This window comes from Oncorhynchus mykiss, chromosome 5 (assembly GCF_057628025.1).
Source record: "Oncorhynchus mykiss isolate SJ-2025 chromosome 5, ASM5762802v1, whole genome shotgun sequence".
Taxonomy (NCBI): Eukaryota; Metazoa; Chordata; class Actinopteri; order Salmoniformes; family Salmonidae; genus Oncorhynchus; species Oncorhynchus mykiss.
The window spans coordinates 67918466-68062644 of record NC_143026.1 but is presented as its reverse complement, the minus strand read 5'-3'; the positions used below and the strand labels follow the sequence as shown (position 1 = coordinate 68062644).

Sequence of the window (144179 nt, the reverse complement as noted above, 5' to 3'; positions counted from 1 at the left end):
CTGAGAACCCTGCCAGCCCGGTTCTGATCACAGGTGTGCTAGTAGGGCTCTTTGAAACAAAGACAGGCAGTCATACATTAGCTACATTGATTGGTGCAGCATAACAAAAAATGACACAGGGGAGTCACGTCTCAAAATCAATAGTGTTTCAACACGTTCTGCTTTCCCTCTCCCCAGCTCTCTTTCTCCCTCTCACTCTCTCTCTCCCAGCTCCTTCTCTCTCTTTCCCAGCTCCCTCTCTCTTTCCCAGCTCCTTCTCTCTCTTTCCCAGCTCCCTCTCTCTCTTTCCCAGCTCCTTCTCTCTCTTTCCTAGCTCCCTCTCTCTCTTTCCCAGCTCCCTCTCTCTTTCCCAGCTCTCCCTCTCTCTTTCCCAGCTCCCTCTCTCTCTTTCCCAGCTCCTTCTCTCCCTCTCTCTCTTTCCTGACTCTCTCTCAGCTCTCTGTCTCTCTCTCTCAGCTCTCTGTCTCTCTCTCTCAGCTCTCTCTCTCTCAGCTCTCTGTCTCTCTCTCTCAGCTCTCTGTCTCTCTCTCTCAGCTCTCTGTCTCTCTCTCTCTCAGCTCTCTCTCTCTCTCTCGCTGACAGACAGTGTGTTTATCTTGGTTCGTTGTCTAGGCTACAGAGTAGACTATATATACTACAAACTATTACTACAAAGACAATATATGATCAATGATCTATTTGTTGTTCATTAAATTGGATCATAGATTAATGATTTTGTGTCGCCACATGGCTCAGAACAGCATGATTGGTCAGGTGTCCTCAGTCATGCATTGCTGAATCTCACAGCAGAGCAAAAAGTTTGAGCTCTGACCTTGTTAAGCACAAAACAATGGGCCTTCGATTTATAGGATCAAAATGCCCAAGCCCCCTTGACCTTGAGAATATATGCGTTCTCATAGACTCCCATAGCCTCCTATTGACTCTACAGTCCCAGGCCTGAGAGACCCTGACCTCCACACTAAGCTCTGCTTCAGCCCCAACTCAATGGCCAGGTCAGACAGGGCATGACCTCGGGACTAAAACGATTTGAGGCCATGCACACTGACATTGAGAGAGCATCGCCAGGGGCCACTCCACATTATGACACGGCTGACATGAATAACTTTCAAGTTTTATTAGTGGTATGTACGGGATACACATGGTATACAGTACACCATCCAACTAAATGCTTACTTGCAGGTTCCTTTGCGACAACGCAACAACAATAAGAAATAATAAAATATAAGAATATGAACATAAAGGAAATGGCTCAGTAGAATAGAAAACATTTTAGCATTAGTATAATACAGGAAGGCACCATTTATAGTCCAACATTTACACGTGTTTTTGGGAATTGGTGGGCAAGTGTTTAAATTGTGCAGTATTTAGTTGTAATGTGCTTGTAGCATGAATGTTTGTGGTGTGTGTGTTTGGATTAGTGTATATCTGTGTGTATATCTCTGTGTGTGTGTGTGTGTGTGTGTGTGTGTGTGTGCGCTAAGGTGTGGAGAATCAGTGCAGGTGGTCAGTCCAGTTCAAGTGTTCAGCAGTCTGATGGCTTGTAAATAGAAACTGTCTCTGAGCCAGTTGGTATCAGACCTCATCCATGGGTCTTTGATGATGCTGCGGGCCTTCCTCAGGCACCGTTTCAAATAGATGCCCCGGATGGGTGGGGACACAGTCCAAGTGATGTATTGGGCCATCTTCACGGTCGTGGTCCCATTCCCGCACCAGGTCAGGATGCTCTCGATGGTGCAGCAGTAGTATTTGGAGAGGACCGGGATGGCTTTGTTTTGCTGACGTAGAGGATGATGCCACCAAAAGCGTCGCACGACATCCATCGAAACTCGCATCGGACTAACCAACCGGTTACTGGGATCAAATGCACCCTAAAGGAGCCATTGAGCGGCTTGAGTCACAGATGCTGTTTTTCACTCAGTAATAATATAAAACCATATGCATGACATCATGACAGAACTTTCTAGTGGTGCTGTTGGATCATTTCCCTTCATAGTTCCAGTTTGTTACAGTTGGACACATATAAAATGGGTTTTATTGGCACTTGATTCAGATGTTTTCCTGGTCTTTCCCTTGCAGTAGATATCAGAAACCACATACCCAGTGAACCTACAGACACACAAAAAAGGCCTAGCTAAAAAAACCATTGTAACCGACTTCATATAACAGCCGGTGGCAAGACTGAAAATTCCAATGCGCCACGGCCCATCGATAACTATCAGAGGGGGCCCATGTAGAGCAGACACTGTGACTGCAGGCATGTGGACACGTCATGCCTCCACACGTGAACATGACAGCAGCAGACCCCATTAGCTCCAGTGACCCAGAGATAGGGTTGATACAACACATACTGTACTCACACAGATACATGTACAGTGTGCTCAGGAAAAACACACCTTTAGATACAATATATACACAAAAGTATGTGGCCACCCCTTCAAATTGGTGGATAAGGTTACTTCCGTTACTGACAGGTGTATAAAATCGACATGCAATCTCCGTAGACAAACATTGGCAGTCGAATGGTCTTACTGAAAAGCTCTGTGACTTTCAACGTGGCACCGTCTTAGGATGCCATCTTTCCAACAAGTCATCTTTGCTCTGCTAGAGCTGCGTCAGTCAAATGTAAGTGCTGTTATTGTGAAATGGAAACATCTAGGGGCAACAAAGGCTCAGCCGCTGAAGTGGTAGGCCACACAAGCTCACAGAACGGGACCTCCGAGTGCTGAAGTGCGTAGCGTGTAAAAATGGTCTGTCCTCGTTTGCAAAACTCACCGAGTTCCAAACTAACTCTGGAAGCAACGTCAGCACAATAACTGTTTGTTGGGAAGCTTCATGAAATGGGTTTCCATGGCCGAACAGCCACACATAAGCCTAAGATCACCATACGCAATGCCAAGAGTCGGCTGGAGTGGTGTAAAGCTCACCTCCATTGGGCTCTGGAGCAGTAGAAACACGTTCTCTGGAGTGATAATTCACGCTTCACCATCTGGCTGTCCAAAGGACGAATCTGGGTTTGGCGGATACCAGGAGAATGCTACCTGCCCCAATGCATAGTGCCAACTGTAAAGTTTGGTGGAGGAGGAGGAATAATGGTCTGGGGCTGTTTTTCATGGCTCGGTCTAGGCCCCTTAGTTCCAGTGAAGGGAAATCTTAACCCTACAGCATACAATGAGATTCTAGACAATTATGTGCTTCCAACTTTGTGGCAACAGTTTGGGGAAGGTCCTTTCCTGTTTCAGCATGACAATGCCCCCGTGCACAAAGCGAGGCCCATACAGAAATGGTTTGTCAAGATCGGTGTGGAAGAACTTGACTGTTCTGCACAGAGCCCTGACCTCAATCCTATCAAACAGCTTTGGGATAAATTGGAACACCGACTGCGAGCCAGGCCTAATCGCCCAACATCAGTGCCTGACCTCACTAATGCTCTTGTGGCTGAATGGAAGCAAGTCCCCACAGCAATGTTCCAACATCTAGTGGAAAGCCTTCCCAGAGGAGTGGAGGCTTTTATAGCAGAAAAGGGGGGACCAACTCCATATTGATGTCCATGATATTGGAACGAGATGTTCGACAAGCAGTTGTCCACATTTGGTCATGTAGTGTAGCCTAGTGTAAAAACTGCTTGTTTTACTTCATTTGAAAACTTTATCTAATCTGGTATCTTCAGAATACTATTCTTATTAGCTAGAGTTTTTAGTTAAGCACAGACTACTGGTGTGACCTGTTGTAGTAGCTATATGGCTTATAGTTTTCAATCATGTTGATAGCATGGATCTGGTAAGATCATTTGACTGTCATCTCATTCCAATACATTTATTTATCCGTTATTTTACCAGGTAAATTGACTGAGAACACATTCTCATTTGCAGCAACAGCCTGGGGAATAGTTACAGGGGAGAGGAGGGGGATGAATGAGCCAATTGTAAACTGGGGATTATTAGGTGACCGTGATGGTTTGAGGGCCAGATTGGGAATTTAGGCAGGACACCGGGGTTAACAACACTACTCTTACGATAAGTGCCATGGGCTCTTTAATGACCTCAGGGAGTCAGGACACCCATTTAACATCCCATCCGAAAGACAGCACCCTACACAGGGCAGTATCCCCAATCACTGCCCTGGGGTATTGGGATATTTTTGTAGACCAGAGGAAAGAGTGCCTCCAACTGGCCCTCCAACACCATTTCCAGCAGCATCTGGTCTCCCATCCAGGAACTGACCAGGACCAACCCTGCTTAGTTTCAGAAGCAAGCCAGCAGTGGTATGCAGGGTGGTATGCTGCTGGCATACATAAAAAGGACAGTCTCTGAAAACTATTTCCATTCCAGCTGTTTCTACATTACAATAGTCTTTACTTAAGTGGAGACAGATTACAAAATGTTTTCATGGAATTCTGACGTCCTTTTGAAAACTGCCCCATTTCAAAGCATGTCCGCCTCTGTGAGAGAGAAACAATGCCATTTTGTAAACTAGACCATTCCTTTTTAGGCTACACTCACAGTCTGAGTCATCATGTTTAGGTTTTTACATGTGAAGGCGCACCATGTACACAATCATTAAGTCATTGTACAGTGAAAGTACCGTATGCACTAGATAGAACACAGGCCCCCTAGACTTCAGGCAAATACAACGGAACATGACTATACATACTAACATATTGATGTCCCAATTACGGTACACTGTGCATGAAAAGTAGAACATGGAGTCTTGGAGAGGCATCTGCGAAATGGCATAAAGCGCACCACAGGGAACCCTGTGATAAACTACTCACAGCTGGATTAATAATGGATGTTTATAACGCTGCTAAACACAACAAAACTATTTGGGAAAGCAGACAACAGCTATTTAAAACCCGCCTGTGTAATGAGCGTGCCAATGCAGGCTCAGACAACACTAAGCCCAGAACGGTCCTCCTCCCAGCTCGACGGAGAATAACCCACACAAGACAGGGAAATAAACTGACTGTGGTGAAGTGCAGACCACAGACGCACAGGTGACAGGTCTTCCAGTTTCTACAGAAGATGTTCATTTATTGTAGTGTCATAAAGAAATCATATTTGATACTATGTAAGGTGATTTATGATTAGAATGAGGGGGGAAAAAGGGACCGAGGCTGATTATGCCTGAGGAGCTAGGGGGTTTCAGTAGCCTTCCTGGCCTGCGGTTGACTGGTCCGTCTCCTCTCCACCCCTGTCCTCTCCACCTCTTTAATCACATTAATTGAATTTGGGTTCAGCTCTCTACTGTGACAGCACAGTTCTAATCCTGGAGAATCCAGGGAAAAATAACTAGGTCTTCCTTCTCTCTCTATGTCTTTTTTGCCACTCCTCTATGTCAGGGGAACCGCAGATCCGAGAGAGAGCGAGAGACCCAAATCAAATTAAATCTAATTTCAAATGGGATGAATAATTGATCAGTCAAAAAGAGGAGGCTATGGAGCCTTTCAATAATTTAAAGTCAGAAGTGAATTTCAAGACTGGCTGACAGTTATCCGTCCCAGTCTGAAGCTTTCTTTATCAAGATGGGTTAAGTCATATGGTTTTTAAAAGCAACTGTGAGAGTTTTATTGAAGCTCTAACAAAATGAGTTGCCGTCAAGAGAACGTAGTTCTCTTCCATGAGTGCTAGCAACACTTGCAGCCTCTGCGCTGTCAATCTGGTTGAGGGGCAGGTATAAGGTGTTTAACATTTGAGTCATTTAGCAGACGCTCTTAACCAGAGCAACTTGCAGCAGTGACTTCATACATGTTCATACTTTTTTCATACTGGTCCCCAATGGGAATCGCACCCACAACCCTGGCATCACAAGCGCCATGCTCTACCAACTGAGCCACACGGGACACATACAAACATATTTTACTCTACTAACATCTCTAATGAGAAAAATGTCATGGACGGATAAGCTGTTTGGTGCCAGAAGCACAACCGTTCACAAAATGTTTAGCCTCTTTAAAAGTATGTCTGTAGCAACTCTGTTAAGGTGCTGTAATATTCAGTAAACATATGAGAACTTGCATACGTGGATCGATGTCTTGAACAACCAGTTAGATTTCCTATGATCATAAATACAGTTGTCCTAAGTTGCCCTGACCTCTTTGTCCCTCTTAACAGCCAGGATGTTCTGGCCAAAAGCCTCAAGGCATTACATAAATAGAGGGAAATAGAGAATTGCAATAGTATTACTGTGCTTTTCTAGTTGATTAAAGCACATAAAAGCAGTGGTTTAAAGTACTTAGGTAAAAATAGTTTAAGTACTACTTATGTCGTTTTTTGGGGTATCTGTACATTACTTTACTATTTTCCCTGACATCCAAAAGTACTCGTTACATTTTGAATGCTTAACAGGACAGGAAAATGATCCAATTCACACACTTATCAAGAGAACATCCCTGGTCATCCCTACTGCCTCTGATCTGGCAGACTCACTAAACACGAATGCCTCTTTTGTAAATGATGTCTGACTGTTGCAGTGTGCCCCTGGCTATTCTTGAAAAACAAAAACATTTAATGGTGCCATCTGGTTTGCTTAATATAAGGAATGTTAAATGATTTATACTTTTACTTTTGATACCTAAGTATATTTAAAACCAAGTACTTTTAGATTTTTACTCAAGTAGTATTTGACTGGGTGACTTTCACTTAAGTCATTTTCTATTAACATATCTTTACTTTTACTCAACTATGACAACTGGGCACTTTTTCCACCACTGCATAAAAGTACGTTGTTGTTTTCCATACTGGTCATTGAATGATTCAAATAGAGAAATGCTGGAGGCTTACGTGGCTGATTAAAAGAAACGACAATTTGTGTCTATTCATAGAAATTGATTGAATAGATAAACATGGTTCTATATCTCAGAGGGCACAACAGAAGGATCAGCTTAAAAACCAAATATAATTAGGACCAGCTTGGCAATGGATAAATGTCTGTTGACTTTCCGCTAAAAGTTTTCCAGATTAAACTAACTCTGACCCAAATTGGAAGAGCTTTACATCTGCGGCGCCATTCTAGGTAAAATAACTGAGTGACCTGATCATGACGGGCCAACAGCAATCCCCTATCTCTGTCTCTTTCTCTCCATCTCTCTCCATCTCAGTCTTTCTCTCTCTGTGTCTCTCCCTCGCTCTGTTGCTGGGTGATTTCTCAAGCAGCAGTAAATCCTGACAGTGATGTCCCTAGCGCCTCTCTCCCTAACAGTTACATTCAATTACATAACATACTAGCGGGCTAATCTCCCTAATCCCTGTCGTGCCACAACAGGGCACCGCTCTGAGCCTTGAACAAAGCCTGTTCTTTAAGCTCCCTTCCTCCTCCATAAGTGTTTTGAGGAAGAAAACCCTGCCCTGAGAGCTGTGCTGGAGCCATCAGGCCTTGTGCTGCCACTCAGTGAGATGTGGGCTGACTGCTCCTTGAAGATCAACCCACTGAGCCTCACTGTGGCTGAATCCCACTCTGGTAATGAGGTTCGCTTTTATTGAGTCTTCAATTGACCTGCTTGTTCCCTAGTCTCAAGTATCATTTTGTAACTGGAATCTCCCAGTGATATTGAAACAGCGTGGTCGTGGGGGGGGGGGGGGTTGGAGAAGCATCCTTTCAGTAACACATGTTCAGAATCATCATTTCATAATATGCTAACTTAAAATATGACTGGGAAAAAACGCACACCATTTCTCTGAGGAAGTGAGGAAGCTAAATGCTTTGTTTCAATATTTTCCCACTGAAACGTTAAATATGTATTCTATTTCCTGTAGACTGAGTGTTCTCAGAACAGCTCAAATGAAACCGTTTGCTGTACTTCACCATCGGTTCATTGATGTCATCACATTCAACCTTTACTTAGCCAGGTTACAGTATTGAGAATGTATTCTTTTTTCCATACGTGTTCCATTAGACAGCCTCCTCTACAGCTTCCAACAACCTTGACAATGTTTATCAATAAACATCACACCGCCTCGGAGTGCAGTTATGTGGCAACCATCAGGGCTGAAGGAAAAGGAAATTCTCATGTGCAATATTGCCTGTTGAGATAAGACTGGGTGAGAGCGATATTCCTGTCCTACTTCTGCAGCCGAACGGTGCTGGAGTCATATTAGGTCACAGCAGAATGGCCAAATGTTGACGTGTCCTCATGGTTCCCAGCTCGTTGCCAAGCCTCCTAATTCACAGGGAGCCCTGTCTGGGCTTGTGACACACACACCTCTGAAGGGGCCTGCAGTCTTTCTGCTTCTCTCTCCCTCTCTCTCCTTCTTTAGGGCTCAATACAATCGGTTTTATTTTTTCCCCAAAATAAAAAATGTTCCCCCTGTTTTTTTGGCAGGGATTCCTCTCTCAAAATCACACGTTTTTAATAAAAAGACAACAACATCGTGTGTTATAAGTCCACGACAATGCTTAAACCACATCAGGAGACCACTTTTGAGGTCTGGGAAAAATCTAAGAAATTTGTATCATTGGGTGTAGATACCCTATAATTCAGTGCGTACCAGAAGACAGTTAACATTATTAGCATGATTGCTAACGGCTACACAAAGTGGTAGACAAACATGCACACACAGACAGAGGCATTCCCACACTGCCGCTGTAGAAAGCTGAAGGAAAATAAGAATCACTGATGAATTTTGTTCATGTCTTATGATAATCTGTTGCAAATTACTGAATTAATGCATTTAGTAGATTTCCAACTTGGTTCAATACATGTTTTAATATTTTTGAACTCCGTTTTAAAGTCGGTATTCCCGTGATTCCGTCCGCGTTCTCCGCATCGCGGATTTTATCGGGCCCTCCTCCCTCGGATGTAATTTCTGACAACTCTTAAGCCCGTCGATATATGTTGCACAGTGTGAGAGCGCCGGGAAGACGAGGAACACACTCACAGTGTCATCTAAAGTGAAGAGAAAAGAGAGTGAGCAGGATGCTCATAAACCCTTTCAATAAAGAGACCCAGCATGAATAGATGCACTGTGCTCTGTCCTCAGTTTTTCTACTCTGCTCTGCTTGGTGGGAGAGCGGTTGTAAGTGAACGGTTCATGCAAAAAAAATGAAGTCCACAATAAAAGAGGGAGAACACAAAACTTGCTGAACATGGTTTATCCCCCAGCAGCTTTGCAAGTAGAGATCCATTCAGGCACAGGGTAAAGCCCCCAATCATATCCCAACCTCTTGCCAGCCCAGGCCCAAGCACTGTCCTCACAGGTATCCTAGGTCACCGCCCTTGAGAGTACACCCCCCACCCACCCTCCTGTTCCCCCCACTATTAGCATGGCACACCGGATGAAAGGGTGAACTTATTTCCCACACAAAGAAATCCCTCTACAGGGGGACAATGACAAACATGACTGTGTTGTAGATTTCCTCATTAGGTCAACTGTCATGGAAACGTTGACATGCACTTAAAAAATATCCTTTCATCAAAAATTCTGATCATCACCACCATCATCAGATCTTCTGAAACATCAATATCATACAATTCCCTCAAGAATTCACTTTGGTTTGCCCTAATTTTGGAGAGGAGCTTCCTAAATGAATTCAACTCATGTCTGGGACCAGTGCCGTGTGGCGTATGTGAGCCAAGGAGGGTTGAGTTCCAGCAGCCCGGCAGCAGCCAGCTAGCAGGAGTCCCACGGGACTGTCTCTATCTCCGTACTTCCTGCAAATCTCTACACTGAGCAGCCTCTGCTTTGACAGTGATATATGATGTGCCTAAATACTCGCACATTGTCTGCATTCACTGCCACAGTGAAGTTATTGCTGCTGAATAGGTCTTTGTGAGTTATTATTTTTCTTATGCAATTAAGTCAAGCCTGTGTGACTAGGAAACCCTGTTTTGACTGAGTGAAACTAAAACATGGGAGTAAAACCAACCACAGGCACGGAGCAGTTTCTAAGCATTTCAGGTTCCTGCTAAACCAAATCATTCAACAGAAGGGATCTGTCATTCCTTTCTAAATTCCACCGTTAGGTCAAAGTAACAATGAACAATGCGTGTGGTTTTGAACCTGCAGAACAGTGTCAGTTTCCTTTACGGTAAATGTTTTATGCTTCTGATTCTGCTAAAGAAACATAGGAATGATTTTTGTTCTGGTTATTACAGGCCGACTATTAAGCAGTGTGAAACTGTACCTCGGTGCACTGGGCTCCAACTCTTCCCCCTACTGTAATGAAATCACAAATGACCTGCAACGAGGATGGAATATCAGAACTGGGCATCTCAATAGAGGGCAGGATAGTTCCTTGTCACTTGTCCAACAGGAACATAATAGACACAAGAGAGCCTGCTGCAGAGGGCACCACCATACAGTACAACACACATCCCACCAGTACTGTACTGTAGGTCTGCTGGTGGACTGGGAGAAACCCACAGAGCCCACTGGGCTCCTGCTGCAGCAGTACAGTACCTGCAGTGTCCATGACCTGGATGAGATGACATGATGGGCTATGGATCAGGCTTGAAGAGAGGCTGTTCTACTGTCTGCATTAGAGCTGAACCCAGCTAGGAGAGACGGAGGGACAAAGAACAAGCCTGTTTTCCACTGTGACAAGCATCACTAATGTTTCAATTGAGTATGTTCTTAGAGACATGCATTTTGAAATATGCCAATAAACTGTGTTGCATTAATTAAATCTTAATTTGAGGTGGTAATATAGTACCCGTATTAATATTAAGGATATAAACAAAGTGGTGGACAAGTCACATGCGGCTGTCTCACACTGAGCCAAAATATTTTGAATTTCAGCTCCAGGAGGGAAAAAAACTCAAGCCATACAAAATATGCATGATTGACCTCCTGAGAGCACCTGCAGCAGAGCAGTGAGCAGTGCGAATGTTTGCTCTCCCTCAGCGGCAGTTGTGCATGAATGGGTCCCAATCACAGAACACAACATTATCTCCTCGCTTACCGTTCCTCTCTACAGCCTTAAACAACAGAACCATCTCCACACACTGCTACATGTATGCCGTTCTTTTACAGTACACAGGAGAAGTGGTGTTAAAGTGGTCATGATCGCCCTGCCACCCCGCACCAGCACCTCTGCCACACACACACACACACACACACACACACACACACACACACACACACACACACACACACACACACACACACACACACACACACACACACACACACACACACACACACACACACACACACACACACACAATTATCAAAGGCAAACAGAGCCAAGATCCTGAATGCCCTTTCTATCCCTATGTGTTGAGCCTTCAAAATAAGAACTTGTCATGTGCCAGAGTATTCCTGATAAACAATTCATATCACTGTCGGATCAATATACACTACGTGGCGTACAGCCTCACACAAAGACAACCTGAAGCTATGATGAGATGAGCAAAATCCTTCAGAAAATATTTCCCATTTTACGAGCTCTATGGTACATTTAAGGATAAGGTTTGGTGGACGTTAGAAAGCGTAATTGAATGGTTAAAAAATCAGGAATTCAGTCAGGTGCATAAAAAGCCTACATAACAAGGCAACATAACAAGGCAACATAACAAGGCAACATAACAAGGCTACATTGGCACCAGCAGCGGACCAAGGTTAGATTCGCAGATATTTTTAAAAACCCAGTGCTGTGCCACGGCAGCAGTATATTTTTGATATCCCTCCAGTTGGAACATCTCAAAAAGCGTCTCCAGCAGCACTCTGTGTTGCCAAGAACGAAGGTTCATCTCACATCGACCTAATACTGAGCCTCAAACCCCGTAACTCTGAAACAAACTGCCTGCCTTCACAAGCTTTTATCCACTTCCAAAACACATACACAGACAGTAAACACAGTAAAGACCATGTCTCTCCATTTCCAGAGCTTTGCCCATGTGGGAACACGATAATAGATATTATATATCTTTCAGACAAATACAAACAAATACAAACAACTGAATACGAATAGGGAACACAGAGCTGTGAGCTGAAGTGTAGCCTGTTTGTTTGTGTTTGTAATTCCTTCTATCTAATAGCACTTCAGAGACTAGATGTAGTTGTTCTAACTGGCTCCCATAGGCCAGGTCTGGGCCAGGGTTTGCAGGCCAAGGCATCCACTATAAGCATCATTCCACAAGAGAGACATTTCCAACCTGGCTAAACTGTCACAGAGAGCTAGCAACACCCTGGTCTGGCCAATGTGACAAGTGAAAAGCCCAGAAAGCTTCCTCAGTTTCTAATCTCCCCTGGCTGCCGGTGAGAGGAGGTTGCATATTCAGATGGAATTTAAACAAGGCATCACACTGTAAATATTAAAAAATGTTCCTCACCATGCTCCCTGCCGAGGAACCTGGGTGTGATATGAAATGCAGCCAACCTTCCACAGACATCTGCAGCGACGGACACATGGAGTCCCAGCCTCTATGCCAAGAGTCCCGAGGTTTTATAACTGCAGGCACTTTTTAGGGTCCCCCCTCCCACTTTCCCTAGTGACAATCAGGCAGTCACCGGGATCAACACATGAAGGCAGTTGCTCCACTTAAGATCCGTCCCATTTTTCCACTTCTTGACATTAATAAATAAAGACTTTTAAAAAGTAGAAGACCCCCCCCCCACCCAACACTCCAGAGAAGCCAATAATCAAAATAAACTTAATTAGCATGTTGATTGGCACACGCAGGCAGACAGCGACCATCATCAGATACAGTGCATCTGATGAGCCGTGCAGAGGAACAGCATGTCAGGGACTGCCCCTCAGGACACAGAGAAAAAGTGGGGCAAGAATTTCTGCTCCAAAAGAACTCTCCCCACCCCCACTCTAGCAATGGTTGCTTCAGAGAGGACCAGTCACTACCCAGCAGGGGTTCTGTTGGAAACTGTTCGGTTTGAGAGAGCAGCAAGCGCCACTCAAAACACAATGTGTCCAACCATGGAGAGCATTTCAGCATTAGCTAAAGAAGGGCCTGCTCTGTCTGCTAGGCCCAGAACAACTGTTACACACAAAAACAGTTATTCTTGAGACTGGGCTTAAAAACTACTGGGGAGGAAACCTAAACTTTTATAACATGCTTATGCAACGCAGGCACTGATCGCACAAAAGCAAAACTATTATGCAGGACGGATGAATGGAAACAACTTTGCAAACGACAAGTACAGCAGGGACAAAAAGAAAGGTCTGTGTTGAGTAAGAGAACAATCATGAGATTTAGATTTCACATCCATTAGTGAGTGAATTCTGGGTGATTTTAACATGGTGAAATGGTTTGAATGTGTAGCGGCCAGCTCAGGCTTGGATTGGCCCGACGCTGGGCTCTCTCGTGGGCACTAATTGCAGCTCTAATGGAATGAATCAATGACAAATGGGGGCAGGAGAGCACACTTACAGCACAGTGGGATTTGAGATCTCCAGCAGACATCAGAGTGTGTTGGCAAACATGCCCCAAACTGTGTCTGCTCAGGCTTACAAAGCGGCAGTCTCAGATTGACAGATAATATAAACTGACATGCTTCAAAGTACTCTATCTTGAAAATGTTTGCCTTCAAAAAACAAATGGTGGGTCATAATTTAATGTTATTCATGATCATGTGATTCAGCATAATACATTTCTATATCTACATTTGTCAAAAATAACAGAAAAATTGTCATCCATGAATTCCACATATATTTTTACCAAGCATTAAACCCCTGCCTACTCATGTTTTGCTCTACTCCCTCTCAAAATATATATTTGACTCTATATCTGTTTTTGTATGCAGCTGTAGGAATACCCTGATGTGACTGTCACTTTGTAGCTGAGGGCATGCACTTAGTCATGACAAGATTTATTGACCATACTGATGCTAACTTGGGGTTATGCCCCTTAAAACCCACTGCCACAAGCAGGGAAACCTGCTGAAAATAATTTGCTAAACAGTGGTTTAGGGGTCAGCAAAAACTCAAGAATCGTTTATGATTAAGAATCGCTTATGAATTCAAGGAAATGAAACTCTGAAGTAAAGAAAAAAATATTCTTCTTGGAAAAGTTAGTAGAACATTTGAATCTTGTGATCTGCATTTCACAGCTACAGAGAGGAGAAGAAGCAAAAAAGGAATAATGTGTAATAACTTGTGTTGTGCGTTAGCAGTGCCACAACCCTTCAGGTTGCCAGCAGAGCCAGAGCCGCAGCAACGTTGTCTGGCTCGCCCTGCCTCCCTCCCTCGCTCTCTCCCAGCCTCCCCTCTCTCTCCCTGCCTCCCCTCTCTCTCCCTGCCTCCCTCCCTTGCTCTCTCCCAGCCTCCCCTCTCTCTCCCTGCCTCCCTCCTTCGCTCTCTCCCAGCCTCCCCTCTCTCGCCCTGCCTCCCTCCCTCGCTCTCTCCCAGCCTCCCCTCTCTCTCCCAGCCTCCCTCCCTCGCTCTCTCCCAGCCTCCCCTCTCTCTCCCAGCCTCCCCTCTCTCTCCCTGCCTCCCTCCCTCGCTCTCTCCCAGCCTCCCCTCTCTTTCCCTGCCTCCCTCCCTCGCTCTCTCCCAGCCTCCCCTCTCTCTCCCTGCCTCCCTCCCTCGCTCTCTCCCAGCCTCCCCTCTCTCTCCCTGCCTCAGACAGCCAGCAGACCAGAGGCCTCATGCAAGCCTGGTCCGGCCCTTCACCTCCTGTTGGCCTGCGACAGCTACAGTACAGTGCAGCAGCACACTGTGGAGCTCAGCCTGGCTCACTCCAGCTATCAGACCCTGTCAAAATCAACACCAGGAAAAGGTGCAACTTGAGCTGGGCACAAGAGCACCTTTCCTCCTCTCAGGTGGAGGCTCACGGCTCAGAAATTAGCATGGCAAAGTGCCTCAACTCCAACTTTAGAAAACTATAGTGGAGTGCGTTTTTGTAAACAAACATTTCTTCCCTCATTTAGAACGGGGCTACTAGTGGTCAGAATTCAGAAGTTTCAGGTGTTTACAAATTAAAATACACAGGAATTTATGAATTGCTTGTGCATTCCAACTCAATGAAAGGAGCCGATCGCTGCTGTTTTAAAAGGAACTGTTTCGCTTTCTTAACGTGAATCTAAATAATACAAAGAGCACTGATATTCTACTACCATAAAACAAGTCTGAATTCACCATTGTTCAAAACTTTTAAAGATGTGCATATGAGCAATTCAACAAACCAGCTGGCTGCATAAACTAGGAGTTAAAACTACAAATCCTACATAATTACTCAACTTTATTACTTTTCACGTCAAAATTGGTTTAGCATCTTAAATATTTCATTTGGATAATCTCAATGAATAAACCATAGGTGCATAGGCTCATTTTAACAAATCATAATTATATACTGTATATTTCAGTAAAAATATAATGTATTAATCTAATCTGAGACATCAATAAATTCTTATAAAAAAATTAACTGGCAAAGGTATTATTTAGTTTGAACTGCTACAATTCATATAAGGCAACTCCAAAAGCACACTAATAATACAACTGTCACCAGTATTATTACAAAGTTCAGTTACAATACTATTGAAATATACATTCAGTAAAACATATGGAACCTGTTGCATACAGCAACATGAGTAATTGTTCCTAATATTCTTTCTTGTCCTTCAGAATAACAGTTTAGAACCATGCAACAATGTGTCTGTTTATTTTTTAAGAAAAGTACAATTTCCTCTGTAATTAAAAGAAATCTTTGAACAGGGCTATAAAATCCATGGCAGATCCCAAAGCCAACGTAAATATGGCAGTTGTGCCCATCTGAATTACCACATTAAGTCTCATATTCAATATACAGTATGCTGCCTTTTACTGAAAATCGACCTTAAAACACCCTTTGTCCTTGCTTGAGTTCTGCCAACTGGCAAGAAAACCCAAGCTCTTCCCTGGATTCCTCTTGCAGTGCATTTATTAACGGAAACTAAAACACTATTTATGTCTTCAGCTATAAAAACTAGGTATATATATTTTTTATCACGTTCTTTTATGTGAATTAAGTTAAGTGTAATTCCATTTGAAAATAAAAAAAAACATTTGAATTTTACTGGTGAACTACATAGGTCTCTATGAAGACTTTATGGCTATGACTTATCATGTGTAAATGGATTCTAAAGACTATCAATAAATGGAAGAAAGTGTTTTCATATCTAGATCATTTTAACCAAGTGAAACACATCCACCTACAGACTGAAACAGGTTCCTCAAATCTAACCATGGACTATTATAGGCCTACCTAGCAAGGTCATAGGCTACGTGGTTTCTCTCATGTAAGCCAGGCTGTCCCTTTCTTTAGATATGACTTCTCTCTAAGTTTTACATTCAAAGTGTATGAAATATTATCTCCTCAATTACAACTCAATTAAATGTTAATTGCATACTAGATGAAAAATACATTTTCTTCAACTAGATGCCAAAAAATGTTGTGTGTCAACCTGACTCAAAATAGGCCTAATCCTAATGCATGAAGCAAAAACAAAAGATTCCTCAACATCAGGTAAGAAATGTGCCTTTGACTTGCTCAATCATAAATATTCTAAATAAATATCCTGACAGCAGACTGGGATAGCTGTTCTAAATAAATATCCTGACAGCAGACTGTGATAGCTGTTCTAAATATATATCCTGAGAGCAAACTGGGATAGCTGTTCTAAATAAATATCCTGACAGCAGACTGTGATAGCTGTTCTAAATAAATATCCTGACAGCAGACTGGGATAGCTGTTCTAAATAAATATCCTGACAGCAGACTGTGATAGCTGTTCTAAATAAATATCCTGACAGCAGACTGGGATAGCTGTTCTAAATAAATATCCTGACAGCAGACTGGGATAGCTGTTCTAAATAAATATCCTGACAGCAGACTGTGATAGCTGTTCTAAATAAATATCCTGACAGCAGACTGTGATAGCTGTTCTAAATAAATATCCTGATAGCAGACTGTGATAGCTGTTCTAAATAAATATCCTGATGGCAGACTGTGATAGCTGTTCTAAATAAATATTCTGACAGCAGACTGTGATAGCTGTTCTAAATAAATATCCTGACAGCAGACTGTGATAGCTGTTGTAAATAAATATCCTGACAGCAGACTGTGATAGCTGTTCTAAATAAACATCCTGATAGCAGACTGTGATAGCTGTTCTAAATAAATATCCTGATAGCAGACTGTGATAGCTGTTCTAAATAAATATCCTGACAGCAGACTGTGATAGCTGTTCTAAATAAATATCCTGACAGCAGACTGTGATAGCTGTTCTAAATAAACATCCTGATAGCAGACTGTGATAGCTGTTCTAAATAAATATCCTGATGGCAGACTGTGATAGCTGTTCTAAATAAATATCCTGATAGCAGACTGTGATAGCTGTTCTAAATAAACAGATAGACTATTTGGATACACAACTTTCCGCACTCCAAAATGTCACAAAACGCTTTAAGTGCACACTACTCCATGACACAGGTAAAGAACACACACACACACACACACACTATTTACAATGATTCTAAGCATTTAAATAATTAATCAGGACATCATTACTGAGTCGAAGTGCTCCAGGCCTGACCACAGTTCTTGGGGTGGTTTGTTGTCCCTCCTTAACTCAAGAGAGTGGGATACTTTGTGGAGAACTCTCCATACACAGGGTCGATAGCCTAACTTTTTCTGATACTTTAAGATGAAGAATTCTGATACTTCTGGCATGCACAGCTTGCCATCATGAGTCTTCATCGGTCACAGCTAATTAATTAAATGTTATTTTAGCCATACACTTCTCCAAAGTTAACAAACCTCATGAAAAGCTGGGACAAAAAAAAATCTGCTTTAAACATGAGTCAGCATAATGCTATTGAGTAAACTATAGCAGTGATAACAAAAAGACTGAAGTTAATATAGGCTGAGAGACTCAGGTTTCCACGTCTCCTTACCGACTGTGCCAACACTCATCCCGCCCTTTTCTAAACTGAAATATCATCTGCATTTCATAGCCACGTTCATTCAGTCAATACAGAAGCTCATGCATAATAACTCCCCAAAAAAGTAAGGAAGCGGAATAATTTACCTGAGTAAGACAGAGAGGAGAGTACATCATGATGAAAATGAATTTATATCGACTTGTCAGGTAGCAAAAGACAGACAAGTTAGTGAATCATTCTTTTACAGTTCATCATCATCATCATCACCATAAACGCCTCCACCATCGCCTCAATTGACTTGCAGTTTACGTCCACTAAGGTGTTAGCCCTCCAAAAATGATGACACAGAAGAAAAGTTCAACTTAATAATCCTGAAAAATAAAAAGAGTAACTTTGAATAAAAATTGGGAAAGCTGGGAAATGAAAAGGCTCGGGCAATCTGTTCCATTTAGGAAATGGGGGGAGAAAAAGAATCAAAGAATGACAAAATGAAAAAGAGGGAGGAATGAAATGACGTTATGAAAATAGCCCATCCCCCAAAAGAACTTAAAGAAGCAGTAACCCTGAATCCCTGTGTCCAGCAATACCCGTTAAATCCACGAAAAACAAAGTAATGCGTTTAGATCATCAGGAGCAACGCTGGAACGGATGGTCAGAAACGAAAATCGCAGAGGACTTTCTCTCACCCAAGCAAGAGCGTACACTCCCTCCCTCGCGAAGCATATCCCAGCATCGAGGACAGCGATGTTGCATGTGCGCTTGTGCCGTTTATTCAAAACGTGTCGTTGGCAAATTGCTGCGTAATATCGTACAAATGAACCATTGGAGTGCGTTGATGACAGTCTTGCATCACAGACACAATAGCCTGCACTCCCAAGTGGCCTCTCACGACTAAGTTACAACAAGAAACTACACTTAATTGAGCTGTTATTACTGTAAATGTAACAGCTTTTCAAAAAGTTCAGAATCGATAAACTTCTGATAACGTGGATATACTAATCATGCAATACCAATTCAGAAAACCAAGCTTCTGAATTCATCATCAGTTATCAGCTGTTTTCTATAATCATGTCACACAGACATCTATACAAACATCTATAAGCTATAAACGTATGTACGTAAAAGCGCAAAGACGTCAGTGGTGAGCATACAGTTACTTTTCATTGAATTCAGACTTAACCTACTTGTATCCATTTCTACAGTATTGTATTTATGGTCAGATGTGACTTGACCACAAAACAAGTGGTAGGTGTAATGACAATAATATTTGGAGAACTATCCATGAAAGATGATCACATTCTCTCTTTCAACTATATGGACACGTTCTGCTTTTGTAACTATGCACACAAAAAGTTGATTGTAAAGGGGCCTATAAAGTGTAAGTATATCCCCATGTCATTACACACAAGAGTACATGGACTCTCCATATGGGCAGACCAGAGAAAAAGGACATACAAACTTTCTTCTTGGTTTACTTTTGAGTGAGTAGACCAGATTATCTTCGGTAAAGCTAAGAAAACTATTCTGAGATCAGTCTGAAGGGACAATGTTGTCTGCATCAATATTGTTTTCACATTGATCTGACAATACCGTGAAGTAATAATTGCATCCACTCCTTTAGCACAAGTTTGTCTATAGCAGTTCGGTGGTGTTGGTGGGTAAATCAACCTTCATGAAGTGAACTGCAGTTCAGACAAAATTGGCCATTTTGTTATCTATGACATCCAAAAATATAACGTCCTGGATATATTTATTTGATATTTCCAAAACGGCGGGCAAAATAAATGATATTGTTTTCACAAAAACTCTAAATATGCCAGTTGAGAGCACTTTCAAAACACTCGCGAGTATGTGTGTTATAACGGCACTCGGACTGTACTGCATCCAGGGACGGAGCACCTCTGTCGGTCTACGGTTCAAATTCAAGCCGGCGCGCCTGAGGCTACGGCCATTTTCTGCTGAACAAACTAAACCCCGCACAGAGTCTATTGGCTTTGAACTTCAACTTGGCCTTCGACGTCCGGTACGGAATCTGCGTTGCCCCACTCAAACTGGCAAAAAAACTAATACATTTCACTACGGGAGAAGTGCCAAAACGCTTTGCAGACGATCTTAATCATTATGCGCTGGTGTAACAAAACAGTATGTCTGCATTTCTAGCCTTTCCAACGAACGTTCCGCTTGGCTGAAAACCAACAAGAAAATGAGTAGCCCAACTGCTGAGAAACAAAGGAGCAAAACACCAAAATACAGCTCTACGCTATTATCGTAATTGGATTTTACAAAGTGCACACAACTCGTGATCATTCTCGCCTTGCGTCTGTTGGAACATGGACAAATAATGATTAAATTGATTTGTTAACCTACCATTTCAAAGCGAAACTGCCAACCCCCCAGAAAAGTTATAGTTTATGCAGCACCACGGTTCAGCGCCTGGTCATCTCGTTGACGGGTTTCTATTATTATTCCATATCCATTTATTCGCGAACAGAGGTAATCCGTGGTCTTCGGAGGGGAGACTACACCGCACAGAGATCAATTAGAAACGTCCCACGCGAAGTCTGCAGCTTCAACCCCAGCAGAATCCTCGCTACAAGGTACAATAGAACAAAATAAAGATTTTAATATATTACAGCTACGATTTCGGGCAGAAACTGCTAACTGTAAACTGCTTGATGGTGTCGTAATGTATAGTGCTGTTGTTGGTTGTCTATCTTTAAATTACAGAACTGAGTCTTCGGTCTCATTGCTTTGCAGCATTGGACACATAGATGTCCTTAGTTATGATGGTACCAATGCTTCGTATGATCATGGATGTCCTTAAAGACGGCCCGAACGATGGGCTAATTAGGAGATCTTACAGTCGCCTCGGAGAAAGAATATATGAACACGAAGGTGGTGTGTGTGTGTGCGCGCGCGGATGTGTGTGTGCGAGAGAGGGAGTGTGTGTGGCTTAGGGCATTGTATTAGGGTGGCACTTGCTGCCGTAGTTCATAAAAAGCAAAAAGACAACTATTTACCCACTGTGAGCCGTTATTACAAAACATGTAATCTCTGATAGATATACAATGAAATTGTTCTTCCTCTCACTGTTCTATGGCAGGTTTCAAGTTTGGAACATGGCTATACTTCTCTCTCTCTCTCTGTGTGTGTGTGTGTGTGTGTGTGTGTGTGTGTGTGTGTGTGTGTGTGTGTGTGTGTGTGTGTGTGTGTGTGTGATTTCAGAATTACATCCCCAGCTTTTTATTACACTGGTGTAAACAATTCAATTCAATGTATTTCCTGGGAGAGAACCTCATGGTTTAGAAAGCTGTCAAAGTTTCAGGTGTTGTCAAATCTGCCATTGCCTTTCACCCCACTTTGCTCACACACTTTTCAAGAGAGCAGCAGGGAACTTGACCACAGTTGGTTGTGCGTAAATCCTCAAGGAAAATACATCTCAAGTTTGCTATAGCCTACTATTATACTAACATTCCAAACAGAAGATGATTTGATAATTTATTAATGAGTAGCCTATTTATAATTAATTCATAGCCTAGTCGTTTTGCTATTGATATTCACTTTCATGAATATAGAAGTATTCTTATAACTTTACTTTTTCACGGAATTAACCCCGCGTCTCCAACTGGTTTCTGCAGCTTCATATTGGAAACGTTAAAAAAAAGTTTACCAATATTCTTCAACAATCACGAAAGTATGTGGCTTATGACATGTTATAACTGAAAACATTTAGGAATGTCATACTTGAGTTTATAAGAGTGACATTCCCAAATAATAACCCAGTGTGTTCACCTGCTTTCTGCGTTTCAATTCATTAGGCCTAAAGCGATTGAAAACTGTAGGCCATGTGCACATTTAAAAACATCATGAAGCAGTATATATATTACATAATTCTAGAAATTAGTGATAATTGACCTACATAAATATGCATTCTTTAGTTGAAGAATTCGGTTTTTATTGCAATTATATAACTAGGTTCTAAGAGATGTGTAGCTTGCATGCGAGAGACCATTTTTGTCGCTACCTATCTTAAACTGAACTAATTATTTTTAGTACTAGCAATTACATCACCTTTGTATAGGTAATTACTGGATTATTTTTCTCTTTCGATTTAACTTCACTGTTCAAATGTCAAATGGCCCTTTCATTAGAATCGTAATATAACAATTTGATTAAGAATATTAAGGTCTTATCTGTGGTAGGAACTTGATTACGCAATGGATAATACACCTGTTTGAATTGAAGTCTCAGGTTTGCATTTTAACAGTCAAACGAATCATGCAAAATCCATACAGGAGTATTTAATATGAGACAAAAATCCATTCAGTAGTGAGTGTGAGATTGTGTTTTCTGACTTTGATTGCTAATGACGCAATAGCCTAATGTTTGATAGTTAGATCTAAGCCCAAACAAGGCTTTTCATTATTTTCTGTTTTTTGAAAATGCAGGTTTATAAAACTGAAAGCATTCATTTTTATAACATCTACTCATGGGAAAAAAATATTTTTTAACCCTTCAAATGCTAAAACAAATGTTTTACTTGTTGCTCACTTCTTGGATGACGTTAATAAAAAAATCAATTGGGGTCCATGCCTTGTGTATTTCACCACAGTGTACTGGGTAGGCCTATTTGAATTGAATATGGCTATTTGTAATTGACGGTTCCAACATGCATTGTACAAGATATTCATGGTTTGATTTTCAAATAACCATAAATGTATCATTTGAAGTCTAAATATAAACCTTTTTTTCCTAAACTGGTGATATGAGAGGTAAAGTAGGCTATTTATATGAAACAAACAATAATATTTCTAAAATGTCACACTGCTTTGACAATAAACTCAATGTCTTCTAATAACATTTTTGAAGAAGGCTAAATTGTATTTCTCCTGACATGGATTTAAAATACAAAATCACTTCCAGGTTACCAATAATTATGAGGTCTTTTACATTACACTGTGAGATAAATTATATTTTTTTTATTTATTTGTGGTTGGTTGTTGATACTTTTTAGTTCTGAAGTCCAGTAATTGTTCATTCTAAGCCCCTTAGCAGAAGTATTGGAAATGTTATAAAATGTTTATGATAGTTTTGGACAGGACCACAAGAACCTTCATTAAACAGTAAACAAAATTAGAAATACAATTATCTTGTATTGATTAGAAAGCCTCTGGCCAAACAAATGTTCTTGCTTGGAAGAGTTTGTTCAACTCTAGCCTATATGGAATGACATCAGAATAACAAATGCAACAGGTTTTGGCTATAGCTGCATGCGGAAATGTCTAATTAACCATCGGGAAACATTCACTGATCCATGGATGCATGAATCAAAAGAGGAGAAAGAGAAAGTACAATACTGATAACCTCAGCAGAACTACTTGGGATTGGTCACTCTTTTGTTTCTTTTACCTTGGGATTTCTTAAGAAACAGATGTCTGGTAGTTATTTTATGATTTCTAATCTGTGGCCTAAATTATAATGACATTATTAGAAAATCAAACTGAAGAAATCTTGCAGACAGGATTTAAAACATTGCTTTTGTCATTTAGTTTGAATGAGTTTTCAATATGAAACCACGTGGTGCAAACGTCATACAATCTCCCGCCATTATGCTATTGTGCATCATAAAGTTGTTTTTAAAATGTAAATGATTGATTTCATAAAGTCGCCCTTGTCAGGCTAATTTATAACTACATCTTCTCATGGTGTAGGCCTGATATAGACTCAATTGTGTGGGTAGTACGCCTACATAAATATAGCCTAAGGTATCATAAATGCTTGATTGAAACATTCCAAAGTATATTTCCTTTATTAATAAAATATGTATGCTACTGAAATCTCAGATTAGGATTTGGCCCATCAGGAGGCATTATACAGATTTTTTTATTTAAAAAAAATAATAATTATCATGAAAAGTGAAGAACAAATACACAGTCTTATAAAGCAGAGTGTGGGTCTGTGGGACCACTCACAGTAAAAGACTATGGGTTGGACCAAAAATATAAACGTAACATGTAAAGTGTTGGTCCCATGTTTCATGAGCTGATATTAAAAATGATCCCAGAATTTGTCCATACACACAAAAAGTTTATTTCTCTCAAATTTTGTGCACAGATTTGTTTACATCCCTGTTAGTGAACATTTCTCCTTGCCAAGATAATCCATCCACCTGACAAGTGTGGCATATCAAGAAAATGATTAAACAGCATGATAATTACACAGGTGCACCTTGTACTGGGGACAATAAAAGGCCACTTTAAAATGTGCCGTTGTGTCACTCAACACAATGCCACAGATGTCTACAATTTTGAGGGAGCATGCAATTGGCATGCTGACTGCAGGAATGCCCACCAGAGCTGTTGCCAGATAATTTAATGTTCATTTCTCTACCATAAGCCGCCTCCAATGCTGTTTTAGAGAATTTGGCAGTACGTCCAACCGGCCTCACAACCTCTGACCACGTGTGTAACCACGCCAGCCCAGGACCACATCCGGCTTCTTCACCCGCGGGATCATTTTGAGACCAGCCACCCGGATAGCTGATGAAACTGAGGAGTATTTATGTCTGTAATAAAGTCCTTTTGTGGGGAAAAACTAATTCTGATTGGCTGGGCCTGGCTCCCCAGTGGGTGGGCCGATGCCCTCCCAGGCTCACCATGTAGGCCGTCATTGTAAATAAGAATTTGTTCTTTAACTGACTTGCCTAGTTAAATATATATATATATTTTTAAATGTTATAAATGGCTGCGCCCCTACCCAGTCATGTGAAATCCATAGATTAAGGCCTAATGAATTTATTTCAATTGAAGGCCCAAAAGATTGTCAAAGACTCCAGTCACCCAAGTCATAGACTTGTTCTCTCTGCTACCCGCACGGCAAACGGTACCGGAACGCCAACGCCAACACTACTCACTGTTTATTATCTATGCATAGTCACTTTACCCCTACCTACCTCAACTAACCTGTATCCCCGCACATTGCCTTGGTACCGGTACCCCCTGTATATAGCCTCGTTATTGTTGTTTTATTGTGTTACTTACATTTTTTTACTTTAGTTTATTTAGTAAATATTTTCTTAACTCTATTTCTTGAACTGCATTGTTGGTTAAGGGCTTGTAAGTAAACATTTCATGGTAAGGAAAACTGTTGTATTTGGTGACAAATACAATTTGATTTGATTTCCTTATATGAACTGTAACTGTATGTTTCATTTATATTTATATTTTTGTTCAGTCTACAGTACATGTCATGTTCTGCAACAAATATTGATGTTGGAGAATAGAATCCTCTATCACCTGTAAAAATAGGACTTGACAATGTCAAGCATACATTTGTTAATAGACTCTATTTGCAAGATGCAGAGAGGAAATTTTATGAAATCATTAAATGAGAGCAAAACCCCACCTTGATTAAATAGTACATACATTACTCAGTCAATAACTACTTATGTTACCACTTGCTTACACAATGCAATTCCTGAGATTCATTCACTTATGGTAAAATTAACTTGCAGATTCATGATGTGTCTAACCCACCTTTGGTTATCTGCTCTTCTCATCCATAGGCCACTGAGTTTGGTGGAGTAAGCTGTCTTGGCATGCCATCTGACCTTACCACAGGACGGCTGTGCTGGACCGAGCGGGAAAGACATGATCCCACCGTTCAATGTGAATTGAAGGGTTCCTGTAAAAATCTACAGCTAAAAAGGTGTATTTCCTAAAGACAGAGGAGTGAGAGCCAGGACTCACGCTATGACATCAACTGACAATGAAAGTAGTATTTCAAACCTCAAAACTATGACAAGGGCCTTGCATGTCATCTTTACGTAAGTCAACAGGATGCATGCAAAGCATACAGATATGCTGAACTCAATGGAAAAGTGAGTGAAGTGTAATGTTTGACATGAATAAAGGTCTCCTGAAGAGGGCAGTACCAGAGTGTGTTTCGTGGAGTTGCCTGGTAGTCAGCATTCTGTCTCACTGCTTTATGAACCTTACAGTGATGCTCACTTTATAATGGTGAAATTCTAAATGCTATACATCAAAATGATAAGAAACTACACTACATGACCAAAAGTATGTGGACACCTGCTCGAACATCTCATTCCAAAATCATCGGCATTAATATGGAGTTGATCCCCCCTTTGCTGCTATAACAACCAGCCACTCTTCTGGGAAGGCATTCTAGTAGATGTTGGAACATTTCTGAGAGGACTTGCTTCCATTCAGACACAAGTTCATTCGTAAGGTCAGGCACGGATGTTGGGCAATTAGGCTTGGTTTGCAGGCAGCGTTCTAATTCATCCCAAAGGTCTTCGATGGGGTTGAGGTCAGGGCTCTGTGCAGGCCTGTCAAGTTCTTCCACACCAGTCTCAACAAACCATTTCTGTATGGACCTTGCTTTGTGCACTGGGGCATTGTCATGCTGAAACAGAAAAGGGCCTTGAACCAAACTGTTGCCACAAAGTTGGAATCATATAATCATCTAGAATAACATTGTATGCTGTAGTGTTAAGATTTTCCTTCCCTGGTACTAAGGGGCTAAGCCCAAACCATGAAAAACAGCCCCAGACCATTATTCCTCTTCCGCCAAACTTTACCGTTGTTACTATGCATTCGGGCAGGTAGTGTTCTCCTGGCATCCATCAAACCCAGATTTGTCCGTTTGACTGCCAGTTGGTGAAGCGTGATTCATCACTCCAGAGAAAGAGTTTCCAATGCTCCAGAGTCCAATGGTGGCAAGCTTTACACTACTCCAGCCAACGCTTGGCATTGCGCATGGTGACCTTAGGTTTGTTTTCGGCTGCTCAACCATGGAAACCCATTTCATGAAGCTCCCGATGAACAGCTCGTGCTGACGTTGCTTCCAGGGGCAGTTTGGAACTCAGTAGTGAGTGTTGCAACTGATGACAGACAATTTTTACACGTGTGGTCCGTTCTGTGAGCTTGCGTGGCCTACCACTTCGCGGCTGAGCCATTGTTGCTCCTAGATGTTTCCATTTCACAATAACAGCACAGTTGACCGCAGCAGCTCTAGTAGGGCAGAGACATTTGACAAACTGACTTGTTCGAAAGGTGGAATCTATGACGATGCAACATTGAAAGTCACTGAGCTCTTCAGTAAGGCCATTCTACTGCCAATGTTTGTCTATGGAGATTGCATGGCCGTGTGCTCAATTTTATACACCGGTCAGCAACTTGTGTGGCTGAAAAAGCCAAAATCACTCATTTGTAGGGTTGTCCACATAATTTTGTACAGTATATGTATATATATATATATATATATATATATATATACAGTATATCACAAAAGTGAGTACACCCCTCACATTTTTGTAAATATTTGAGTATATCTTTTCATGTGACAACACTGAAGAAATGACACTTTGTCGATTAGTGAGTGTACAGCTTGTATAACAGTGTAAATTTGCTGTCCCCTCAAAATAACTTAACACACAGCCATTAATGTCTAAACCGCTGGCAACAAAAGTGAGTACACCCCTAAGTGAAAATGTCCAAATTGGGCCCAATTAGCCATTTTCCCTCCCCGATGTCATGTGACTCGTTAGTGTTACAAGGTCTCAGGTGTGAATGGGGAGCAGGTGTGTTAAATTTGGTGTCATCGCTCTCACACTCCCTCATACTGACTGGTCACTGGAAGTTCAACATGGCACCTTATGGCAAAGAACTCTCTGAGGATCTGAAAAAAATAATTGTTGCTCTACATAAAGATGGCCTGGGTTATAAGAAGACCAAGACCCTGAAACTGAGCTGCAGAACGGTGGCCAAGACCATACAGCGGTTTAACTGGACAGGTTCCACTCAGAACAGGCCTCGCCATGGTCGACCAAAGAAGTTGAGTGCATGTGCTCAGCGTCATATCCAGAGGTTGTCTTTGGGAAATAGATGTATGAGTGCTGCCAGCATTGCTGCAGAGGTTGAAGGGGTGGGGGGTCAGCCTGTCAGTGCTCAGACCATACGCCGTACACTGCATCAAATTGGTCTGCATGGCTGTCGTCCCAGAAGGAAGCCTCTTCTAAAGATGATGCACAAGAAAGCCCGCAAACAGTTCGCTGAAGACAAGCAGACTAAGGACATGGATTACTGGAACCATGTCCTGTGGTCTGATGAGACCAAGATAAACTTATTTGGTTCAGATGGTGTCAAGCGTGTGTGGCGGCAACCAGGTGAGGAGTACAAAGACAAGTGAGTCTTGCCTACAGTCAAGCATGGTGGTGGGAGTGTCATGGTCTGGGGCTGCATGAGTGCTGCCGGCACTGGGGAGCTACAGTTCATTGAGGGAACCATGAATGCACTGTGACATACTGAAGCAGAGCATGATCCCCTCCCTTCGGAGACTGGGCCGCAGGGCAGTATTCCAACATGATAACGACCTGAAACATACCTCCAAGACGACCACTGCCTTGCTAAAGAAGCTGAGAGTAAAGGTGATGGACTGACCAAGCATGTCTCCAGACCTAAACCCTATTGAGCATCTGTGGGGCAAACAGAAGGTGGAGGAGTGCAAGGTCTCTAACATCAACCAGCGCTGTGATGTCGTCATGGAGGAGTGGAAGAGGACTCCAGTGGCAACCTGTGAAGCTCTGGTGAACTCCATGCCCAAGAGGGTTAAGGCAGTGTTGGAAAATGATGGTGGCCACACAAAATATTGACACTTTGGGCCCAATTTGGACATTTTCACTTAGGGGTGTACTCACTTTTGTTGCCAGCGGTTTAGACATTAATGGCTGTGTGTTGAGTTATTTTGAGGGGACAGCAAATGTACACTGTTATACAAGCTGTACACTCACTACTTTACATTGTAGCAAAGTGTCATTTCTTCAGTGTTGTCACATGGACGGCTCTGACTTAGAATACGTGGACAACTACAAATACTTAGGTGTCTGGTTAGACTGTAAACTCTCCTTCCAGACCCATATCAAACATCTCCAATCCAAAGTTAAATCTAGAATTGGCTTCCTATTTCGCAACAAAGCATCCTTCACTCATGCTGCCAAACATACCCTTGTAAAACTGACCATCCTACCAATCCTCGACTTTGGCGATGTAATTTACAAAATAGCCTCCAATACCCTACTCAACAAACTGGATGCAGTCTATCACAGTGCAATCCGTTTTGTCACCAAAGCCCCATACACTACCCACCATTGCGACCTGTACGCTCTCGTTGGCTGGCCCTCGCTTCATACTCGTCGCCAAACCCACTGGCTCCATGTCATCTACAAGACCCTGCTAGGTAAAGTCCCCCCTTATCTCAGCTCGCTGGTCACCATAGCATCTCCCACCTGTAGCACACGCTCCAGCAGGTATATCTCTCTAGTCACCCCCAAAACCAATTCTTTCTTTGGCCGCCTCTCTTTCCAGTTCTCTGCTGCCAATGACTGGAACGAACTACAAAAATCTCTGAAACTGGAAACACTTATCTCCCTCACTAGCTTTAAGCACCAACTGTCAGAGCAGCTCACAGATTACTGCACCTGTACATAGCCCACATATAATTTAGCCCTATCAACTACCTCTTTCCCAACTGTATTTAATTTATTTATTTATTTTGCTCCTTTGCACCCCATTATTTTTATTTCTACTTTGCACATTCTTCCATTGCAAAACTACCATTCCAGTGTTTTACTTGCTATATTGTATTTACCTTGCCACCAAGGCCTTTTTTTGCCTTTACCTCCCTTCTCACCTCATTTGCTCACATTGTATATAGACTTGTTTATACTTTATTATTGACTGTATGTTTGTTTTACTCCATGTGTAACTCTGTGTTGTTGTATCTGTCGAACTGCTTTGCTTTATCTTGGCCAGGTCGCAATTGTAAATGAGAACTTGTTCTCAACTTGCCTACCTGGTTAAATAAAGGTAAAATAAATAAAATAAATAAATAAATAAATAAACATGAAAAGATATACTCAAATATTTCCAAAAATGAGAGGGGTGTACTCATTTTTGTGATATACTGTATAAATATATATATATATATATATATATATATATATATATACACACTGCTTAAAAAAATAAAGGGAACACTAAAATAACACATCCTAGATCTGAATGAATGAAATATTCTTATTAAATACTTTTTTCTTTACATAGTTGAATGTGCTGACAAAATCACACAAAAATTGTCAATGGAAATCAAATTTATCAACCCATGGAGGTCTGGATTTGGAGTCACACTCAAAATTAAAGTGGAAAACCACACTACAGGCTGATCCAAGTTTGATGTAATGTCCTTAAAACAAGTCAAAATTAGGCTCAGTAGTGTGTGTGGCCTCCACGTGCCTGTATGACCTATCTACAACGCCTGGGCATGCTCCTGATGAGGTGGCGGATGGTCTCCTGAGGGATCTCCTCCCAGACCTGGACTAAAGCTGCCGGCCAGTCTGTGGTGGATGGAGCGAGACATGATGTCCCAGATGTGTTCAATTGGATTCAGGTCTGGGGAACGGACGGGCCAGTCCATAGCATCAATGCCTTCCTCTTGTAAGAACTGCTGACACACTCCAGCCACATGAGGTCTAGCATTGTCTTGCATTAGGAGGAACCCAGGGCCAACCGCACCAGCATATGGTCTCACAAGGGGTCTGAGGATCTCATCTCAGTACCTAATGGCAGTCAGGCTACCTCTGGCAAGCACATGGAGGGCTGTGCAGCCCCCCAAAGAAATGCCACCCCACACCATGACTGACCCACCGCAAACCGGTCATGCTGGAGGATGTTGCAGGCAGCAGAACGTTCTCCACGGCGTCTCCAGACTCTGTCACGTCTGTCACATGTGCTCAGTGTGAACCTGCTTCCATCTGTGAAGAGCACAAGGCGCCAGTGGCGAATTTGCCAATCTTGATGTTCTCTGGCAAATGCCAAACGTCCTGCATGATGTTGGGCTGTAAGCACAACCCCCACCTGTGGACGTCGGGCCCTCATACCACCCTCATGGAGTCTGTTTCTGACCGTTTGAGCAGACACATGCACATTTGTGGCCTGCTGGAGGTCATTTTGCAGGGCTCTGGCAGTGCTCCTCCTGCTCCTCCTTGCACAAAGGCGGAGGTAGCGGTCCTGCTGCTGGTTTGTTGCCCTCCTCCACGTCTCATGATGTACTGACCTGTCTCCTGGTAGCGCCTCCATGCTCTGGAAACTACGCCAACAGAGCAAACCTTCTTGCCACAGCTGGCATTGATGGTCCATCCTGGATGAGCTGCACTACCTGAGCCACTTGTGTGGGTTGTAGACTCCGTCTCATGCTACCACTAGAGTGAAAGCACCGCCAGCATTCAAAAGTGACCAAAACATCAGCCAGGAAGCATAGGAACTGAGAAGTGGTCTGTGGTCACCACCTGCAGAACCACTCCTTTATTGGGGGTGTCTTGCTAATTGCCTATAATTTCCACCTGTTGTCTATTCCATTTGCACAACAGCATGTGAAATGTATTGTCAATCAGTGTTGCTTCCTAAGTGGACAGTTTGATTTCACAGAAGTGTGATTGACCTGGAGTTACATTGTGTTGTTTAAGTGTTCCCTTTATTTTTTTGAGCAGTGTATATAGTGTACGTATATGGGTTTAAGTCAACAGTGTTAGATATATACTTTATAGTATTTCTAAGTGGAATCTAAGAGCATTGTTCTTGTATCTGTGAGTGATATATTAAAGTATTTCTGTGCATACATAAAACTAGAACTGTTGTAGAACTTTTGACTGTGCTTCATGGTGAACTACTCCAGATGCTGGCAAGCAGAGGTACTACAACAGCTTTTGTTTAGTTTAGAAAAGCAGATAACCATCAATTGGCAGCAAACAAAGAGTAGACCTACTTATAGGCTACACAGATTTCTGTGTGGTGTAATTAATGAAGTGGTTTGATATCTGTATAATGTAGCACTTTTTATCCCCTGCACAAACAGCCTGCAGATGTTATAGATAATGAAATAACCAACCTACAATCACATCTCCAAGCTGTAAAATAATCAAATAATTCCCCGGGGATGGACGGGAAAAGACATCCGACCGGTCATTGCCTCAGGGAGTCAAACTATAGTACATAGCATTCAGTTTGATGCTGATGCCACTTGACAGGTGGTTTAGTGTAGGGTACTCAGGTAGCTCATGAGTGAGAACACATGTCAGTGGGTCTATGTGTCATACAACTGTAGAACAGCACACACAATAGAAGGCTTTCTGTTACTGACCTGTTACTGTCTCGAATGCAAAACTCTGCAGAATGAGATTCGCCTCGCTTTCCAAAACATAAGCTAGATGAAAGTAGAAAAAGGAGAAAAGTTCTGGAAACTCTCTCCAAATTGGAACAATACTTGCCAAGATGCAGAGTGCCAAGACCTCTCTCCTTTTCAGTGAAAGTAACTGTTTTACTACGTTCAGCCTCTGAATGCTTACTAAGAGAAAATTGCGCATAATTTTCCCAATTTGGACCATTCGTGGCACATTACAGTCATCTTCAGTGAGCCAAACCATTCCATTAAAAACTAAATGGTTCAAGTCAAGCAGCCTTTCTTTTATATATAAATGTTTTGGATTCTGCAACCCCACAGTAACTTTTCTTTTCTAGACAATGTGGGTGCAGAGGGTCAGTAAGGGTCATATGTACTCTCGTTGCACAAAAAAAAACATATTCCTTCCTTCTTGGGAACATGACAGACAGTAAGGGTGTAGATGCTCTAAGTACTTATATATGCAACTTGAGGAAGGTGGGAGAAGATTTCGTCAGATTTAGAAGGACTGAAGCGACTGACATGGTATTGGAAGTTCCTGGATATACAGTGTCTCGCTGGTGTTGGACCAGCAAGAAATACAGTGGACAAGCCTGAAATCCTCCAAACCAGAGAGATGTGGATGAGAGGCCATCAATGGAGGGGAACTTCAGACCTGCTGCCGGCAGGGAGACGCACTACATCGTCCACTGGTGTGGTCCCGGTATTGACAAGAACCAACGTAAACAACCAGAACTTCAAAGAAATGGGAGCTTGTCCAACTAGGAAAAGATGATTAAAAGAAATCTGTCATTAACCAGGTTTCCATCCAACTATTTCATGCAGATTCATTACCTGGCGCATAGACCTAAAAAAAAAAGACAAGGCTGACAGAAACACAAAATCTCTGTACAATTTCATGGATGTCGACAGACAATTTGTTAGTTTGACATAGCGGGATCTTTTTGTGTCTGTAAAATTAATTATGTGAGAAATGTCACTGGAATGGTCTCTATGCGCAATATTAATATGATAATCATTGAAGTAAACTTGTGTCACGCAATGACATGATACGTTGTAGGCCTACCACCACGATGTAGAAAATCATGAAAAGTTTAAAGGCAGATGAAATAGGTTATGAACTTCACAAGGTAGTTAAGTGCACGGTGATCATGCAAATTTCCAATAGGCTAAATATCGAGGGTAGGCTATTATTTGAAAGTTGGTGACATGATGATCAGTGCTTAGCTGCCAATTATAATGATCATGCTCTCGTCCATATCTCATCATATAATCCATGCCCGTCCACTTTATCAGCAAACTCTTGTCTAGAGCTTGCGCCAAAATCAGATTGGGCAAGTTAGCTTTTTATCACAACAGTTTTTGTGACAAAACCATTGGTCAATGGAAACCCATTTATTTAAGTTTTCTGTTCGTTACACAGGAACTTAACTGCAAAAGTGATTTTTATGTACAATACGTCATCACACACAGCCTTTGATCTAGTTTGCTGGAAACGCACCTCTGGTGGGAAAATGTGCATATTGTTTTCATGCAGATTTTTTATCATATTTGCATGAAAATCTGTCACCAATTGGATGGAAACCTAGCTTTTGTCAGTAGAGTGAAAGTGTTCAGGATTGGACTGGAACACCAGGATAGCTTTTGAGAGGGAGTTATATCTACATTGTCTTCTGAAGGAACTGACATAAATCACTTCAAAGAGTGAAAAAGTTACACAACCTACAGTCTTGAAGTGATGATCTGTAAACGGTGGAGGTGGAAAGGGTGGTACAAAAGCTGAGGGGAGAGATCCAAATAGCTATGCAGGGCCTGAGCCGAAAGCATAAAAGCTTGACAATTTGTAAAAACAATGAATTGTCCCATGAGGTGCTGTAACCCTGACCAAGGAAACTACTGGGCCAGATAAAACTCTCTATCCTGCAAAAGGGTTGGAAGCAGCTACAACTGACCTGATAAGGTACAGTAAGCATATGGACAGAACAAGGTGGAGATGGGTATGTATAATAAGCCTGAATCATGTTAAAATACCTAGAGTATAAACACAGATAGTGCTCAAAACGACCCTCTGTAGAGGCTAAAGGCATCTTTAAAACAGTATCAGCAAAAATGTAAATGACAATGAAAAGAGCAGTGTCAACCCTCCTTGTGATAATAATTGAGGGTGCTTGGTACAAAATAAACATTGGAGTGCTTTTAATTTAATAATATATGCTACTTAGCAGATTCTTTCATCCAAAGCAATTTACAGTTATGCAAGCATACATTATACGTATGTGTGGTCCCGGGGATTGAACCCACGCGCCATGCTCTACCAACTGTGCTACAAAAGGACCACAAAGTAGGCTTATTCAGCTCCCTTTCCCAGAATCACACCACATCAATTTGCATAATGTAGAGGTTTAATTTATCATGATCCAAATCCCCTTGGAGACAAAACTAATGGCTATTAGAAAATGATTACTCTGCAGTAATTTGGCACTGATTATCCTGTAATAAGCTAATGTACGTATTAGGTACAGCCAATCCAAGGGTTTTCATTAGGTACTGATGTTAGTTCATGTCAAGGCCTGTTATTACATAATCGTAAATCTACAATTCAAACCTTTGCTTACCGCACACAGAAATACAATAAAAGGACAAAATGAGTAAGAATTGTACTGTTGACTTGAGTAATTAGAAATATGGATGACTTTGGAAAAGTGAGTTGCTAGAATTCTACTTTTAGAGAGAACAATGGGAGATAAAGGTGTGTGTCAAGTAGACTGAGTTATTTCACAAGACAGCTTTTGAAGCTTTATGTCATTATTCTCCTACCAAGGACCTGTAAGGTTATGTGGGGCCATACAGTACATTATAAACTGGGTGGTTTGAGCCATGAATCCTGATTGGATGAAGGCCATGGCATACCATGGGTATGACAAAACATTTAGTTTTACTGCTCTAATTACGTTGGTAACCAGTTTATAATAGCAATAAGGCTCCTCGGGGGTTTGTGATATATGGCCAATACATCACTGCGGAGGGCTGTGTCCAGGCACTCCGCGTTGCCTCGCCCCTAAGAACAGCCCTTAGCCGTGGTATATTGGCCATATACCACACCTCCTCGGGACTTATTGCTTAAGTATAAACCAGCACGTCTGGCTCTATGAGTTGGACCCGAAGTGCAAGTGCTGACTAGCCCGGAAGACTCACACAGCAGTCTCACAACACACAAGGTCTTGTTTCTGTACATATCTTGTCATTCCTTTTTCGATTTTACCTGAACTGGGCATTTCTCGCAAGTCTGTGAACAAAAGTGATGGTCCCTTAATCAAATAGTTAGATTATCAAGCAAACTCATGATAGGTCATAGGACTCTCTGATGTAATTCTATATTCCACATGAACTAATGCTATTTTCTTATCTCATCTAATGCTTGTATATCAATGTTTAGGTTGTTTAACTTCATCTTTATTGCAGCTCTGTAAAAATAAAATTAAATAAATTCAGTCATGTCACTGTGCCAAGAAACAAAATGCAATAAAATCAAGACAAATGTGCAAATGTTTTTGCTGTAATGTCTTATCTAACTAAACTTAAAAATGTATTGTCTGTGGTCCTCTGTGATCTCTGCTCTCTGTTCCAACGTAAAAGGCTGAAAGTTAAAGCACAGGACGTCCATATGTCAAATCTACAGCAGGACCAACCAGTTACTGCATGAAAAACAACGTCTACAGGTCTGGGACTGAGCAGAACTGAGAGTTCATACCATTCTATCAGTAGATAACAAAAAAGTGCACGATAATAAACCAAAAGCAAATTCAGTATTTTGGAAGCAAATAGTCATGAAATTAGTCTACCAAGAAATAAACAAACTGTAATTAAAAAATGTCAGGACATTCAGTGACTATCTAGTGACACCTACTGTTGAGTCTCCACTCTAGACTCAGAAATATGATCTGAAAAAAAGAAGAGGTTCATTACCACCCTCTACTGGTGATTAAATATCTAATTACAACGTCCTAGTGCACATATTATTGCAACTAGTGGGATTCAACAGGTTAGTTTACCTGACCTCAGTAGTCAACAAAAGCAGTGACCTTTCAAAACCGACTGAAGGTATCCTCTCTCTATACACATTCAAATAAACTCAAGCCCTGGTAATGCCCACTTTAAGGGTGATGTTTGTAATTCAAGGTTAATGCCCTAAAGCCAGGTAATATCTAAGCCTTTTCAAATAGATGAACCATGCCCAGGCTCTCACTCAGAGGATAACTTGCACTCTGTAAACACTTAGACTCCCTTTTTACATGTTCAAACTTTTCTAAAGTGCAAAGAAAGTCCCACACAAATCCGGAAAGTAATCCAAAAACTTAATCACGCTAAATGCACAATTTCCAAAAAGGAGAATTACACTAAACCCAATTCAATCTAATGAAAGCTGGGATGGGATAGAAAACTCTGAGGAAGGCCAAAGTTGAACAGGCAAGTGTCCTAAAACTTTAAACCTCCCTTATTCAATCTAGTTGGGATTATCTCAATGTAAAGCAGCAAGTGCCACTCCCTTATTTAACAAATAACTCAGTTCTGAATCAGTACCATACCGCTGCTCACTTCAACACAAAGAGTATCAGTACTGAGTAGGCCAATTCTATCCATATGAAAGGACTATTTATAAAGCTATATAATCTATTATATGTTTTAAACATCCTTGTTGTCACGGTTTATTTGTATAGGACGGTGGACATGAAAACATAATCAAAAACAACTGACTGATCATCTGGCCGAACCAGCTGAATACAATACCTTTTCCCATTATACTACTGATAAGCAAATAACCACTAATGTCTTACAGAGCAAAATAATGTCCCTTTCCAATGAATACAGTCTATATAGATGATACAGAATGTTACATATTGTGTGTGCCATGATCAAATTCAATTGAATACAACCAAATAAAGTAAAACAAATTGTACAGTATGTCCTGAAATAGATCTGGGACGATAAACCGAACATTTTCGACAACAACGATTTATCGAGGACATTTAACAGATATTGATAATCACCACAAGTAGCCTATACTAGAGAAATGTGACGTTGGAAATTAAATAATTCTGCTAATATGGGCTATCGATAACGTTAGGTATACAATTGATAGTTACAACATGCAAAGTATTAGTAGTAGTTCTAAGAGTATGGTAATATACAAACGTAGGTTAACTGGTGCACATTAAAGTTAGAAACGTATCGTTCTCGGGATAATTCAGTCAATTTATCATATTGATTTTTGTCCATATCACCCAGCTTTATCTTGAAAGTATGTACAACTTCTGTCTTGCAGACACCATGATACCACAGTGTTTCTAAACCCAGAGAGACGCAACATCACAAGACTTCCGAGAACACTTTTGAAACAGACCAACCAGGCCAGGGCAGGATTCGAGAAGAAAATGAAAAATGAAAAAGCGAAACATTCTTCCTTAGTTATTAATTTTCTAAAGTTACAACCTTGTACAACTTTGTATCAAAAAAGTGCGCTGTTCGGCCCAAGACGCCGTTAGACCCAATGACGTGCTCCTACACATGAGCTTAGTTTACGTCGCAATGGCATCGCTTACAAGAGTGATCTGGGATTTCTACTGGAAAAGCAGTTTCTGCCTATCGTCATACTGCACTGCCTTTGATGATACTTAGCACAGAGTGATGTACTTATTAAAGTGTCAATCAGCAGTTGAAACAATAAAAAAGCGATATCCCTGCCCCTGTTTCGGTAAAAAGCTGAGAAATTGGGCTGGAGAAACATAACCACTCAAATTCATATACAGAGCTATGAATGCAAGGACAATCCATTATATCAAAATTATACTTTTAACCATGTTTTGATGCTAAATAGGGTTTGTTTACATGTATTTGTTTACAAGCATTGGAGTAAAACAAACCTACATTTTGGGTTCTGATGGATGTAGCAACTACAGATTGCCTCTTCAATGAATAGTATCTTGGGCCAAGTGAAGCCGAGACAGACCAGAGGGAAAAGGATAACATGGAATATAGTGTACAGTAACTAGGAAGGATTGCCACAACATTGCGTGCATTCCTTAAGATCTGATAGCACAGATGGTGTGAGGATTATACTGGCCGATTTGCAGAGAAACTGAAAATAAATGTTGGTCTCTTTAAAGAGGGGGATAATCTGTAGTTTGGAGATTGCCCTTTCTGTGCTTATCCTGGGCTGTTAATTATGAGTTGGTCAAGAAAAGAGTGCATCCTCCTCCAGCATCTTCTCGTCACTCAAAGAGGATGTCAGGAAGGTAAAAAAAAATTGTAAGTGTCCGAATTAGTTTCGTTAAGGTTTAAAAATACTAAGTAACAATATCTTCTTTTGTCATGCCAGCTCCTCCTGTATGTCGGAATCACATGTCAAGGCAGATAAATGACTGTTTACCAGTTTCTCGAATAACCATTATGTTCCCCCATATGTTCCCCCAATTTTAGCCTTGTTGAAGTAGCCTATGGTTCTCTGAATAATACACGCCAGTTTCCAGACATCTGATGTCATGGCCTGGAACCACAATCCCTGGGCTGACTCTGTTCCCCCAGAGGATAGGAGAAGGGCTGAGGAAGGAGATCCACCAACATAAGGATACATTTTACTGCCCTCTGTGGTGAACAGCATCATCCAGAGGACGCTTTAATGAGGTCGGGCTGTAAAAAACTAGGCACGGATGGTAGCAGAGGCAATACGCACATTGTTCTAAATTCTCACTGCAACGCTGGACAATGATGCAAGCAAAACAACGAGTGTCAGCTGTGTTGTGCTGGGGGGTTGGTTGCAGAGCGACACATTGTGTACAGACACTGCTAAGGCAGTCAACAGTGAAAGGCTCTCTCGCTCTACAGACTTCCTGATGAAAGCCAGTGAAGATAATGTGGTTTATCTCTTAGGACCTCCTTCCTGATATATCACCCAGCTAGCTGCACTATACATTATTGGGTAATAAATGCAAAATCGGCTCATATAAACATCCGGCATTGGAAAGCACTGACTGGACAATATGCACAAAGACTTCAGAGTACGATCAAAGGCCTCTCATGCACCGTCCAAAATACGATTTAATCAAGTTACACTTAAAGCTGAGTTACAGTACAAGAGCTCTTCCATGTTGCCATTCATTATTCAATCATCACTGAGTAATTCCTCAATACAAACCCTTGTACTTAAAGACATACAGTACAGGCCCTGAGAATAAACTGCCATTAACACGTTTTTATGTTAGATGCAAAGAACTTAAAAGAAGTACATGTTTATAAATGTCCTGTCAGAGGGATAAGGAACTTGGAAGGATTCCTCCCGAGTAGCACAGTAGGGGTCTTAAATCCCAGCCCAAATTCTGATTTTCACTGAGCTGCAACTATAGCGTAATGCTGCATGAGCCTGAAGTCCACCAAACTTTTGGTCATGTAAATGTTGGTATTTAATTTCCCAAACCCATTAGACATTACAGCCAACACTAATTCCCTCCCACCATTTGGCCCCTACTTTTGGAAATCCTACATTTTGAAGAAATGTTTCTTTGATTAAGGATTTTTATTTGGTTCCCTTAAGCATGGTGCAGATCAGATTTGACTGAATCAAAAATGTAAACATTGGTACTTGGGACATGTCTATATTATAAAACGCAGAGGCAAGAGACTTTGGCAAAGACTTTAGACTATCAAGTATTGGTCAACTGAAAGTTTCTGAAACTTTGATTATAAAGTAAATCAAGGCCAATTTGGAATATCACTGTAGTTCTCACACTTCATTTTCCATGACAATCTTTGGAATCAGCACATCAATAATGGTAAACCTCAGGCCTCCCAAGTGGCGCGGTGGTCTAGCTGTGCCACTAGAGATTCTGGGTTCGAGTCCAGGTTCTGTCGCCAGCCACCCGCGACCCGGGAGACCAATGGGGCGGTGCACAATTGTCCCAGCGTCGTCCGGGTTAGGGGAGGGTTTGGCTGGCAGGGATGTCCTTGTCCCATCGCACACTAGCAACTCCTGTGGCGGTCCGGGAGCAGTGCACGCTGACACGGTCGCCAGGTGTACGCCGTTATCTCCGACACATTGGTGCGGCTGGCTTCCGGGTTAAGTGGGCAGTGCGGCTTGGGTTGTGTTTTGGAGGACGCACGGCTCTCGACCTTCGCCTCTCCCGAGTCTGTACGGGAGTTGCAGCGATGAGACAAGACTGTAACTACCAATTGGATACCATGAAATTGGAGATAAATAAATAAAAATAAAAATGGTAAACCTCTATATAAAAATGCATGTGCAGTAAACAGTGATATAATAATAAGGTGAAAATATGAAGGTGAGGATGGAACATCCTCTCACATCCTTTTTTATTTTTATTTATCCAAATGGATTTGTGTTGTATCTCCCCTTTTGGAAGGTGAACTTATTTTTCCGGCTTGTACTGCCTTTTACACAAAACCACAACCCAGTCCAACATGTGTCACCCATTCCTAATGATCTTGGCAGAGGTTTGCATGGGGGGAACAGGAAGCTCCAGTAGTACACAGACATGCATTCGACTGGGCATAATGGCTGTTTTGGCATGAGTTTGTTATTCAGAAGTAAAGAAACAGACCATTAGGGCAGGACAGTGGTTTGTGCTCAGCCTCAGCTAGAGTTGGCTGTTGACTGAGACCATTCAACTAACCTAACCCTTGTCAATCTTTAGCAACAGCAATGTCTGTTTATTGTAACTGTCACTCAGGCATACAGTGCCTTCAGAAAGTAGTCACACCTCTTGAATTTTCAACATTTTGTGGTTACAGCTTGAATTTAAAATTGATTAATGAGATTTTGTGTAACTGACCTAAACACACACAATATCCCATAATGTCAAAGTGGAGTTACAGTGCCTTGCGAAAGTATTCGGCCCCCTTGAACTTTGCGACCTTTTGCCACATTCCAGGCTTCAAACATAAAGATATAAAACTGTGTTTTTTTATGAAGAATCAACAACAAGTGGGACACAATCATGAAGTGGAACGACATTTATTGGATATTTCAAACTTTTTTAACAAATCAAAAACTGAAAAATTAGGCGTGCAAAATTATTCAGCCCCTTTACTTTCAGTGCAGCAAACTCTCTCCAGAAGTTCAGTGAGGATCTCTGAATGATCCAATGTTGACCTAAATGACTAATGATGATAAATACAATCCACCTGTGTGTAATCAAGTCTCCGTATAAATGCACCTGCACTGTGATAGTCTCAGAGGTCTGTCAAAAGCGCAGAGAGCATCACGAAGAACAAGGAACACACCAGGCAGGTCCGAGATACTGTCGTGAAGAAGTTTAAAGCCGGATTTGGATACAAAAAGATTTCCCAAGCTTTAAACATCCCAAGGAGCACTGTGCAAGCAATAATATTGAAATGGAAGGAGTATCAGACCACTGCAAATCTACCAAGACCTGGCCGTCCCTCTAAACTTTCAGCTCATACAAGGAGAAGACTGATCAGAGATGCAGCCAAGAGGCCCATGATCACTCTGGATGAACTGCAGAGATCTACAGCTGAGGTGGGAGACTCTGTCCATAGGACAACAATCAGTCGAATATTGCACAAATCTGGCCTTTATGGAAGAGTGGCAAGAAGAAAGACATTTCTTAAAGATATCCATAAAAAGTGTTGTTTAAAGTTTGCCACAAGCCACCTGGGAGACACACCAAACATGTGGAAGAAGGTGCTCTGGTCAGATGAAACTTTTTGGCAACAATGCAAAACGTTATGTTTGGCGTAAAAGCAACACAGCTGAACACACCATCCCCACTGTCAAACATGGTGGTGGCAGCATCATGGTTTGGGCCTGCTTTTCTTCAGCAGGGACAGGGAAGATGGTTAAAATTGATGGGTAGATGGATGGAGCCAAATACAGGACCATTCTGGAGGAAAACCTGATGGAGTCTGCAAAAGACCTGAGACTGGGACGGCGATTTGTCTTCCAACAAGACAATGATCCAAAACATAAAGCAAAATCTACAATGGAATGGTTCAATAATAGTGTTGACCATGGAGGTTTTACAATGTCTCGCAAAGTAGGGCACCAATTGGTAGATGGGTAAAAATAAAACAAAGCAGATATTGAATATCACTTTGAGCATGGTGAAGTTATTGGAGGGTGTATCAATACACCCAGTCACTACAAACAAAGCCGTCCTTCCTAACTCAGTTGCCGGAGAGGAAGGAAACCGCTCTAGGATTTAACCATGCGGCCAATTGTGACTTTGAAACAGTTTTTAATTACAGAGTTTAATGGCTGTGATAGGAGAAAACTGCAGATGGATCAAAAACTGTAGTTACTCCACAATACTAACCTAAATGACAGAGAGAAAAGAAGGAAGCCTGTACATAATAAAATATTCCAAAACATGCATCCTGTTTTCAATAAGGAAAATATGGCAAAGCAATTTACGTTATGTCCTGAATACAAAGTGTTATGTTTGAGGAAAATCAAACACAACACATCACTGAGTACCACTCTTCATATTTCAAGCATGGTGGTGGCTGCATCATGTTATGAGTATGCTTGTCATTGGCAAGGACTAAGGAGTTTATTTAGGATAACAATAAACTTAATGTAGCTAAGCACAGGCAAAATTTCCTTTTCAATATATATGCAAAAAATTCTAAAAACTTGTTTTCCCTTTGTCATTATGGGGTATTGCGTGCAGATGGGTGAGAAAAAATGTAATTAATCGATTTTGAATTCAGGCTGTAACACAAAAAAATATGGAATAATCACGGGGTATGAATACTTTCTGAAGGCACTGTAGGCCTTTATGGAATGAAGAGAATGAATCATATAGGCTAGATTCACATTCAGAGAGAAGGACTAAACTACTCATCAGCTCTAAAAAAAAAAATCATATGTGCAGTAGAAGAAAAAAACATTTGAATGAATTGAGTAACAAAGCGGCACGCTATTTTGATTCGATGTTTTCCAAAAGGGTACTTCCAGGGTGATGGCAGCAAAACGGCTCCGCACACATACAGGCAGGATCAAAAGGTAACTCGAGCAGCTAATGTTGACAAAGGAGAACATGTGTGAAACACCAGCTAGTGAGACAGCTCGTTTCTCATAGTGGGTCTGACAAACAATCAAAGAGCAGCATTTTGATTAGTTATTAGTTAGGCCTCGTAGCAAGTCTTAATTCCCAAGCTGATTTAAACAAAAGTGCGGGTGGCTAATGCAGAAAGAGAGAACGACCGGGAGGATAGCAATCACCTTTGTTATAATATGGGAGAAAAAAACGCAATTTATTACAGCTGAATAAATAATCAAAAACTGGGAACTTGAACATTAAGCAAATACAGACCATTCTGAAGGAAACTGGCTGAGAGAAGACAGGAGCAGGCCAGACTTTAGTATACAGTGTAGGAACTGATGCCTAGTCACTGTATTCCTAGTTATATGTCCATATCTACATCAATTACCTTGTACCCCTGCACATTGACCCTGTGTATATAGCCAACTTATAGTTACACTCATTGTGTATTTATTATTACTTTTCTATTATTTCTCTATTTTCTTTCTCTCTGTATTGTTGGGAAGGGCCGGTAAGTAAGCATTTCACTCTGTCGACACCTGTTGTTTACGAAGCATGTGACAAATAAAATAAAAATACATTTGATTTACAGTAGAATGTACAAATACTGTGCAGTGCATACCCATAGAACAGTGTATATGCATATCACAGTAGGAATGGTATAGACTCAGCATAATGATAACACCCAAAACATTTGAGAGCTTGATTATTTACATAACTACTGATATTGTATTTGACTGCCAAATTTTGACCAGGTTCACATAACTGCAGTTAGGATGTAGTCCGCTCTTACTGAAACGGAACACGAGACATTAGCTTCGTGTACAACTTAAAAGTATGTTTATCTTCTTATGTTTTGCTTCTCCAACATTTTGGGGACAGAAAATAGTGTCTGTGTTCAAATGCATTTGACAGTGTAATCCAATATAGACTCACAGATTTGTCGCAATTGAGCTAACACAACAACAAAACATGAGAAAATGTGTGAATGCGTGCATGAGAGTGGTTCTGGGAATATGCGTGACAGTACTTATGATCTACATGATAGTGTAAGCAAACAGATATTTTTTAGCTGATCAGTTGTAAGAGCATACTCTGTCTCAAGTTTCTCACAAAGAGAGAAGTCATGCATTTAGGTCAACAGAAAGACCTTGACCTCGTTTATTCTGCATTTGAGTAATGAAACAAACACAAAGTCAATTGTTTTCCCCTCAACACATACTAAAATATAGATTTTAGTTCATAGTAATCAATCAATGAACTACAGTGGAACTATTGTCTCTATTAGTTGAATGTATAGTGTATTTTTGTGTGTGGTGATGCATGTAATATCTCTGAAGACACCAGGGGACACGTGCTGCCCACATGGTTTGTGCAGATTCATCAACATATTGACTTTCATACTATTTACCAAGAAATAAAGAAAATAAACTATCATGCAATTTATTCAGTGGGCTATAAACCATGGTGATGGTGGCCCACATATTTTGATCAAAACAAAATATTTGCAAAGCACAAAGTTCTGTATATTGGCACAGGACAGACAACACAGTGACGTTCACGAAGTTAGTATAGTCATTCACTGTTGTTTTGACCACTTGTATATTAAGTATTAGCAATTAGCCTAGGCCTAACAATCTTTGAATTCATGCATGTTCAAACTTTGCATTTTGGAATAATATCAACATCAAACAAGGTTATTACGAATGACGGGTATTTCCATGGTCATTTTTGTTTAAACTATAATAAATCTGTAAACTACAAAGCAACTGAAACATCTAGACGCACAACAATATTCAGTGAGATATCAGATAGCATAAAAACCAACTTCAAACCGAAGGTAGTTTTAACAAAAGCGATGGATAAAGGCAATACAAATTCTGATTTCAGGAACACTGACACTGACCATACATAAAGACTCAAATGAGTTCTCATGTGAACTCACCATCCACCAGGTTTTGGCCGTCATGTCATAGCACAGCTGCCATTTGATAGCGTCGTCTGCTGCCTTGCCACCCATATGTGTGATGTTGGGGAGCTCCATGGAGAGCCAGATGTAACGATACAGTGAAGCACGGACGCTCAGCACAACTCTAGTCTCACAGTCAGGCAGGAGTCACTGACACACAGCTACCAGCCCTCTCCGGCATCTCCCTCTCTCATCCTTCCTTACCTCCCTGCAAGGCTCTCAGAGAGATTGGGTAGTCTACAGAGAGTGGGTAAGACCAGGAAGATTAGGACACCAGCAGCCAACTGCAGCCATACACACACACACACTCACTCCAGACCATATAGACACCACCACCACAGGCTGCTAGACAGCCTACCAAATTCCAGCTGTACTAACCCCCCCACACACACACACAGACACACATATTCACATGTTTGAATAGTATATCAAGCACACGTTTGGAAAAAGCATAAGAGTGGGAAGATATTCAAAGAAAAACAACAGTACAGAACATATTAAAATTGAGACTATCCTAAAAAGACATATAGGCTAACCTTTGTTGAACAGAAAGTACAAAACGACCCATGTTCAAATGACCCATTCTTAAAAACAATCACCCCCAAGTTATAAGAAGTGGACCCCACGAGGCAATCCTACTTCAAACAAGCAAGAGGCTGTGCTTTAAACTTTGCAAGCCCCTTTCTATATAGCTTTGAGTGAGCTTATGATACAGGGGCATCCGGTCTGTGGCTTTTCTCTCCCCCCCCAGCCAAGGGAAGCCATCAGAGAGAGCAGCTTCTCACCCATAATAACCACACAGCTGGAGTCAGTTAACAAGGCTGTCTTCCAAGATTTTCATTATTTTTGGACTTTAAATGGAGAGAACTCGTTACATGCTTTCATCGGAGTGTAGTCGGCAGGCATTCTGCAATGGCTTTTTCTTTTAAAGAGTGTAGAAAACAAATGTCTCTTCCACAAATCCTCCCCACTCCCCAGGCTTGAGGTTACCAGCCTTTGATTCATTAACATGTGTTTTGACCACATAAATGCTGAACGTGCATGGAAGAGATGTAGGTTACTCGTTTTGTCTTGTTATTCTTCCTTTGTTTCTCTCATAACTGTTGCTGTGGTCAAAGATATCAATGACCAAATAATATGTTGTTGCATGTTTCATGTTTTTAAAACTGTGCCAAAAAAAAGAAAAAGAATGAAGACCACCACACAGGTTTAAGTATCCAGGGGGCAGCAGGGTAGCCTAGTGGTTAGAGCGTTGGACTAGTAAACGGAAGGTTGCAAGTTCAAATCCCCGAGCTGACAAGGTCCCTGAACAGGCAGTTAACCCACTGTTCCTAGGCCGTCATTGAAAATAAGAATTTGTTCTTAAGGTAATAAAAATACATAGATCAAAAATTTACAAAAGTCCACTTTGCATAGTTATGGTCAATGCAGACTTCTTTCTCATAATCTAAAACTGCATTTTTCAACTATCACTTTGTTTTTGACAACCCTAAGTGTTGTGATGAAAAATACAAGTGAGCATAAACCAGGCAATGGTCCAACTACAGTGTCTCAGAGCATGATGTTGGTTCAGACACTTCAGTTAGCATCTTCTCAGTTAAAAACAGAAGGTCTGCATGAACCACTGTCTAAACCAACCACATGTTTACTCTGACTTTATGAGCAAGCATGACCATAGAAAAAGGGCAAACCTCAGACGAGGATGACATTTCACCAACCTTCTTGGGGACAATTGGCTGAGACAGACTCAATGTTTTAAAATGATATTTCAGGCTTGAAAAGTGGAAAAGGCTGGAATTATTCAAACACAAAACCACAACTAAACTATAGTGGCGCTCCGCAAATAAAACCAGAGTCATTTGAAATATCCTCTTGAGGTGATACGCAACTTCTAATGGCTGGTGAAAGCTCTTTCAGGGTATAAAAAAAACAGCTCTCCTTTATAGGCTGTTGTTGGATCACACATGCTGTTGTAAGTATGTACGCTGGAGTAATGATATGGTAGTAAATGGGACTGTTTGAATTCCAGCTCCAGCAGGTCTGATCTGGACTTCTGCTGGCTGAGTTGGCATCAGAACGCATGTACATTCTTTGGCCATCCACAATGAATCATGATCTATCCTTACTCTGAAAATAATGACATACACTGCGACACTAACCTTTTCCCTCCTCTAATTCTCTCTTTTCTCAGAGTTTCATCAGGACAGTGTGGTCATATTGTGGCAACACTCTTTCCATACCATAAAGAGGTGTTTCCCCAACCATAAAAATAATAATCGTTTCAAAAGGAAGGCTTAAAGTTGAGATATTGTTGTGCCCACAAAAGGGGCATCATTCCATGACCCACAAACGTAACACCATTCAATCAGGCACTCAACAAACACCCTCCATAACTCACCAGAAAATACATATTATTGTCCAGCAGTGCGTGGACATCAAAATACAGTAGTGTGTAGACATCAATAGAACCCTCAGTAGTCTTCAACTGAAGAAAACACAAAACCAGTATCTGAGTCAACATAGGCCTACTGTAGGCTAGTGGGCTACTTAGCAGATCAGGTCTGTCAAGAGGTAAAATAGCTATGGTCCCAACACTGGTCCAGGGCGTTCTTGCAATAACAAACATAGCTAGTAGTCTACTGGCTACATAAGCCCTACTTGAATTCAAACAAAAAAATGCATTGACATTCTGTTACGTCGTAATTATGTGGCAGCTAGCTAGCTAGCACTTCTGCAGCCTTCACCTTGTTTTGCCTACTTTTTGTGGATACGTAGCTAAGTTTAGTTTCAAACAAATACGTTTTCCTGTAAACACAAGATGAAATAGCGTTTCCTCTAAACGTCGAGTGAACATTGATTCATTTATTTGAATGCAAAATGTTAGCAATGTACTTGTCAATGACTGGCAAAACGTAGGCCCATGCAACGCGTTTGAGCCGTCAATCATCCACATTTTGACTGCAGCACCTGACCCGAGTGGCCTGTTGCACCCATCACCACTAATGAGTTAACTTCAGCATTGTCTTCCTGTCTCTATGTAAAATATAAAAAGTATATAATTTTAAAAAATGAGAATGGAAAGAATTGTGCAAGCTAACAGCCGGGTCACAAACAGACCAATAATGGTGCAATTCAAGGCCAGTAACACAAAACGGCATCTCGTAATGCACAACTCGTCAATCCCTGTCATAGGTGGGCTATTGCAGCAGATGACCACACCGGATTCACTCCTATCAGCTAAAAACAAGAAGAAGCGACTCCAGTAGCTCGCGATCACCAACACTGAACAGTTGAGGAGTGGAAAACATTGCCTGGAACATGTTATTACGTTCAGTTTACTTGAGTGGCCTGAGCAGTCCCCAGACCTCAACCCAAAAGAGCATCTTGAGATGAGATGGAACGGGCTGTTCGCAGCATGAACGCACTACCGTCCAATCTGCAGAAACAGCGTGATGCCATGGCGTCAACATGGACCAACATCCCTGTGGAACGTTTCTGACACCTTGTAGAATTACCTGAATAATTCAGGCTGTTCTGGAGGCAAATGGGTGTACCTAATAATACTGACTGTATATGTTTCACCCACAGTAGTCTGTAGTTTAGGCCAGTCAAACATCTCCTTAACTGTTTGAAAAACCCTGGTTAAGGCTATACTGGCCTACAACAAATGATGTATATTGTTACCACAAATGCAATGAAGCATTTAAATATAGCATAGTCAGAGTAAAAATAAAAACATAATTTCAGTACATGTCCATTGTCCAATGCTTTGTATTTTATTGCAAAACAAATTCAACTCAAGGTACTCAACTCTAAGCAGCAGGGCAAACACACAGGAATAGGTCAGTGTGTCACAGATCCAAGAGTGCAACTCAAGCAGCTGTCGTGACTTGCCACAGTTATGTTGGGACACAAGAACTAATGTAAATGTCAAGTTGCTGTTTTAAGCCATGAAATATCTTCAGAAACCGAGACGTTGGCTATAATTACATCTGTTTGAGAGAATTCGATAGCTTCAAGGGGCCACAGAGCATAAAAGGGACATAGCATTGACATTGGAACAATGGACACCAGTAGTTTTTTTTTATCAAGAATAGATGGGTTGGCCAAGTTAATTTTCAAACATGCTGTCCTAAAATCAAGCCTCCTTATTTATACAATTGCTCACCAAGCACTTATAGCTTTATCTCTGGCAACACACTGGGGGGATTTCTGCTGTTTACATTCATCAGTTAACACTGAACAAAATCTGTTTGTTCTCTGACTCCCTCTAACTCTATTGGAGGTATGTATCTGTGTGTTTTAAACACTAATTAGATGGTGTGTAGGAGGTGGTTTATGGTCAATCTGACACATTAATGAGAAAGAGCTCAGATTTAATGGGATTTATCCACTGATTAAATATTCCTCCTGAAGGAAGCATGATAGCTGTAGTTGACAAGTAGGGCTACAGTTGACAAGTAAATGACCATGTGACATGTGCCTTCTTGGTAGGAGGTGGTTCATTTTCCAAGATACAACTGAAAAAAAAAAAAAAACTGATGAAGCAACTAGTGGTGTAGAATGGCATGTAGACTATCTTGATATACAGTATGATTACATTTAAATGGGACATTTATTTGTCATATGGACTTGTGAAAACAAAGGGTGTCAGTCCTGAATAAGCCATTGATGATGGTGTGCTTTCTGTACAACACTGTTCCAAATCTATAGCCCCTGAGGGGACCACTCACAGTGTACCACCGCTCCCACCCCCCACCAATTGCCAGCACAGACTCCAATTAGTGGTTCAACTAACAAGCAGTGATGACGCCCGCCCTCCAAATTACCCAAGACCGCATCTCTAAACAGTGCTTTGGGGAATCAGTTAGATGGCTGTAGGCTGAGCAACAAGCCCATCTCACAGAGAATAATGAAAGGACCTTTTCTCTCTTTGCTTCTCTTGATTATATTTCATAACCTTTGGACTCAACTGACTGTACTCACCAAAATGGTTACAATGTGTAACTCACAACATTAAATTCAACCTTAACAACCACATAAATCCAACCTGCAACGTGGTCAATTGCGATTGCTACCCAGGGAGCCCACCTGTGGAAAATAGTATGCAACTGTACTGATCTCTCTCAGTGAAGATGTGAGTGAGACGTAAATGTTTATTCCTCAGAGACAACTCATCTGCATTTTCATAAAAAAAACTAGGCATTGCAGTCATTTTGTCCCACCATGCATCAGGCAAGCGTGTCCAAAAGCTCTCACAATCTTAAAATAAACCAGACATTAACATTTTAAATCTGAAAAGAATCATCCAAAAACAGTTTACATCTCTGCGTTACTGACAATTTAAAAATCTATACAATGAAAATCTGAAGGAAATAATGGAGACAATAGACAATACATAATAACATCTATGGAAGAAAAAAGTGATTCCCTTTTAAGTGTAAAACATTGACATGTCTGTAAGTAGGCGTCCAGTACGCAGTATTATTATAAAGTAGAATATTGTACCCATTTATTGGTATCCATCATTGTAAATAAGAATTTGTTCTTCACTGACATGCCTAGTTAAATAAACATTAAAAAAATTATTTTCTTCCCCCCATAAATTCCCCATAAATGCAGTAAATCTAAATCGCTTAAAAGGTAGATAGATAGATATGGGGGTGTTAAAGTCTTGCTGTAAAGTTCCTGTTGTATTTCCAATGGGTATACTGAAAGTCTCCTGGTCTTTGTCCTATGAACAGGCACAATGTTTTCCCCACAGATTAATCAGTGTAAAGAATCTGTTCTTCAGTTGACTCCTGTGTAGTTTCATTCTCTGTCTTCTGCCTCCATCTGGACAGAAGTACTGGGTAAACCTACGAGGAGAGAACAATGATAGGAAATACATAGCTAATGCATTATAGGAGATTTTCAACCAGTGTGCCCATGTTTGAGCGCTGTTGTGTGCAAGGGCCACATCAATCTGAGGTGTAGTTCAACATTTTTCCACTAGATGGAGGCGTGGCTTTATTTTATGGCAGTACAAAAAAATTTGGATTAGACATTTGTAATTAGCAAATACAAAATCCAAGTCAAAATATTTCTGGAATTAGTAGCGCCAGCTTGCAAATATAAAAAGCTAAGCATATTATCTAAATACCTTCAAGCTGCATGCGGACTAATTTTAACCCTTCCCCTGTCAAAAATTATTTGATGACCAAAACAAAAAACACCTCTAAAGAGCAGATCTCCCACCGTTTAACTGATTTTACTGTGAGACTGGAATACAGAGCTGTAAGTTACAACACCACCTCCACCACCATACCCTCTGCCAAGATGATACTCTCACAACCCAATAACCAGATATTGCACACACACTCAGAGATAACATCTGCATTCCCCTGCTCAGACGTTGCATGCATCAACCAATGGTTGCGTACCACGTCATCGACTATGCTGCCGTCACCAGATTGCTATAAAATATGTGGTTCTTTGATACGTGAAATACCTATCCAGGTGTAAGATCTGGCATGCTTCAGCAATGTCTGAACAGCGGAACATGACCAACAACTGATTTGAACACTTACGTTGGCGGATCCTAATAGGCCAGATGAGGAGGGTGCATAGGGAAATTGCTGCTGCTAAGGCCACACCCCCGGTCACAATCACCATGACATCACGATAGAACCACACACTTTCTGGACAGCTGTCTTGTGAACTGTATACAACCAAGAGCGACAGTTACTCGTAAAGTTGTACCCTGGTTTCCCTTGGGGTTTGCAAACCGCACTAAATAAGGGATATTTAGAACAACAGATCCCAGTCTGCTCCTTACTCACTTGCAGGGATGCAGTCTCTGGATTATGATGACACCAATGCCATTGGCCACCTTATCTGTGAAGCTCATCGCCCCGTACACAAAGGCCCCACTTTGCTGCCGAACAAGGTCACAGTTCATTCCTTTGACATGGTGAGAAACGTCATGACAACAGTGGAGGAAAACCATCTAGCTACAACATACAGGGTGTTCCTACCGTCTGTTCTCCAATCAGTTTTGCCGTCATGGAGAGCGACATGACCAGGATGGTGGCAGAGCCTGCACCCAGCAGTACAGCAGCTCCATAGATCAGCCTCCCTATGTTCATGCCCACCAACACCCAGGAGGAAAACCCCAGGATCAGCACGAGGCCTAGCAAATAAGTCATCTAAGGAGAGGGGGAATTACAAAATAAAAAAAGGGTATACAAGAAACTTAATACTAGGGCTTTTTATATGATTTTTCTGACAGTTTTAAAACATCAGACAGAAAAACTCACACTAATGCCTACAAACTTGCTGATTGGCTTCATGACCAGAGAACACACAAACCCACTGACATACATCACTAAAGGAATGGTGGCAATGAAGTTCTGGAAAAGGAGAAGGAAATGAGCCCAACATTACTACACAGTCAGCAAGTTTCACAAGCACAAAGGATTCTAAAGAATCATTATAAATGGCACCATTATAATGTATTATATGCATGTAGCCTTACCTTTGGTAGCAATAAGGAGTTGATGAGATACATGGAAACGTAGGTCTGGGACAAGTTGACTATCAACCTGGTGCACATGTACAGAAAAGCAACCTGGACCAAAAGAAGCAGGTTTACATTTTAAAATACACTTCCACAAAACCTAAAGGTCATTTAAATTGTATACACTCAGATTAGAGAAAGACCTGGTAAAATGAAGGCTCCTTCAGCCAATGATTCCATTGGAGGAGAGATTGGGGTATGGTGTTATGGGAAGTTGGGGAGATCAGGGGTTGACTCTCATCATTCTGCGAGCCTGGCTCTTCCCTGTGAGGAACCCTCTCTCGGGTGCCCAGGTGGAAGACGAAAGAAAACACTGCCCCGATCCCCAGCACAATGAGGGACAGATCCTGATGGCAGGAGACAGAACAGGGGAGGGAGACAGAAAGACAGAGGGAAACAACATACAGAATCGTCACCCCTATTCACCAAGTACATTTACCCATACCCAGAATTTGCCTTAGAGAAGGCGTTGCCAGCAATAGACAAAAGAGAATATTGACACAGACATCATACAGAATATGCAATATCGGAACAGTAAACATAAAACTCTGGAGTATAGGCTGATTACAGAGGGAATATACAATATACAGAGGGGACAGAGATATATAGTAGAGGGATGCTGCCGTGGCAAATATATATACAGTGCATATACAACGTTGTCGACATAGCGCAAATGCAGTACAGTGCAGATTTGCATTAGAGGTCATTGATGACTAGGTGCAGTAATCGGCTCAATGCAAAATCAACTAATCCCTATGAACCTGATGGCCGGTTTATGAGGGGCACAGCATGTTGGATGAAACTGTTCAGGTGGCAGGTGGTTTTGGTCATGATTGATAGAAAGTAGATGGGATGGGCACAGGGTGGTGGGGGTATAGTCCTGGTGGCTGAGGGTGTTGTCAACTGAGGGGCAAGATGGCTGAGGAGGCTATTGATGGCTGAGGGCACTTTGTTTCAAAACGACAGTAGAACTCGTTTGTAGTTTGTGATCTGTTGGAGACCCTTCCAGACAGACGAGCAGTCGTTGGAGGCGCTCCTTGAAACAACATTTGGCCACTTTAATCCCCTTGTTGAGCAGCTGCTTCAAAGTTCAATAATCATCTTTGTTGTTACACCTATGTGCCACCTCTTTAGCTAAGTGCAGCGCTTGGAGTTCAGCATGAATCAGGGTTTGTAGTTGTACCTTTTGACAAAAGTGCTGGTTAGACTGCAGTTTTCCTCACAAACACTGACGTAAGATGTGACCCTGTCAGTGTAATCGTGAATGTTGGCGTTTTCATCTTTGAAAATGTCCCAATCGGTAGAGTCCAGGATAAAGTCATATCCAGGATTACAATAAAGATCAGCCTACCCACTGGGTACAGATGTCAATTCAATGTATATTTCACATTGGTTCAATGTAATTTCATTGAAATGATGTGGAAACAATGTTGATTCAACCAGTGTGTGCCCAGTGGGTAGTCTGGGTACCAGTCTTTTTAACTAACATTCTTCTCCTTGCCACTCCTGTCTTTGGCAAATGACAGGAGTGACAAAGAGTGGAATGTTAGTTAAAAAGACTGGTACCCAGACTACATTCAGCCATCATGACTGTAACAATCTGAACACCCATGTGTGCTTAAGGACTAAGTGATCTTCCCATTTCAACTGTATTGTACCAGAGTACCGTTTGTAAAACAGTGAGGTCAGGAAGGGCAGCTCTTACCCTGAATATGGGGATGTCAACAATACCCAAGCTGTCAGTGACAGAGGGATCTCCAGTCTGCTGGGCCTGGAAGTGAAAGAGTAACAAGGCCACAGCATACACTGTAATATTGGCCACCACCGTGAACGCATACCTACACAGTGAGAGAGACGGTACAAGGTTGTAAAACTACATCAGAAGATATCACTAATTATTAGACTACGTAACACTGGTGGTAAGATGGCACCTTAAATGGGGAGAACGAGCTCGTGGTAATGACGAGTGGAATGGTATCAAATATATCAAACACATCATTTGCAAGTTTGATGGCATTCCATTTGCACCATTCTGGACATTATTATGAACCATTCTTCTCTCAGCAGCCTCCTGTGGTACAGTACCTTCATTTTTTTCACTTTCAACTCATTTCTTCATAAATGTTTTTATTTGGGGCGATAAGAATCACCTCACTAGCTTGCTGTTTACCTCCTGCTAAAGTAGTCTATTCGGCTCACCTGTAGGCAGTGAGCTCCACCTTGGCATGCTCACTGGACACCAGCTCTGGGATGAGTGACAGGTGGGAGATCTGGGTGGCGGCCCAGCCAAACTGGAAGATGATGATGAAGGGGGTGAAATAGGTGAGCCACACCCACTGTGGAGTGTTGTCACCACATCCCAGACACGGGTTAAATATGAAGGGAAAGGAGATAAGTACACTGATAGTGCCTGTAAGGGTGGAGGGATATGAGGGATGAGGTCAGGGTAAACAAACTATCCAGCCTATGAGAGTTAGTCATGCATGGAACTAACAATAAAGAGAAATGTGGACAGGACAAAAAAAATCATTTTTCATGAGCCTGTTGTAATGTTTAATCAGCTGGTCTAGTTATACGATTATTAGTTAATTGATGGTTTTTATTATACAGTATAATCCTGTACAATATTATGACTATATTTTACATTTTTATCCCGAGTAATTAGGGTTAAGTGTCTTGCTCAAGAGCACATGCAGATTTTATCTAGTCGGCTCAGGGATTCAAACAGCGACCTTTCGGTTACTAGCCCAACGTCCTTAACCACTACGCTACCCGCTGTCCTACATGTAAATTTACTGGGATTATTCCATAATTACATTGATAATGGTCCAGTGTGTGGGACATTTCAAAACCTAAAGCTGGGCACCCTTACTAGGTCCTTGACCACCCCAGAGGAGCACTCACCCTGTATTCACAGAAAGTTGCTGGTTCGAGTCCTGCCTGTTCCCCCTCAAGTACTACATTGCTGGCAGTGGTGAGATGATCCCAACAGTAGCTATATTTTCATTAACTTGCCCAGTGATTTTTTTGTCTACAGTTATACAGTTTGTATAGAAAATAGATTCCACAATACCCTTCATCATTTCCAATGTAGTCATTTAGCAGACACTCTTATCAAGAGCACATACATTTTCGTAATGGTCCCCCGTGGGAATGAAACCCACAACCCTGTCGTTGCAAGCGCCATGCTCTACCAACTGAGTTACATGGGACTCAAGACTGTTGGAAAAACATTCCTCATTAAGCTGGTTGAGAGAATGTCAAGAGTGTGCAAAGCTGTCAAAGGCAAATGGTGGCTACTTTGAAGAATCTCAAATACATAATATATTTTGATTTGTTTAACACTTCTGATGACTACATGATTCCATGTTATTTCATAGTTTTGATATCTTCACTATTATTCTACAATGTAGAAAATAGTCTAAATAAAGAAAAACCCTGGAATGAGTAGGTGTCCAAACATTTGATTGGTACTGTATGTGCCAACATAACGCCAGGGTCCGCGCCTTGGTGAAACTTGCACTCCTGTAGATCTGAAATAATTGGATGGTGGAACTTGCCAGCCAACCAGAAAAGCAAGGGCAAGCAATTCAGGCATTCTTGAAATACAGGAAAATCCTTGTCCTGCAAAGAAACATCATTTTGATAGTTGAAAAATATATTTTGCAAGCAGTGGGCATTTAGAATTAAATGTGGATTGGAATTTATAGTTACGTGATTAAATCACGTGCTCCCGTGTACCTTCAAAAGTATTCGGCAATCACTTTTTCGAAAAACATCCGTTTCCATCATCATTTGTCGCAATAAAGGAAGTTCAAGTTCCATAAAATAAAAATACACTCGTCTAACAGATACAAATATCGTTGATCTTTAGAAAACGTATCCTCTGTAGTTTCCTTTAGGCCTACACATCTCGCAATGATTTTGTTTTGTTATTGCGACATTTCATTAGTCTAATAAACCTGGGACAATTGAAACCTACCAACGGTCTCAAGCTTGTAGGAACTGTTCTCTTATTCTCATGTGTGCAAGAGATTTTCGATAGAAAATCTAGCCTACCTGTAATCTAGCCTACCTGCATGTAAGTATAGAATGATGTCCTCTGCCAAATGGTCTGGATCTTTATGGCACAGGTGCACTCACCCAATAGTGTTACTGGGTAACCCAATTGCTACATAACTTTAGTTAAACCAGGCTAATCAATTATCATTATTGAAGTCATACTTACCGACTAAATGCCATGTTTTTCTTTTGCCATATGATCCACATCCAGCTGTTCGATCCGACTCGATACCGACAAGGGGCGTGGAGACACCATCCGCTATTTGACCTATAAACAGCAATACACCTGCATATGTGCTCTTGAACCCAAGCACGGAATGGTAGTAGACCAATAGGTAGGTAAACCATAACGACGCGCAAAGGTCGTTCAAAAAGTGACCAGCTGCGTAACACAACCGCCTGAAGAGGGGTAAAGACCGCTCATTAGAGAGCAACTGGTCAGACATAACTGTTACCAACAATTTCACTTCAATATCAGTGATTTAAAAAAATAGGTTCCTTTCATATCCCCAAAAGCGAGCTAAGGATACACTTCTTAATTGCGCAAGGCAACTCCAAAAACGCTCGACAATATTGCTAGAAAACTGAAACCAGCCAAATTAGGATTACATCAAACTGTTTCCCTGCTTGATCAGCTGAAACGATTTAACATAGGATTAGGTCAAACTAGGTCCTAAAACAAAAGACACTTTACGCAGGCTGAGTCTCAACCTACACCCACAGGCCAGAGACTCCTATTCACTGGCCAAATGATGTTTAGAGTGAGTGCTCATGTCTTCAATGCCGCCTGTTAAAACGAAACCCATGAATTTGACATGGTTCTCCAATTTGCATTTCCAGTCCTGTAGAAACCAATATCATCCAAGTGCAGACTACTCAATGTAATCTAGCCTTGGAACAGACTGGCCCCCTACACACAGTATGTTTCACTTCCCTCTCACTTCACTGAAATAGCTCAAATAACATGCCTTCATACAGGTTGATCAACAGCATCATGTGATTACAATCTGTGATATTTTCATATTGCAAAAGTCCGATACATTTGTGGGTTTTGAGTCAAACCTAGTGACAAGTGGTGCACCAGAGCTCAAACCACATAATCCTAATGGAGATTGGCCAGTTAAGAATCAGAATGATCATGACATGAACATAAAGATTCTTGTATTGGTGAAACTCATATTCAATATGTTGTATTGAATATTGTATAACCAAAGCACTCACAGTATAGCCAGGGGTTAAATTAGGAGGAAAGGAAGTGGAAAAGAGTTCTACCACCTCCCTCAATAGCAGACAGCACATAGTGGAAATCAAATAGATTTATGATAAAAATGATCATGGGAAAACAACGTTGGAGACAGTTCTACTACATGAAACTTCTCAATTTAACCCAATGAATTAACCACTTAATTTAGCTCCATTCGTGTCTAGTAAAACACATTTTCAATTATATCTATATTGCTCTTTTCAGTTTGAGATGTTTATGAAAATGTTCACACATAGCTGCTATTGATATTGTCCGTTTTTTTTAGCAACCCTAACCCTAACCTCATGTTGACTTTTCCAGAAAAAGCTAACATCTATGACTGATCTCATTAAAACAATACATTCTGGGTCACTTGGCCTTGACTCATAACCACAATGACACAAGCGTACAGTATACTACCTAAAAGGGTGAAGTGATACAGCAGTCTTTTGTAACAGGGAATATACACTAAGTGTACAAAACATTAGGAACTAATATTGAGTGCACCCCCCTCCCCCTCAGAACAGCCTCAATTCGTCAGGGTATGGTCTCTACAAGGTGTCGAAAGCGTTCCACAGGGATACTGTCTAATGTTGACTCCAATGCTTCGCACAGTTGTGTCAAGTTGGCTGGATTCTTTGGGTGGTGGGCCATTCTTGATACACATGGGAAACTGTTGAGGATGAAAAATCTAGCAACGTTTTAGTTCTTGACACATTCAAACCGGTGCGCCTGGCACCTACTACCATACCCCGTTCAAATGCACATACATATTTTGTCTTGCCCATTGCCCTCTGAATGGCATACATACACAATCCATGTCTCAAGGCTTAAAAATCCTTCTCTAAATGGTCTCCTCCCCTTCATCTACACTGATTGAAGTGGATTTAACAAGTGACATCAATAAGGGATCATAGCTTTCACCTGGTCAGTCTGTCATGGACAGAGCAGGTGTTCCTAATGTTTTGTACACTGTGTAAATCGATACAGTAATACAAAAATCAAGGGGGGTTTTCTTGTGAACTAATATATATATATATATATGCACGACCCCACACTGCAGTCATCTCTGATCAAAACCATTTGGGACAACTGTATATACTGTCGATGACAGAGCATGTTGTTGTGGTAACACATCTCATGTAAGGCCATGACAAACATAGACCATTACAATGTTCAGGCAGCGATGCATGTAACTAATGCAGCGAGGACCTTCAAAAGAAAAACGGTGGTGCATTCAATTCGTCTGGTGGAAACTTCAGTCAATGATGGGCTGTCGCTTCATTTGTCTTTAAAAAAAACTTGACATGCTTGCTTGCTGCTACTAACTTTGATCTGCCGTCATCAATGACTAGAATTGCTTAGCTCGCACTGCACAAGCTCTAAAATCTTATATTTCTTTCCCAGAAGGTGCACATAGAGAGTTAACCTCCACTGTAAAGATCCCTTGATTGTCATTGCAGAGGAGTTGTGATGGTGTGATGGTGGAGACCCATACAGTCATTGCTGGAGACAGTATGACCAGTATGACCTCAGTATGACCAGGACCACACCCTGGGAATGTCAGACATCGACAATGCTTTCAGAGCGATAAAGCACACACACACACACACACACAGACAATGAGCAACATTTGGAATAACTTCAGATAACATGTCATAGCAGGACACTTACTTGAGCTTTAAACATTTTACTTGGAAAGGCACAAACTATGATTTCCTGGTTAATTATTCTGATGTAAGAAATAAAACTGAAAGACATCTTGTTTCATGGAGATTGACATTTCGGCCCTTACTCAGATTTAAGCATTGTATAGGACTATTCCTAGATCAGTCTTTATTTTGTTGTTTTCTTGTTTGTTCATTTCAAACCTAGAATTCCACTGTACTTTATTTTCTTTCAAAAGTGCAATAATAAGAAAAGAGCTTAATATCTGTTTCTTTCAATCTTCCACAGTACCTGAGGCCAGTGACTGTGCTACAAAGATTTCCAGAAATACTACAACATAAAAGTAAAAGTTTGTTTTCAATCCAGGAAGTCAACTTTGAAAACTACTGAGGATTAAATTACAAAAAAAAGGGAAAAAATGCATAAAGATCCTCCAATTCTGGTTTAGATGAAATGCTTCCTGTTGCGTTCAGTGATTCCAGAGTTAGTATTGTTCATTCTTGCTTCTTACCTTGATCCCATAAATAAAGGACTATTTCTATGGAACAGATTTCTTTCCCTCGACTCATTGACATTTCTCTCAGATCAATGGCTGTTGAACAGAAAATGTTCTGTATGGAATCTAAAATACAACAACTGTTTCAAACAGTATCTTTTTTTATATATTCACGTCACGGTATTCACGTTTCATTTTTACAGCTTTTAACGTTCTCTCAATCTCCCTTTACTATGCAGGTACTTTCAAATGTTTCTTTCTTTTTTTTTTAAAGGAGCCAGAGTCTGAAAGACAACATTCCTTTACACGTCTGTAGCAGGGGAGTGCTGAGAGAGAGAAGAGAGAAAGAAAGAGAGATTGGGAAAGAGATAAGATGGGTGATCTGTGTAGTTGCTTCCATTCAAAACTTGACAGTGACCAGAATGTTTCAAGTTCTTCTCTTCACTTGTGCCGCTGGAGGGGTTTCCTCTTTCTCCTTTTGAAGAAACAACAGCACCTGAAGGCAAGGATATACTAGTAAATTCATGTTGCATATCAAAAAATGTGATGTTAAAAATATTAACTCAACATTTTAGAGGCCTTAAATGTGTGCAACTTGCTCAATATTTTGTTTGAACAGTATTTTTGAATGAATGGGTTCAGAACCCATATTTCTATTTGACAGTGTGTTTCTTGCAATGACTGCCAGAGGTAGTGAGACCGAGCCACTGCCAGTCAACCCCAGGGAAAGACAGCTGTCTTACTTTGTATCGTCAGCCACCTCCACCTCGGTGGGAGCAGTGATGGGAGCGTTGGAGTGTCCTGCCGTCGGGTCGTCAGTGTTCAACTCTCCATTTGTCGAGCTCATCACCTGTACAGGTGAACACAGGGAATTTTAAACAGGATGTCTGTTTTTAGGATATATGATCAAATCATGATACATTATCTGTACTTAATCCTTCATAGGAAATGAGTTAATTGAAGCATTCACTTATAACTGTTACCCTTGACCACATTACATTGTAAATGTATCTACTAGTTGGAAAAAAGAGGTAATAATTCCAAAGGGTGCAATTCCCTTCCAGGACACTAGATGGCACATTTGCTTTACTAATTATCCTAAAAGTTTCTAATCTGAGACTGGAGACTGTACATCACTTACCATTTAAAGCAAGTCATAATTGCACCATGAATGACTATAGATATGAAATATCCAGTCAGATATTCAAATGTTTTTAAACAGAGGTATCTTCTGAGCTGCTGTTTCCCCTTCATCCCTTCAAAGTGGAGTCAGCACTGAGACTGTTCATACTCAATGAGATCCCTTTTCTAGGGAGAGGGGAGGGGGGTTCCTGTCCTGATAAAAGGTTTCAATGACAGTGACCGCATGGTTCTCCTGACAGCTTCCCTCCCCTGTTATCAGCCTGGAGCAGATGAGTGAAGCAGAGCAGACAGAGCGAGCAGACATACAGAGACAGACAGACAGAGAGGCAGAGAAAGCTGGGGTGGACAGACCGTCATGCAGCACCATGCGCAGCAAGCAGTACCTGTACAGAGCCCCCCAGCCTTTCGGCCGTGACATACGACCCCAGTGTCTCCTTATTGGTCATTGGAGAGGGCTGACGCTGAGACTCATCTCCTTTGGGCTCAGGAGACTGATGCAAAGAGCACAGGGGGAGGGGAGGCAGGTTATGGGGGCAGGAGTGAAGAGGTGGAAGGTAGTGTGGTAGTGAATGGGGAAAGAAAGTCAACAAAAACAAACAAACGAAAATAAATACAGAAGACATCTCACAAGAAGAAGCAGGCTTGTTAAAACAGACTATGTTAACAGAAGGAAAACAAAGCAGAGCCCACTGCCTCATGCAGGAGTGAAAACAGCCTTGATCGGAAACACTAAGGGTCTAGTTTTTTATTCCAAAATCTATATTTTCTTCCAGCCCACAGCAATCTCCTGTCTATTGCCCTTACTAAATGAGCTAATCATTGTTGTGACTATTCCTGGTTTCTGTAATAAACTCTGTGATGTTTGTACTATGCAACGTGTTGCCTGTTTATGTTCATAAATGATGATACTCATTACATTGTACTGGAGAGTCATAATTACAGCCGCCAGTACACCGCAAAGGACAATTATAAAACCTTATGTGGTTTTTTAGAGAAAAAGATTGAAAAGGACTAATAAGGTCTAGAAAAAAAAAAAAAAAAAGATGATGTGTCATGTTGATGACAGTGTAGTAGGATCAAGGCTCAAATAGCATGCTGATAGAACCAGGAAGGGAAAGCATGCAATTTTGCCACACGAAGCAAACTGCATTGTCATTGCTGATGTGAACAACGCACTGCATTTTGCAAAGCAATGACTCATTTTTAAGGAGAAAAGGTTGAAGACAAAACCCTCCGATGCTAAAACAGTTGAACTTTCAAAGATGATGCTACAACATTTAACCACAATTATAATAGGGTCATCAGTTCCCAATCATTCTTGCTCAATCGCAAAAACAGAGGAGTGTAGATTAAAGAGGATGGAGTGAATAAAGGTAACACTGTAAAAGAGGCCATGTTCTTGAGGAAGCTGAGAGTAGGACAGGAGGGTTGGCAGTTGCCTCTGAGACAAGGGGAACTCGACTGACAAGGTGGGTGGGTGTGGCGGGCGGCGGTGAGGTCACCTGGTTTTTGGTCTGCTGTTGTGCTTTGTCTCTGCTGGGCTGAGCGGGTGTGTCACTGGGGATGGGGCCTATCGGTGTAGGCTATGGTGGGGGACAAAATGACACAGCATTTTATCTAGGACATCAAATACTTTACTCCGACCACGACATGAAGATATGAATATGTAAAAAAATAAAAAATAAAAAAAATAGGTCCTCGAACCAATAAGACATCACAGGAAATCTCCATAACTAGGCAAGTCAGTCTGATTGTTTACAGAAAAAGACAAATGAAAATGTGCAGATAGAGGGGTCAAGCGGTCCCCTCAAAACTTTGAATAGGGAGAAGAAACAAGTGATGAAGGAGACTCACAAGTGGCTTGCCGACCCAGTCGTATTCATAATCAAAGACATAGCCGTTCCTATCGAAGAGGTCAGTGAAGAGTTTCCGTAAGTAGTCATAATCAGGTTTCTCAAAGAAGTCCAGCCTCCTCACGTAACGCAGATAGGTGGCCATCTCTTCTGCAGGACGAAGGCACACAAATTACTACATTTGCATAAACTGATCTAGAACTAGACCTAAACAAAAAGGAAGGAGTAACACATTCCAAATGAAACCAATCAAATCTGACCGGGGAAGCTTTCACAAAGCACTTCAATTGGAGTAGCTCGCTTGGTATCTCCAATCTTCTGATACCTCTCCTTCAAAGTGTCTGCCTGGAATCAACAAAGTACAACAATTATTCTCCCACGCATTTAGCTTTAATTCCCACACAGCACAGTAGAGTTGAAAAACTACAGCTCTGCAGAAAGCAAAATATAATGCCAAATTCGGGGCAATACATGGCTGGTGGCAGTGTAATTCAATGGGAATAACGATCACACGTAGAAAATTAACGCGTCTTAGTTCGCATCCACATGCAAATCCTCTCGTAAGCCATTTTATGTCCTGAGTTGACATGAGGCTGTTATACAGGCTTCTTATTTTTTATTTATTTAACCTTTATTTAACTAGGCAAGTCAGTTAACATCTATGGGATTGGTGTCTGATATCTGATATGGGCAGAAAGCTTAAAGTCTTGTTAACGGCACTGTCCAATTTACAGTAGCTATTAGAGAGAAAGAATGTTATTGTTTGAAGAGAGTGCACAGTTATGAACTTGAAAATATATTAATAAACCTATTAGGAACATTTGGGCAGTCTTGATACAACATTTTGGCAGTCTTGATACAACATTTGGAACAGAAATGCAATGGTTCATTGAATCAGTCTAAAACTTTGCACATGCACTTTTGCCATCTAGTGGCCAAAATACAAATTGCACCTAACCTGGAATAGTACATTGTCACCTTTCTCTTGCATTTCAAAGATGATAAAAAATAAATAATAATGCATCTTTGTATTATCTTTTACCAGATCTAATGTGTTATAGTCTCCTACATTAATTTCACATTTCCACCAACTTCAAAGTGTTTCCTTTCAAATGGTATCAAGAATAAGCATATCTTTGCTTCAGGCCCTGAGCTACAGGCTACATTTGGGTATGTCATTTTAGGCGATACATTTTTTTTAATGTATGGTCCGATCCTTAACAAATTCGTATTTACAATGACGGCCTACCCCAGCCAAACCCTAACCCGGACGATGCTGGGCCAATTGTGCCACACACTATGGGACTCCCAATCAAGGCCGATTGTGATACAGCCTGGAATCAAACCAGGGTCTGTAGTGACGCCTCTAGCACTGAGATGCAGTTCCTTAGACCGCTGCGCCACTCAGGAGCCCCCAAAAAATAGTTATATGAGTTCTACCATGATATTCTACAGTTAGATAGCTATATGCTTGAAAATAATGGAGAGCCGCACACTCTAGGAGCTCAGATGCAAAAATGGAATACCCTGGTGAAGACAGCTTGGCTGTCGAAACGTTGGATATTACATTTTTGCATCTGAGCTCCTAGAGTGTGCGGCTCTCCTTTATTTTCAAGTTTCCTACTCCGCTAGCCTGCACCTCGCCTAAATAGGTGTGCGTTTCTTTTTCTTCTAGATAGATATACGCTGCCACACAGGTCCTCTTCCTGACACTAGCCTGGGTGGAGAGGACCTCAAAGCGGAAAGTGTGGGAGTGACTTATGTTGGTAAAATAAGATGACATTTACATCTATTAAACACTGCAGACCAAAAGGTATGAGCTAAACGGTGGTGTCCGGTATAAATTGCACAATGATAGAAATAAAACCATTTTAAAAATGTAGAAACTGCATTATATGAATATGTTTTTCCATTGTTAATTCATTTACACAGAGACGATTCAAATCTCAGGAGGTGAAAATCCTTCCTGTGTATGGTTACAGCACTATTTTCATTGTATTTTCCCCTAACATGTCTTCCTCTTCCCTAAATACTGTAAACACTTTCTAGTCTGAGGCCTTGAAATGTCACTTGGGCCTTGAATGAGAGAAGTTATTTTGCGTTGGGGGGCTAAGTGAAGGGTGTGTCTGAGATCATGTAGATATCATGAAACTGTATACCTTCAGGCCTTGCCAGGGAAGGCTGCCTCGCAGGAAGTACATAAACATGTGACCCAGAGCCTCCAGATCATCCCGTCTGCTTTGCTCTGGAGGAGAAGAAGAGTTTGTTACTCACACAGTTATCCACCACTTCAACTATATATGACACCATAAGGCTTAGGTCATAATTTGAACATCTAAAATGCATCAATCAATGCATGATCCATCTACATGATGAAGTCATGTGTACAGATCTCAAGTTGGGATTCAGCTCTTACTGAACATAATGGAAAAGTTGATAATCAACTTCAGGACAGGTTCACAGGATTAGGAAAGAAAAAGTCCATCTTTCCAATAACACAGCAGCGTGTGTCTTCATGATCATTTCTCACCTTTCCCCAGGTGTGTGTTGATGCTCATGTAGCGCGCCGTGCCTGTCAGGCTCTTGTGCTCCCGGTACGGGATGTGTTTTTTGGTCTCGGGGTCGATGTATTCTTTGGCCAGCCCAAAGTCGATGATGTGGATTGTGTGCTGCCTCTTGCTGCCCGGCCGCCCCACCAAAAAGTTCTCTGGCTTCACGTCTCTGTATATCAAGCTCTTTGTGTGGACAAACTCCATCCGCGTTATCTGGGAGATAGAGCATTGAGCATGTAGACAAGCTAAGATCTCAAACTCTCTCAGTGCACTTTTCAAATGCAAACACTGTAAATGAGCCATCGACACATCTATAGACTATAGAGATAACACCATAGAGTAGTCTTATAAAATATAGGTTGGGCACCTGTGTGTAAGACACTTACTTACGTAAACAACAATTCAATTCTTACCAGCTGTATGGCTATCATAAGGACGGTCTTGAGGGAGAAGGTACGGTCACAGAGATCAAACAGGTCTTCCAGGCTGGGCCCCAACAACTCCAGCACCATGGCATTGTACTTCCCACATGGCCCAAAGTAGTACACCTGAGGAATACCCTCTGCAACACAGAGACAGGCAGGGACACATGATATGAGTGGGACCACACAACTTACAGGGAGCGTGCCAGAATCCTAAAGGTTTAAAAAAAGGCTTTACTAACCATCTGTTTTAGCATCATAAGAGCCACAGATATTCTAAAAGCATTAAAAGCATTCGGCCCTTCTAAAAAAGCTTAGAGGCGGAGGGACTACGGATGCATAAAAGGTGGTAGTTAAAGAAGGGTAGTAGGGCTTTGACTTGCTGACATGAAATCAGGCTACAGAGCCATGTTGATATTGAGCAGACTACGTGTGTGGGAAGGCGGTTTCGATTAGAACAACATGGATGGTAAACAAAAACGTGTGAACGTTGATGCCGTGTGATGGAAAAAAACTGTTTGCCAACACGCCCTATCATGTGGTCACACTATATGTACAGAAGTATGTGGACACTCCAAATTAGTGGATTCGGCTATTTCAGCCACACCCGTTGCTGACTGATGTATAAAATCGAGCACACCGCCATGCAATCTCCATAGACAAACATTGGCAGTAGAATGGCCTTAATGAAGAGCTCAGTGACCACCTTTCCAACAAGTCAGTTTGTCAAATTTCTGCCCAGCTAGAGCTGACTCACTCAACTGTAAGTACTGTTATTGGGAAGTGGAAACGTCTAGGAGTAACAACGGCTCAGCCGCGAAGTGGTAGGCCACACAAGATCACAGACACGTCCTGTGATCTTGTGACCGCCGAGTGCTGAAGAACATAAAAATCGTCTGTCCTTGGTTACAACACTCACTACCGAGTTCCGAACTGCCTCTGGAAGCAACGCCAGAAGAAGAACTGTTCGTCGAGAGCTTCATGAAATGGGTTTCCACTGCTGAGCAGCAGCACACAAGCCTATGACCACCATGTGCAATGCCAAGCGTTGGTTGGAGTGGTGTAAAGCTCGCCGCCATCGGACTCTGGAGCAGTGGAAACACGTTCTCTGGAGTGATGAATCATGCTTCAACATCTGGGAGTCCAATGGACAAATCTGGGTTTGGCGGATGCCAGGAGAACGCTACATACTCGAATGCATAGTGCGAACTGTAAAGTTTGGTGGAGAAGGAATAATGGTCTGGGGCTGTTTTTCATGGTTCAGACTAGGCCCCTTAGTCCCAGTGAAGGGAAATGTTAACGCTACAGCATACAATGTCATTCTAGACAATTCTGTGCTTCCAACTTTGTGGGAACAGTTTGGGGAAGGCCCTTTCCTGTTTCAACATGACAATGCCCCCGGGTTCACAAAGCAAGGTCCATACAGAAATGGTTTGTCGAGATCGGTGTGGAAGAACTTGACTGGCCTGCACAGAGCCCTGACCTCAACCCCATCGAACACCTTTGGGGTGAATTAGAATGCCAACTGCGAGCCAGGCCTAATCACCCAACATCAGTGCCGACCTCACTAATGCTCTCGTGGCTGAATGGAAGCAAGTCCCCGCAGCAATGTTCCAACATCTAGTGGAAAGCCTTCCCAGAAAAGTGGAGGCTGTTAAAGCAGCAAAGGAGGGACTCCATATTAATGCCCATGATTTTTATTCAACGAGCAGATGGCCACATACTTTTGGTCATGTTGTATGTGTGACCTGGGAGGAATTTAGGAGTTTATCATCACAGTAAAAATTCTCTGAAGGGGAGACTTCCAGTTTAACAGTAACTCTATTCCCTATGTGGAACAGAACAAAGGGCAATGGCCATTTGTGACCCCATGGCCACCATGACCTTATGGTCCAGCCTCCAAGGACACATACAGCTCCAGGTTATGCCTCACCAGTTCAGACCAGTATCTGATACCAGTGGCCTTCATTCCAATCCTTGGCTGGCAGTTGTGCCAAAGTGACTGCATGCTCCCCTCCCAGCAGGCGGCTGTCGCCCCGAGGGCACCCCGACCCCGTCAGAGAGAGGAGAGGATCAGCAGCTTTAGTAGTATGGCAGGCTGGCCGTGAGGCTGTGTGAGTGTGGGGAGGAGGGGAGGGATTAGAGCAGGATTTACCTGATCACCCCTCAAGTCACTCCCACAGCGAAGCAGTGCAGATCTCACACATCCACACAGCTGTCCCAGGGCACTTTAGGCAGTAGGACTTGCTTGGTAATGATGGCGATGGCGGCCGAGGTCGGCAGCGACAAAAGATCAGCAAGTAAGCTGACTCATCAAAGCCCGCCCAAATCTAGGAAGGGCATTCAGCAGCCCTGCCAATGCACTGATCAATTGGAAAGTGTCTACGCTAGAACAACTGTCCCTGACTACACCTACAATACTCCCTACTGGGGAACTCTAGAGCTGTAAACACAACAAAGATAACAGCTAGGGAAAAGCTTCAACTGAAATGGAAAAGGCCTAGAATAAATGTAAATTTCAGGGAAACCATTCAAACAAGAATGATTTTATCTTTGACAAAAGCTACACCTAATCATATTTGCTAAGTACTATGTGGATGTTATTCCAGTGTAAAAATAACCCTAGCCAATCACGCCTGTAATAAAAGCACTTATGCAAGGAGTGAGTGGTTTCCTAGAAACTATTCTTTATCGTGATTTATGACAACAGATATAATTGGCTGCTGTCCGCAGCACCACTAGCTTCAAAGTCTATTCTGCTGCCTTCCAGTGCCATTCTGTGCACTGCTCACAACCCACTCTCTCCAAACACAAGTGAAACGTGTCTGGAACAATCCAGAGTATTGTCTCAGACAGGGGCCCCTCTCAGTCTGGCCACTGTGGCAGACAATGTTGCCCTACAATGAAATGTGAAAGTTTAGGCTGAGCCCGAGAGGGAGGCGGTCTCAATTAAACATTCAGAATGCCGAGTGCATCGGGGAGAAAAAAGGCCGGGCAGGCAGCGCTGTCGTGATGTAGCCAGGATGAAACGTGATCGTCCAGCCGGCCTGCCCTGCATAGAGCCTGTGTGACTCAGTGGTAGGTTATGTTATCTATCCCAGGAAGGCAGCGCATAAAATATCCAGACTGCTCTGGACTGGATGGACCACAGAAGATCACTGCAAACTCATACTCAAAATGGCACTGATTGATTTATCACTCCCAAGATACCAGGGCAGTGGGCACTGTAGAAGGACACACATACGACTTGTGTAAGAGCAGGCAATGCTTTGAGGCAAAGCTTTGATCATGGGTTACTAAATATTCACATGCACTGATATTATCAGTGAAATCTTAAATCATCTCATTAGGAGACTGGTCACATGCAGTGCTTTCACAAGTGAAGAACATGCTATCAGGACTGTGTGAGCTCAGTCAACCAGTCATCCAGTTAAATTATTGATAGTGACGTAAAAAGTGTATGATGTCTCAGACACCCCATGCTCATTGGTTAATGTTGGGGTTGGGGCGTGGCCAGACCAGGCCAGCTAGTGTGTGTAACTGAATGTGTTGTTCTAGTGATTGAGTGCTTTCCAGGGCAGGCGAGAATTAACACTCTTAAGATAAGCTCCTCTTAAGCACCATGTACAGCTGACACAGCTCCAGTATTTGTGGCAGTGGGGTCCAGGTTCAGACCAGGGCTTGACCCTGGCTTAAATTATGTCACATTCAAATTGTAAAAGGACTACACACCTGTGTCCATCTGTACCACACATTTTCATTTTTACAGAAGAATCATAAGCAGAAGAAGACATGATAATTCCTCACTATTCCACACAATTTTTCAATAGATGTAGCAACCAGTAAGAGTAACACTTTTCCCCCTCCATTCTATAATGGGAGGAAAGCTGGGCCAACATTGTCACTGGCTCCATCTTTAGCTCAGCCTATGAGATTGTAGCAGGCCTCTCTCTGGTGGTCCCTCTGCCACAGTGGCCGGAGGAGGAGAGGGAAGTCAGGATGTGTATAACGCATCAGTGGAAACACTACAGAGGACATGGACTCCTTCAATGGGCTGGCCCAAGGGGTGGGGATAAAGACTCACTATCCAATGAATGAATGAGGATCCACAAGCAACTTCGATCGACTCTGTTGTTAAATAGGTGTAAGGAAGATAAATAGCACAATGCACTATGCTGTGCTGCCTGGGATTGGGAATACAACTACTGGCCCAGTCAGACAGACCACAACAAAGGATAGCTGACAGAGATTTTCCCTTTTCCCTGTACATCACAGGAGAGTTTCCCTGGCCTTTCTTCTTCAGGCCGGCCAGAGGCATTGCTGAGATGAGCGATGGAAGTAGATATATACGATAATGGCCCTACATTGAAGGCCATCTATAAATAGACTAGCCTAGGACACCTCTAATGCCCTGCACTCCAACTCCCTATTAACACTGTGGAGCTGCTGCTCTGGCACAGGGACAGAGAGTAAGCTGGCAGGTGATCAGCTCTCTATGAGAGAGAAAGAGACACACACTTGTCTTATGAAAGAGAACATCCCTGGGCGCAGTGACACACACTCGTCTTAGAGTGCGTGTGTGTGTGTGGCCTTCCACTCCAGTGATCAAATGAATGCACAGGCTTTGCCCAAGCTGTTTATCTCTTTCTTTAAAAGCCAAAAGGATCAAAGACCAGTGTCCTCAGTCACATTTAGTGGAATTAGAATACAAGTGGTCAGCTTGTCCCTACCTACCCTCAAATACAATACAATCTATTTACGGACCGTAAATACAATATATTCACCAGTTGTTTTCTTAACAGATCAAACGCTCATAGAAAGTGACTTGAACTATTTAATGATGAAAAGTATAGTACTAATCACTTTGGTTAAAAAAAAAAGAAGGTTTGTTTTTTTAAAGTGGCCCAATGTCAGAGAGATTTTTCAATGATAGAATTAAGCAGTGAGAGGATCAAACACTAAGCATTCCAGGCTGGCCAAGCTTTGCCGTGGGCTGTTCCAGGTCCCTGTCCCTCCCCACCACCTGATCCTACTGCCCCACCTCTCCCCTCTGGAGGTACAGCACAGCCCCACGGATCACAGCACAGAGAGAGCACATAGACATGGCATGAAGGTCCTGGGCCTGCTAGGGAACAACCATCTGTAGGAGGGGGACAGGGATTTCATATCTCCCAGATACGTGTGCAGAGAAGATGGCCATCCATCCAGCTGAGCCTACTAGCAAACACTGTGTTATTAAACAGCTATAACACTGTAGCTGTATGTGCTTACCTGAACTTCCCAACTGTTTATAAAATCTATATTCCAAGTGAAGCTGTGGAGCCCGTGACTTTATCGGTTCCTGAAAAAGGAAAGAAAGAGAACCCCATTAGTAATGGAAAACACCTAGTGGTTATTAACATATTCAATAGGTGGATCAACGTCAAGATTATGGTGATAAATGGTTGAAAAACAATATGTTGTATGTGAAACAGTATAGGCCTTTTCATAGATTCCATGAGACAACTAAGGCTGCATCCATGCTTACTATAGCATTCCTAAGATCCCTCAGGCTTAGACACCAAAAACGTAAATCATCATCATCATCTACTTAACACAACATCCTTCCTCCACGAAGATGATGCAAGGGCATTATGTATTTATGAACCAATGTAGCTTGCAAGAAAAACAAACCTGTAAAAACAAAAATGGAGAAAAACAAACCAGGCAAAAAAAAAAAAGATTTTATTGGGCACTAGACACGTCAGCCACCCAGGGCAGCGTAAGACCTCTTCCACACAGCTCATCCAACCAGCACCAGCCTCCCCCGTTTCACAAAATTGGGATCCTTAACGTTAAGAAAAATGTATTTTATTTTCAGGGTTATAGCCTAACTAGACAGTAGGCTATATAGGCCTGGGGAACTTTGTGTCATTTAAATAAAACCCGAGAGGAAGAGGCAAACTTTTGGCTACTTTGGTGAACGTGAGGCATGCAAGACAAGACATTAAGAGATACAGATTACCAAGACGTATACAGACGGTTCTTTCTGCCTGCCCCCTCCTTGCTCTCCCTCATGCTGGCTCGCCTGCTCTTTCTCGTTACAAATGATGCGAGTGTGTGTTCAGTCTTCGGTCTGTTGCGTCTAGAATATCCTAGCCTATTCATTGATGATAGACCCTGCTTTACTGAAGTTGTGAGACATTGCAAGCCAAGAAATTGCGAGATGCAATGGAATGCTGTGAGATACAGCTTTTGATTGCCACAAGGCCTAGCGCATGGTTCTGACTGTGTGCCTGGTGGCCGACCTGCCTATACTGTGCCCTTCCCCTCGCTAGTTCGCTATAAAAAGATGCAAGTGTTCATGTTACCGGAAGTACTGTTCCAATAATACTGAATCATAAGAGTTGATTCGTAGCGGAATCAAATCTTGACACTCAGAAATAAGAGTCGACCTGCAAGGAATCGTGGAAACAATTATTTTGTAGTCGACTCTCCACCATGACGTCATTGTCGTTACAGTTGAAAAATTTGGTAGAGAAATGCAAGCAAGACCCAAACCGTTTCTGGCAGCATCGCAGCTGCATTGTGAATTCACATGGAATTTTATGATAACGGAAAACCAATTAAAACAAATTGCAGTTTAAACACGAAGAAAAGTTTTTATTTGTAACATCCCTACTTCACCAGTCTACTAAACAGCTCTCCTCCACCCAGCACCAGTCTACTAAACAGCTCTCCTCCACCCAGCACCAGTCTATTAAACAGCTCTCCTCCCCCCAGCACCAGTCTACTAAACAGCTCTCCTCCACCCAGCGCCAGTCTACTAAACAGCTCTCCTCCACCCAGCGCCAGTCTACTAAACAGCTCTCCTCCACCCAGCGCCAGTCTACTAAACAGCTCTCCTCCCCCCAGCACCAGTCTACTAAACAGCTCTCCTCCCCCCAGCACCAGTCTACTAAACAGCTCTCCTCCACCCAGCGCCAGTCTATTAAACAGCTCTCCTCCCCCCAGCGCCAGTCTACTAAACAGCTCTCCTCCACCCAGCACCAGTCTACTAAACAGCTCTCCTCCACCCAGCACCAGTCTACTAAACAGCTCTCCTCCACCCAGCACCAGTCTACTAAACAGCTCTACTCCACCCAGCACCAGTCTACTAAACAGCTCTCCTCCCCCCAGCACCAGTCTACTAAACAGCTCTCCTCCACCCAGCACCAGTCTACTAAACAGCTCTCCTCCACCCAGCACCAGTCTACTAAACAGCTCTCCTCCACCCAGCACCAGTCTACTAAACAGCTCTCCTCCACCCAGCACCAGTCTACTAAACAGCTCTCCTCCCCCCAGCACCAGTCTACTAAACAGCTCTCCTCCCCCCAGCACCAGTCTACTAAACAGCTCTCCTCCCCCCAGCACCAGTCTACTAAACAGCTCTCCTCCACCCAGCACCAGTCTACTAAACAGCTCTCCTCCACCCAGCACCAGTCTACTAAACAGCTCTCCTCCACCCAGCACCAGTCTACTAAACAGCTCTCCTCCCCCCAGCACCAGTCTACTAAACAGCTCTCCTCCACCCAGCACCAGTCTACTAAACAGCTCTCCTCCCCCCAGCACCAGTCTACTAAACAGCTCTCCTCCACCCAGCACCAGTCTACTAAACAGCTCTCCTCCCCCCAGCACCAGTCTACTAAACAGCTCTCCTCCACCCAGCACCAGTCTACTAAACAGCTCTCCTCCACCCAGCACCAGTCTACTAAACAGCTCTCCTCCCCCCAGCACCAGTCTACTAAACAGCTCTCCTCCACCCAGCACCAGTCTACTAAACAGCTCTCCTCCCCCCAGCACCAGTCTACTAAACAGCTCTCCTCCCCCCAGCACCAGTCTACTAAACAGCTCTCCTCCACCCAGCACCAGTCTACTAAACAGCTCTCCTCCCCCCAGCACCAGTCTACTAAACAGCTCTCCTCCCCCCAGCACCAGTCTACTGAACAGCTCTCCTCCCCCCAGCACCAGTCTACTAAACAGCTCTCCTCCCCCCAGCACCAGTCTACTAAACAGCTCTCCTCCCCCCAGCACCAGTCTACTAAACAGCTCTCCTCCCCCCAGCACCAGTCTACTAAACAGCTCTCCTCCCCCCAGCACCAGTCTACTAAACAGCTCTCCTCCCCCCAGCACCAGTCTACTAAACAGCTCTCCTCCCCCCAGCACCAGTCTACTAAACAGCTCTCCTCCCACCAGCACCAGTCTACTAAACAGCTCTCCTCCCCCCAGCACCAGTCTACTAAACAGCTCTCCTCCCCCCAGCACCAGTCTACTAAACAGCTCTCCTCCCCCCAGCAAAAGTCTACTAAACAGCTCTCCTCCCCCCAGCACCAGTCTACTAAACAGCTCTCCTCCCCCCAGCACCAGTCTACTAAACAGCTCTCCTCCCCCCAGCACCAGTCTACTAAACAGCTCTCCTCCACCCAGCACCAGTCTTCTAAACAGCTCTCCTCCACCCAGCACCAGTCTACTAAACAGCTCTCCTCCCCCCAGCGCCAGTCTACTAAACAGCTCTCCTCCACCCAGCACCAGTCTACTAAACAGCTCTCCTCCCCCCAGCACCAGTCTACTAAACAGCTCTCCTCCCCCCAGCGCCAGTCTACTAAACAGCTCTCCCCCCCCCCCAGCACCAGTCTACTAAACAGCTCTCCTCCCCCCAGCACCAGTCTACTAAACAGCTCTCCTCCACCCAGCACCAGTCTACTAAACAGCTCTCCTCCACCCAGCACCAGTCTACAAAACAGCTCTCCTCCACCCAGCACCAGTCTACTAAACAGCTCTCCTCCCCCCAGCACCAGTCTACTAAACAGCTCTCCTCCCCCCAGCGCCAGTCTACTAAACAGCTCTCCTCCCCCCAGCGCCAGTCTACTAAACAGCTCTCCTCCACCCAGCGCCAGTCTACTAAACAGCTCTCCTCCCCCCAGCGCCAGTCTACTAAACAGCTCTCCTCCCCCCAGCACCAGTCTACTAAACAGCTCTCCTCCCCCCAGCACCAGTCTACTAAACAGCTCTCCTCCCCCCAGCACCAGTCTACTAAACAGCTCTCCTCCCCCCAGCACCAGTCTACTAAACAGCTCTCCTCCCCCCAGCACCAGTCTACTAAACAGCTCTCCTCCCCCCAGCACCAGTCTACTAAACAGCTCTCCTCCCCCCAGCAAAAGTCTACTAAACAGCTCTCCTCCCCCCAGCACCAGTCTACTAAACAGCTCTCCTCCCCCCAGCACCAGTCTACTAAACAGCTCTCCTCCCCCCAGCACCAGTCTACTAAACAGCTCTCCTCCTCCCAGCACCAGTCTACTAAACAGCTCTCCTCCACCCAGCACCAGTCTACTAAACAGCTCTCCTCCCCCCAGCACCAGTCTACTAAACAGCTCTCCTCCACCCAGCACCAGTCTACTAAACAGCTCTCCTCCCCCCAGCACCAGTCTACTAAACAGCTCTCCTCCCCCCAGCACCAGTCTACTAAACAGCTCTCCTCCCCCCAGCACCAGTCTACTAAACAGCTCTCCTCCCCCCAGCACCAGTCTACTAAACAGCTCTCCTCCCCCAGCACCAGTCTACTAAACAGCTCTCCTCCACCCAGCGCCAGTCTACTAAACAGCTCTCCTCCCCCCAGCACCAGTCTACTAAACAGCTCTCCTCCCCCCAGCACCAGTCTACTAAACAGCTCTCCTCCCCCCAGCACCAGTCTACTAAACAGCTCTCCTCCCCCCAGCACCAGTCTACTAAACAGCTCTCCTCCCCCCAGCACCAGTCTACTAAACAGCTCTCCTCCCCCCAGCACCAGTCTACTAAACAGCTCTCCTCCCCCCAGCAAAAGTCTACTAAACAGCTCTCCTCCCCCCAGCACCAGTCTACTAAACAGCTCTCCTCCCCCCAGCACCAGTCTACTAAACAGCTCTCCTCCCCCCAGCACCAGTCTACTAAACAGCTCTCCTCCTCCCAGCACCAGTCTACTAAACAGCTCTCCTCCACAGAGCACCAGTCTTCTAAACAGCTCTCCTCCACCCAGCACCAGTCTATTAAACAGCTCTCCTCCCCCCAGCGCCAGTCTATTAAACAGCTCTCCTCCACCCAGCACCAGTCTACTAAACAGCTCTCCTCCACCCAGCACCAGTCTACTAAACAGCTCTCCTCCCCCCAGCACCAGTCTACTAAACAACTCTCCTCCCCCCAGCGCCAGTCTACTCAACAGCTCTCCTCCCCCCAGCACCAGTCTACTAAACAGCTCTCCTCCCCCCAGCACCAGTCTACTAAACAGCTCTCCTCCACCCAGCACCAGTCTACTAAACAGCTCTCCTCCACCCAGCACCAGTCTACTAAACAGCTCTCCTCCACCCAGCACCAGTCTACTAAACAGCTCTCCTCCCCCCAGCACCAGTCTACTAAACAGCTCTCCTCCCCCCAGCACCAGTCTACTAAACAGCTCTCCTCCACCCAGCACCAGTCTACTAAACAGCTCTCCTCCCCCCAGCGCCAGTCTACTCAACGGCTCTCCTCCCCCCAGCACCAGTCTACTAAACAGCTCTCCTCCCCCCAGCACCAGTCTACTAAACAGCTCTCCTCCACCCAGCACCAGTCTTCTAAACAGCTCTCCTCCCCCCAGCACCAGTCTACTAAACAGCTCTCCTCCACCCAGCACCAGTCTACTAAATAGCTCTCCTCCCCCCAGCGCCAGTCTATTAAACAGCTCTCCTCCCCCCAGCGCCAGTCTATTAAACAGCTCTCCTCCCCCCAGCACCAGTCTACTAAACAGCTCTCCTCCACCCAGCACCAGTCTACTAAATAGCTCTCCTCCACCCAGCACCAGTCTATTAAACAGCTCTCCTCCACCCAGCACCAGTCTACTAAACAGCTCTCCTCAGCACCAGCCTACTAAACAGCTCTCCTCCACCCAGCACCAGTCTACTCAACAGTGTTTTCATATTAGTGCAGGTGAAGGAAAGGAGATGAAAATAAGATTAAGACACAGCCCCATCCTGCTCCCAGTCTGAACATTAGGCACATCTTCCATCTGAAGTGGATATCTGAGGAGAGAGAGACTGGTTAAGTGGAACTGAACTGGACACATGACCAGGCACTGGGCAGTGAGGGAGGTCAGGGCGGGGCACTGTCTGTGACATCATCAGTGGAGGGAGGCTTAGCCTCTCCACTAGGGAGGACGTGGGAAAAATATAAATAAAAACCACAAAACCACAGGACCCTAAAACAGAGGCTTATGGGGCTTTACATGCTTAGACTCATCCCAGCAGATAACTATGCAAATGACCAAACCAACCCAGGAAATAATATCTACAATCACGGCAATCAAGGTAGCCTACCTTTCCATGTTAAATGGGTCGTAAAATTCCTTATCATTCCCTCTTAAAAATGATAGCAGACCCTCTCAATGCCCAATCTCCACACCCAACCTTTTAAAAGAAGATACTCACAGAGCTCGCACTAGAAGCACAACCTTTTCACTTAGATGGAATAAAGTGCTTAGGCGCAAACAATAAAATGTTATTAGCCACATGCTTTGTAAACAACGGTGTATACTTAACAATGAAATGCTTATTTACAGGTCCCTTTTCAAACAATACAGAGTTAAAGAAAAAAACATTGAAATAAAAATGTAGAAATAGTGACATGAGGAATAAATACACAGTGATTAACTTCTTGATGCACCCATCCCGCTAGTGGGATAATTTGTCAACATCCGCTGAATTGCGGAGCGTCAAATAAAAATTAAATGACTAAAAATATTTAATTTTCATGAAATCACACGTGCAATATAGCAAATCACAGCTTAGCTTGTTGTTAATCCACCTGGCGTGTCAGATTTCAAAAAAGCTTTTCGGCGAAAGCATACCAAGCGTTTATGTAAGGACATCTCTCTCAGCAGACAAAACATTACAAACAGCTAGCAGCAAAGTAGATTGGTCACGAAAGTCAGAAAAGCAATAAAATTAATTGCTTACCTTTGATGATCTTCGGATGTTTGCACTCACGAGACTCCCAGTTACACAATAAATGTTCCTTTTGTTCCATAAAGATAATTTTATATCCAAAATACCTCCATTTGGTTGGCGCGTTATGTTCAGAAAACCACAGGCTCGAGCGGTCACGACCAGGCAGACGAAAATTCCAAATAGTATCCGTAAAGTTCGTAGAAACATGTCAAACGTTTATTCTAATCAATCCTCAGGTTGTTTTTACAATATATAAATCGATAATATTTCAACTGGACTGTACCTTCTTCCATAGGAGAGAGAAAATGTCTGCTCCAAGCTGTTGCGCATGCAAAACGCTGCTGGCACCCAACCATACAATGACACGATGTGATCTTTCTCGCTCGTTTTTCTAAATAAAAGCCTGAAACTATGTCTAAAGACTGTTCACAACATGTGGAAGCCATAGGAAAAGGAACCTGGTTGATATCCCTTTAAATGGAGCAAAGGCAGGCAATGGAACAGAGAGCTTTCAGAAAAAAAACAGCACTTTCGGGTTAGATTTTCCTCAGGTTTTCGCCTGCAATATCAGTTCTGGTATACTCACAGACAATATTTTGACCGTTTTGGAAACTTTAGAGCGTTTTCTATCCTAATCTGACAATTATATGCATATTCTAGATTCTGGGCCTGAGAAATAGGCAGTTTCATTTTGGTATGTTTTTCATCCAAACATCAAAATACTGCCCCCTACACTCAACAGGTTAACAAATAATAAATAGTAAAAAATGGCATGGCTATATACAGGAAGTACAAAATAACATGGCTACATAGAGGAAGTAGAATAACAAGGCTATATACCATAAGGGGAGTAACCAGTACCAAGTTGATGTGCAGGGGTACAAGGTAATTGAGGTGTACAAAAACCTATGTACAAATACACTCACCTGACAGTTTATTAGGTACACCACTCTGTTCACAAAAACGGATTGCTACTACAGACAGTGAGGCACGTGGCCGTGTCTTGTTATATAAAACAGACAGACAGGCATCGAGGCATTCAATTACTGTTCGATTGAACGTTAGAATGGGCAAAACGACTGAGCGTGGTTTGACAAATAATGGAGTAGTATAACAGTGGTGTGCAGAACGGCATCTTGGAATGCACAACTAGTTGGTCCTTGTCACCGATGGGCTGGAGTGGACGGTTGATAAGTGGAAAACATTGCCTGGAACATGACAGTGCGTTCAGTTTACTTGAGTGGCCTGCACAGTCCCCAGACCTCAACCACATAGAGCATCTTTGAGATGAGATGGAACGGGCTGTTTGCAGTACCAATATACCGCTGTCCAATCTGCAGAAACTGCATGATGCTGTCGCGTCAGCATGGACCAACTTCCCTGTGGAACGTTTGCGACACCTAGTAGAATTCAGGCTGTTCTGGAGGCAAAGGGGGGTCCAACCCGGTACTAGATGGGTGTACAGTGCCTCCCTTGACTTTTTCCACATTTTGTTGTGTTTAAAATGGATGAAATTGAGACGTGTCACTACAGTACACACAATACCCCATAATGTCAAAGTGGAATTATGTTTTTAGAAATGCTTACAAACTAATTAAAAATGAAAATCTGAAATGTCTTGAGTCAGTAAGTATTCAACCCTTTTGTTATGGCAAGCCTAAAGTTCAGGAGTAAAAATGTGCTTAACAAGTCACATAAGTTGCATGGACTCACTGTGTGCAATAATAGTGTTTAACATTGTTTTTGAATGGCTACCCCATCTCTATACCCCCCACATACAGATATGTAAGGTCCCTCAGTCGAGCAGTGAATTTCAAGCACGGAGTCAACAACAAAGACCAGGGAGGTTTTCCAATGGTTCGCAAAGAAGGGCATCTATTGGTAGGTGGGTAAAAAAAAATGAAAGCATTGAATGTCCCTTTGAGCAATGGTGAAGTTATTATACTTTGGATGGTGTATCAATACACCCAGTTACTACAAAGATACAGGTGTCCTTCCTAACTCAGTTGCTAGAGAGGAAGGAAACCCTTTAGGGATTTCACCATGAGGCCAACGGTGATTTAAAAAAAGTTCCAGAGTTTAATGGCTGTGATAGGAGAAAACGGTGGATGGATCAAAAACGGTAGTTACTCCACAATACTAACCTAAATGGGAGTGAAAAGAAGGACGCCTGTACAGAATAAAATATATTCTAAAACATGCATCCTGTTTTCAATAAGGCACTACAGTAATACCTCAAACAATGTGGCAACAAAATTAACTTTTTGTCCTGAATACAAAGCGTTATATTTGGAGCAAATCCAACAACACATCGCTGAGCACCACACCATATTTTCAAGTATGGTGGTGGCTGCATCATGTTATGGGTATGCTTGAGTACCCGGAGTAAAATGGCTAGCTGGTTAGCGGTGCACGCTAGTAGAGTTTCAAATCGGTGACGTCACTCGCTCTGAGACATTGAAGTAGTTGTTTCCCTAGCTCTGCAAGGGCTGTGGATTTTGTGAAGCGATAGGTATTGAGGCTTCGAGGGTGACTGTTGTCGATGTGTGCAGAGGGTCCCAGTTTCATGCCCAGGTGGGGGTGAGGAGAGGGACGAAAGCAATACTGTTCCACTTTTAGGATAAAAAATACGGAATAGGGCTAGAGGAAAACCTGGTTCAGTCTACTTTCAGCAGGACAATAAGCTGAAACACAAAGCCAAATATACACTGGAGTTGCTTACCAAAACGACATTGAATGTTCCTGAGTGGCCTAGTTACAGTTTTGACTTAAACTGGCAGGGAAATCTATGGCAAGACTTGAAAAAGGCTGTCTAGCAATGATCACCAACCAACTTGACAGCAATTGAAGAACATTTTAAATAATAATGGACAAATATTGTACATTCAAGGTGTGCTAAGCTCTTAGAGAGACTTACCCAAAAAGACTCACAGCTGTAATCTATGCCAAAGGTGATTCTAACATGTATTGACTCAAGGGGTTGAATACTTACCTAATCAAGATGGTGTTTTATTTACCATATATATATATATATATATATATATATATATATATACACATACATACACACACAGTGCCTTGCGAAAGTATTCGCCCCCCTTGAACTTTGCGACCTTTTGCCACATTTCAGGCTTCAAACATAAAGATATAAAACTGTATTTTTTTGTGAAGAATCAACAACAAGTGGGACACAATCATGAAGTGGAACGACATTTATTGGATATTTCAAACTTTTTTAACAAATCAAAAACTGAAAAATTGGGCGTGCAAAATTATTCAGCCCCCTTAAGTTAATACTTTGTAGCGCCACCTTTTGCTGCGATTACAGCTGTAAGTCGCTTGGGGTATGTCTCTATCAGTTTTGCACATCGAGAGACTGACATTTTTTCCCATTCCTCCTTGCAAAACAGCTCGAGCTCAGTGAGGTTGGATGGAGAGCATTTGTGAACAGCAGTTTTCAGTTCTTTCCACAGATTCTCGATTGGATTCAGGTCTGGACTTTGACTTGGCCATTCTAACACCTGGATATGTTTATTTTTGAACCATTCCATTGTAGATTTTGCTTTATGTTTTGGATCATTGTCTTGTTGGAAGACAAATCTCCGTCCCAGTCTCAGGTCTTTTGCAGACTCCATCAGGTTTTCCAGAATGGTCCTGTATTTGGCTCCATCCATCTTCCCATCAATTTCAACCATCTTCCCTTTCCCTGCTGAAGAAAAGCAGGCTCAAACCATGATGCTGCCACCACCATGTTTGACAGTGGGGATGGTGTGTTCAGCTGTGTTGCTTTTACGCCAAACATAACGTTTTGCATTGTTGCCAAAAGGTTTCATCTGACCAGAGCACCTTCTTCCACATGTTTGGTGTGTCTCCCAGGTGGCTTGTGGCAAACGTTAAACGACACTTTTTATGGATATCTTTAAGAAATGGCTTTCTTCTTGCCACTCTTCCATAAAGGCCAGATTTGTGCAGTATATAATGTATAATGTTGTCCTGATTGTTGTCCCACCTCAGCTGTAGATCTCTGCAGTTCATCCAGAGTGATCATGGGCCTCTTGGCTGCATCTCTGATCAGTCTTCTCCTTGTATGAGCTGAAAGTTTAGAGGGACGGCCAGGTCTTGGTAGATTTGCAGTGGTCTGATACTCCTTCCATTTCAATATTATCGCTTGCACAGTGCTCCTTGGGATGTTTAAAGCTTGGGAAATCTTTTTGTATCCAAATCCGGCTTTAAACTTCTTCACCACAGTATCTCGGACCTGCCTGGTGTGTTCCTTGTTCTTCATGATGCTCTCTGCGCTTTTAACGGACCTCTGAGACTATCACAGTGCAGGTGCATTTATACGGAGACTTGATTACACACAGGTGGATTGTATTTATCATCATTAGTCATTTAAGTCAACATTGGATCAATCAGAGATCCTCACTGAACTTCTGGAGAGAGTTTGCTGCACTGATGGTAAAGGGGCTGAATAATTTTGCACGCCCAATTTTTCCGTTTTTGATTTGTTAAAAAAGTTTGAAATATCCAATAAATGTCGTTCCACTTCATGATTGTGTCCCACTTGTTGTTGATTCTTCATAAAAAAAATACAGTTTTATATCTTTATGTTTGAAGCCTGAAATGTGGCAAAAGGTCGCAAAGTTCAAGGGGGCCGAATACTTTCGCAAGGCACTGTATATATATATTAAGTTTTAAAAAAATCTTCCACTCTAACAGAGTAGTTTGTGAAGTCCGTTGGCGAACAATTACACTTATCAATTTTAATCTCAACACTGTGGTTTACATGCTCAAATGCCCATGTGGGCTTGTTTACATTGGTCAGATGAAACGTGCACTCTAAGTAAAAATAGCTGAACACAAAACAGCTATCCGCACCAAAGATATGGACTATGTGATTGTGCGGCATTACGTAAATGCCAGTTATGGCTCAGCCTCTACCTTGAAATTGTGGGGAATTTAGAAAGTTTCTTTCCTCAATATAGTGAGAAAATTGTTACAGAGAGAGAAACTTTGAATCGACTGCTTAGATTGTGTCGAGCCGAAGGGTCTGAATGAACAGCTCGCTCTCATCTTTTTGTAAATTTTTTTTGTTGTTGTTTATTTCTCTGTCTTTTGTTATTCAAGAGGAATGTATGTGTAGGAATCTTGAATGATGATCATACTCTTATTTGAATAACCTACAGTGGGGCAAAAAAAGTATTTAGTCAGCCACCAATTGTGCAAGTTCTCTCACTTAAAAAGATGAGAGGCCTGTAATTTTCATCATAGGTACACTTCAACTCTGACAGACAAAATTCCAGAAAAAAAAATCCAGAAAATCACATTGTAGGATTTTTTATGAATTTATTTGCAAATTATGGTGGAACATTCATATTTGGTCAATAACAAAAGTTTATTTCAATAATTTGTGATGTTTTGGGGCTGTTGCTGGGCAACACAGACTTTCAACTCCCTCCAAAAATTTTCAATGGGGTTGAGATCTGGAGACTGGCTAGGCCACTCCAGGACCTTGAAATGCTTCTTACGAAGCCACTCCTTCGTTGCCCGGGCGGTGTGTTTGGGATCATTGTCATGCTGAAAGACCCAGCCACATTTCATCTTCAATGCCCTTGCTGATGGAAGGTGGTTTTCACTCAAAATCTCACGATACATGGCCCCATTCATTCTTTCCTTTACACGGATCAGTCGTCCTGGTCCCTTTGCAGAAAAACAGCCCCAAAGCATGATGTTTCCACCCCCATGCTTCACAGTAGGTATGGTGTTCTTTGGATGCAACTCAGCATTCTTTGTCCTCCAAACACAACAAGTTCAGTTTTTACCAAGCTGCTTACCTATTGCAGATTCAGTCTTCCCAGCCTGGTGTAGGTCTACAATTTTGTTTCTGGTGTCCTTTGACAGCTCTTTGGTCTTGGCCATAGTGGAGTTTGGAGTGTGACTGTTTGTGGACAGGTGTTTTTTATACTGACAACAAGTTCAAACAGGTGCCATTAATACAGGTAACGAGTGGAGGACAGAGGAGCCTCTTAAAGAAGAAGTTACAGGTCTGTGAGAGCCAGAAATCTTGCTTGTTTGTAGGTGACCAAATAAATTCATAAAGAAATCCTACAATGTGATTTTCTGGATTTTTTCCCTACTTTTGTCTGTCATAGTTGAAGTATACCTATGATGAAAATTACTTTTTAAAGAGGGAGAACTTGCACAATTGTTGGCTGACTAAATACTTTTTTGCCCCACTGTATGTAGTTGATACTACTACTACTGAGAGTATAGATATTATTGACATGTTTAGTTGACATGACGAGTGGGACACTCCCCTGTGAGGACACATACAGTAGGTGCTTCCCACATTCTTTCCTACTCAAATCAAATTTTATTTGTCACATGTGCCAAACACAACAGGTGTAGACCTTAGTGAAATGCTTACTTACAAGCCCTTAAACTTACAATGTAGTTCAAGAAATAGAGATAAGAAAATATTGACTAAATAAACTAATGTAAATAAAAAAGTAACACAATAAAATAACAACAACGAGGCTATATACAGGGGGTACTCGTATCGAATCAATGTGCGGTGTTACAGGTTGGTCGAGGTAGTTTGTACATGTAGGTAGGGGTAAAGTGACAATGCATAGATAATATGTAGCAGCAGTGTAGATAGTCCAGGTGGCCATTTGATTAAATTGTTCAGCAGTCTTATAAAATCAAATCAAATCTTATTTGTCACATACACATGGTTAGCAGATGTTAATGCGAGTGTAGCGAAATGCTTGTGCTTCTAGTTCCGACAATGCAGTAATAACCAACGAGTAATCTAGCTAACAATTACAAAACTACTACCATATACACACAAGTGTAAAGGGATAAATAAAGATATAAAGATATATGAATGAGTGATGGTACAGAGCGGCATAGGCAAGATGCAGTAGATGGTATCGAGTAAAGTATATACATATGAGATGAGTATCTAAACAAAGTGGCATAGTTTAAAGTGGCTAGTGATACATGTATTACATAAAGATGCAGTAGATGATATAGAGTACAGTATATACGTATACATATGAGATAAATAATGTAGGGTATGTAAACATTATATTAAGTAGCATTGTTTAAAGTGGCTAGTGATATATTTTACATCAATTCCCATCAATTCCCATTATTAAAGTGGCTGGAGTTGAGTCAGTGTGTTGGCAGCAGCCACTCAATGTTAGTGGTGGCTGTTTAACAGTCTGATGGCCTTGAGATAGAAGCTGTTTTTCAGTCTCTCGGTCCCAGCTTTGATGCACCTGTACTGACCTCACCTTCTGGATGATAGCGGGGTGAACAGGCAGTGGCTCGGGTGGTTGTTGTCCTTGATCTTTATGGCCTTCCTGTGACATCGGGTGGTGTAGGTGTCCTGGAGGGCAGGTAGTTTGCCCCCGGTGATGCGTTGTGCAGACCTCTGGAGAGCCTTACGGTTGTGGGCGGAGCAGTTGCCGTACCAGGTGGTGATACAGCCCAACAGGATGCTCTCGATTGTGCATCTGTAGAAGTTTGTGAGTGCTTTATAGCTTGGGGGTAGAAGCTGGTAAGGAGCCTTTTGGACCTAGACTTGGCGCTCCGGTACCGCTTGCCTTGCGGTAGCAGAGAGAACAGTCTATGACTTGGATGACTGGAGTCTTTGACAATTTTTTGGGCCTTCCTCTGACACTGCCTAGTATATAGGTCCTGGATGACAGGATGCTTGGCCCCAGTGATGTATTGCGCTGTACGCACTACCCTCTGTAGCGCCTTACGGTCAGATGCTGAGCAGTTGCCATACTAGGTGGTGATGCAACCGATCAGGATGTTCTTGATGGTGCAGCTGTAGAACTTTTTGAGGATCTGGGGACCCATGTCAAATCTTTTCCGTCTCCTAAGGAGGAAAAGGTGTTGTCGTGCCCTTTTCATAACCGTCTTGGTGTGTTTGGACCATGTTGTTGGTGATGTGGACAGCAAGGAACTTGAAACTCTCGACCCGCTCCACTACAGCCCTGTCGATGTTAATGGGGACCTGTTCGGCCCTCATTTTCCTGTAGTCCACAATCAGCTCCTTTGTCTGGCTCACATTGAGGGAGAGGTTGTTGTCCTGGCACCACACTGCCAGGTCTCTGAAGACCTCATAGGCTCATAGGCTGTCTCATTGTAGTCAGTGATCAGGCCTACAACTGTTGTGTCGTCAGCAAACTTAATGATGGTGTTGGAGTCGTGGGTGAACAGGGAGTACAGGTGGGGACTAGGCACGCACATGAGGGTCCCTGGTGTTGAGGATCAGCGTGGCAGATGTGTTGTTGCCTACCCTTATCACCTGGGGGCGGTTTTTCAAAGCACTTCATGGCTACCGACGGCTCTGATGAAGGTGATTCATGCCAAAAACGTAAGCCTATTGTTGGCTTCTCCCATCAATAAATCTATAACATTTACACAGCCACAAAGTCCTCCATTATCTTTATTCTCCCAGATAGTCAGCTGAAGTATCCTGGGGTAAGGAATGTTTTGGGGGGTGTGAATACTTCGAGAGTCCTTGTAGTTAGGGGTAAAGTGACTAGGCAACAGGATAGATAACACAGTAGCAGCACCGGTACCGCTTGCCTCGTGGTTGCAGAGAGAACAGTCTATGGCTTGGGTGGCTGGAGTCTTTCACCATTATTTTGGGCCTTCCTCTGACACCGCCTGGTATAGAGGTTCTTAAGCGTTTAAGGATGTCCCCACAGCTGCTCTTTTCAGGAAATGAGTAGTCCAAAAGCAGATTATCTGTAACGTAAGGTTACAGCTTATTCTCCCTAAATCTAATATTAAAATGAAATCACGCATTTGGGCTTGTAAAGATTTTAACATATAGGCTGAATAATGGCTTGTGTACTTCAATGAAGCAAATGTATTCTTCCTAGAAACCCGTCAGCTGGACTGGACACAGGTGTCTGTCAAACCCAAAATGTGTTGGATTTATGTATGGAAAGCTATGTGTGGAAAATATGTGTGGAAAATATGTGTGGAAAATCCAATTTTGTTGGGGGGGGGGGGGGTTGAGAAGATAATTAGAAAAACACCTTTTGTCAATATCCTTTTCATAAATTGTGATTTTTGTTACATTCTATAAGCATATTATTTAGCTGAGCATGTACAGCAGACATGGAGTGTGACCCGGCAAGGCTGGGGACTGGGGCAGCTGACTTACAGCCAAGGCTAAAAGGAACTTCAGTGTTGGACCTCCTGCTGCAGCCCCTCTCCTGCTCAGCTGCCACCACCACACCGCTCACAGACCGCTCTCCAACTAAGGACTAACTAAAAAGGATCAGCCAGCCTGTTTCACAGCCAAGCCTGTAGTAACATAGTAGTTGTTGTAAGGGAGATATCATTTTCCTATCAAGCTTGCCTTGACCTATTAGCATTTCATTCCAAGAAACATGCTTTAGGCTCGTCAACATCTCATTATGTCATAGATCTCATGATCATGGCAGGTTTTAACTTGAACTAATTAATGCGTTCCTGAGCTGGTCTGAAAACTGTGCTACGGATCTCTGGGTGGATTACGGATGCAGCTGATCATCTAAATCTGATCATGGTAGCTCCATCGCAGCTGACAGAGAGAGCGATCCTGTTGACCCGTCTCCGGAAGATCCTCACTGTAATACAGCATATTACTGAAACTGCCATTACGTAAGACGTGGGAAATAAATACACCACTGTGTATCCTCATCTTGACCATCAATCAGGCACTGTACGTGGTGCAGAGTTCAGAGAAATGGGCACCCCTGATTATATCCTCACTGCTATAGTCAAATACTAAACAATAAAAATTGAAATTATATTTATAATTTTAGAGAGCAGACTGAACATTCAAACAGAGCATAAGCCCAGGTATCGCCACTGTGCCCAGACCAGCATAAGGAAATGAGTGATGCTATAATACTAGTAAACAGGGTGCAAGGGGCTGTCTCTTCAGCTTTAATTGCCAGAGGTGTGGAAGAGGCAATGTGAGAGAGCAACAGCTGGCCTGTGTCCAGCCCTTCTCCTGTTTCAGATCATGTTTCAGATGGAGCCGGCAGCTGCCACCACGTGATAAGCAGCGCTTCAAACATGTCTGCCTCAGCTGCCCCCCAGCCACTGAAAGAACACTGGCACCAGTGACACAGGCGGCTCCGCTCTGACACGAGATGGAGGAGTGGACCTCAATGGCTAATGGAACAACTACTACACCCAGTGTCCCCCTGTTACTACACAGCTCTCTCTCCCCACAAACACAGCCCTGGGTTTTAGAGGTCATAATTAACCATTTCCAGAGCAACAGCTTGATGTAATTGTTGGGCATTGATTACGTGAATAGCCTGTTCACTAAAAGCAACCTTTTTACATCACAGGGTTAAAATCGGTTGGCTTGTGAAAAATAGGCAGTTCAATCATCAACATGTCAGTTTCGCTCATGCACAACATGCTGATGGAGTGTTTGTACTTTAACACACTACAACCACAAGCTGCAATAGGTGTGTGATACAGTAAAAGGAGGAAGAGGATACAGCAACTCTGATTTCCATGTTATGGTTGACCACAATTCTCCTTTTCGCCAGCCACAGCAAGTCCTTAGTATCTTATACATATTGGTCTCCACATACATATCCACTAAGTAGTAATGAGCACTATGAGGTCATTCAAATATCAGTCCTTCAGCAGCGGGGAAATATCTTACAGGGAGTCTCCATGGAAGTGTAATTCACTTATCACTCTCCTTCAAAGCCGTGAGCTATTGCCAGTCAAAGCAGAAGCCGTCCATCGCGGTCACCAGCAGATTCAGCCCACAAGCCTTCCCGGCGTTTATTGCAAATAACATGGGCCTCATAGGTGGCAGGTTTAACAACTCCCATCCTCTCTATCTCCAGCTGTCAATAAATGACTGTACAGGAGGGGCAGAAATGAAAGACAAGACTGATTTCCCCCACACCTCTTCCTTATAGAGGGATGGAGGCTTACTTCTATTTACGGTCTTCACCCTAAGTGAGTGAGTGAGTGAGTGAGTGAGTGAGTGAGTGAGTGAGTGAGTGAGTGAGTGGACAAGAGGTCACTTATGTCTAAATCCATGGCAGATTTATTGAGGGGCACCAGGGCATCATGACCTTGATCGCCAGATCCCTAGTCCACTCAAAACGGCAAAAAGGGTGCCAACCAGGAAAGCGGGACACATTAACTGAGGGTAGATTGTAGCACATGGAGAGATTTCAGTAGGAAAAGAGAACCTCCCCGGGGCAGTAAAAGAGAATGAGTAGTAGCCTAATAAAAATGTGATAGGAAAAAGGCTAATGGATATCAAACAACATAATAGATCATCTTTATGTACAGAAACGGTATCCGTAAATCACAAGTCACCATGGGACAGCAAAAGAAAAATGGCTGTTTTTCAAGTAAATGGCTTAAATGAATTATGAGCTGCAATTCCTGTAAAGTTGTTAGGATGTGTTTCTTTAAGGCTTGGGTTCCCCCCCAGATTGTAAGCCTGCAGTGTACTTACAGGAGTGGGCTCCTGCTTCCATCACTGAAGGATTCGTCAGTGTGAGAAAGTGCACAGCTGAACCACAGACTAGACCACTGTGTGTGGAAATGGCTGGCCAACAAAGACGACCTTTCAGCGCTCAGCAGTTTCTCACTCTGCTTTTTCTCTCTGTGCAGTGCAGTTCCAGATAGTCAGACTGAGGGCTGCAACTAGCACGTCCCGCTCTCTCACTGGCATTCACCTTTGTCACAGGTGCAGCCACCACCCAATCGCATGCTGCTCATGCAACTTCGTATGAGGCAGAAAATAATATACAAGACACTTGCCAGTCCATAATGAACAGAGGCTAATACTGACAACTAAAACAGAAGTCATATTCCAAAGAGCTGCAAAATTAACTGGGTTATTCAGGGCCTGCATGAGAGTCGTTCCATGTCCTTCCAGCAAGACATGACACCCACCATGTCAGACTGTTCTGAAAACGTTTTTGTAGTTAGAAATAGATAAGATTAGGCCTACCGACCAGCACAGCAGTCTAAGGCACTGCATCACAGTGCTAGAGACGTCACTACAGACACATGTTTCAGGGGGACGCATGGCTCTCACCTTGGCCTCTCCCGAGTCCATACGGGAGTTGCAGCAATGGGACAAGACTGTAACTACCAAATGGATATCACGAATAAGGGGTAAAAAAAATACTAAAAATAAATCAATAAATAGTTAAGATTAGCATTCCGGCAACTTTATGTGTTGAGATTGTATTTGATCTCTGGGAAATTAAGCTCATTGATTGCACCCAAAATGGCCATGCTAATTTATAGGATTCACATAATATTCAATACATATAGTAACCAAACATCCAATTTTGGACCAAACCATTGAGTAATCCAATGAAATGGTCAAAAGCCACCTCCCCAATCACCAGTATATAGTATCACTTCTCCATGTCTGACAAGTAGTATGGAGCTTCTTTAGTATATTTTACATTTTTAGTGAATTTTAAAACATACAATCCACCTGCAGTGAAGCCATACAACATTTACATTACAGGCATCTAACAGAGGCTCCCATCCAGAGCAACCGACAAGAGCCCCACTCAAGGGCACATCGATGGATCCCCCACCCAGACGACTCGGGGGCCCGAGGCAGCGGCCTCTTGGTCAACGGTCCAGTGCTCCCAACCACCAGGCCAACCTCAAAAACAGGCATTGGCTGTAACAACCTTTTTATGTTTATTTTTTTACTGCCATTTTACCCCTCAATCAGAAATTTCACTCACACTCATCTCCAGTTCCACATTCAAACTCTCAGTTTCCCCTCATCCCATCCATCTCTGCTGGCTACTCCATCTGGATTTCTACACACCATATACAGTATATTTCAACTATGCTGTGATGCTGAACATACAAGTTTAATCTAAATCGAATAGAATCTGATTGAGAGTTAAATAAAAATGAAGATAAATCATTTTGCAAAGAGCAGTGTTTCCGCTGCATATATGACGCTGCATCACGGCCAAATGACTGCTGCCGGCCCCAAAGAAATATGGAACATGAAAATATATTTCTACCGAGGCACACTTTGAAGATGCTAGAACTGTCCACATGAACTTTTCCTCTGCAAACAAAAAGAGTAATGAACAGAAACGGACAACCCCATAGTAGAATAGTTTATCCATTTACCTAGTCGGCTTGTAGTGGGTGTTCTATGAGAGAGAAAATATTTGAGGCGCATTGAAGTTACAGTGCATAAGTATTCAGACCCCTGGACATATTTCCAAATTTTGTTACGTTACAGCCTAATTCTAAAATGTATCAAATTAAACGTTTTACTCATCAATCTACACACAATACCCCATAATGACAAAGTGAAACAGTATGGCATTTTTGCAAATTATTAAAAAGAAACAGAAATACCTTATTTACATAAGTATTCAGACCCTTTGCTATGAGACTCAAAATTGAGCTCAAGTGCATCCTGTTTCCATTGATCATCCCTGAGAGGTTTCTACAACTTGGAATGCACCTGTGGTAAATTCAATTAATTGGACAGGTACACACACCTGTCTATATAAAAGGTCCCACAGTTGACAGTGCATGTCAGAGCAAAAACCAAGCCATGAGGTCGAAGGAATTCTCCGTAGAGCTCCGAGACAGGATTGTGTCGAGGCACAAATCTGGAGAAGGGTACCAAAACATTTCTGCAACATTTATTGGGGCCCTTCAGAGTGGCCTACATCATTCTAAAATGGAAGAAGTTTGGAACCACCAAGACTCGTCCGGGTTCTTGGTCAGGGAGGTGACCAAGAACCCGATAACTCTGACAGAGCTCTAGAGTTCCTCTGTGGAGATAGGAGAACCTTTCAGAAGGACAACCATCTCTGCAGCACTCCACCAAATCAGGCCTTTATGGTAGAGGCCAGACGGAAGCCACTCCTCAGTAAAAGGTACATACATGACAGCCCGCTTGTAGTTTGCCAAAAAGCACCTAAAGGACTCTCAAACCATGAAAAACAAGATTCTCTGGTCTGATGAAACCAAGATTGAACTCTTTGGCCTGAATGCCAAGCGTCACGGAGGAAACCAGGCACCATCCTATGGTGAAGCATGGTGGTGGCAGCCCCGGCCAAAGCCCGGACTTGAACACGATGAAACATCTCTGGAGACCTGAAAATTGCTGTACAGTGACACTCCCCTTCCAACCTGACAGAACTTGAGAGGATCTGCAGAGAAGAAATGGGAGAAACTTCCCAAATACAGGTGTGCCAAGCTTGTAGCGTCACACCCAAGAAGATTTGAGGCTGTAATATCTGCCCGAGGTGCTTCAAAAGTACTGAGTAGAGCCTGAATACTTTTGTAAATATGATTTTTTTTTAATTATGGGGTATTCTGTGTAGATTGAGGGAAAATGTCATCAATTTTAGAATAAGGCTGTAATGTAACAAAATGTGGAAAAAGTCAAGGGGTCAGAATACTTTCCGAATGTACTAACTTTTTGGACAACCCAACAAAATTTACATAGAAATGTGAGTTATAGATCTGTCACTCATTGAAAGCAAGTCTAAGAAGCGGTAGATATTTTCAATGTGCAATATTTCTATGCTTCCCATTTGTAAGTTTAGTTTTTGCATTTTTTATTTCATCACAAACTGAAATTAGGTGAACTATTCAAATTTCTGAAACCAGAAAATGGCGGAGCGATTTCTGCATAGTGCATCTTCGAGAACAAATTGTCCTCCAGTTGACGGATTACATTTCCAATATCCCCATCCAAGTGATAATTCTGTAAGAGTTATGTGAAGGCCAAGTAGTATGAAGCTGTGGCCCAGAGTATTGCTTCTTCATCCTTTGTAAAGTATTCCCAGTGAAACTGGTGATGTTTTTTTCCCCTGTTCAGAGAAATTAGCCACTGAAGTCACCTGCATTATTTAGCATAATTTAGTGTTAAAGTAACAATCACTAAATGCCATTGTTCCTGCTACTGCAGGGCTACACATTGCACCCATTTTAAATCGCATATGCGCCTAAATATTTTGCTGGACATTTTATTTAGGAGCACCAGTGTGCTTTGGAATGATATATTTGTTTAAATCACCCAGATTATTTTTGTTGTAATGATCACTTCACTGTAGCGCAGCCAGAGTGCCATGGTGCATACACTGAACTCAGATTCCTGACCCTCATGCTTGTGCTCCTAAATGTCTGTGTGTGCTCCTACATTTTTTACTTAGGCACACGTTCTCCTAAAAAAGGTCAGCATAGAGCCCTGTACTGCCACTTTTATCCACTTTGCTGGTCACTTGTTTATATTAAATGGATCACATTTTTTATTTGCAACTTTGGGTAGAAAACCAATAGCTTTTGCTCATTAGACCCATTTGTATCCTGATGTAATTTTGTGGTTTTGAGTGCAATATTTGTATTCACTCTCAGCAGGTGAACACTGCTCTGGCGACCTCTGGGTCTGTCTCTGCCCTCTGGGCATGGTCTTTTACTTCACACAGTAATGGTGCAGGCAGATGTTGGAGGCTGACTGTGGGGCTCCCATTCCTGGTTCTCACTCCCCGCATTAGACCATCCATCCCCTTGGTCCCTCTGTGTCCTAATAGTTTCACTCCTCACCGATAAACATATATGATCCACCCTGTGAGGGCCCCATCAGCCGTGCCTCTTTTGGAGACCGCACCACCCTGCTCTACTTGTTGATCCTGCCATATTCTTGTCCCAAAGATTAAGCCACGCTAGTCTTAGTACACATGGTCCGATACAGTGAAATGCTCATTAAATCAGTAATGGTTCCATTGATCGCTCCAATGTTCCTTGGATAACTGTGGCTGAACGCCAAGAAATGGCACTGACCTTCGGGCACACATGCATTTATTAGACGAAACCTATACAGGGTGCTCACTGGTTCCCCGGCCACTTTTGGTGACCTTTCATGGCACTCATTCGAATGTCTGCCCCTATCAACTTTCAATGGTAGTTTCTGTGCCTACCATGGTGACGACGGGTAATGGGGAAATCAGGGTTCGTTTCCAGCGAGGGAGCCTTGAGAAACAGCTACTGCTGCCAAGAAAGGCAACAGGCACACAAATGATCCACTCCCGATTCACGGAGGTGGTGATAAAAAATATACAATACAGGACTCTTTCGGGTCCCTGTAATTGGAATGAGTACACTTAAAATCCTTTAATGAGGATCCATTACTGATGTTTAGGAGTGATGTTTATAAGCATTTTTACAGTGGTCAAAAACTTCTGAAAGTATCACTGTTTTAACAGTAAAAAAAAAAGAAAATGTACCCCGTTTTCGCTACAAGGCTATAACGAGAGGAGTCGTGTCTCCGGCAGTAGCTCGGGAGAGACGAAGGTTGAAAGTCATGCGTCCTCCGATACACAACCCAACCAAGCCGCACTGCTTCTTAACACAACGTGCATCCAACCCGGAAGCCAGCCGCACCAATGTGTCGGAGGAAACACTGTGCACCTGGCAACCTTGGTTAGCGCGCACTGCGCCCGGCCCGCCACAGAAGTCGCTGGTGCGCGATGAGACAAGGATATCCCTACCGGCCAACCCCTCCCTAACCTGGACGACGCGGCCGGTTACGACAGAGCCTGGGCGTGAACCCAGAGTCTCTGGTGGCACAGCTGGCGCTGCAGTACAGTGCCCTTAATCACTGCACCACCCGGGAGGCTTTAACAGTAAAATTTGACTGCATGTTGTACATTGGTGTGACTATGTCCCATTGGGTGACGCCAATAAATAAAAGGTGCCGTCTTGGACAAGATGAAAAAAATGATTCATAATAATAAAATTTAAAAAATTGTTAAACATGAGGCAGGTAACATAATACAATAGTTTTGTCTAGGTTTAGAGAAAATACTGTAAATCTTACCCAAAATGCAAGACACTTGGTTATGATCATTATACAGGGAAATTGTGTTGTTCATTTCAAATGTCAGAATGTGATTGACTTAAAGACAAATAAATAACAAATAAAAAGCATTTTGTCTATTTGGGAATCGTTAAATGCGCTGTTGAAAACTGTTACCGGAATAAAGCAGCCTAAGCTACTGCCGGAGACAAGACTCCTCTCCTATAGCCTACCAGCTGATCAGGGCCTGGGTTACGTCAGATTTTCAGACTCACCATCAGCAATAGTCCTGATAGTTTTGCTTTAAACAATCAGTGTATAGTCATTTTTAGATATAAGATGAGGACAGCTACCCACACTGCATGGTCGAAGCAGGAGAAGAAAAGTTCACTCCGTAAAAACGTCGGGGTGAAATCCAAAGTTGTGCTCACACATTGGATATGTAATAGCACATTTTTAGATAAATATTGACACATTACTAGATCAAACACTTTGAATCTGTAAAAAGTACAAATTAATTAGTGGGTGATGGCATTTTCAGATCAAAAGTTGGGGGGGGACAAAAAGCAATCATCAAATCAAATTGTATTTTGTCACATGGTGTAGACTAACAGTGAAATGCTTACTTATGGGACCTTTTCCAACAAAAACAATGACAAATACACAGTGAATAACGAATAATGAGTAAAAATAACATGGCTATATACAGGGTGTACCAGTACCGAGTCGATGTTCAAAAAACAGTATTGCCTGTATGGGTAGAGTCCAGTGTGTGTGCATAGAGTCAGTGCAAAAGAGTTGGTGGAAAAAAATAAAATAGATCAATGCAGGTTGTCCGGGTAGCCATTTGATTAGATATTTAGCAGTCTTGTTTAGCAGCTTTAACCCTAGGGGGTAGAAGCTGTTCAAGGTCCTGTTGGTTCTAGACTTGGTGCAATGATACCGTTTGCCGTGTGGTAGCAGAGAAAACAGTCTATGACTTGGGTGGCTGGAGTCTGACAATTGTTTTGGGCCTTCCTCTGACACTGCCGGGTAGAGATCCTGGATGGCAGGGAGCTCGGGCCCAGTGATGCCCTCACCAACCTCTGTAGCACCACGTGGTCGGGTCCCTTGCAGTTGCCGTACCAAGCTGTGATGCAGCCAGTCAAGACACTCAATGGTGGAGTGGTATAACAGAATCTGAGGGCCCATGCTAAATCTTTTCAGCCTCCTGTGGGGGAAGAGGCGCTGTCGTGCCTTCTTCACAACTGTGTGGGTGTGTGTGTGTGGACCATGTTAATTATCTTATTGATGTGGACGCAGAAGGAACTTGAAGCTCTTGACCCGCTCTACTACAACCCCATCGATGTGGATAGGGGTGTGCTCGCCTATCCAGTTCCTATAGTCCACAATCAGCTCCTTTGTCTTGCTGACGTTGAGGGGAGAGGTTGTTGTCCTGGCACCACATTGCCAGGTCTCGGACCTCCTCGCTATAGGCTGCCTCATCGTCGGTGATCAGTCCTATCACAGTCGTGTCGTCAGCAAACGTGATGATGGTGTTGGAGTCTTACGCAGCCACGCAGTTGTGGGTGAACAGGGAGTACAGGAGGAGACTAAGCACACACCCCCGAGGGGCTCCCATGTTGAAGATCAGCGTGGTGGATGTCTTGCCTACCCTCACCACCTGGGGGCAGCACATCAGGAATTACAGCATCCAGTTGCAGAGGGTTCGGTCCCAGGGTCCTGAGCTTGGAGGGGACAGTGGTGTAGAATGCTGAGCTGTAGTCAATGAACAGCATTCTTACATACTGTAGGAATTCCTTTTGTCCAGGTTACCCAAGGGCAGTGTGGAGTGCAATAGATATTGCGTCGTCTGTGGATCTGTTGCGGCGAAATGGGAATTGTAGTGGGTCCAGGGGTGATGGTGTTGATGTTGATGTGAGCCATGACCAGCCATTCAAAGTATTTCATGGCTATAGCATTTCTTGGCGTTCTTGGGCATGGGGACTATAGTGGTCTCCTTGAAACAAGTTGGTATTACAGACCGGGTTTATTGTTACAAAGTGGGATTAAAATGGATTTAATTGTCAACAATCTACTGTAAAATACTATAATGTCAAGGAGGAAGATTTTAGATAAGTTGTATAAGTATTCCACCCTTAACTTAAGGAGTAACATTTGGCTTAACAAATCAAATAATAAGTTACATGGACTGACTGTGTGAAATAGGGGTTGACATGAGTTGATTGACTAATACTTCCACTGTCCTCCATACATCCATCTGTAAGGTCCCTCAGTCAAGTATTGCATTTCAAGCACAGATTCAACTACCAAGACAAGGGAGCTTTTCAAAAGCCCCAAAGAAGGGTAGTGATTGGTAGATGGGTATTAATAACAAATCAGATATTGAATATTTATTTAAGCATATTATTTATTTGGGGCGACAGATAGCCTAGTGGTTAGAGAGTTGGGCCAGTAACCGAAAGGTTGCTAGATCGAATCCCCGATCTGACAAGGTAAAAATCTGTCATTCTGACCCTGAACAAGGCAGTTAACCCACTATTCCTAGGCCGTCATTGTAAATAAGAATTTGTTCTTAACGGACTTGCCTAGTTAAATAAAAGGTTTTTAAAAAAGTGTATTTATTAAAAGTCTAGTTAATTATGCTGTGGATTATACAGTCTAAAAAACATTAAGGACACCTGCTCTTTCCATGACAGACTGACCAGGTAAAAACGTTGATCCCTTATTGATGTCACCTGTTAAATCCACTTCAATCAGTGTAGATGAAGGGGGAGTCAGGTTCAAGAAGGACTTTTAAACCTTGAGACAATTGAGACATGGATTGTGTGTGTGCCAGGCAGAGTGTGAATGGCCAAGACAAAAAAGTTCCTTTGAATGGGGGTATAGTAGTAGGTGCCAGGTGCACCAGTTTGTGTCAAGAACTGCAACACTGCTGGGTTTTTCACATCCTGCAGTTTCCCATATATCTCAAGAATGATTCACCACCCAAAGGACATTCAGATAACTTGACACACCTGTGGGAAGCATTGGAATCAACATGGGCCAGCATCCCTTTGGAACACTTGACACCTTGTAGAGTCTTTGCCCCAACGAACTGAGGCTGTTCTGAGGGCAAAAGGAAGGAGGGGGAGGGGGTGCAACTTAATTAGGAAGGCGGTACAAATGCTTGGTATAGTCAATGGATATAAGGGCAGTTTGTGGGACAGGTAACGGATATAGACTGACTGATGCTGTTGAAAAGCAGTTCTTGAGGAGAAACGACCACATCAGATGTCCAAGGAAAACAAGGCTGCAGGTCAAGTTGTCTAGTCCCTGTGTCCTTTTGTGGACAACAGGGGGAGGAGGTACCATTTCATAGAGCCTGTGCTGGCAGATTAAAGGGTGTAACATTAATACAACGCATGAGCTTATATACAAAAAAATAAGAATTGAGTTGTTGTATGTTTATTCTGTTACTCAGTAGGTGATTTATTTAAAATATGAAATATTATCAGTCCTTAATGATCTAGAAAGAAATTACTAAAACATACATTTGAAATGGAGTGCAGTGTCATTTGTCTGGTCTCTTTTGGGACCCTGTCACATCCATTACAACATTTTCCTTTAGCCTTATTATGAAAGAGCAAATACTTATATAAATTGATGAGGTCTGCCAATGAAAATAAATTATCAAAAAAATAAATCTAAATTATAACTACTCAAGATACTGGCAATTTCTTGTTTGAGGTACACTGCATTTTCAGATGACAAAAGTCTGGTGAAGAAATGTTTAATATATAAACACTTATTTTGCACAGCTTCACATCCATAACGGTCAACTTCGTTAAAGTATATGACCATTTTTATATTTTCATCATTGTTGTTCATGTGTGAATCAAAGCCTTACTTTCAAAGTGGCTATTAACATTTTAACCTAAGACTTAACAATTCAGACATTTGCTGATGTGTCCATTCTCCCAAAAATGCCTGTCCGTTTCCGTCACATCCATAACTCAAGTTGATGTTGCGTTACTTCAAAGTGGTATAAATTAGAATTGTCTACACTTCCCCTATAGGGTTCTACAAATATACAGTGCATTCGGAAAGTATTCAGATCCCTTCTATATCTCACATTTTGTTAAGTGACAACCTTATTCTCAAATTGATTAAATAAAAAAAAATCCTCAATCTACACACAATACCCCATAATGACAAAGCAAAAACATCTTTCTAGATCTGCAGAGATAGGGAGAAACTCCCCGAATACAGGGTTGCCAAGCTTATAGAGCCATACTCAAGGCTGTAATCGCTGCCAAAGGTGCTTCAACAAAGTACTGAGTAAAGGGTCTGAATACTTATGTAAATGTGATAGTTATTTTTAATACATTTGCTAAAAATCTTAAACCCATTTTTGCTTTGTCATTATGAGGTGGTGTGTGTAGATTGAGGGGGGGGGGGGGGACACAATTTAATCAATTTTAGAATAAGCTGTAACATAGTGGTCTGAATACTTTCCGAATGCACTGTACACATTAACATTTATGCCTTATAAGTCAATTTTGTGAGACATTGTGTGTGCAAATGTCATATCCGTAATGCTGAAATTGCCCTTAGTCATTGTTAGGAAGAATGATGGTTTAAAAAACAGATGATTTTATGAATCCCATAAATTAAAATGTAGGTACAATAAACTAGCTTAATTTCTCATATCAAATTATATTTCAAAATGTTTCAGGAATGCTAATCTTATCGGTTTCTAACTACAGAAATTATTTTAGCACAATCTGAGATGGTGGGTGTCGAAATCCTATTTCCTTGTGCATGAGGGGGAAGAACCCACGTTTGAGTGACCAGGGAGGGGAACGCACAAACATGTGGACAGCTGCACTAGACTGGAGGTCAGCCAGGGGAGCTAAAGCAAAACACGCCACTCATGCCCAAACTTAGGTCAGAGGAGTTCACATGTGTCCGCTCCTCTGAGGCTTTGACCCAAGTCAAACCAGCAGCACATAAAAGCCTAAAGTTTCCTGGAGAAAAACAATCTTGCGGGAAGCAATGCCCAGTAACAGTTCAGTAATGCCATTATCTGTTGCCTGGCTGAACAGGTCCATGTTGCTTGCTAGCTGGTGAGATCAATCAACAGGGCACACTGCCATTGCCCTAATTAGGAAAGGTGAGAGTAGCGAGCTAGTAACTACCACCATTGAAACAAATTATTTGGTTCACTTCAAATGTACTCATGGAGCAACAGTGGCACAATATCCAGCGATGTTACGGAAATAATGCCAGAGCCGGATATAAAATGGACATGATGAGGATAAAAATACCCAAAACAGATGGAACGTTTCAGACAGAGAGGAGAAGCAGCGCAGCGGAGGATTTCAGTAAAAAGCGATTAAATTACAGCGCTAACCTCGGCTTTCAGTGCGGTTAGCAAAGCCTTCAATATGTGTCTAGTCAGAGATAATGACCTCCCTGGGAGATACAAATGTAAAGATAATCATACACGGTCCAGCGTGGCTGTGTAGGTGTTGACGCCAAGCCCACACTCGAGTGCAGCGTTCAGACGCCATTTATGACAAACAACCTCTCTCGTAGGGTGCAGAGTTACACCAAGGCCTTTCTCCAAGAGACTTCTAATCGGCAACTTTAAATGACCCCATTAAAACATATGGATATACCAGCGTTTACGGTGACATTCAGGCTTCTACATGACTGGAGGAAAACAGAAACTTAAAATGTTGCACAGGAAGCTCAATTTCTGGCTGGCTTCCCTTCACCAATCAGAAAATAAATGGGTCTTGCCTTTTCATGTGGTTTCCCAGACCCACGCTCTGTTTATTGCAGAGGAAGCTCAATTTCTGGCTGGCTTCCCTTCACCAATCAGAAAATAAATGGGTCTTGCCATTTCATGTGGTTTCCCAGACCCAATCTCTGCAGGCTGCAGAATTAAAATCTTGACTTGCAACCTCTGAGCCCCCTACGCTGGTTTACTCTGAGATTCCATTTCACCTTTGAGCTAAAAGGTAAGAACCCTACTGTGTGTGTGTGTGTGTGTACATGCATGCACACATCACCATGAGACAGTACTGTAGTTGACTTGTTCTCATAGTGATATTGTGCAACAATTCCCTTACCTCCCTCAAGGAGTTCTAGTGGGCGTTTCTCTGGCGTGTATATCATGACCTGGGAAGTTAATTATTCTTCCTTCTCTTTAATATAATACAAACGGAGCATGGTTGACTCATTAACAGTTCATGGGACCAAGCTACAGATAAGTAAATATTTGCCTGTGGGGGAAAGAGACAGTCAGCACTAAAATGTTTCCTGTCTCTTAAAGGTCAACAAGTCATCAGGGGTGGGGTGTTCTGCTGCTGTAAGGAAACTGGATTCAATTACCTTGGCCAAACTACAGTAACACAAATCTAATAACACAACAAAAAAAATGAATGTCACAATGCAGCAAACCAATGGCAAGCTGCACTAGTTGTAGTGAAGTAGTGTAGAGGAATGTTAGATTGGAGGGGATGGCAAAATATAGACCTACAGGATGTAATTTGAAAAAGACAGTGGTGAGGATGATTAATGTAGGAGTGCATCCAAACAGAAACACACCACAGCAATGCCGTTTAGTCAAACATGTTGGCCTTACCAATTTGATGGCCACATATTCGTTGGTGTAGAGGTTCTTCCCCAGCCGCAGCTCTCCAAAATTGCCACAGCCAATCTTTTTTCCGACACGGAAGTTTGGGCCAACCATAAGAACCCCAGAGTTGGTCCCTGTACCCCGGCCCCCATGTCCAGTCCTGCTGCCAGCTGCCTTAGACATCTTTTTCCCTTCCTCTGTCTCTCCTTTACTCCCTTTCTTGTCAAAATCCATAAGCTTGTGATACCCTGGCCTCTCCACGATTACTCTCCGGCCATGCAAATCACAGAGGGGCCAAAACAACCAGGACTCTTAAGGGAGGGGGAAGGTGATACAAAGACAGAGGAAAGGTGTTGTATAGAAATATGCAGTGTATTAAAAGCCACTTCCACAGGGGTAAAACTGCAACCAAAACACACAGTATGTCTATCTGCCAATGTTGTACCGCGTGCTGTCCCCTTCTTGTTTATGGTAGTCGACTCCTTTCTTCTCTGTTTGTCCAACTCCTGTCTCAGAGTAGCATGTCCCGGCCTGAAGTGGGCAGGTTGTGCTAGCATGCACCCACGCACACACAAACACAACAAGCACTTGGAATCCCAGCTACTGGATCCACAACACAGCTTGGCAACTTTCCCCGGAGCCCCTCATTGCGTCCTTCTGGTCAGTCTTTGGTAATACAGCAGACATTCTTCATGTTCCAGTGCCACGGCGGAAGGGGCAATGGTGGAGGCAGAGTCAACAATGATGATGAGATACTGCAGTAGAGTTTTGTTAAGTTGGATATCTGAAAAACACAAACAAACTGAATTAGCCCTTAGGTGTAACAATCCATTACAGAACATCTTGCCAAATACACATTTGCAGTGGTCAGATATCAAGGACATGTCTTTTCTAATTGCAGGCCTTAAAATGCAGCAATCTGCATGCAACAATAGTCAGAGATAGAATTTTATAAAGCCTAGTATGTTACTGGTAATTCATACATTTCTAGCCTGAAGTAGAAATGGGATCCATTTTCTGAGTGGTACATGCAGTGAATTCAATAAAGCAATCAATACGGGTGGAAACATCACATACTAGACTGAGTGTTGTGATGAGAACAATGCACCCCTTTCCAGGACGTATGGGGCGGCAGGGTAGCCTAGTGGTTAGAGCGTTGGACTAGTAACCGAAAGGTTGCAAGTTCAAACCCCCGAGCTGACAAGGTACAAATCTGTCGTTCTGCCCCTGAACAGGCATTTAACCCACTGTTCCTAGGCCGTCATTGAAAATAAGAATGTGTTCTTGACTGACTTGCCTAGTTAAATAAAGGTAAAATAAAACATAAAAAAATAAATTATCATTTTGAATGTCCAAAAACCAACACTATAGGGCTATGGCTTTGGACAAATGGTGTTCCTTGATTATTAGCTGTAAAGACTATCAAACATGACTGAGTCACAGGATGGTAAAATTTGACATATTCAACTGGAGTGTGCTACATAGCCTATGCCTTGGCACACTCATCCACAACCTCATCAATATATCGGTTTTCACTGGTAGTGTGATTTGACAGCCTTTGAATAGTTAATAGCATACATGGAGGTTTCTGTATAACCCTGAGGCCCAGCTTTCCTCCCTCTCCTTCCCTTGGGAACTGTGATGTTGCTGATACTCATGGAGAGCAGGTAATGCCAGCAATATCAGCAGGCAGCTATGCTTTCCTCAGGAAATGCACTTAAACTGATCAATGACTGCCAAAATGCCTCTCCATCCTGATAGCCTGGAAAACTCTGATGTGAATCAGTTAAGGGGATACATTGAAATGGAGAGGGCAAACCAAAGGGCTTACCTATATTATATATATATATATATATATATATATATATATATATATATATATATATATATATATATATATATATATATATATATATATATATATATATATATATATATATATATATATATATATATATCCATGTTCATCATTGAAATAGCATGTAAAGAAAGCAGTAAAACACAGCATTAACCAATTTAACTTGGCCAATACCCAGTGCAAGCTTTATGCAGTAGTAGAATGAATAGACTAAATGTAGGAATGTGTGTGTGTGCCTTCACCTGTGCAAAGACAAACAGAAGCATGTGTTCAGAGTAGATAAGGTCAATTATTAAAAATCACTGTATCCTCTATGTAGTTGGACAAGTCTTGGTCATTAAAAATGTAAATCAATTAAATGGAGACCCCATTACTTGCTAAATGTATCCCCCACCACAAATTATGAAATTGTGAGAGCACTGAATACATGCTACTTCCATCTCAGTAATGTAAACAAAGTGGGGTAGCAAGTGCGGCTGGTTTTAATAGAAAAAATATATTTAAAACCGGACAGTAAAAATAAAAGAATTTGAGTCAGTGTGCTGATACATCTATCTATTCCAACCGACTGTTTAACTGAGAAATTGAAAAGCCACAGAAACAGAACTTAACACTACAGTTGACTGACTAGGGACAAATTAAACAGTTGAATATTATTGTCACATTTTTTTTTAAGTGGCATAAATTGCCAACGTGGTTATGAGTGAAACCACCGCCTTTCATACATAAATTAGCCAGCATGCGTTTACAATATAGTCATAATTTAAGCAATATAAAGATACAAACTAGCTATGAATAATATAGCCTATATGAACCATTGCATTTAATCCTATTTGGTAGCCAATTTGACACTGAATAAACAATAAATGCCTGATCAAATGTTTGCGCGACTAATTTTCACGAGATGTTGTGTTAGCTAGCTAGCTATTTGCCTTAGTAACCTGCTATATTCTCTTTCCAAATAGTTGAGTCCTAACAGTAACAGACAAACGAAACAATAACGTCTACAGTAAATTAGCTAACAAGCAAGATTAGTGACAAAATATAAAGCTAGCTTATGTGATGAAGGTAACTCCACTGTTTAATGAAGGCCTCACATCGAGCTAGCTCGCTAATTTAGCTAGCGCATTCTCTTCCTCTCGCAGTCGCTAGCTACCGAGTTATCTAGTCTGATTCTATGGCAGTTGCTGTCAGTTTTGTGGCCCATTTAGGAAAGGTATCTTAACCTGGTACCCGTTCGAAGAGGACAATGCTTGTGATCTGTCTGTAGTTTCCATATTTTTATACTTGTCAACTCCGTAAATACTCCGCGGAAGTGAAAGAAACGGGTGTCTGAAAATATTTATCAAATCGTTACAGACTTGCAAGCTAGATAACTAACGTTAGCTACCGTACCGTCCGTAGTGCTACCTAGCAAACGTTAGCGAACTAGCTACTAGTACTAGCGTGCTGAGGTGAGGTAGCAGACATGTACTGATACATTATCACCAGCTTGTTTTCTTGTCAAACTATTCAAATTGTTGATTAGTTAGCTACTCATCGAACATATCCTGGCCTACTAGCTACTTGTTCCCAAAACACACTGATCAGTCACGAACTAGCTAACGTTAGCAAGCTAATGCCGAGTAGAAGAAGCTAAAACTGCATAGAACATCAAATATTCATTGCCATAACCTGAATTACATATTAATCAAGACAAACCCTTCTAATATTGCAAACACATTATATGAAGTACTTAAAAGCGAATTAACAAAGTGCATTTCACCTAAATTAGCTGCGTTTGTTTTCAGTTCCCAAACATAACATCAGTGGGCAACTCCTTAATCCCCACAACATAAATCCAGTTTGTAGCTAGCTCTTTCCTTAGCTAGGTCGTTAATTTACGGCTAAATGCGATTGCATTCGGAAAAAGCTCCCCCACTTAACCATGTATCATCGAAGAAACGTATTTTACCTGTCAACGTGTATTTTCAAATTGGACGTATCAACATGGCCATGTATTTACGATATTTTATATTTTCTCCCTCGCTAGGTCTTGCTGTCTCTTTAAGTCTCCCAGCCGATAAGCAAACATTCAGCGTCATCTTTACTCCTACTGTTATCCTTGCGCTGGTAAACTAACGCACCTTGCTTGAAGAATAGGACCAAAATCCATACAGCTCAATAACCCATGAAAATAGTCGAGTGTGGATGCTGTGGCTCAGTTTCCAGCTATACAATTTATGAAACACAAATTCTGAGCTTTTGTGAACTACTGGACTGTCATCTGGTAAAGCATAGCAAAATCATGAAACATCAAGAGCATTTGTTTGTCTAACTTTGGTGTCTTGAGGGGGCTATATAACCTACTAGACACAAGTAAGTGGCATGTCCTACTGATTTACACAGCATGAGAATTTGGTCAAATCTATCCTCCTCTTCCATGACCCTTATTTCAATATTTTATTGTGCTTTTGACTAGTATATTAGCTAAATCTTCAATTTGAAGCTCTATAGTTGATGTGTGCTGTAGGCCTAAAACCACCATCTGCTACCTCTGGTCACCTGGCTGGTAGCCTCCCTTGCCAGGCTGTCCTGACACAGGGGTATCTGGTTGGCTTTCCCTCCCTGCAAAGAATCTGTTGGAGCACATACCAGTCATTTACCCTTTGTTCTAAGACCTTGACCTCCCATTGCTTGAGTTGTTGCCTTCTTCTGCCCTAGACCAGAGATCCAAACTCATCTGGGTTATTATTTTTCTATTTGCAAACAGATACAAATGGAAACTAAAAAGACATTCAAAATAATTGTATTCACACAGAGTTGAATTATGATTTTATTGTGTATTACCATGAAATTAATGTAGGATAGGCCTAACGTTTCACTGGGGCGGCAGGTAGCCTAGTGGTTAGAGCATTGAGCCAGTAACTGAAAAGTTGCTGGATCGAATCCCAGAGCTGACAAGGTAAAAATCTGTTGTTCTGCCCCTGAACAAGGCAGTTAACAAACTGTTCCCCGGTAGGCTGTCATTGTAAATAAGACTTTGTTTTAAACTGACTTGCCTAGTTAAATATATATTTTAAATCATACCTTGAGACATTACAGAAAATTGTCTTGAACAAATGTATATATGATGTGAAAAAAGTGCCCGAAATCACATCTCAATTCTCTATTCTCCTAAGTGCTTGTCATAAGTGAGTAAAAACTGACTAACATCTCTATGCAAATGAAGTATGTACCAATCCACTCCTGATTGCGATCCTGAATGCTCACAACATACCTTGAGTGTTTCTTAATCAATCTAATCATCTACAGACATAATCACTTGTCAGAGGTCCTTCACACATACATACAGTATGTACAGTGTCAAAGTATACAATCAGTAGTTTATGTGTCCGTATTGATACCAGTGTACCAGTCCCTTTTTGCCATTACACACTGCAGAGAAGTTATAGACCCAAATTGGGGTGGTGTACAGCTTTACTGGGAAAGAAAGTCTGAAGGGAAAGGCTGCAGTTTTTACCAACCGGTGGGGCAACTCCTAAGGCCGGGCTGTGTTGCTGTAGAATGGGCCAGAATTTGGGGGTCAAATGTAGGCCAGCTGACAGCATCCCTAAAGCATGATGATGTGGAAGGTGGTTCCGCTCTCCATACACAAAGGGAAAAACGGGAGGATAATGTAATCTTGTGTGGACCTGAGTTGCAATGGCGTCTCCAGGACAAGAAATGGTAGGAGCATCACTGACTTCCCAGAGAGGAGCAAATTTGCTTTGTGTTTTGGAGTCCTTAGTAGTGCTCCCTTCCCCTCCTGCCTTGGTCTGATGTGGTTCCTCCAGGCTTTGTTCTCTGCGAAGAGGGGAGCATCGCTGTCCCTTACGAAGCTTTGCTCTTCTGTTCTTGAACCACACCTGGAGGAGCATATTATTTAGTTATTGGTGAAGGGTTGAAGTGTTTATGAAGCTTTTAAAAAGTAACATCTAAAGCACTACAGCTTTTATATACACTTCCTTTCAGGAAAGTATTCAGACCCCTTGACGTTTTCCACATTTTGTTACGTTACAGCCTTATTCTAAAATCTATTCAATTGTTTACCCCCTAACACAATACCCCATAATGACTAAGCACATTTTTTCTAATTTATAACCAAAAAAATAACAACAATATCACATTTACATAAGTACTCAGACTCTTTACTCTGTACTTTGTTGAAGCACCTTTGACAGCAATGAAAGCATCTTGGGTGTGACGCTACAAGCGTGGCACACCTGTATTTGGGGAGTTTCTCCCATTCCTCTCTGCAGATCCTCTCAAGCTCTGTCAGGTTGGATGGGGAGAGTTGTGCACAGCTATTTTCATTTCTCGCCATCCCCACAGCATAATGCTGCCACCACTATACTTCATCGTAGGGATGGTGCCAGGTTTCCTCCAGACGTGACACTTGTCATTCAGGCCAAAGAGTTCAATCTTGGATTCATCAGACCAGAGAATCTTGTTTCTCATGGTCTGTGAGTCTTTACGTGCCTTTTGGCCAACTCCAACCGGGTTGTCATGTGCCTTTTACTGAGGAGTGGCTTCCGTCTGGCCACTCTACCATAAAGGCCTGAGTGGTGGCGTATTGCAGAGACGGTTGTTCTTCTGGAAGGTTCTCTCATCAACACAGAGGAGCTCTGGAGCTCTGGTCACCTCCCTGACCAAGGCCCTTCTCCTCCGATTGCTCAGTTTGGCCGGGCGGCCAGCTCTAGGAAGAGTCTTGGTGGTTCCAAACTTTTTCCATTTAAGAATGATGGAGGCCACTGTGTTCTTGGGGACCTTCAATACTACAGAAATGTTTTGGTACCATTCCCCAGATCTGTGCCTCGACACAATCCTGTCTCGGAGCTCTACGGACAATTCCTTCAACCTCATGGCTTGGTGTTTGCTCTGTCATGCACTGTCAACTGCGAGACCTTATATAGACAGGTGTGTGCCTTTTCAAATCATGTCCAATCAATTGAATTTACCAGAGGTGGACTCCAATCAAGTTGATGAAACATCTCAAGGATGATCAATGGAAACAGGATGCACCCAAGGTCAATTTCAAGTCTCATAGCAAAGGGTGTGAAGAGTTATGTAAATAAGGTATTTCTGTTTTTTACTTTCAATACATTTTCAAAAATTTCAAAACACCTGTTTTTGCTTTGTCATTATGGGGTATTGTGTGTAGATTGCTGAGAAATATTAATAAATAATAATAATAAAAATATTTAATCAATTTTCGAATAAGGCTGTAACATAACAAAATGTGGAAAAAGTCAAGGGGTCTGAATACTTTTCCGAAGGCACGGTATATTACAAGAATAACCTTAGTAAAAGCAGCAGTTCAAATAAATATTATGAATGAATGAATGCACACAGGCTGGTCCTTTTTGAAGAGCGACCTTTACTGACCTGAATGCGAGCTTCAGGCAAGTTGATGCAGACAGCCAGTCTTTCTCTCATGCTTACATCAGGGTACTGGGTCTGTTGGAAGGCTTTCTCTAGAGCCTGTAGCTGGGACACAGTGAAGGCTGTGCGGCTCCGACGTTGCTTTTGCTGGTTCCCATAACGGGCCTCCAAGATCAACTCTGTGGGGACAGAGGAAAAGCCACAACAAGATTAGTGGTGAAACAGCCAACCAGTTGGCATTTCAGATTTCGGGCTAAACGGAAAATACCAGCATTTTGGCAGCCTACAAATGTTTTTTAATGTTTTTTGTGTGTGTGTGTGTGAAAAATGTTGCCATCTGCATTTGTTTGATTGCATGCATCGATTGCAGACACTGTCATAAATTAAAGTAGTCTAGTCTAAATACCAGCAAGTCTTTCAGCAACAGAGAACGTGTTAACCGAGGAGGGATTGGCCAATGAATAAACCTGGTACTGGTCTGCCATCTGGTGGTGGTCGAAACAGACGGAGTTGAAGCTGTGTAGAGGATAGACTCCACTGTTGGATCCCCCGCAGAAATTCAAAGCATTCATAGCGCCCCTAAATTAATATAGACAAAATAACCGTTTTTATTTGATTGGCCTTACACCATAATAATTAAGCATACAATGTCGCCTATATAGTTTGTAAATGAAGGACGTTTGCACTGTGCAAAATTGCACGGTGCAATTTTGATTTACAGTCTAAACTCACTTCAAAAATTAAAAAATACAGGACAAACGGTAAATATACATTTTCAACTTTCTTGATAATTCAAGGTAATTGAAAGGTATTATTCTCTAAGCATAAACCATTGCCACTTGATTTAGTGGCAATCTGCTGCAGTAGACTACCAACATACAACTATCTTCAAAATACAGATCAGATAAAAAAAAATATATTCCAGTGATGAAGTGTGTAAAAGTTCCAGTATTTTTTTTTTTTACCTGAAAAGCTCACAAAACAGCAGAAATGTAATCGATTCCCGTGCGCTTTAGAGGCAAAGAAGTCCACCTCAACAGTCCAATACTTTCGAAATGCAGGCCTTATCCTCGTACGCCACGGCATGGATCTAATTCTCCGAAAACCACTCTCACCCACCGACCCAGGACTATTTAAGAAGCATTTACTCCAGCTCCCCTCAACCATTAGCCAATAGAAAGAAAGGTATTAGCCTGGATTAGGTGGGATGAGGGGAAAGAGGGGGGTCCAAGGGCTCAAGTTTTTGAAACTATTGAACTTGGGGAGATTTACGCAAAGGACCCCCCCACAATAAACGAGCGCTTCACTCCCTCCCGTTAAAACAATTAAAACAATGTGGTCTGCTAATCTCTGAGGCAGCCCAGATTAAAATAACAGCCTTTGATTGTCCCCTGTTCTCAGCCTTCTTTCTCCTAAACTCCCTGCTTTGTCAATCTCTACTTGGAGGGGGTTTGCTTTGCGGTTTGTTTTGCTAACAGACTCAATATTTTGCCCATAAACTGTCAGCCTGTGAAACAAAATCTAGACATTGGCCATTAAGACCAATTTCCTAAGGTTCAACTAAACCAGATTCAAGATCTCTTCATAGATAACTATTATCCCACCACAACAAGGAAAATAATTAAACAATTAAGTTTTCCATATTATTGTGCTTTGCCACATTGTTACACTCACATAATTAAAAACAACATGCAAATGTTTTATTCATAATTTGCATGTAGGTTAGATGGAGTGTTTTTTCAGTAGCACTTGCATAGAACTCTTGCAGCATTTATATTTTTTTCCACAAATGCAGTATTGTGAAAGTAGGCTGTTGAATGCCACACCCTGAAAATCTTTCCAGCCTGCTCTCATAGACTAGACGTAACATAGTAAATGTAAATCTGGGACACTCAAATTAGTATGACATGGTTACGTTTGGTATGGTTAGATAACACAATCTTACTTAAGGCAAAAACAAAGGTAAGCTTGTTTGTCGAAGTCAATGGGTGAATCTCATCAGGGGCAACTTTAGCATTTTAGTTAATTAGCAACTTTGCAACTACTTACTACTTTTTAGCTACTTAAAATAAATAATAATAAGTACACTTCTAACCCTTATCCCAGTGCTTAATTTGAGCTGGAACAGGATCCGGCATCTCTCAGATTTGACTTGGTTCGTTCCGGCACCTATTTGCCTGGATCCGGTTCCTCTCGCGGCATGATTTATTCATTGAAAACATTCTTTTAAAAGCAACCAGAGTTAAATCAAGTTGCCTCTTCGTTATTTCTCCTGCCCCCTAGAAAAACAATCTCGTAAAAGTGCGGGGATCCTTCTGTGTAATCACCCTATCCTGACACACTGATTCCAGACCTGCTCTTCACTGTGTATCCACCGACATAGTGCTAGGAGCAGGTCCAATTTGGACGAAGGCTCAGTTCAAGAACAAGCAAACTTATAACCCCTGGCTTGTCATGCAAATTACAGTGCTGGGCTGTACAACATTCGAAAGGTTGGGTCTAGAAAAGACTGGGGTCTAGAAAAGACTGGTAGACAAGGCTCAAGAGGACACCCAGGTTATAGTTAACACTCAAAATGAAAAAATAGACACTACAGCCAGTGTTCCAAACAGCCTTACAAGGAGGCTAACCATCACAGCCACATTTCTTGCTTTGAGCAAGAAATTGACCGTCAGGATTTAAATGGACTTGACATGGGGAAAGGCATTGGGGAAGGTTTTGTACTGTGAAGTTAATCGGAATATGTGCTTCATATTATCACATAGGCAGGAGGTCTATATATTCTCATATGAGTGTTCTGCTAAAAAACAGCTAATTTTCCTCTCTGCCCCATGGCAAAATGAGTAGAATTGCATAAAATTAGGGTGCGCACATATGGGTAAGCAGATCATCCCTGCTATGGACTATACGTATGGCGGGTGTTCTGTAGTGATGTTTAAAATGCTGCAAATTAATCAGCACCTTGGAGAGCGCTGTCCGTTTCACCAACATAGATAGTAGGATACTTGGGTGTTCACTCTGTCCTCTGTGCTGCTGCATTGTGTTTGTCACTTTCTCATGCGTTCCGGTATCACAGAGCCGCCTCGAAAGGCACACACCTGTTGTTACGTCCTGACCTTAGAGAGCCTTTTTTATGTCTCTATTTGGTTTGGTCAGGGTGTGATTTGGGTGGGCATTCTATGTTCTGCTTTCTATGTTTTTATATTTCTATGTTTTGGCCGGGTATGGTTCTCAATCAGGGACAGCTGTCTATCGTTGTCTCTGATTGGAAATCATACTTAGGCAGCCTTTTTCTATTTTGTAATTGTGGGAAGTTGTCTTTGTTAGGGGCCCTTGTAAGCTTCACGGTCGTTTTTGTTATTTTTGTTATTTCTTGTTTTGTTGGCGCCATTTAAACAAATAAAAGAAAATAGGGTTCTGCACCTTGGTCTCATTCCGACGACGGCCGTGACACCTGTCTATATAAGATCCCACAGTTGACCGGGCCTGTCAGAGTAAAAACCAAGCCACGACGTCGAAGGAATTATCCATAGAGCTCCGAGACATGATTGTGTGTGGGGGGGGGGGGTACCAAAACATTTCTGCAACATTGAAGGTCCCCAAGAACACAGTGGCCTCCATCATTCTTAAATGGACAAATTTTGGAACCACCAAGACTCTTCCTAGAGCTGGTAGCCCTGCCAAACTGAGCAATCGGGAAGAAGGTCCTTGGTCAGGGAGGTGACCAAGAACCCGATGGCCACTCTGACAGAGCTCCAGAGTTCCTCTGTGGAGATAGGAGAACCTTCCAGAAGGACAACCATCTCTGCAGCACTCCACCAATCAGGCCTTTATGGGACAGTGGCCAGACGGAAGCCACTCCTCAGTAAAAGGCACATGATAAAACAATTACTAATATGGAAATCACAGTACACCTAACAAAGTTTATTTCTTCTCTCACCAAAGTCCTGGCATACAGTACCAGTGCATTGTGACCCATTCCAAATTATAATCCAGTGGTTCAAACCCTGAATGCTGATTGGCTGAAAGCCGTGGTACATCAGACCCTATACCACAGGTATGACAAAACATTTCCTTATATTGTTTTAATTACACTGGTAACCAGTTTTATAGCAGTAAGGCACCTCTGGGGTTTGTGGTATATGGCCAATATACCACGGCTAACGGCTGTGTCCAGGCACCCTGTGTTGCTTAGTGCATAAGGACAGCCATTAGCCGTGGTATACTGGCCATATACTGCACCCCCTCATGCCTTATTGCTTAATTATAACATTCTCCAATAAGGTTGGTATGCTCGGTGGTATGCAGGGTGGTATGCTGGGTGGTATGCAAGGTGGTATGCTGGGTGGGATGCAGGTTGGTATGCTGGGTGGTATGCTGGGTGGGAGGCTGGGTGGGATGCAGGGTGGTATGCTGGGTGGTATGCTGGGTGGGATGCTGGGTGGGATGCAGGGTGGTATGCTGGGTGGTATGCTGGGTGGGATGCAGGGTGGTATGCTGCTGGTTTATATCAACACTTTGTTAATTTCCATTAACTCTTTCAGAGTGAAAAATTAATGGGAGGGGCCTCAAAAATCAAAAATCCCAGCATGAAACTAAGAAGATGACTTCCAAAGAGTGGCTGGGGAACCAATAGATGCAACAACTTCGGGACACACTCGTGACTTGAATGATGCAATTCAGTTTCCACTTTTAAATACTAAAACAAACGTGAAATTCGAATGAACAAATCCCCCTGTCATTTTACAAAATATAAACCTCAGTAACAGCTAAACATTTCATTTGGGAGGTATTTCATCTGTTACATGTGTCAAATCTCAAAATCAGACAATAACAAATGGACATGGCATATAATTAATCACACCTCTCCATTCTTTTGTATTACCATGCACAAACTCCAAACATATTACGGTGCATGTGAGGCGTGCATGAACATGCAAATAAGGGGGAAGGGACTGATTTTGGCGATAACTAACACAGTCATGGGTGGGTAACTCTAACATTCACTCGAAAAGTACCCTGGGAAATATGCTGGGCCATTCAAGGACATTCAGGCACTTGCTCCGAAGCCGTTGTCTTGGCTGTGTGTTTATGGTCATTGTCCTATTGGAGGTTTAACGGTCATCCCATTCTGAGGTCCTGAGTGCCCTGGAGCAGGTTTTCTTCAAGGATATCTCTGTACTTTGCTCCGTTAATCTTTGCTTCGACCCTGACTAGTCTCCCAATCCCTGCCGCTGAAAAACATCCCCATAGCATGATGCTGCCAACACCAAGTTTCACTGTAGGGATGGCGCCAGGTTTTCTCCAGACATGACATTCAGGCCAAAAGACTTCAATCTTGGTTTCATCAGACCAGAGAATCTTGTTTATCATGGTCTGAGAGTCTTCAGGTGCCGTTTGGTAAACTCCAAGTGGGCTGTCATGTGCTTTTTACTGAAGAGTGGCTTCCGTCTGGCCACTCTCCAGTAAATGCCTGATTGGTGGAGTGCTGCAGAGATGGTTGTCCTTCTGGAGGGTTCTCCCATCTCCACAAGAGGAACTCTAGAGCTCTGTCAAAGTGACTATCAGGTTCTTGGTCACCTCCCTGACCAAGGCCCTTCTCCGATTGCTCAGTTTGGCAGAGCAGCCTGTTCTAGGAAGAGTCTTGGTGGTTCCAAACCTCTTCCATTTAAGAATGATGGAGTCCACTGTGTTCTTGGGGCGCTTCAATGCTGCAGAAATGTTTTGGTACCCTTCCCCAGATCTGTGCCTCGACACAATCATGTCTCGGAGCTCTACAGACAATTCCTTTGACCTCGTGGCTTGGTTTTTGCTCAGACATGCACTATAAACTGTGAGACCTTATATAGACAGGTGTGTGCCTTTCCAAATCATGTCCAATCAATTGAATTTACCACAGGTGGACTCCAATCAAGTTGATGAAACATCTCAAGGATGATCAATGGAAACAGGATGCACCAGAGCTCAATTTCCAGTCTCATGGCAAAGGGCTCGAATACTTACAGTTGAAGTCGGAAGTTTAAATACACCTTAGCCACATTAAAACTTAGTTTTTCACAATTCCTGACATTTAATCCTAGTAAATATTCACTGTCTTAGTTCAGTTAGGATCACCACTTTATTTTAAGAATGTGAAATGTCAGAATAATAGTAGAGAGAATGATTTATTTCAGCTCTTATTTCTTTCATCACATTCCTAGTCGGTCAGAAGTTGGTATTTGGTAGCATTGCCTTTAAATTGTTTAACTTGGGTCAAACATTTTGGGTAGCCTTCCACAAGCTTCCCACAATACATTTGGTGAATGTTGGCCCATTCCCCCTGACAGAGCTGGTGTAACTGAGTCAGGTTTGTAGGCCTCCTTGCTCGCACACGCTTGCTCAGTTCTGCCCACAAATTTTCTATAGGATTGAGGTCAGGGCTTTGTGATGGCCACTCCAATACCTTTACTTTGTTGTCCTCAAGCAATTTTGCCACAACTTTGGAAGTATGCTTACAAGCCTCACCCTTTTTCCTCCAAACATAACCATGGTCATTATGGCCAAACAGTTCTATTTTTTGTTTCATCAGACCAGAGGAGATTTCTCCAAAAGTATGATCTTTGTCCCCATGTGCAGTTGCAAACCGTAGTCTGGCTTTTTTATGGTGGTTTTGGAGCAGTGACTTCTTCTTTGCTGAGCGACCTTTCAGGTTATGTCGATATAGGACTTGTTTTTTCTTTGGATATAGATACTTTTGTTTTTGTTTCCTCCAGCATCTTCACAAGGTCCTTTGCTGTTGTTCTGGAATTGATTTGTACTTTTCGCACCAAAGTACGTTCATCTCTAGGAGACTGAACGCATCTCCTTCCTGAGAGGTTCGACGGCTGCGTGGTCCCATGGTTTTTATATTTGCGTACTATTTTTTGTACAGATGAACGTGGTACCTTCAGGCATTTGGAAATTGCTCCCAAGGATGAACTAGACTTGTGGAGATCTTGGTTGATTTATTTTTATTTTCCCATGATGTCAAGCAAAGAGGCACTGAGTTTGAAGGTAGGCCTTGAAATACATCCACAGGTACACCTCCAATTGACTCAAATTATATCAATTAGCCTATCAGAAGCTTCTAAAGCCATGACATCATTTTCTGGAATGTTCCAAGCTGTATAAAGGCACAGTCAACTTAGTATATGTAAACTTCTGACCCACTGGGATTGTGATAGAGTGAATTATAAGTGAAATAATCTGTCTGTAAACAATTGTTGGAAAAATGATTTTATCTGAATAGATTTCTCAGACCTCTTGGCTGGTTCCCTCACTATCAATCACGTTTCTGTTCTAATTGCTGCTGAATATTTTCAGTGACCCACATAGTCAGTCTCAGAGGTCACATCAGAGGTCACATAATCCCTTTTTTATGAGCTCCACTACCCTATCTTGCTTATAGCCTATCATGCACTACACAAAATATTACAACCTTATCTGCCTAAAAAGGTTGTTGTGAACAAATGCACATATTCTGTGTAGATAAGCATTTCAATTTGACTGAAAATGTAAATGTTTTGTTCATACTTGTACACCATCCAGATTCCTAAAATATGTGAAATCTTTTCTATTTTCTTACCCTTTGCTTTTCTCTGTTCTTGGCTGTCAAGCTATATTAGTGTCTGATAAAAAATAAGTCATTTAGAACAGGCTCTGTAGGCCAGCCCCTGAACCCCACTAAAAGCTCCAGGATTAGGTCCCAGAGGCCTTTGTCTCCTCAGCCCGCAGGATTAGGGGAGATTTACTGCTAAGAAAAAAAGTAGTTATTTCATGGCACTTTCATGATGAAACCTGGCCAAAGCCGTGTTGGCTGGGGGGATTAAAGGCACACAAAGACTCTGGTTGTGTGCCACCCCCTCCCCATAGCCATCACCCTAACTCACTGTCCCCCTGGAAACCTTCCCCTCCCCAGGCACACCTCCTCCCCTTGTCACCACCACCACTTCCCAGGCACCACCACAGCACTGTGGTTCCACTCTAGATTAGTGATGCCCTTACTGATTCCTCCCACTGTTCCAAGTCATTAAAAGTGCTCCTCACTGATTGCTTTGTTTGTCTTAAACCCCACACACCACCCACTAAGTAGTAGGACGATAGAACTTGAAGAATACACAGTACTGATGTCCAATGACATTTGCGTCTCTAAGCAATGACTCAAAATTCATAATTTGAGACTGGATTTATCATGATTCATTATGATACACATGCTTACTTATTTTCAACACAGTTGAGATTATTATTTCAGCAAATAACCTGGATTACTGCAAATAAATTACTGACTTGCAGTCCCTCGTTCAAAAGGGCTTAAGGGAGTTATACTCTTCCTGGTGGATCCACTTACACATGCACAGATTACTAGCACTAAAAGACAAAGGTTATCTTTAGTAAGTCACATCACAATGGTCTCACCATCAAGCAGGTACGTTTTTTGGCAGCTGAAATTAGGGTTAATAACTGTAGTGGATAGACATGGTATTACTGGGAATTTGGAAGACTGATTGGGTCGAAAAATAGTTGGATGGGTGAAAAATGTAATCACTGACAAAACATTAAAACGTTTTCCTGTTGCATGAAAAGAAAGTACAATTATTATTTTTTTTAAGTAAAATTGTGTGGAACAGGTCATAAGAAATGATTGTGTTGTAAAATAAAAATGTTTACTTTAATATGTTCATGGTAATCTTATCAAAAGAAGACAGAGCAAGTTCATACTCCTGATATCAGACACATTGGAGCAGGAACAGTTTAAAGAACAAAAAACTATCCGTTTATACAATGTTTATTTTATCTTGCCCATTCACTGAATTGGTAAAAACTACAGGGGAGCCAGAGAGGGCGGAGGGTGCAGGTTTTGTCTTCTAAAAGTGTTTTTGTTCATGTCTCCTGTTTAACAGATGTTTCAGTTGGAGAGCAGCAGTCAGAGCACCCCCCAAAGCACCGCTTTCTCCTTTTCCCTGTCTTTAATTACTTATCAATAGTGGACATTTGTATTGACAAGCACCTGTCAAGAGGCAAGCTTTGTAGTTGTCAGTTATCTGTGGGAGAGCTGCTCAAAGGAGAGGCCCCTTGGACACCAACCGGATCGATCGGCACGCAAACACAATACAGAGGCTTTCAGGCCTGCCTTGTCAGGGCTGTGGCATGAGGACCAGAGGAGAGCGGGGAAGGGGCTAAAGACTTCTTCATTGGAGGAAATCGATGGGGCCGGCTGCCCTTTGACCCATAGGGGACAGGAATAGCGAGCGGCGGGTCAGTAGCCCTTCTTAAGCCCCAGTGAGTGTTAGGATCACGCTGTGAGCCCTGACACTAGCTATGACACACACACACAGCTTAGACTGACAATGACCTCACGTACACACCTAATAATGGAGCTATAGTGGCATCTGTGTTGTCCCTGTAACATAGGATTACTGCTTTAGAATAGAACTTGACTAAAACTTATTTGGAGTAATACTGAATGCTCAGGACATAGAACCAGAACAGCATATCTTGATGCCAATGCAAAGTTTTGAAAACCTCTGCGGACTGATTCCTACCAGTTGCTCTCAAATTGTTCAACCAGCTTCTAACCAATCTATCATTCTCATTTAATAGATCTAGAGTTGCGCATTGAGATCTCTGAAACTCATTGATTTTGGTAAACTGGGCACTAGTAATTCCATTCTTATGAAGCCTAGAGACATTAACTTCATATGATCTCCACCCAAACCCTAGGGAGCTTTGCCAGAGGCAGCTCATCTGGCAGATCAATATGAGAGACTGAATAAAGAACAGTCACTTAGTGGGGCAGCATGAGTCTGAGTTAATGACCGAGAGCGGGACAAGCGGCTGCTAGGCCGTCTGGGGGGTCAAGGGCAGCAACGGAGGGCCGGCTAGAGGCTGGCTAGGACCAAAGAGAGCACACAAGTGACCTTTTAAATGGACTCGCCTATTATGGGCCATAATCCAAACTCTCAACAAAGGCGTCAGTCAACTTGCAAGTAGCTGCTATGATTCATACAGATTTGGAAAGAGAATTTAAATTATATTTTTCAGTTTCTGTGCACAAGTCATTTCACTGTATGGGTTTACTGTAACGTGTTTTTGTAAAATCTTATGGAAATTGTTAAAAATAGTTATTGTGCATAGAGTTGTATGGTTTGTTAAACTTTGCAATCACTGTTTTATGTTTGGCATACATTTTGAAGTGAAAGATCCGAGTCTCAGCATCATTCCATTACTGTGGAATTGCCCATTATGTTCTTGATGCATAGTACAACTGGCATAATACAGGAATATGTTATACGAAGTAATATTTTTATAGATAAATGGAAACCTAACCAAAGTTTATGAAATGTTTAAAACCAGTAAGAGTGAGAGGGATGTGGTCAGTGTTTTATCTTGAGGGCAAACCCAGCTTTATCCCAGCATGGGGTCATATGTGTGCTCCGTCAAGCAGTCGCCACCAAGCGACCCCCAGCAGTCAAAGGTGATCAGAGAGCACGCACTGATCGATTTTGATAATGAAGAAGACCTCTAAGCTGCTTCGCCCCACATGCTCAAATCGCTGCCACACTCAAACACTAGGAATCTCCTCCCTGTCACTAGAACATTGTGTGGTTATTGATCTGTGCTAACTGGGTCTTTAATACCTGGGGTCTAGAAGATCTCTGGCCTGAGTTGGGGAAATGCATGCTGACACGTGACGGGAGAAGCTCAATAGGCAAACATGCAGAGCCTGGTGAAAAAGAAAGGATGGGCCTCTCCATTTAGCATTTCTGTCCCGTTTTGTATCCCACACAATCATCTGCTAAGAAAAGGAGACTTAATACCAGCGCACCTGCCGTAAGAGTATACACAAAAGGAAGAGACTTTTACTGTACAGTGCCTTCAGAAAGTATTCACACCCTGTGACCTTTCCCACATTTTGTTGTGTTACAGCCCAAATGTTTTATTAACTGAATTAAGAGATAGTGTCACTGGCCTACACACAACAACCCCATCCCGTCAAAGAGGAATTATATTAAGATTTTTTTATTTTTTTATTAATTAAATATTAAACTCTGAAATGTCTCAAGTCAATAAGTACTCAAAGCCCTTTATTTTGGCAAGCCTAAATATGTTAAAGTCATATACAGTTGAAGTTGGAAGTTTACATACACTTAGGTTGGAGTCATTAAAACTCGTTTTCAACCACTCCACAAATTTCTTGTTAACAAACTATAGTTTTAGCAAGTCAGTTAGGACATCTACTTTGTGCATGACACAAGTAATTTTTCCAAAGATTGTTTACAGACAGATTTCACTTATAATTCACTCTATCACAATTCCAGTGGGGCAGAAGTTTACATACACTAAGATGACTGTGCCTTTAAACAGCTTAGAAAATTCCAGAAAATGATGTCATGGCTTTAGAAGCTTCTGATAGGCTAATTGACATCATTTGAGTCATTTGGAGGTGTACCTGTGTATGTATTGTAAAACCTACCTTCAAACTCAGTGTCTCTTTCCTTGACATAATGGGAAAATCTAAAGATATCAGCCAAGACCTCAGAAAAAATTGTAGACCTCCACAAGTCTGGTTCATCCTTGGGAGCAATTTCCAAACGCCTGAAGGTACAAAAAGTGCAAATCAATCCCAGAACAACAGCAAAGGATCTTGTGAAGATGCTGGAGGAAACCGGTACAAAAGTATCAATATCCAAAGTAAAACGAGTCCAATATTGTCATAACCTGAAAGGCCGCTCAGCAAGGAAGAAACCACTGCTCCAAAACCACCATAAAAAAAGCCAGACTACGGTTTGCAACTGCACATGGGAACAAAGATTGTACTTTTTGGAGAAATGTCCTCTGGTCTGATGAAGCAAAAATAGAACTGTTTGGCCATAATGACCATCATTATGTTTGGAGGAAAAAGGGTGAGGCTTGCAAGCCAAAGAACACCATCCCAACCATGAAGCACGGGGGTGGCAGCATAATGTTGTGGGGTTGCTTTGCTGCAGGAGGAACTGGTGCACTTCAAAAAATAGATGGCATCATGAGGAAAGAAAATGATGTGGATATATTGAAGCAACATCTCACGACATCAGTCAGGAAGTTTGGTTGTAAATGGGTCTTCCAAATGGACAATGACCCCAAGCATACTTCCAAAGTTGGGGCAAAATGGCTTAAGGACAACAAAGTCAAGGTATTGGAGTGGCCATCACAAAGCCCTGACCTCAATCCCATAGAACATTTGTGGGCAGAACTGAACAAGCGTGTGCGAGCAAGGAGGCCTACAAACCTGACTCAGTTACACCAGCTCTGTCAGGAGGAATGGGCCGAAATTCACCCAATTTATTGTGGGAAGCTTGTGGAAGGCTACCCGAAACGTTTGACCCAAGTTAAACAATTTAAAGGCAATGCTACCAAATACCAACTTCTGACCGACTGGGAATGTGATGAAAGAAATAAAAGCTGAAATTCTGACATTTTACATTCTTAAAATAAAGTGGTGATCCTAACTGACCTAAGCCAGGAAATGTTTTACTTGGATTAAATGTCAGGAATTGTGAAAAATGTAGTTTAAATGTATTTGGCTAAGGTGTATGTAAACATCTGACTTCAACTTTAAGTTGCATGGACTCACTCTGTGTGCAATAATAGTGTTTAACATGACTAGCTGATCTCTGTACCCCACACATAATTGTCTGTAAGGTACCCCAGTTGAGCAGTGAATTTCAAACGCAGATTCAACTACATAGTCCAGGGAGGTTTGCCAATGCCTCGCAAAGAAGGGCACCTATGGGTAGATGGGAAAAAATAAATAAAAGCAGACCTTGAATATCCCTTTGAGCATGGTGAAGTTATTATACTTTGGATGGTGTATCAATACACCCAGTCACTACAAAGATACAGGTGTCCTTCCTAACTCAGTTGCTGGAGAGGAAGGACACCATTCAGGGATTTCACCATTAGACCAATGGTGACTAAATCAAATCAAATTTATTTATATAGCCCTTCGTACATCAGCTGATATCTCAAAGTGCTGTACAGAAACCCAGCCTAAAACCCCAAACAGCAAGCAATGCAGGTGTAGAAGCACTCCCTAGAAAGGTCAAAACCTAGGAAGAAACCTAGAGAGGAACCAGGCTATGTGGGATGGCCAGTCCTCTTCTGGATGTGCCGGGTGGAGATTATAACAGAACATGGCCAAGATGTTCAAATGTTCATAAATTACCAGCATGGTCAAATAATAATAATCACAGGCAGAACAGTTGAAACTGGAGCAGCAGCACGGCCAGGTGGACTGGGGACAGCAAGGAGTCATCATGTCAGGTAGTCCTGGGGCATGGTCCTAGGGCTCAGGTCCTCCGAGAGAGAGAAAGAAAGAGAGAATTAGAGAGCGCATACTTAAATTCACACAGGACACCGGATAGGACAGGAGAAGTACTCCAGATATAACAAACTGACCCTAGCCCCCGACACAAACTACTGCAGCATAAATACTGGAGGCTGAGACAGGAGGGGTCAGGAGACACTGTGGCCCCATCCAATGACACCCCCGGACAGGGCCAAACAGGAAGGATATAACCCCACCCACTTTGCCAAAGCACAGCCCCCACACCACTAGAGGGATATCTTCAACCACCAACTTACCATCCTGAGACAAGGCCGAGTATAGCCCACAAAGATCTTCATCACGGCACAACCCAAGGGGGGGCGCCAACCCAGACAGGAAGATCACATCAGTGACTCAACCTACTCAAGTGACGCACCCCTCCTAGGAACGGTATGAAAGAGCACCAGTAAGCCAGTGACTCAGCTGCTGTAATAGGGTTAGAGGCAGAAAATCCCAGTGGAGAGAGGGGAACAGGCAAGGCAGAGACAGCAAGGGCGGTTCATTGCTCCAGTGCCTTTCCGTTCACCTTCACACTCCTGGGCCAGACTACACTCAATCATATGACCCACTGAAGAGATGAGTCTTCAGTAAAGACTTAAAGGTTGAGACCGAGTTTGAGTCTCTCACAAGGGTAGGCAGACCATTCCATAAAAATGGAGCTCTATAGGAGAAAGCCCTGCCTCCAGCTGTTTGCTTAGAAATTCTAGGGACAATTAGGAGGCCTGCGTCTTGTGACCGTAGCGTACGTGTAGGTATGTACGACAGGACCAAATCAGAGAGATAGCCCATGCAATGCTTTGTAGGTTAGCAGTAAAACCTTGAAATCAGCCCTTGCCTTGACAGGAAGCAAGTGTAGGGAGGCTAGCAACTGGAGTAATATGATCAAATTTTTTGGTTCTAGTCAGGATTCTAGCAGCCATATTTAGCACTAACTGAAGTTTATTTAGTGCTTTATCCGGGTAGCCGGAAAGTAGAGCATTGCAGTAGTCTAACCTAGAAGTGACAAAAGCATGGATACATTTTTTTGCATCATTTTTGGACAGAAAGTTTCTGATTTTTGCAATGTTACGTAGATGGAAAAAAGCTGTCCTTGAAACAGTCTTGATATGTTCTTCAAAAAAGAGATGAGGGTCCAGAGTAACGCCGAGGTCCTTCACACTTTTATTTGAGACGACTGTTCAACCATTAAGATTAATTGTCAGATTCAACAGAAGCTCTCTTTGTTTCTTGGGACCTAGAACAAGCATCTCTGTTTTGTCCGAGTTTAAAAGTAGAACGTTTGCAGCCATCCACTTCCTTATGTCTGAAACACATGCTTCTAGCGAGAGCAATTTTGGGGCTTCACCATGTTTCATTGAAATGTACAATAGTGGTCCTGAGGAACACCGAAATTTACAGTTGATTTGTCAGAGGACAAACCACTCACAGAGACAAACTGATATCTTTCCGACAGATAAGATCTAAACCAGGCCAGAACTTGTCCGTGTAGACCAATTTGGGTTTCCAATCTCTCCAAAGGAATGTGGTGATCGATGGTATCAAAAGCATCACTAAGGTCTAGGAGTACGAGGACAGATGCAGAGCCTCGGTCTGATGCCATTAAAAGGTAATTTACCACCTTCACAAGTGCAGTCTGATGGGGTCTAAAACCAGACTGAAGCATTTCGTATACATTGTTTGTCTTCAGGAAGGCAGTGAGTTTCTGTGCAACAGCCTTTTCTAAAATTTCTGAGAGGAATGGAAGATTTGATATAGGCCGATAGTTTTTTATATTTTCTGGGTCAAGGTTTGGCTTTTTCAAGAGAGGCTTTATTACTGCCACTTTTAGTGAGTTTGGTACACATCTGGTGGATAGAGAGACGTTTATTATGTTCAACATAGGAGGGCCAAGCACAGGAAGCAGCTCTTTCAGTAGTTTAGTTGGAATAGGATCCAGTATGCAGCTTGAAGGTTTAGAGGCCATGATTATTTTCAGCATTGTGTCAAGAGATATAGTACTAAAACACTTGAGTGTCTCTCTTGATCCTAGGTCCTGGAAGAGTTGTGCAGACTCAGGACAACTGAGCCGACAGTATCAAAAAGGAATTTTGGATTGTTCTTATTTTCCTCAATTAAATTGGAAAAATAGGATGATCGAGCAACAGTAAGGACTCTTCGATACTGCACTGTCTTTCCAAGCTAGTCGGAAGTAGTCTGGTGTGGCGCCATTTCCGTTCCAATTTTCTGGAAGCTTGCTTCAGAGCTCGGGTATTTTCTGTATACCAGGGAGCTAGTTTCTCATGAGAAATGTTTTTAGTTTTTAGGGGTGCAACTGCATCCACGGTATTGCACAAGGTTAAATTGAGTTCCTCAGTTAGGTGGTTAACTGATTTTTGTCCTCTGGCGTCCTTGGGTAGACAGAGGGAGTCTGGAAGGACATCAAGGAATCTTTGTGTTGTCTGTGAATTTATAGCACAACTTTTTTTTTATTTAATTTTTTAATTTTACCCCTTTTTCTCCCCAATTTCGTAGTATCCAATTGTGTAGTAGCTACTATCTTGTCTCATCGCTACAACTCCCGTACGGGCTCGGGAGAGACGAAGGTTGAAAGTCATGCGTCCTCCGATACACAACCAACCAAGCCGCTGCTTCTTTAACACAGCGCACATCCAACCCGGAAGCCAGCCGCACCAATGCGCCGGAGGAAACACCGTGCACCTGGCCACCTTGGCTAGCGTACACTGCGCCCAGCCCGCCACAGGAGTCGCTGGTGCGCGATGAGACAAGGACACCCCTACCGACCAAGCCCTCCCTAACCCGGGCGACGCTAGGCCAATTGTGCGTCGCCCCACGGACCTCCCGGTCGCGGCCGGTTACGACAGAGCCTGGGCGCGAACCCAGGACTCTGATGGCACAGCTGACGCTGCAGTACAGCGCCCTTAACCACTGCGCCACCCGGGAGGCTCCTATAGCACGACTTTTGATGTTCCTTGGTTGGGGTCTGAGCAGATTATTTGTTGCAATTGCAAACGTAATTAAATGGTGGTCCGATAGTCCAGGATTATGAGGAAAAACATTAAGATCCACAACATTTATTCCATGGGACAAAACTAGGTCCAGAGTATGACTGTGACAGTGAGTAGGTCCAGAGACATGTTGGACAAAACCCACTGAGTCGATGATGGCTCCGAAAGCCTTTTGGAGTGGGTCTGTGGACTTTTCCATGTGAATATTAAAGTCACCAAAGATTAGAATATTATCTGCTATGACTACAAGGTCCGATAGGAATTCAGGGAACTCAGTAAGAAATGCTGTATATGGCCCATGAGGCCTGTAAACTGTAGCTATAAAAAGTGATTGAGTAGGCTGCATAGATTTCATGACTAGAAGCTCAAAATAAATTTGCTATTGTAAATGTTAGCCACACCTCTGCCTTTGCGGGATGCACGGGGTATATGGTCACTAGTGTAGCCAGGAGGTGAGGCCTCATTTAACACAGTCAATTCATCAGGCTTAAGCCATGTTTCAGTCAGGCCAATCACATCAAGATTATGATCAGTGATTAGTTAATTGACTATAATTGCCTTTGAAGTAAGGGATCTAACATTAAGTAGCCCTATTTTGAGATGTGAGGTATCATGAACTCTTTCAATAATGACAGGAATGGAGGAGGTCTTTATCCTAGTGAGATTGCTAAGGCGAACACCGTCATGTTTAGTTTTGCCCAACCTAGGTCGAGGCACAGGCAGGGTCTCAATGGGGATAGCTGAGCTGACTACACTGACTGTGCTAGTGGCAGACTCCACTATGCTGGCAGGCAGGCTATCAGCCTGCTGCCTGGCCTGCACCCTATTTCATTGTGGAGCTAGAGGAGTTAGAGCCCTGTCTATGTTGGTAGATAAGATGAGAGCACCCCTCCAGCTAGGATGGAGTCCGTCACTCCTCAGCAGGTCAGGTTTGGTCCTGTTTGTGGGTGAGTCCCAGAAAGAGGGCCAATTATCTACAAATTCTATCTTTTGTAAATAAGTTACAGAGTTGAATGGCTGTGATAGGAGAAAACTGAGGATGGATCAACATTGTAGTTACACCACAATACTAACCTAAATGACAGAGTGAAAAGAAGGAAGCCTGTACAAAATAAATCATATTCCAAAACATGCATCCTGTTTGCAATAAGGAACTAAAACTGACAAAGAAATTAACTTTATGTCCTGAGTACTAAGTGTTATGTTTGCGGCAAATCCATCACATGGCGGTTTTGGAACCGTGGCTTCTTCCTTGCTGAGTGGCCTTTCAGGTTATGTCAAAATAGGACTCGTGATACTGTGGATATAGATACTTTTGTACCTGTTTCCTCCAGCATCTTCACAAGGTCCTTTGCTGTTATTCTGGGATTGATGTGCACTTCTCGCACCAAAGTCTGTTCATCTCTAGGAGACTGAACGCGTCTCTTTCCTGAGCGGTATGACAGCTGTGTGGTCCCATGGTGTTTATACTTGCATAATATTGTTTGTACAGATGAACGTGGTACCTTCAGGCGTTTGGAAATTGCTCCCAAGGATGAACCAGACTTGTGATCTACAAAAAAAAATCTGTGGTCTTGGCTGATTCATTTGGATTTTTCCATGATGTCAAGCAAAGAGGCAGTGAGTTTGAAGGTAGGCCTTGAAATACATCTACATGTACACCTCCAATTGACTCAAATGATGTCAATTAGCCTATCAGAAGCTTCTAAAGCCATGACATCATTTTCTGGAATATTCCAAGCTGTTTAAAGGCACAGTCAACTTAGTGTATGCAAACTTCTGACACACTGTGATACAGAATTGTGATACAGTGAATTAAGTTAAATCTGTCTGTAAACAATTGTTGGAAAAATTACTTGTGTCATGCACAAGTTAGATGTCTTAACCGACTTGCCAAAACTATAGTTCATTAACAAAAAAATTGTGGAGTGGTTGAAAAACGAGTTTTAATGACTCCAACCTAAGTGTATGTAAACTTCCAACTTCAACTGTACACTGGAATTGCTTACCAAGAGGACATTGAATGTTCCTGGGTGGCCTAGTTACAGTTTTGACTTAACTCTGTTTGAAAATCTATGACAAGACTTGAAAATTGCTGTCTAGCAATGATCAACAACCTTGAGCTTGAATAATATAAAAAATAATGTGCAAATATTGTACAATCCAGGTGTGCAAAGCTCTTAGAAACATACCCAGAAAGACTCGCTGCCAAAGGTGATTCTAAACTCAGGAGGTTGAATACTTATCTAATCAAGATAGAGTTCAATTGTTTTTTATTTTTATTTTTTACAAATGGTTAGAATTTTTCTTCCACTTTGACAGAGTATTTTGTGTAGATTGTTGACAAAATGTTTTACAATTAAATCAATTTTAACCCCACTCTAACACAACAAAACGTGGGAAAAGTCAAGGGGTGCAAATATTTTCTGAAGGCACTGTATATGCACAGGATAGGCAGGATAGGCACTAATATTTAAGTAAACCACCTACATTTGGGCAACTATACACAATGTTTATTACACTAACATTGGCAGCAAAAATAAATTACATAAACCAGATCTTTTCAATCTTTTTAATAGAAAATAATAAACAAAACAAAAAAAATACAAAAGGAAACAACTTACAGCATATTTACAGCACCAGTTTTTACCCTCATATGTTATACCATGTTTAACACAAAATTATAGCCTTTAGCTATAAACAATTTGATATCTGTCTGCATTGAATAACTAATTGTTGCATAATGTGGACATAGTTTTCTACATACCCTGGGAGTAATAGGTTCTATCTGTGTGGCTATAAAAATAGCCCAAGTTCACTTTCATGCAGTGCACAGGACACAAAGATAGTGAGATTTGATGGTCAAGCTATTCAACACAATATCTCTAATCAACCATACCAGGACAATTTTAGACACATAAATATTTCTGTTTTGGGGTCTGACTGTCATGATTAATCAAGTTTGAGAGCCGACAAAATACTAAGAGATCGACCACATTTCATCTAACAGCACAGATGTGGTACAAACTAAGTGCAAACCCCAACACCAAGTGCATGTGTGGTGGCACCGTTCCATGTCTGAGAATAACCATGTTTAGACAACGATGTAGCAAGTTCTTCAGTACCAAGTCTTCAGTACTGTATTCATTCAACACAGATGAGGTACTTTAGCCCAATAGGAGAAGAGAGCATTTCTATAGTGCAAGTTGGGCCAAGGATGCAGCTCAGCAGCAATAGAATTTTATCCTTATTCACATAACAATAACAATGTGAACAAGAACCCACCCAGTCTTTCAGAGTTAGATCGCCAGAGGAGAAGAATACATACCAACAAAAACTGGTGACAATCATGATCATGGATTTTCTAAATAAAACAGGAACAGTAAATGAAAACACTGTTGATTTCTGCCTTTTACCAACTCACTCTATCGAGGGCTCTGGCTCTGCTGGCACTCCAACAATGTACTCCAGCAGCACCTGTCCACTATGGCCTACCTGACCAGGCAACACAGTGACATGGCCATCCCTGTAGATCTCTTTAGAGGAGCCCATTCTCAGCATCTTGCTCCCTGTCACTGCCAAGGTCCCACCACAGTATAACTCAAGTGCTGTGCTGTTGGCCTCTCCGACAGACAGTTCTCTCCAGGGCCCTCAGCTCCCCTTCTCTCCCCCTCCCTGTCTGTCTCTCTACAGCGGTCTGGTTAGAGGGGAGCAGAAGTCATCTCTTCACCTTGGCGTCTTCTCGGATCTTCCATATCATGAGCTCCATGCAGGCGCAGGCGTCCTCACTGGAGTCATGACCTTCAACTGAAACCAGAGGGAAATGGCCTACTAGTGACATGTGACCAATGTATATCATACAGAGGAACAATAAACAGTGTAATGAGGGTTTAGCTGCTCACCGCTGTCCTGTATGATGCGTTTGAGGTGGTCTGCCATGAGGTTCCTCAGGGCCCTCTTGTATGGCAAGCCCAGGCGATGGGGGAACACAATGGCTGTGTCCACTACAGTGCTGTGTATGACCTACAAAGACAGCATGAGATACAGAGTGAGGGCCATTACACAGACACACCTACCTACGTCGTACTATAGTTGTGAGGATTGATTAAACAATCCCTAAACAGCCATTTTTTGTATTCTACCCCTTTTCTCCCCAATTTCGTGATATCCAATTGCGATCTTGTCTCATCACTGCAACTCTCCAATGGGCTCGGGAGACGAGTCATGCGTCCTCCGAAACATGACCCGCCAAACAACACTTAACACTCGCCCGCTTAACCCGGAAGCCAGCCGCACCAATGTGTCGGAGGAAACACTGTTCACCTGACGACCGAAGTCAGCCTGCAGGCGCCCGGCCCTCCAAGTAAAGCACCACCAGCCAACCCCTCCCGTAACCAGGACGATGCTGGGCCAATTCAGCGCCGCCCTATGGGACTCCCGGCCACAGCCGGTTGTGACACAGTCCGGGATCGAACCCGGGTCTGTAGTGACGCCTCTCAGGAAATAGCCTTTCTACAACTGAGAACTGTCAAAATGTCCAAACTTCTCTGAATTTTTGTTGGTTTTCTATTCGTGTGAGGACTTCTGGAACTCACACGAATAGTATAGTAAAACACACACACGTAATGCCCAGAGGGCAATCAGATTAGGGGAGTATGTGTGTGTGTACCTTGAGGGCAAAGAGGTCACTCTCCAGGCTGTGTCCTATGAGGATGGACTCAGTGCTGAACATGTTGAGGATCACAGCCTGCACGTCTCTCAGGGTGATGGTCGCATTCTCCAGGTCCTCCTCTGTTACACCCGAAAACCTGCGCAAACCATGATGAAAACTTGTATATTTGTCCTAGTGTGTGTACGCGCATATGCTAGATATTGTAAATCTCCACACTCAAGATTGAAAACTGTTATTCTCGATTCCTTACCGTGTGTTGTAGTCAACCACTTTGCTTTCGGGTTTGACAAATGTGTCATAGATGACTTTCAGCTCAGAGTTGATAACAGTCACCCTGGTCAGCTCCAGACCTTGCTTTGTGTAACACTATTACCAAGGAGAAAGAGAGCGACAAAGACGACACATTATAAAAGGTATTAAGATGCCCTCTCAGCACTCATACAGCTAATTGTGCCCAAAGAAAAGCAGTGCAGCAGCAAGCTCACCATCTCACAGTCCAGGGCGTAGACTCCACCGTTGCCGTCTGGGGGCAGCTGTTTCTCAAAGGTCTGAACATAGCCGTCCAATGATTCTTTGCGTCCGTCCTGAACGTGTTGCTGTGGACAGACAGGATTCAAGGTGAAAAATCAAATGGCAGGTATTAGTTGATTCTTAAAATGTAACACAAACAGAGAAAGTATTCTGCTTTGAATGGAAGTCATCAAGCGCAATAAGAACCAGTCACGACGTGCCTTGGACACCACTGCCCCCTTGTGTTCCCATTGTTTCTCAGTTCAAACTCAGTATTGACATTATTACTGATCACACAGCAGAACTGTTAGGTGTGTTACCTTAGACACAGAGCAGCCAGGAGAGCCCACAGTCCCTGAGCAGCAGCTGTAGTTGGTCTCCCAGCCTCCCGACACTGTTACCACAGACACACAGAAGCTCTTGCTAGTCCAACTCAAAATATGACACTACATTCAAATCCTAACATTCATTTTACAACATGCACAAATTCAATCACTGCAAAAGTTCATAGACAAATACAGTAAGCTCCAAAAGTATTGGGATAGTGACACCATTTAAGTTGTTCTGGCTCTGTACTCCAGCACTTTGGATTAGAAATGATATAATAACTATGATGTTAGCGCAGAACGTCAGCTTTAATTTGAGGGTATTTTTATCCATATCAGGTGAACCCCACTTTTTGTACATAGTCCCCCCATTTAAGTTTGTTTTGGTTGTGTTACAGATATATTTGTGCCCAATAGAAATGAATGTTAAATAATGTGTCATTTTGGTGTCACTTTTATTGTAAATAAGAATATAATAGAATAAACAGGGGAGGTTAGCATTTTTGGGGGGGATATGATATTTGTGCGTCTAACTTTCTCACTCATCATTATTCATTCAGGGTTATCTGTAATCATGGTAGCATCCATATGAATCTAGAAATGTTTAGAAACATATTCTATTCTTATATACAATAAAAGTGACTCCAAGATGACACAATATATTATTTACCATTCATTTCTACTGGGCACAAAATAATCTGAAACACAACCAAAACAAGTCACAAGCTTGATGTAATCATTGAGTGCTAGGAATATGGGAGCAAATACTAAACTTGTGACTACTTTATTACACATAAGTGAATTTGTCCCAATACTTTTGGTCCCCTAAAATGGGGAGAATATGCACAAAAAGTGCTGTAATTTCTAAACAGTTCACCCGATATGGATGACAATACCCTCAAATTAAATCTGCACTTTAACCCCAGTCATTGTATCATTTCAAAGTGCTGAAGTACAGAGTCAAAACCCCCAAATTGCCACTAACCACATTTCCACCCAACTATTTCATGCGGATGAATTACCTGACGCATTAAAAAAAGTTACAATCGTGCTGATGGAAACATGAAATGTCATAAAAAATGTATCAATTACCACAATTTGTTCATTCGATATGGTGGGATCTTTTGGGGTCTGTAAAATTAACTGTGAGGTGGAAACGCCTTTATTCGCAAATATTGAAATAATAACCATGATATCAAAGTCACGCTATGACATGTTGTGTGGTCCTCCCACTACGACTCATCGGGAAAGCATGCAGTTTGTTACAGATGAAATAAGTTATGATGAACTTCACAGTATGGTGAAAGTGCACGGTGATGAGCTTGATGCTCAGTTCCAATTAATATCAAGGGTCTTATTCTGGTGACATGATCATCGATGCTTGGCTGCCGTTTGACAAATACAAATAATATCTCTCTCATCCATAATAATCTCATAATGTAGGTAGCCTACCCGCACTATCTGAGTGGGTACATTTGCTATATAATGCAACAGTTTATTTTTGACAAGACCATCAGTAAAGTTGAAAATGCGATGAAAACCCATTTAACTTTCATTTGGTATATGGGAATTTAACGGGAAAAGTTACACTACATTACCAAAAGTATGTGGACAAGTGCTCGTCGAACATCTCATTCCAAAATCATGGGCATTAATATGGAGTTGGTCCCCCCTCTGCTGTTTTCCACTAGATGTTGGAACATTGCTGCGGGGACTTGCTTCCATTCAGCCGCAAGAGCGTTAGTGAGGTCGAGCACTGATGTTGGGTGATTAGGCCTGGCTCACAGTCGGTGTTCCAATTCATCGCAAAGGTGTTCGATGGGGTTGAGGTCATGTCTCTGTGCAGGCCAGTCAAGTTCTTCCACAACGATCGACAAACCATTTCTGTATGGACCTCGCTTTGTGCACACCTGTCAGCAACGGGTGTGGCTGAAATAGCCAAATCCACTCATTTGAAGGGGAGTCCACTTACTTTTGTATATATAGTGTATTTTTATGTGCACTACGTCGTCACGCACAGCCTTTTATCCGCAAAAAGTCTGTTTTCTCGAAACATCTCTGGTGGGAAAATGCACATATTGTTTTATGCAGATTTTAGAATATTTGCATGAAAATCTGTTGGAAATTGGATGGAAACCTAGCTAGTGTCCAAATACTTTTGAAACTCACTGTATACACACAGACAGACCTACCTTTATGTCTGCGCAGACGGCCCCAGTGATGATTACACTCCTCCTTGCGAACACAGTTGCCGTTGGCGTTGATCTTATACTCGGCCCCACATCGACAGCACACCTTGGCAAAAGCTTTGAACAAATCAAAAAATCTGTTAGTCTGGCAGAGAAGGATTTGATCCAACCAGACTGAGGAGGGTGTTTAGAGTGCTTTGTAGAGACTTACGGTCAACATTCTTCTTTTCCGGGACGTTGTGGACCACGGCTCGACCTGAGCGCTCAGGGTGTGGCCTGGGGTATCCATGCTCCTGCAGCTGCTCCTCCGTCATCAGATAGTCCCTCAGCTTCCTGTACAGCCTGACACCTGCAGCCGTGCAGACAACACATAGCTAAAATACAAAGCCCTTCCTGCCTAATCAAACATCTACTGCCTGTAATACCAGCTCCAACCAGAGGAGGACTAGCTACTCACCACTGAGTTTCTCCTCCTGTTGCTTGCCAGTCCTGTTGATGGTGAAGCTGGTCTTGGCAGCGAGGCGTCCCCCCAGCACTTCCTCATGGGACTGGGCCTTCCTGTTCCCCACCACTGCAGGGCTCCCTGAAAGAAGACAAGCAGGCTGATTAGACTCTGATCTATGTTAGTTTGGTTCTTTTCACCTAACGGTAAAGGTTGCCATTTTTGGAGGGAGATTTTATCCTAGATCTGTGCAAAAGGGCAACGACTTACAGAAGCGCTGCAACTACACCAAACGCCATCTGTTTGTAATTCCTACATAGTTAATGTATGTGTCAGTGACATACTGGCAACGGGTGAGGTGGGGGAGCTGCTCTTGCTGCGTAGCTTCTTCAGTGTGTTGACTGCCACGTTGAGGTAGATGTTCTTACTGCTGCTCCGGTCATACACCACCTTCTCTTCCTCCAGGGCCTAGAGACACAGTCCACTGTTAGAACTTCAACTCACATCAAATATTTCACAAACATAACTCATCCACCCTTTTCTAAAATGGGATACCACTAGCAGTGCCATGAGCACACATACTTAACAGTAGACATGGATAGATTTAATGATAAATCAGTTCAACCCTGTGTGGTCTCACATACCATTTGGAAGGCCAAGTCTTCAGAGGGGCAGAACTTCATACACTCATCTATAAAGTTGTTGAGGTATCGCTGGCGGACGTTGGTGGGCACTTTGGCTCCAAACTCAGTGGGAATCACTGGGCGCTTCATTGCAGAGCTCTGAGAAGAACATACAAATAATTTCAACTAAATAGACACAAATGTCATGTTTTCATGATAATGTTCTGACATACTATAAATTCCTGGCGTTACCTTCATTGTGGGAGTGTGTGCCACCCTCTTCTGTGCAATAGTGGTGGTGGTCTTTGACAAGATGCCGGCTGATGTCTGGGCCTTCACAGAGACACCACCTGGGAGAGTCCTGGTGGGCGACAACACTCTGCTGCCTGCTAGCTTTGCCTCGACAACACCTGTAGTCAGATAAAGAAAGGATTCTCAACAACACATTCCTTAAATGACACTTTTCTGGTCTCATATTTTTGGGCTGTCGTAATGCATACAAACTCCGTGTTAGATCAGGGTTTCCCAAACTCGGTCCTGGGGCCCGTGTGCACGTTTTGGTTTTTGCCCTAGCACAACAAAGCTGATTCAAATAACCAACTCATCATCAAGCTTTGATTACTTGAATCAGGCAGGGGGGGCAGAACTGAGTTTGGGAAAACCTGTGTTAGATGACATGACCATATATGGGGTGAAAGATAGAACAGCCATAGGCCAAGCATTCGTACCAGACTTGGAGGAGGATGGTAAGGGGGTGGGGCGGTGGGCTACTCTCTTCCTCTCCCCAGGGAAGGGGCTGAGGCTTGGCCTGGGTCTGGGTGTAGAGGCAGTCTTCACGGCTGCTGCAAGCTGAGAGGCCTGCTGCTGGGCAATCTGCATGCGCTGGTAACAGATCTCCTGGGCAGTCAGTCTCCTGTACGATGGAGGCTTTGGTGTTGCCTCAGTCTGAAACACAGAATCCAGTTTTATTCAATGAAAGGCTTTTTGCTACGGTGGTTACCATAGAGATGTGGGTAAATACCAGAGAACAAACTCACACTTCCTTTGGCGGAGAAATGTGAAACCCTCTTCTTCTGCCCAGGAAAGAGAGTAGTTTGATTGCTGTCTGTGGCATCCTCATCATCAGAATCTTTAGAGGGCTGGGAAAAAGAGAGGAAAAACTGAGCAGATTTACATTTCACACAATAGTTAATGAACAGAATGTTGGAAAAAAAACATTACATTCAGTGCCATTCTAAAATGAGGTACACACATTTTTACTGACCTGTATGAACAGGATACACTGCAGTGAATGCTAACATAAGGAAATATTGTACAATACAACTTGTAATGAAGGGAAATGGCAATCTATGGGTACCTTGGCTTGCCTTCCCTTGTCCTCTGTCTTCACATCCTTGGATTCATTGAAGATCCGTAAGCACTCCTCCATTGGGTCTTCATCCAGGTCAAAGTCCATGTCCATCTGCAGACCGGAGTAGTCCACCCCACCACCATCCATGTCATCATAGCCTCTGTCATCCTCTGGACCAACGTCATCATCCTCTGAGGATGAGGGGGTGAGCTCTGAGGCATTCCTCTTATTCAAATGCCCCCTCTTGAAAGCAGCAGCTGACTTCCTCACAATTTTTTCCTCCTCGTCATCCTCCTCGCGTTTCTCCTCTGCACTCTCATCCCCAAACAGATCTACGTGACTCAGAGATCTTTGTTTCACCTTTCCTGTTTTGCCATCCAAGAAGCTTCTGCTGTTTTTCTTCACCTTGTCTTTACTGCTGTTAGAACTCCCTTTGCTAACTTTATTGAAGCCCCTTTCTCTTCCACTGCTGTCATGTTTACCATTCTTGTGTTCTTTAAACTTTGAAGAGTCCTTTTCCTTGTCTGAAGTCTTCAGTTTTTTACTATCCCCACCCCCCTTTTCTCTCTCACTCTTGCTTGACGCCCCTTTTACTTTGTCTGTCCTTAGCTTACTCTTTCCATCACTTCTCTTTTCTTCCTGTCCCTCCTTGCCTTTGTCTATGGATTTATCCTTTATCTTGCTTTTCTCCTCTTCTTTCTTTCCCTGATTCTTGCTGTCCTTCTTTGCAGTTTCGTGGCTTGATGTCTTTGAATCACTTATTTTCTTACCGTCCCCTGCTCCTTTTTCTTTACTACTACCACTCTTTTTACTGGACTCCTTTTCAGATTTATGCACCTTCTCTACTTTGATGATCTTCGTGTGGCTGGTTTTACCTGGCACTTTTTCAGTTTCTGGTTTGACTTTTTGCCTTGCTACTTGCTGGTTCTCCGAGTCTTCCTGCTCTTTAGCCTCCCGACTCCTCTGTTGTTTCAGCCCACCTAGAGTTCTTTCAGTCCTCTCTCCTTTCCCTGGACCAGAGGTTTCCTCCACTGACCCACTGCTACTCTTCCTCCTCTGCAGACGGCTGAGAGAGGTGGGTCGATACTCTGTCCCAGAGCTCTCCTCATCAGACTCAGAGAAACTGACAGTGTACTTCAGTGGGTCTGGTATCACCTGTCGAGGCTTCTTAGTGGTTGGCACATATTCCTCATCCGTTGACAGCTTTTCTGTCCCTGACAGGTGAGGTCTTTTTTTCACTTCTCCCTTAGAAGCACCTGTCCTCTGGTCTTTCTTATCCTTGACAGCAATTTTAGCTGAATAGTTGGAGAGAGGGTCATATTCCATGTCTGTGGATGGTTTAGAATTATCCACTGTGTACTTGTTCTTGGAGAAGGCCGCATTATTGGAGTACTTAGGACTAGTAGGGGGAGAGGGTAGATGAGGAGATCGTGTTCGAGGAGCAGGCTTCTTCAAAGCTGTTTTGGTAACCGAGGTGGGCACATATTCCATGGAGCTGGCATGGTTGTCCTTGCTGTCAGAGTCCAAGGTGTACTTACTGGAGCGAGGGGTGGGATTATAATCAGCTGTTGTAGTCATCTGATAACTGCCTGGGTCATACGCCAAGTGGGATGCCACGGCTTGTGGTTTTGGCCAGTTAGCCATCACTTTGGGGGAACTGGCAGTAGGATCATATTCCTGGTCCCCAAATCGTGATGGTGGTTTTGGCACCAGCTTGGGGGAACTGGCAGTAGGGTCATATTTCTGGTCTCCAGTTTGTGAGAGTGGTTTCAGCAACACTTTAGGAGAACTGGCAGAAGGGTCATATTCCAGGTCCCCGATTTGGGAGAGCTTCTTCTTTTCCCGCTCCACCTCACTGCGTACCGCCTCGATGGCACGATTGACCAACTCAAGCTCGAGGGCACCCATGTCCACTGTTGCAGCAGCAGGCTCCCCATTCTGTTGCTCCTCTGGTCTTACTACCTCTGGGTTGAATGGGTCATAGCCACCTTGCTCTGAAGGAAGCCATTAGATACCAATTAGGATTAGCAAATTGTCAAGCATGTTCTATGGTAAACATAATCCACATTTTTAAGGTACTCAAACAATTCAGTTGAATGTTATATTATGTCCCTACCTTGCATCGAAATAAGGTTTCAAATGCCATTGTCAACAAACCTGACTTGTCACAACACGAAGAACCATTGAGTTCTACGGGTTAAGATAAGGACACCCCTTACCTCACTCTGACTTTACTAGCTAACATGTACTAGCTAGCTAGTTAGCTAATGCAGCCATAACGAATTACACAGTATAGCCGATTGAGGATTTATTTAATGTACAATATGTGATGTTATCAACCCCTCAGTAAGGCGAAATATATTTTTTATATTTCACAATGGTTAAAATATTTAGCTAAACACTGTAGCTAATGTTATGCAGCCACTGCGACAAACACTGGATAGCTAGCTAACCTAGTTAAGTTAGAAGAATACAAAATAAATGCAAATCACCCTTTTGTTTGGAGTAAAGTTCTTTTGATGTTCTAGTGTCATTTGAGCCATAAGACGCACGTCTATGTTTGCTGTGTCTGAAGTGGCAGTATGGTCTGTTGCACCCATATTTGCCGCTTATCCCATTGCAGCTATCCGTGTAAAACGGGCAGTCAATTCCACGGAAGAAACCGGTGGATCTCAGCATAGTCTTCCTAGACCTCTCATACCCGCAGAATCGAGACTGACAATTTGGTGTAGTTCGTTTTTTAGTTGTAATAAATCGAGAGGAATCCACTTGTCACATAGCTAGGTACATGTAAAACAATACAGCATCCCTACGACGCCATGTTGGATGGCAAAAAAAGCTATCGCGAGAAGCCCAAGTCGCACATATAGACGAATATGAGAACACCAAGTACTTGCCTGTGGAAATTCAGGCCAAGGCAATGAGCACATGGGTGTAAGAAAGCTACCCACGGCATACTTGCGTTCATTTTCACCTTGAAATTGTGTTAATTTGCCATCTCATTGTATAAACGTAACTAAGAACTTACGAAAGTGACTGAACATTAACAGCTCACCCTGATATCTAAGCCTTGCGGACAGGTAACAGCAATACTAGCTACCTCACGCTTCTGCAAAAAGTGGTAGCACCCATTAGATTGGTCTTGGAAGTCTGTCAGTGTGTACAATGAGTTGAGGCACAGTAGTCAGGTCCAAGGTAGCCCAATGTGTTCAGTTTTCCTTCTGGCGTTTACACAGGGAGCCAGATGCTGTTTTTTTCTTCACTAATTGGTCTATTGACCAATCAGATCTGAAAGAAACTGATGTGATTTGTCAAAAGACTGTGTGTGTGTCTGTGGGGTGGGGGGGGGGGCTGCCTTTGTAAACGCAGCATTCTATAGCATAATAGCTGTGACTCGATCGGTGTTCACGATTAAAGAAACCAGACAAAAGTTTATTTCACAGTTGTTTTTTTCAGTCCTTATATGGTAATCAGAACAGCTGACATCTTGATGAGAAACTGCACTCGTCCTAATCAAACATGTAGAGCTATAAGAGAACGAAAAATGTGTTTACCAGAATTGCACTGATTTGAGATTGAATGTGGTAACATCTGTTTCAAACAAAATTTCAAATTGATACACACACCTCCATCACAAAATACACCCATTTACTTGTCTGATTATTCAATTTTGTTGCCAAAATTGTACTCAGAATTTTGGCAAAATGCGTTTTAACCTAATACGACGCCAATTAAGGATATGAGTCTATAAAATCAATAGAACCGTAAACAAATAACATCCCCGCTTTAAAAAAAAAAAAAAAAAAACCGACATAATGGGCATGCACGCAGTAACCCAACCATACCTTCCTGAGCTGAACCTCAAAATCACCGACTCGCATACGAGGCCAGCTCTGTCCTTTTATACATGTTCTTCACCTGTTGCGCACAGCTGATCAATTAAACCAATCAATCATGCAAATTGTTGGGCTATGTAGACCTAATAACAATAAATTAGAATGTATGAAACTTTTATAGCGTTTTTCTATTATCAGTGCTATGCTTAGGCTAATAACCCTCCTGCTGTGTTCCCGTCGAAATGGACCGATTTAAGTTTTCTCTGAAAAATGTAGTTCATTTAATCTGATTGTCATAAGGTTCCATGAATTTGTCCACACAGGGCATCTGAACACACAAAATACATGTAGATGAGTTTCATAAGATGTGGGGTGTTTTATTTGACTTTTGTACACAAATGGTGTTCCCGGTCAAAAATGACCAGTCATTAGAAATTAATAGGTGAGACTACAATTAGTGTATAAAATTGAGTTCAGGCACATGCCCATTCATCAGATGGACACACTTCCTCTCCCAGACCCCCACATGCATGTGTGTTTGAGCACACACACACACACACACACACACACACACACACACACACCTCACTCTCCTTCTTGGCTTCCATGGCAACCCCCACGAGAAGGCTCTTGTGAGGCTCTATATCATATCTTTGATCATGACACTGGTGAGGAGGAGAGAGGCCAGGACACTGACAATGAAGATGCATTAGAGGAAGTAGTCTGGAATAAATAGCACAATATGTTTCATCTGAGTATTTGTTATAGTCAAAATAATCCATATATTATGCTTTTTTTTTTACTAAAAAACGAGTTGTATGAGCTCAGGTCAATGAGGCCTACAGGCCATAAATATCAAAAAGAAGTTCAAAACGTATAATGTTCACAAGAACTTAAGTTGATAAAAAAGATTTAACACAACATTAGGTGATAATATATGGATTGTTATGGATTTATAATCAGCTATAAACTATAATAATTTTGGAGCGGGAACACATTAATTAACACGAAACGAACACAATAGGAGGGTTAATTAGACTATAAGGAACAAACACTTTTTTTCATGATAGACATTCAAGTAAATAAGTCGATTAAAAGCAAATGCATGCATTTTATTACTGTGTATAGTTGTCTTTGACTTTGCTTGAAATAGTTATGTGTCTACTGTGTCATAAATAAGAACGCAATACGCAATCGTTTATGACGCTTAGACCGCTCCAATGTAGGTTCTTGACGGATTTTCTAAACGCACCATTAACGGGGAAAATTCTGAACACAAAATGTAGTAAGCTAGCTAGATGATGGTTTCCATCGCCAATATGTTTGCTAACGCAAATAATGATTTCAGCAACGGGTTGAATGTCTCTTCTCGGCCTCTATTCCTGGGTCTTGATGTGGCCATCCTTATCAAGACCGTTGTGTTTTTATTCTGCTCGGGCCTCATACTGTGGTGCTTATGGGATCTATGGAGAAGAAAGGATGAAGACTTCGACGACACAGATTTGTTGTAAGTTTAGAAACATGTTTGTTTGCGTGTGTGTTTGTGTGTGTATATGTGAGAGAGACCCCATTTGCCCCCCTAGACACAACTACAACAACATAACAAACAAAAACGGGTGACAACTCCTGCGGCTCTGTCGGACGCTGGGTATGTACATAGTCAATGGTAGGATTCGAGAGGACTCTTACAGTAGGTACACATATAGCTCATCTCTTGGCAGTAATACTGCAGACTACTTTATCACTGACCTCAACCCAGAGCCTATTAGAGCGTTCACAGTCAGTCCACTGACACCCCTATCAGATCACAGCAAAATCGCACTCCACCTGAACAGAGAGCGATGCTCAATCATGAGGCATCAAATCCGAAGGAACTGAATAATATTAAGAAATGCAATGGGTGGAAGAAAATTAGTGTGGAAATCTACAACGACAACAAAAAGTTGCAACAACAAATTCAATCCCTTCTAGACAATTTCCTGGACTAAAGGTTTCACTGTAATAGTGAAGGTGCAAACATGGCAGTATAACACCTCTCAGTATATTTGACCTCTCAGCTTCCCTATCAAATCAAAACATTTCAAGCAGAGAACCTAAGAATATTAACAACAATGATAAATTGTTTGATGAAGAATGCAAAAACCTAAGAAATAAATTGAGAAACCTATTCAACCAAAAACACAGAGACCCAGAAAACCTGAGCATAGGCCTTCACAATGGTGAACCACTAAAATAATAAACAACAACACAAAGAGTTAGATGTCAATCATTTGGGCTCTATAACAGAGAACAAACAGCAAAAACATATAAACGATCAAATACAAATCTTAGAATCAACTATTAAAGACTATCAGAACCCCCTGGATTCTCCAATTATATTTAATGAACTACAGGACAAAATACAATCCCTCAGACCCAAAAAGGCCTATGGGGTTGATATCTGAAATGAAATGATAAAATATTCAGACCACAAATTCCAATTGGCTATACTTAAAATCTTTAACATCATCAGCTCTGGCATCTTCCCCAATATTTGGAACCAAGGAAAGATCACCCCAATCCACAAAAGTGGAGACAAATTTGACCCCAATAATTACCGTGGGATATGCGTCAACAGCAACCTTGGGAAAATCCTCTGCATTATAATTAACACCAGACTCTTACATTTCCTCAGTGAAAACAATATACTGAGCAAATGTCAAATTGGAAAACATACAACATTACAAAATCCATATACACAAACAACAAGTGTGTTGTTAAAACTGTCAAAAAACACACACATTTCTTTCCACAGGGCCGGTGGGTGAGACAGGGATGCAGCTTAAGACCCACCCTCTTCAACATATACAGTACCAGTCAAAAGTTTGAACACACCTACTCATTTAAGTTTTTTTCTATTTTTTTTCTTCTATTTTCTACATTGTAGAATAATAAACTATGAAATAACACATATGGAATCATGTAGTAACCAAAAAAGTGTTAAACAAATCAAAATATATTTTAGATTCTTCAAAATAGCCACACTTTGCCTTGATGACAGCTTTGAAGGAGTTCCCACATATACTGAGCACTTGTTGGATACTTTTCCTTCACTCTGCTGTCCAACTCATCCCAAACCATCTCAATTGGGTTAAGGTCGGCAGATTGTGGAGGCCAAATAGCCCTTACACAGCCTTGATATATGTTGGGTCATTGTCCTGTTGAAAAACAAATGATAGTCCCACTAAGCGCAAACCAGATGGGATGGTGTATTGCTTAAGAATGCTGTGGTAGACATGCTGGTTAAGTGTGCCTTGATATTGAAATAAATCACAGAGAGTGTCACCAGCAAAGCACCCCCACATCATCACACCTCCTCCTACATGCCTCAGGGTAAGAATTACACATGCTGAGATCATCTGTTCACCTACTGTGCGTCTCACAAAGACACGGCAGTTGGAACAAAAAATCTAAAATTTGGTCTCATCAGACCAAAGGACAGATATCCACCGGCCTAATGTCCATTGCTCGTGTTTCTTGGCCCAAGCAAGTCTCTTCTTATTATTGGTGTCCTTTGTAGTGGTTTCTTTGCAGCAATTCGTCCATGAAGGCCTGATTCACGCAGTATCTTCTGAACAGTTAATGTTGAGATGTGTCTGTTACTTCAACTCTGTGAAGCATTTATTTGGGATGCAATTTCTGAGGCTGGTAACTCTAATGAACTTATCCTCTGCAGCAGAGGTAACTGTGGGTCTTCCTTTCCTGTGGCGGTCCTCATAAGAGCCAGTTTCATCATAGCGCTTGATGGTTTTTGTGACTGCACTTGAAGAAACTTTCAAAGTTCTTGAAATTTTTCGGATAGACTGACCTTCATGTTTTAAAGTAATGATGGACTGTTGTTTCTCTTTGCTTATTTGAGCTCTTCTTGCCATAATATGGTCTTGGTCTTTTACCAAATAGGCCTATCTTCTGTATACCACCTCTACCTTGTCACAACACAACTGATCGGCTCAAATGCATTAAGAAGGAAATAAATTACACAAATTAACTTTTAACAAGGCACACCTGTTAATAGAAATGCATTCCAGGTGAATACCTTATGAAGCTGGCTGTGAATGCCAAGTGTGCAAAGTTGTCCTCAAGGCAAAGGGTGACTACTTCGAACAATCTCAAATATAAAATATATTTACATTTGTTTAAACACTTTTTTTGGTTACTACTTCACAGTTTTGAAGTCTTCACTATCATTCTACAATGTAGAAAATAGTACAAAAAGGACATCTCTTGAATGAGTAGGTGTGTCCAAACTTTAAACTGGTACAGTATATCAACGAATTGACGAGGGAACTAGAACAGTCTGCAGCACACGGCCTCACCCTACTAGAATTTTAAGTCAAATGTCTACTGTTTGCTGATGATCTGGTGCTTCTGTCCCCAACCAAGGAGGGCCTACAGAAGCACCTAGATCTTCTGTACATATTCTGTCAGACCTGGGCTCTGACAGTAAATCTCAGTAAGACAACAATAATGGTGATCCAATAAAGGTCCAATTGCCAGGACCACGAATACAAATTCCATCTAGACACTGTTTCCCTAGAGCACACAAAAAACTATACATACCTCGACCTATACATCAGCACCACAGGTAACTTCCACAAAGCTGTGAACAATCTGTGCGACAAGACAAGAAGGGCCTTCTATGCCATCAAAAGGAACTTAAAATTCGACATACCAATTAGGATCTGGCTAAAAATACTTGAATCAGTTATACAGTGGCTTGTGAAAGTATTCACCCCCGTTGGCATTTTACCTATTTTATTGCCTTACAACCTGGAATTAAAATAGATTTTGGGGGGGTTTGTATCATTTGATTTACACAACATGCCTACATGTTTGAAGATGCAAAATATTTTTTATTGTGAAACAAACAAGAAATAAGACAAAAAATGTGTAACTATTCACTCCCTAAGTATTTTCCAGCAATTACAGCTGCAAGTCTCTTGGGGTATGTCTCTATAAG

General features: G+C 42.4%; 5 protein-coding genes and 1 long non-coding RNA gene across 24 annotated transcripts in view; 1 reads left to right on the top strand and 5 right to left on the bottom strand.

The window, feature by feature from the left end:
• Positions 1-20909, bottom strand: part of LOC110524384 (nuclear factor 1 C-type) — a 123087-nt gene extending 102178 nt beyond the window's left edge. For 4 of the 16 annotated variants that reach the window (XM_090235649.1, XM_090235652.1, XM_090235653.1 and 1 more), the window contains exon 1: positions 20179-20909. In XM_090235649.1, the coding sequence (XP_090091775.1) occupies positions 20179-20181 (3 nt within the window). In that variant the 5' untranslated portion in view covers positions 20182-20909. Of the gene's footprint in view, positions 1-17957; positions 20053-20178 lie in introns of those variants that run through there. The other 12 variants (XM_036978125.2, XM_036978127.2, XM_036978128.2 and 9 more) reach the window with 4 other exon arrangements.
• LOC110524386 (uncharacterized) lies at positions 18433-25743 on the top strand. Its single transcript, XR_002473579.3, has 2 exons — positions 18433-20408; positions 25376-25743. It is a non-coding gene; the product is annotated as an uncharacterized LOC110524386 (long non-coding RNA).
• A 24506-nt stretch (positions 25744-50249) lies between these two features.
• LOC110524383 (major facilitator superfamily domain-containing protein 12) lies at positions 50250-57683 on the bottom strand. Its single transcript, XM_021603974.3, has 10 exons — positions 56898-57683; positions 54869-55079; positions 54375-54507; positions 52813-53016; positions 52628-52720; positions 52410-52502; positions 52128-52298; positions 51933-52027; positions 51681-51811; positions 50250-50969 (listed from the first exon to the last, which is right to left on the bottom strand). Exons 1-10 carry the CDS (start codon positions 57175-57177, stop codon positions 50923-50925), a joined length of 1458 nt encoding a protein of 485 aa, XP_021459649.1. The 5' UTR covers positions 57178-57683; the 3' UTR covers positions 50250-50922.
• Positions 57684-59648: 1965 nt separating this feature from the next.
• On the bottom strand, positions 59649-105579 carry csnk1g2b (casein kinase 1, gamma 2b). Of its 3 annotated transcripts, XM_021603972.3 has the most exons (12): positions 105394-105550; positions 101588-102365; positions 71380-71449; positions 66100-66248; positions 65665-65899; positions 65294-65379; positions 63395-63479; positions 63136-63284; positions 62784-62864; positions 61665-61772; positions 60882-60988; positions 59649-60634 (listed from the first exon to the last, which is right to left on the bottom strand). In XM_021603972.3, the coding sequence occupies exons 2-12, from the start codon at positions 101813-101815 to the stop codon at positions 60580-60582; spliced, it is 1353 nt and encodes a 450-aa protein (XP_021459647.1). In that variant the 5' UTR covers positions 101816-102365; positions 105394-105550; the 3' UTR covers positions 59649-60579. The 3 variants fall into 3 exon arrangements, with proteins under 3 accessions (XP_021459647.1, XP_021459644.1, XP_090091769.1); XM_021603969.3 differs by lacking the exon at positions 61665-61772 and having other exon boundaries at positions 105394-105579; XM_090235643.1 differs by lacking the exon at positions 61665-61772 and having other exon boundaries at positions 105205-105527.
• Positions 105580-106241: 662 nt separating this feature from the next.
• LOC110524380 (diencephalon/mesencephalon homeobox protein 1-like) lies at positions 106242-109949 on the bottom strand. Its single transcript, XM_021603968.3, has 4 exons — positions 109808-109949; positions 109249-109421; positions 108846-109021; positions 106242-107326 (listed from the first exon to the last, which is right to left on the bottom strand). Exons 2-4 carry the CDS (start codon positions 109412-109414, stop codon positions 106868-106870), a joined length of 801 nt encoding a protein of 266 aa, XP_021459643.2. The 5' UTR covers positions 109415-109421; positions 109808-109949; the 3' UTR covers positions 106242-106867.
• A 17842-nt stretch (positions 109950-127791) lies between these two features.
• Positions 127792-138235, bottom strand: rexo1 (REX1, RNA exonuclease 1 homolog). Of its 2 annotated transcripts, XM_021603967.3 has the most exons (16): positions 137837-138235; positions 135351-137338; positions 135031-135132; positions 134722-134938; positions 134246-134403; positions 134015-134152; positions 133715-133838; positions 133386-133511; positions 133140-133277; positions 132932-133045; positions 130734-130807; positions 130389-130499; positions 130154-130269; positions 129901-130039; positions 129134-129254; positions 127792-129038 (listed from the first exon to the last, which is right to left on the bottom strand). In XM_021603967.3, the coding sequence occupies exons 1-16, from the start codon at positions 138021-138023 to the stop codon at positions 128950-128952; spliced, it is 3942 nt and encodes a 1313-aa protein (XP_021459642.2). In that variant the 5' UTR covers positions 138024-138235; the 3' UTR covers positions 127792-128949. The 2 variants fall into 2 exon arrangements, with proteins under 2 accessions (XP_021459642.2, XP_090091768.1); XM_090235642.1 differs by lacking the exons at positions 127792-129038; positions 129134-129254; positions 129901-130039; ... (1 more) ...; positions 130389-130499; positions 130734-130807 and adding an exon at positions 131886-132797.
• Positions 138236-144179: the final 5944 nt, after the last annotated feature.

Coding starts and splice junctions, on each gene's coding strand:
- LOC110524383 (XM_021603974.3), bottom strand. CDS start 57,177: ATGTCTGACCAGTTGCTCTCTAATGAGCGGTCTTTACCCCTCTTCAGG. Junction 52,299..52,409: donor GCAAGTTTGTAGGCATTAGT/GTGAGTTTTTCT, acceptor CCCTCTCCTTAG/ATGACTTATTTGCTAGGCCT. Junction 51,812..51,932: donor CAGAGACTGCATCCCTGCAA/GTGAGTAAGGAG, acceptor GGTTGTATACAG/TTCACAAGACAGCTGTCCAG.
- csnk1g2b (XM_021603972.3), bottom strand. CDS start 101,815: ATGGATTTTGACAAGAAAGGGAGTAAAGGAGAGACAGAGGAAGGGAAA. Junction 66,249..71,379: donor TAAACAGTTGGGAAGTTCAG/GTAAGCACATAC, acceptor TCTGTGTTGCAG/AGGGTATTCCTCAGGTGTAC. Junction 61,773..62,783: donor AACAGCAGACCAAAAACCAG/GTGACCTCACCG, acceptor TCTTTGCATCAG/TCTCCTGAGCCCAAAGGAGA.
- LOC110524380 (XM_021603968.3), bottom strand. CDS start 109,414: ATGAATGCTTTGAATTTCTGCGGGGGATCCAACAGTGGAGTCTATCCT. Junction 109,022..109,248: donor TGTTGCTGAAAGACTTGCTG/GTATTTAGACTA, acceptor CTGTCCCCACAG/AGTTGATCTTGGAGGCCCGT. Junction 107,327..108,845: donor TGCCTGAAGCTCGCATTCAG/GTCAGTAAAGGT, acceptor ATGCTCCTCCAG/GTGTGGTTCAAGAACAGAAG.
- rexo1 (XM_021603967.3), bottom strand. CDS start 138,023: ATGCTGAGATCCACCGGTTTCTTCCGTGGAATTGACTGCCCGTTTTAC. Junction 133,512..133,714: donor CCCCACCTCACCCGTTGCCA/GTATGTCACTGA, acceptor GTCTTCTTTCAG/GGAGCCCTGCAGTGGTGGGG. Junction 130,040..130,153: donor GTGGTTGACTACAACACACG/GTAAGGAATCGA, acceptor TGGTTTGCGCAG/GTTTTCGGGTGTAACAGAGG.